This window comes from Euleptes europaea, chromosome 1 (assembly GCF_029931775.1).
Source record: "Euleptes europaea isolate rEulEur1 chromosome 1, rEulEur1.hap1, whole genome shotgun sequence".
Lineage (NCBI taxonomy): Eukaryota > Metazoa > Chordata > Lepidosauria > Squamata > Sphaerodactylidae > Euleptes > Euleptes europaea.
The window spans coordinates 160176350-160320528 of NC_079312.1; the positions used below are offsets into that span (position 1 = coordinate 160176350).

Here is a 144179-nt window from a genome sequence, read left to right on the forward strand (position 1 = left end):
ACCACAAATTGCAAATCCACGTATCAAACGTTTGAAATATGCAAGAACGGCACAAAGTGCCCAGCGAAGCTCAGAGCGGAGCTTTGTGCCACGTTCTTGCATATTTGAAACGGCGGGGCGTCATCGTAGCTGATCGATGTGGCACCGCAGGACGCGCCCTTCCGGGGTGGCGACCCGATAGGATACCGGGCCGGTGGCGTCCTGGACCGTGGCTAGGATCCAGGTGGGGCCCGCTCTGTAGTTTCGGGCGAACACAGGGTCATCCTGCTCCACGACCCATGGGGAGGCGGGCAAGTTTTTGCGGCCCGGGTACTCCGATGCCAGGTTGGGGTGCAGCTGGTCGAGCATGGTTTTCAGCCGGCGACCCATGAGGAGTTCCGTGGGGCTCTTCCTGGTCGCGGAGTTGGCCGTGGTGTGCTGAGCCAGGAGGAAATCCACCAACCCCCTGTCTCAGTCACACCGGTCGATGCGCCGCAATACTTCCTTGGTAGTCCGGACCATCCGTTCCGCCTGTCCGTTGGCGGTGGGGTGGAACGGGGCCGATGTTGTGTGGCATATCAAGTTCTTGGCCAGGAAGTCCTTGAACTCAGAGGACGTAAATTGGGCCCCGTTGTCGGAGACCACAGTGTCTGGCAAGCCGTGGGTTGCGAAAACTTTGCACAGCTCACGGATGACCGTGTGTGAGGTCATAGAGCCGACATCGATCACCTCCAGCCATTTAGAGTGAGTCCACGATAATCAAAAAAGTATTACCCTGGAAGGGACCCGCAAAGTCTATGTGGATGCGGGACCAGGTTGTGTGGGTAGACTCCCAGCGCTGGGTTGGGGCCCGCGGCATTTCTGGGCGTGACTCCTGGCAGGGTTGGCAACGGCTCACCCACTCCTCGCCAGCAGCGTTGATGCCCGGCCACCACACGTAGCTTCTTGCCAGTGCCTTTATGCGCACGACCCCTGGGCAGCTAGCGTGTAGAGCCTCCAGTACACTCGTGCATAGTTTGGCTGGAATCACGACGTGGCTCCCCCACAGCAGGCACCCCATGTGCAGGGAAAGTTCGGTCTGGCGAGAGGCGAATGGTGTGAATTCCCGGTCCAGCCGGGTCGCCAGCCACCCCTTCCCCACTCAGTTAAGGACCCGGGCGAGGGTGCGATCCTTCGCAGTGTGTGTGGCGATGTCCGATGCATGGAGGGGAGGCTTGGGCAGCGACTCCTGGAGCATCCCCTCGCAGGTGGGATGAGGTCGGGATCAGAGGTCTCCAGCGGCAGGCGGCTGAGGGCGTCGGCGTTGCAGATGGACTTCCTGGGCTGATAGACGAGCCGGAACTCGTAGGCGTTCATGAAAATTGACCAGCGGAGTATACGGGGCAACAGGATCTGCGGCGTTTGGTGGTCCGGGACGAACAACCCCAAGAGCGGCTTGTGGTCTGTCACAATGGTGAACTGCCGCCCATAGATGAAGTCGTGGAACTTCTTAACACTGGTCACGATGACAAGGGCCTCCAGGTCGATTTGGGCATAGTTCCGCTTGGCCAGGGTGAGGGTCCTGGAATAGAAGGCAATTGGGGCCTTCCGGCTGTCCGGCAACAGTTGCTGCAGGACCGCTCCGACGCCATAGGGTGAGGCGTCACAGGTCAGCACCACTGGCAGTTTCTCGTCGAAGTGGACGAGCAGGCTGGAAGAGGAGAGGAGGCCCTTCGAGGCCTCGAAGGCCCGCAGCTGTGGCCTGCGTCACACCCACTGAGATGATTTGTCCAGGAGGCGGTGGAGGGGTTCGGCAACTGACGCCTTGTTGGGCAGGAAGATGTGGTAGAAATTTAAAAGTCCCAAGAACGCCTGAAGCTCCTGTTTGCACTTGAGCGGGAGAGCGCTATGGATCACCTTCACCTTCGATGGGGTCGGGTGGATGCCGGCAGCATCGATGAGGTAGCCCAGGAACTCCACTTGCGGCAAGCCCAGCTGGCACTTGTCGCGTTTGACAGTGAGCCCCGCGGTCCTGAAAAGGCCGAGAACCAAGCGGACGCGGTGTAGGAGTTCCCCCTTGGAGGCAGCGGCAATCAGGACATCATCGAAATATGGGACGACGCTGGGCAGGCCTTTCAGGAGGTCCTCCATGATATTTTGGAATATCGCCGGGGTGGTGCTGACCCCAAACTGCAGGCAGGTCTCCCGGAAAGCGCCCCGGTGTGTGACGATGGTCTGCGCCTCCACCGAAGACTCGTCAACCGGCAGCTGCTGGTACACTTGGGCCAGGTCAAGTTTGGCAAAGACCCGGCCCCCAGCGAGGGATGCCAGAAGGTGGCTGACGACAGGCATGGGGTATGCGTGACTCTGAACAGCCTGATTCAGAGTGCACTTGTAGTCCGCGAAGATGCGGACGTCCCCGTTCGGTTTCAACAGAGTCACAACAGGCGTCTCCCACCTTTCACTGGGCAGTTCCCCTGGTGGTGTAAAGAAGGCGAGTTAGTCAGTCTGAATTGCCACTTCCCTGCTCCTATAAAGAAGGCGAATTAGTCTGAGCGGACACTGGGCCATCTCCTCAGATGGTGTAGAGAAGGAGAGTTAGTCAGTCTTACCTTTCACTGGGCAGTTTCCCCGGTGGAGTAAAGAAGGCGAAGTAGTCAGTCTGAATTGCCAATTCCCTGCTCGTATAAAGAAGGAGAGCTAGTCAGTGTTACTTTTCACTGGGCAGTTCCCCTGGTGGAGTAAAGAAGGCGGGTTAGTCAGTCTTACCTTTCACTGGGCAGTTCCCCTGGTGGAGTAAAGAAGGCGAGTTAGTCAGTCTTACCTGTCACTGGGCAGTTCCCCTGGTGGTGTAAAGAAGGCGAAGTAGTCAGTCTGAATTGCCACTTCCCTGCTTGTATAAAGAAGGCGAGTTAGTCAGTCTTACCTGTCACGGGGCCGTTCCCCTGGTGGTGTAAAGAAGGCGAGTTAGTTAGTCTTACCTGTCACTGGGTGTAAAGAAGGCGCAGTAGTCAGTCTGAATTGCCACTTCCCTGCTGGTATAAAGAAGGCGAGTTAGTAAGTCTGAGCGGCCACTGGGCCATCTCCTCAGATGGTGTAAAGAAGGCGAGTTAGTCAGTTTTACCTTTCACTGAGCAGTTCCCCTGTTGGTGTAAAGAAGGCGAATTAGTCAGTCTTACTTTTCAATGGGCAGTTCCGCTGGTGGTATAAAGAAGGCAAAGTAGTCAGTCTAAATTGCCACTTTCCTGCTTGTATAAAAAAGGCGAGTTAGTCAGTCTTACCTTTCACTGGGCAGTTCCCCTAGTGGAGTAAAGAAGGCGAAGTAGTCAGTCTAAATTGCCACTTCCCTGCTCGTATAAAGAAGGAGAGCTAGTCAGTGTTACTTTTCACTGGGCAGTTCCCCTGGTGGAGTAAAGAAGGCGAAGTAGTCAGTCTGAATTTCCACTTTCCGGCTTGTATAAAGAAGGAGAGTTAGTCAGTCTTACCTTTCACTGGGCAGTTGCACTGGTGGAGTAAATAAGGCGGGTTAGTCAGTCTTACCTGGCACTAGGCCATCTCAGATGGTGTAAAGAAGGCGAGTTAGTCATTCTTTCCTTTCACAGGGCAGTTCCCCTGGTGGTGTAAAGAAGGTGAGTTAGTCAGTCTTACCTGTCACTGGGCAGTTCCCCTGGTGGAGTAAAGAAGGCGAGTTAGTCGGTCTTACCTGTCACTGGGCCATCTCCTCAGATGGTGTAAAGAAGGCGAAGTAGTCAATCTGAATTGCCACTTTCCGGCTCGTATAAAGAAGGAGAGTTAGTCAGTCTGAGCGGCCACTGGGCCATCTCCTCAGATGGTGTAAAGAAGGACAGTTAGTCAGTCTTACCTTTCACTGGGCAGTTGAACTGGTGGAGTAAAGAAGGCGGGTTAGTCAGTCTTACCTGTCACTAGGCCATCTCAGATGGTGTAAAGAAGGCGAGTTAGTCATTCTTACCTTTCACAGGGCAGTTCCCCTGGTGGTGTAAAGAAGGCGAAGTAGTCAGTCTGAATTGCCACTTCCCTGCTCGTATAAAAAAGGCGAGTTAGTCAGTCTTACCTTTCACTGGGCAGTTCCCCTGGTGGTGTAAAGAAGGGGAGTTAGTCAGTCTTACCTGTCACGGGGCCGTTCCCCTGGTGGTGTAAAGAAGGCGGATTAGTCAGTCTTACCTTTCACAGGGCAGTTTCCCCGGTGGTGTAAAGAAGGCGAAGTAGTCAGTCTGAATTGCCACTTCCCTGCTCGTATAAAAAAGGCGAGTTAGTCAGTCTTACCTTTCACTGGGCAGTTTCCCTAGTGGAGTAAAGAAGGCGAAGGAGAGCTAGTCAGTGTTACCTTTCACTGGGCAGTTCCCCTGGTGGAGTAAAGAAGGCGGGTTAGTCAGTCTTACCTGTCACTGGGCCATCTCCTCAGATGGTGTAAAGAAGGAGAGTTAGTCAGTCTTTCCTGTCACTGAGCAGTTCCCCTGGTGGAATAAAGAAGGCGAAGTAGTCAGTCTGAATTGCCACTTCCCTGCTCGTATAAAGAAGGTGAGTTAGTCCGAGACTCAGTCAGTCTGATCTGCCACTGGGCGAGCTTTCCTGGTGGAATAAAGAAGGCGAGTTAGTCTGCCTTACCTTTCACTGGGCCAACTCCTCGTATGGTATAAAGAAGCGAGTTAGTCAGTCTGAGCTGCTACTGGGCCAACTCCTCCAATGGTATAAAAAGGTGAATTAGTCAGTCTTACCTTTCACTGGGCAGTTCCCCTGGTGGTGTAAAGAAGGCGAAGTAGTCAGTCTGAATTGCCACTTCCCTGCTCATATAAAGATGGCGAGTTAGTCAGTCTGAGCTGCCACTGGGCCATCTCCTCTGATTGTATAAAAAGGTGAGTTAGTCTTACCTTTCAGTGGGCAGTTCCCCTGGTGGAGTCAAGAAGGTGAGTTAGTCAGTCTTACCTTTCACTGGGCAGTTCCCCTGGTGGAGTAAAGAAGGAGAGTTACTCAGTCTAACCTTTCACTGTGCAGTTCCCCTAGTGGTGTAAAGAAGGCGAAGTAGTCAGTCTGAATTGCCACTTCCCTGCTCGTATAAAGTAGGAGAGTTAGTCAGTCTTATCTTTCACTGGGCAGTTCCCCTGGTGGAGTAAAGTAGGAGAGTTACTCAGTCTTACCTTTCACTGTGCAGTTCCCCTAGTGGTGTAAAGAAGGCGAAGTAGTCAGTCTGAATTGCCACTTCCCTGCTCGTATAAAGTAGGAGAGTTAGTCAGTCTTATCTTTCACTGGGCAGTTCCCCTGGTGGAGTAAAGTAGGAGAGTTACTCAGTCTTACCTTTCACTGTGCAGTTCCCCTAGTGGTGTAAAGAAGGCGAAGTAGTCAGTCTGAATTGCCACTTCCCTGCTCGTATAAAGTAGGAGAGTTAGTCAGTCTTATCTTTCACTGGGCAGTTCCCCTGGTGGAGTAAAGAAGGAGAGTTACTCAGTCTTACCTTTCACTGTGCAGTTCCCCTAGTGGTGTAAAGAAGGCGAAGTAGTCAGTCTGAATTGCCACTTCCCTGCTCGTATAAAGAAGGCGAGTTAGTCATTCTTACCTTTCACTGGGCAGTTCCCCTGGTGGTGTAAAGAAGGCGAGTTAGTCATTCTTACCTTTCACTGGGCCGTTCCCCTGGTGGTGTAAAGAAGGCGAGTTAGTCATTCTTACCTTTCACTGGGCAGTTTCCCCGGTGGTGTAAAGAAGGCGAAGTAGTCAGTCTTACCTGTTGCTGGGCAGTTCCCCTGGTGGAGTAAAGAAGGCGAAGTAGTCAGTCTGAATTGCCACTTTCCGGCTCGTATAAAGAAGGAGAGTTAGTCAGTCTGAGCGGCCACTGGGCCATCTCCTCAGATGGTGTAAAGAAGGAGAGTTAGTCAGTCTTACGTTTCACTGGGCAGTTGCACTGGTGGAGTAAAGAAGGCGGGTTAGTCAGTCTTACCTGTCACTGGGCAGTTCCCCTAGTGGAGTAAAGAAGCCGGGTTAGTCAGTCTTACCTGTCACTAGGCCATCTCAGATGGTGTAAAGAAGGAGAGTTAGTCATTCTTACCTTTCACTGGGCCGTTCCCCTGGTGGTGTAAAGAAGGCGAGTTAGTCAGTCTTACCTTTCACTGGGCAGTTCCCCCGGTGGAGTAAAGAAGGCGAAGTAGTCAGTCTGAATTGCCACTTCCCTGCTCGTATAAAAAAGGCGAGTTAGTCAGTCTTACCTTTCACAGGGCAGTTTCCCCGGTGGTGTAAAGAAGGCGAAGTAGACGGTCTGAATTGCCACTTCCCTGCTCGTATAAAGAAGGAGAGTTAGTCAGTCTGAGCTGCCACTGGGCGAAATCCTCAGATGGTATAAAGAAGGAGAGTTAGTCAGTCTTACCTTTCACTGGGCAGTTCCCCTGGTGGAGTAAAGAAGGCAAGTTAGTCAGTCTTACCTTTCACTGGGCAGTTTCCCTGGTGGTGTAAAGAAGGCGAGTCAGTCAGTCTTACCTTTCACTGGGCAGTTCCCCTGTTGGTGTAAAGAAGGCGAATTAGTCAGTCTGAATTGCCAATTCCCTGCTCGTATAAAGGAGAGAGTTAGTCAGTCTTACTTTTCAATGGGCAGTTCCCCTGGTGGTATAAAGAAGGCAAAGTAGTCAGTCTAAATTGCCACTTCCCTGCTCGTATAAAAAAGGCGAGTTAGTCAGTCTTACCTTTCACTGGGCAGTTCCCCTAGTGGAGTAAAGATGGCGAAGTAGTCAGTCTGAATTGCCACTTCCCTGCTTGTATAAAGAAGGAGAGCTAGTCAGTGTTACTTTTCACTGGGCAGTTCCCCTGGTGGAGTAAAGAAGGCGAGTTAGTCAGTCTTACCTTTCACAGGGCAGTTTCCCCGGTGGTGTAAAGAAGGCGAAGTAGTCAGTCTGAATTGCCACTTCCCTGCTCGTATAAAGAAGGAGAGCTAGTCAGTGTTACTTTTCACTGGGCAGTTCCCCTGGTGGAGTAAAGAAGGCGAGTTAGTCAGTCTTACTTTTCACTGGGCAGTTCCCCTGGTGGTATAAAGAAGACAAAGTAGTCAGTCTAAATTTCCACTTCCCTGCTCGTATAAAGAAGGAGAGCTAGTCAGTGTTACTTTTCACTGGGCAGTTCCCCTGGTGGAGTAAAGAAGGAGAGCTAGTCAGTGTTACTTTTCACTGGGCAGTTCCCCTGGTGGAGTAAAGAAGGCGAAGTAGTCAGTCTGAATTGCCACTTTCCGGCTCGTATAAAGAAGGACAGTTAGTCAGTCTGAGCGGCCACTGGGCCATCTCCTCAGATGGTGTAAAGAAGGAGAGTTAGTCAGTCTTACCTTTCACTGGACAGTTGCACTGGTGGAGTAAAGAAGGCGGGTTAGTCAGTCTTACCTGTCACTAGGCCATCTGAGATGGTGTAAAGAAGGCGAGTTAGTCATTCTTACCTTTCACAGGGCAGTTCCCCCGGTGGTGTAAAGAAGGCGAAGTAGTCAGTCTGAATTACCACTTCCCTGCTCGTATAAAGGAGACTTAGTCAGTCTTACTTTTCACTGGGAAGTTCCCCTGATGGTATAAAGAAGGCAAAGTAGTCAGTCTAAATTGCCACTTCCCTGCTCGTATAAAAAAGGCGAGTTAGTCAGTCTTACCTTTCACTGGGCAGTTGCACTGGTGGAGTAAAGAAGGCGAATTAGTCAGTCTTACCTGTCACTGGGCCATCTCCTCAGATGGTGTAAAGAAGGCGAGTTAGTCATTCTTACCTTTCACAGGGCAGTTCCCCTGGTGGAGTAAAGAAGGTGAGTTAGTCAGTCTTACCTTTCACTGGGCAGTTCCCCTGGTGGAGTAAAGAAGGTGAGTTAGTCAGTCTTACCTGTCACTGGGCAGTTCCCCTGGTGGTATAAAGAAGGCGAGTTAGTCAGTCTTACTTTTCATTGGTCAGTTCCCCTGGTGGAGTAAAGAAGGAGTTAGTCAGTCTTACCTTTCACTGGGCAGTTTCCCTAGTGGAGTAAAGAAGACAAAGTAGTCAGTCTAAATTGCCACTTCCCTGCTCGTATAAAGAAGGAGAGCTAGTCAGTGTTACTTTTCACTGGGCAGTTCCCCTGGTGGAGTAAAGAAGGAGAGCTAGTCAGTGTTACTTTTCACTGGGCAGTTCACCTGGTGGAGTAAAAAAGGCGAGTTAATCAGTCTTACCTGTCGCTGGGCAGTTCCCCTGGTGGAGTAAAGAAGGCGAGTTACTCAGTCTTACCTTTCACAGGGCAGTTTCCCCGGTGGTGTAAAGAAGGCGAAGTAGTCAGTCTGAATTTCCACTTCCCTGCTCGTATAAAGGAGACTTAGTCAGTCTTACCTTTCACTGGGCAGTTGCACTGGTGGAGTAAAGAAGGCGGGTTAGTCAGTCTTACCTGTCACTAGGCCATCTCAGATGGTGTAAAGAAGGCGAGTTAGTCATTCTTACCTTTCACAGGGCAGTTCGCCCGGTGGTGTAAAGAAGGCGAAGTAGTCAGTCTGAATTACCACTTCCCTGCTCGTATAAAGGAGACTTAGTCAGTCTTACTTTTCACTGGGAAGTTCCCCTGGTGGTATAAAGAAGGCAAAGTAGTCAGTCTAAATTGCCACTTCCCTGCTCGTATAAAAAAGGCGAGTTAGTCAGTCTTACCTTTCACTGGGCAGTTCCCCTGGTGGTGTAAAGAAGGCGAGTTAGTCAATCTTACCTGTCACGGGGCCGTTCCCCTAGTGGTGTAAAGAAGGCGAATTAGTCACTCTTACCTTTCACAGGGCAGTTTCCCCGGTGGTGTAAAGAAGGCGAAGTAGTCAGTCTGAATTTCCACTTTCCGGCTCGTATAAAGAAGGAGAGTTAGTCAGTCTTACCTTTCACTGGGCAGTTGCACTGGTGGAGTAAAGAAGGCGGGTTAGTCAGTCTTACCTGTCACTGGGCAGTTCCCCTAGTGGAGTAAAGAACGCGGGTCAGTCTTACCTGTCACTAGGCCATCTCAGATGGTGTAAAGAAGGCGAGTTAGTCATTCTTACCTTTCATTGGTCAGTTCCCCTAGTGGAATAAAGAAGGAGAGTTAGTCAGTCTTACCTTTCACTGGGCAGTTCCCCTGGTGGTATAAAGAAGGCGAGTTAGTCAGTCTTACTTTTCATTGGTCAGTTCCCCTGGTGGAGTAAAGAAGGAGTTAGTCAGTCTTACCTTTCACTGGGCAGTTTCCCTAGTGGAGTAAAGAAGGCGGGTTAGTCTTACCTGTCACTGGGCCATCTCAGATGGTGTAAAGAAGGCGAGTTAGTCAGTCTTACCTGGGCAGTTCCCCTGGTGGAGTAAAGAAGGCGAAGTAGTCAGTCTGAATTGCCACTTCCCTGCTCGTATAAAGAAGGAGAGTTAGTCAGTCTTACCTTTCACTGGGCAGTTCCCCTGGTGGAGTAAAGAAGGCGAAGTAGTCAGTCTGAATTGCCACTTCCCTGCTCATATAAAGGAGAGTTAGTCTGAGACTCAGTCAGTCTGATCTGCCACTGGGCGAGCTTTCCTGGTGGTATAAAGAAGGCAAGTTAGTCTGTCTTACCTTTCACTGGGCCAACTCTTCTTATGGTATAAAGAAGGCATGTTAGTCAGTCTGAGCTGCCAGCTTCCTCGGGGGTGAAAAGCAGGCAAGCAGGCAAGTTAGTCAGTCTTACCTTTCACTGGGCCAACTCCCCTTGTGGTGTAAAGAAGGCTAGTTAATCATTCTGAGCTGCCACTGGGCCAGCTTCCCTTATGGTGTAAAGAAGGTGAATTTGTCTGAGCTGCCAGTGGGCAGTCTTCCCTGGTGGTAAAAAGCAGGCGAGTCAGTCAGAGGTGCTACTAATCCAGCTTCCCTGGTGTTGTACAGAAGGTGAGTCAGACTTACCTTTTTCTGGTCCAGCTCCCATGCTGCTGTAAGGCTGGCCAGTTAGTCATTCTGAGATTCCACTGATTAAACTCCCTTTGCTTTGCGAACCGGGTGAGTTAGCCAGTCTTATCTGCCACTGGGCCAGCTTCCCTGGTGGTGGAAAGCAGGTGAGTTAGACAGCCTTACCTTTCACTGGGCCAATTCCCCTGGCGATGGAAAGCTGGATAGCTAACCAATCTGAGCTGCCAGTGGGCCATGGAGGTAGAAAGAAGGCAAGTCAATCAGTCTGAGAGGCCACTGGACCAGCTCCTCAGTTGGTGTAAAGCAGGCAAGTTAGTCTGGACTTCCCATCGGCCATGGTGGTGGAAAGCAGGCCAGTTAATCCGTCTGAGATTCCACTGTGTGAGTCCTCCTGGTGGTGTCACAAAGTCATGTTAGTCATTCTGAGCGGCCACTGGGCCAGCTCCCCTAGTGGTGCAGAGCAGGCGAACCAGTCAGTCTCAGCTGCCACTGCGCTAGTTCCCCTGGTGGTGTAAAGTAGGCAAATTATTCAGTCTGAAACGCTACTGGGCCAATTCCCTTTTTGGTGAAAAGCAGACGAGTTGGTAAGTCTCTGCTGCCATGGGGCCAGCTATCCTGGTGTTCTAAAGAAGGCGAGTTAGTCTTACCTGTCTTTGGGCCAGCTCCCATGGTGGTGTAAAGCAGGCCCGTTGCCACTGATGAAGTGCCCAATGTTTTATAAACCCGGTGAGTTACTAGTCTGAGCTGCCACTGGCCATCTTCCCTTTTTGTGGAAAGCAGGTGAGTCCGTCTTACCTTTCACTGGGCCATGTCCATTGGCGGTGAAAAGCCAGAGAGCTAGTCAGTCTGAGCTGCCAGTGGGCCAGCTTCCCTGGTGTTGTCAAGAAGGCGAGTTACTCTGTCTGAAGTGCTACTGGGCCAGTTCCCCTGTGGTGAATAGCAGGCGATTTAGTGAGTCTGAGCTGCCACTAGGCCAGTTCCCCTGGTAGCGTAAAGAAGGCGAATTAGTCTGAGCTGCTAGTGGGCCAGCTTCCTTGGTGGTATAAAAAAGGTGAGTTAGTCAGTCGGAGTGGCCACTGGGCCATCCCCCTGGTGGTGAAGAGCAGGCTAGTTAGTCAGTCTGAGCTGCCACTGGGCCAGCTACCCTGGTGTTACAAAGAAGGCAAGTTAGTCAGTCTTACCTTTCTCTGAGCCAGCTCCTGGTGGTGAAAAGCTAGTGAGATAGTCTGCGATACCACTGGCCCACCTTCTCTGGTGGTGGAAAGCAGGTGAGTTAGTCAGTCTTACCTTTCACTGGGCCAGCTCCCCGGCCGACAAAAAGCTGCAAAGTTAGTCAGTCTGCGCTGCCAGTGGGCCATGGTGGTGTAAAGCAGGCCAGTTAGTCATTCTGAGATGCCACTGATGAAGCGCCCAATGATTTGTAAACCAGGTGACTTAGCCGCTGTGAGCTGCCAGTGGGCCAGCTTCCCTGGTGGGGGAAAGTAGGTGAGTTGTTCAGTCTGAAGTGCTACTGGGCCAGTTCCCCTGGTAGTGTAAAGAAGGCAAATTAGTCTGAGCTGCCAGTGGGCCAGCTTCCCTGGTGGTATTAAGAAGGCGAGTTTGTTAGTCTGAGTGGCCACTGGGCCCTCTCCCCTGGTGGTGAAAAGCAGACGAGCTGCCACTGGGCCAGCTTCCCTGGTGTTATAAAGAAGGCGAGTCAGTCAGTCTTACCTTTCCCTGGGCCAGCTCAGCGGAAAAGCTAGAGAGCTAGTCAGTCTGAGCTGCCAGTTGGCCATGGTGGTGGAAAGAAGGCAAGTTTTTCAGCCTGAGATGCCTCTCGACCAGCTCCCCTATGGAGTAAAGAAGGCAAGTTATTCATCCTGAGTGGCCACTGGGCCATTTCTCTTGTTGGTGAAAAGCAGGCAAGTCCGTCAGCTCCCATGGTGGTGTAAATCAGGCCAGTTATTCATTCTGAGATGCCACTGATGACGCTCCCTTTGGCCATTTTTGCATGGTCAATTCTGATGCTTGCTCAAAGCTCTTTTTAAAAATGCAGCTTTAAAAATGCCTTTTCACTCTCCTGATGCAAAAGGAGAAGTTCCGCTCCCCCCACTCGCCTGCTCCTTTGTTCCTGTTTGCATAGTCATTATCGTATGCATAGCTAACGCGCCTCTGTTGTTTGCATTGTCCTTGAGGGGGATTCTTCATAACAAACACCAAAGGTCACGTTAAATGGGCTCTTTTGTAATGCGAAGCCGATATGTGCCGGCTTCATAGTCACTTCCAGAATGACTGTTCAGCATGCAAAATTCAAAAAAATATGCAGGGCCATTCAGCCTGAAACGCGCTGCTAATTACCATGCAAAAATGGCCATTGTTTTGTTAGCCAGTCTGAACTGCCACTGGGCCAGCTCCCCTGGTGGTGATAAGCAAGCGAGATAGTCAGTCTGACATACCACTGGGCCACCTGCTTTGGTGGTGGAAAGCAGGTGAGTTAGTCAGTCTAACCTTTCACTGCGCCAGCTTCCCTGGTGGTGAAAAACTGCAGAGTTAGTCAGCCTGAGCTGCCAGTGGGCCATGGTGGTGTAAAGCAGGCCAGTTAGTCATTCTGAGATGCCACCGATGAAGCTCCCAGTCTGAGCTGCCAGTGGGCCAGCTTCCCTGGAGGTGGAAAGCAGGTGAGTTTTACCTTTCACTGGGCCAGCTGTCCTGGTGCTGAAGAGCTAGTCAGTTTGAGCTGCCGGTGGGTGGTGGAAAGCAGGCCAGTTAGTCTGTTTGAGCTGCCAGTGGGCCAGCTCCCATGAAGATGTAACAAAGGCGAGTGATTCAGTCTGCAATGCTACTGGGCCAGTCCCCTTGGTGGTGAAAACCAGGCAAGTCAGTGAATCTGAGTTGACAGTGGGCCCGCTTCCCTGGTGTTATAAAGAAGCCAGGTTAGTCAGTCTTACCCTACTCTGGGCCACCTCCCTGGTGGTGAAAAGCAGGGGAGTTATTCAGTCTGAACTGCCTCTGGGCCAACTCCCCAGGTGGTGAAAAGCAGGCAAGTTAGTGAGTCTCACTGGGCCAGCTTCCCTAGTTGTGAAAAGCAGGCGAGTCGATCTGTCCGAGAGGCCAGTGGGCCAGCTCCTCTGGTGATGTGAAGAAGGCGAGTTAGTCAGTCTGAGATGCCAGTGGGCCAGCTTCCCTGGTGCTATAAAGAAGGCAAGTTAGTCAGTCTTACTTTTCTCTGGGTGGAGGCTGGAAAGTTAGTCTGAGCCAACTCCCACAATGGTGTAAAGCACACAGGTTTGTCAGTCTTACCTTTCACTGTACCAACTCCCCTGGTGGTGTAAAGAAGGCAAATTAATCAGTCTGAGATACCACAGGGACAGTTGCCTTATTTGTACCACCAGGACAAGTTAGACTGACCTTTCACCGGGCCAACTCCCCTGGTGGTGTGAAGAAGGCGAGTTAGTCTGAACTCTCACTGGCCATGTCCCTTTGTGGTGAAAAGCAGGTGTTAGTTTGCTTCAGTTGCCTGTGTATTTTTGATTTAAATCAGATTTTTTTATTTAAATTGGATTTTTTTAAAAAATAAAATGCTTTTGGAGGAAAAATCTTTTTAAAGATTGTTTTCTGCTTAAGATACATTATAGTCCAAAGGCTGTTCATCAAGAAATATGGATTAGGTTTTAATTATGTAGCATGAGGCTGTATATTTATGCAAAGTTTAAAAAATTTTGGTAAATGAATTCCATTAATCCATTCACAATGTCATGCTTTTCCAGAGGTTTCTGTAAGATTATTTTGGGCAGTTTTTCTAACGAGAAGATATTATCACAGATGCTTGTTTTTGCAGTTCTCAAAAGTGTGAATTTGTGTCTGCAGAGATAACATGCCTTTTCTTCGCAGGAAAAATGTTAATAAACATATGGAGTTGAGGAAAAACCTTAATCCCATTATTCCTTTGCAAATCTAAATACAGAATCAACCTCTTAAATGCGAAGTTCCAAGAGGTTCAATGACTAGATTGTTTGGAGTGGAATAGATCTGCACAAGTAGCTAAGTGTGAAGAGGGAGGAGCAAGCAGTAAAAATGAAAGTGCAACCTCGTGAGCAGAATACTCCACAAATCTTGGGATCTTTGTGTAATAACTGTGCAAGTCAGTTGTGTGTCTGTGTAACTCAGACTTGAGGCAAGTGCTGAAGGCACTTCAGGGCTGGCAACCTGTTCTCAACCCCACTGGGTTCCTACAACTGCACCAACACAACTGCACAGAACAGGCACTTTAATGTAGAAGCAAATCCAAAGGGGTGGTGGTGGAAATAGTAACTGGGATCTGTAAGATCTTGGCAAGGGCTTGAAGTGCGTGCCAGTCAAGAAGAGTTCACTGGTTCCGGACCTACTTCCCATGGCTTGCCTGACACTGCCCAAACAACAAAGTCGCTACCTGGAACTTCAGTCCTGCAGCAGGAATCCCTAAAGTTCTCTGCTCTAGTCCTTGGCTCCCCTTTTCCAGCTTTCCACCAGCCTGTTTCTCCTCCTTGGCCTGTTCTTCCTGCCATCTCGCTCTAGCCTAGGCCCACCAACTGTATCTCTCCTCCTTTCTCCTCCCCTCTGGAAAAAGGAAGGCCAGCCTTTCCAGAGCCAGGGCTACCGGGAGATACAGCCCCTTGGAAATTACATTACATTTGTGTGTATAGCCTGAGGTTTATCACAATATTCTCTCCCTGGAGGAGAAAGCCTATAATAGTAGCAGGCCATAAAAGAGACCCAGTTTGAGAATATTTTAATGAAGTTTCTCTTCCTATGGGTAAGGGAGGCATGCGTGCAAAATGCAAACTCTGCAACAAAGAAATACAAGGCCTGGTGACCTGAATGAAACATCATGAGAAGTGACAGAAGGGACAGATTTAAACAGGCAGGACCTTCAGGTTGGTAAACATGTTGATTTCATCATATTTCTTAAAGATTGCCTTGAGGAATCGTCACATTTGAGCAAAAATATATTTGTTATTATTACTGCATGTTACCCTCATTTTTATTCAGTTGTAATGAAGGAATAAAGAGCTGAAACAAGCAAATATTCCTTTTTGGGGCAGTCCCGAGTGTCAGTGAATACAATGAGTAGTACTAAATAAGCAGAAATGCTATAAATCATAAAATAACAGCATTGACTTTTTTGTTTAGGGGAATCCGTCATTAACCTAAAGGATTCTGGAAACTATCCACCTTTGAGATCACCACCCACCTGTTCTACAGTTTCAGAGTTATCTGAACAGGATAGTGTTTCAGTCACATCATATAACTTAACATATCCACAGTATATCACCGAAAAGAAAGAGAAAATCCAACCATCCAGGAACCACCATAGATAAAAAAGAGCAGATTAGAAAAAGAGTTAATTGATGAAAAAATTGCCTGTTTTGTTTATGTAACAAACTTCTTTCCGTCTGATTGAAAACCCACACTTCATTAATATGGTTCAGTCACTGAGACCAGGATACAGTCCACCCAGCAGAGCAGATGTTGCAGAGAAACTTCTGAATAAAGTGTATGACAGAAATGGAGCCATGTGCAACAGGTCTACAGGGCAAACTTGTTAACATAAGTCTTGATGGGTGGAGCAATGTGCACAATGATCCTGTTGTATGTGCACAATGATCCTGTTGTATGTGCTTGTATAACAGAAGGGAATGTCTTCCTTGCAGAAACAATTGATACGTCAGGAAATGCACACACAGCAGAATACTTACAAGAAGTAGCAGCAAAAAATATAATAAAATGTGAACAAAAATTCAAATGTCTAGGATGCAGTTTGGTCACAGACTATACTGCCAATGCATCCAAGATGAGAAGAAATTTAGAAGAGCATGAAGAGAATACAAAGCTAATAACATATGGGTGCAGTGCTCATTTACAGCACCTCCTAGCCAAAGACTTCAGTGTTCCAGAAAAAGACTAACGTAATTGAAGTTGCTAAATATTTCCGTAACAATCATTTTGCAGCAGTAGCTCTGGAAAGAATGGGTGGAACGCTCCCACAAGATGTTATATGGAACTCTGTAGTGGACTGTTTTGAGCAATATATCAAGAACTGGCCTATTCTGATGACAGTTTGTGAACAAAACCGAGAGAAAATAGATGGCACTGTCACGGCCAAAATACTCAACATTGGGCTTAAGAGAAATGTTGAACACATGCTGAGCATCCTGAAACTGGTTTCTTTAAATAAAATACAGAAAAAAGCTGTTTCACTGCTGACGCTGTTGAAATCCGGAAGGAACTGAGTGAGCACTTCAAAACAGAACAATGATAGAATTAAATTACAAGCATTAAAAAACCCAAATGGGACAAGCACTGTCTCCAGCTCATTTTCTCACAAATATTGTCAATATTCTTTACCAGGGACAAACCTTAAGCGTTGGAGGAGAGGAGTTAGCTATGATATGGGTATCCAGCAATCATACACCTGTAGTGCCACTGCCACATCTCCTCTGGTGGTATAATAAGGCTAGAATGTTAATCTGAGCAGTAAGAGGGCCGACTTCCACAATGGTGTAAAGCACACAAGTTTGTCAGTCTTACCTTTCACTGTACCAGCTCCCCTGGTGGTGCAAATAAGGCGAGTTAATCATTTTGAGATGCCACAGGGACAGCTCTCCTGGTGGTGTAAAGAAGGCGAGCTAGTCAGTCATACCTTTCACTGGGCCAGCTCCCCAGGTAGTGTAAAGGAATTGAGTTAGTCTGAGCTGCCACTTGTCCAGCACCCCTAGTAGTGTATAACACTACACCTTGACCCTGCCCACCTGGCTGTCTTCCTCCATGCTGTAGGCTTTCCTCCCACTTACCTGAGCCAGCCTCAGAATGGGCCATGCTGTTGAAGCCCTGCTCCTCCAGAACCCCTTCTGCCGTGACTGTGTCTCTCTGGCATAGGCTTCCCATCCAAACTCCCTATCAACTGGCTTCTCCCTTCTTTTATTTCCCTTTTCCATCTGTGACTCCACCCCCTTCACCTTCCTTCTTTCTCCCATGCCCCACCCCTTTTCACCTTCAGTGTTGATCCTCCTCCTGAGTAGCAACCCCAATCCTTCCCTTGGCTGAGGTCTGCCCCTACCTGTGTTACTCTGTCTGCTCGTGAGGCAGGGTGCAGGTTGGGTAGCCATACCCAGCTCTCTCCGCAGGTGTAGTTTCTCTGCCTCTGATGTGGTGTTTTTAAGTCTATAACTTTGGGCTTTCAAAACCAGGTAGATCCAGAACTCTGGGCTGATACCCTTAATCTGCTGGATCTAGAATACTGGCACCCATGATCTGTTGGATTTTGAGGACTTCGTTATGCCATACCCAGCTGTCTCTGCAGGTGAAGTTTCTCTGCCTCTGATGTGGTGTTCCATTGCAAGCTGGTTTCCCCTCCAGTCAGCCTGCCTCTTACCTGGGCTGCTGGATGGTGGGAGTCTGAGTCAGCCTGCACCGTCTCTCTGACCTCTCTGACGGGGACTTCTGACCGCAACTTCATTGCCCCAGGTAAGTTGCCAGCCTGTGCGGGGCCGCTGGGGCTAGGAAAGTCTGGGGCCAAGCTGCACCAGGTGGCTTCTGCTACAGACATGGTGGAAAGCAGGCGAGGTGGTCAGTCTGAGAAGCCACTGGGGAAGTTCCCGTTACAGTGTAAAAGGAGGCGAGTTATATTATGTGAACTGCCACTCAGTCAGCTCCTCTAGTGGTGTAATGGAGGCTGGAAAGTTACTCTGAGCAGCAAGTGGTCCAAATCCCATAATGGTGTAAAGCATGCAAGTTTATCAGTCTTACCTTTCACTGGACCAGCTCCCCTGGTGTAAAAAGGAGGTGAGTTAGTCACTCTGAGATGCCAAAGGGCTAGCTGCACTGGTGTTGAAAAGCAGGTGAGTTAGTCAGTCTGAGCTGCCGCTGGGCCAACTCCTATGGTGGTGTAAAGAAGGCACTTTAGTCAGACTGAGCTGCCACTGGGCCAACTCCACTGGTGGAGTAAAGAAGGCGAGCTAGGGAGTCTGAGTTGCCACTGGATAAGCTCCCATTGTGGTGTAAAGTGGGAGAGTTAGTCTGAGCTTCCGGTGGGACAGCTCACCTGATGGTGTAAGGGAAGCTGGATCGTCAGTCTGAGCTACCAGTAGGCATCGTGGCAATGTGGTGTAATGAAGGCAAATTAGACAGTCTGAGCTGCCACTGGATAAGCTCCTGCTCTGGTATAAAGGAAGCGAGTTAGACTGTGTGAGCTCCCCTGGTTGTGTAATGGAGGCTGGGTAGTTAGTCTGAGCTGTGAGTGGGCCAACTCCCACTGTGGTGAGAAGCCCACAAGTTAGTCAGTCTTCCCTTTCACTGGGTCATCTCTCTTCGAGGTGAAAGCAGGCGAGTTAGTCTTTCTGAGGTGCCCGCTGGGCCAGCTACCCTGGTGGCATAATGTAGCATGGGTAGCCAGTTTGAGGTGCTAGTAGGTCAGCTCCCATGGTGGTGTAAAGCAGGTGAGTTTGTCAGTCTGCGCAGCCACGGAGCAAGCTCCTGTTATGGTGTAATCCAGGTGTGTTGGCCAGTCTGAGTTCCAGTGGGCCAGCCCCAACGTTGGTGTAAAGTAAGCAAGTTAGTCAGTCTAAGCTGCCACTCGGCAAGCTCTCCTTGTGGTCTGAACTAGGTGACTAGTTCAGTCTGAACTGCCTCTGGGCCAGCCCCCCTGGTGGGGATATGGAGAATCGATGGTCAGTCTGAAGTGCCACTGGGCAAGCTCCCGTTGTGTTGAAAGCCAGGCAAGTAATCCAGTCTGGATAGCCCATGTGAAATGCCAGGGCAAGGAGCACCCCTGCAAAGTGGGAGAGTTAGTTGGTCTGAGAGTCCACTGGGCCAGCTCCTATGAGGGTGTAACAGCAGGAGATTTGGTCTGTCTATGCTGCCGCTGAGCCAACTCCCATGGTGGTGCCAAGCAGAAGAGTTAGTCAGTCCGGACTGCCACTGTGCGAGCTCCCCAGATGGCATAATGAAAGATGGGGGTAGTCAGTCTGAGCTGCCAGTGGTCCAGCTCTATTACAGCTGCAAAGCAGGTGATTTAGTCCGTCTGTGCTGTCGCTGGGCAAGGCTCCCATGGTGGTGTCCATTTGGGCTTTTTAGTCATGCTGTGCTGCCGCTGCAGGCTAGTTAATGAATCTCTGGTAAAAGATAAAGGTATATTTGAAATAGGTTCTAGTATTCAAACTTCCTTTCTCCACATTTGTCATTCATTACTGCTGTTGTAATGTGTCTCTTGGTTTGCTTATTCTGTGCCTGGTTTTATATTCCTAAAATGAAAGCTGCAGCACAATTTAAATTGGCAGTGTTAAAATTATGCTGTATGGCCATTTTCAGAGCATTCATGGTCCTGTCTCTGGAGTCTGCAAGATACTGTCATCAATTAACTCTTTTACTTTGGTAAGGCATGTTTGGACCAAAATGGTTTTTTTTTTAAATCCAAATGGGCTGACTAATTCACTGGATTTACATATCCTTTTCTTTTTCACCTCTGAAGCTATTCCTTAAAATAAGACATAAGAATTACCAAAAAAAAGCCCTCAAACAGAAAATTCTAATTAAACCCATATTAATAGCAACAAGCAGAACTAATTGGAAGGGGTAACTCTCAAAAGCAACTGGAAAAACAAACAAACCCTGTTCACACCCTCACCCAGACACAAACAAGAGAGGGTCTTCCTTGGTATGACTTTTGAGGTCTTCTTCCCCAAAGCCAGGCTTTTGACCCCTGCTGGTTTCAGTCCAAACTACATGTTCAATTGGTGTTCCAACGGTGATAGAAACTAACATGCAATTTGCCTCCCAAATGCTTCTATGGAAACTGTGCATGGGGAAGGGGGGGCTCTTCGAATCCTAATTAGGAAAAAAGACACAATTTAAATACCTATCTCCCTCATTTGGTTCCAATAGCAGCCTATGGCGGGATATCTGTTGAGGAAATGGCGCAGGACAGAAGAGATAATTTTCCCTCCCTCCTCAGCACCATGGCTCAGGTTCAAATCCAACGCACACATCCTGTCTTAGAATACCAATGTCAGATATAGTGTGGCTGCTAACACCTCTGAAGATATTGAACTGTGGGGGTAGTATCAAAGTGCAGCACTCCCTGTGTAGTGGTTAAGAGCGGTGGTATGGAGCGGTGGACTCTGATCTAGAGAACTGGGTTTGATTCCCCACTCTTCCACATGAGTGGCAGGGGCTAATCTGGAGAACTGGGTTTGATTCCCCACTCCTACACAGAAAGCCAGCTGGGTGACCTTGGGCTAGTCACAGTTCTATTAAGAGCTCTCAGCCCCACCTACCTCACAGGGTGTCTGTTGTGGGGAGGGGAAGAGAAGGTAATTGTAAGCTGGTTTGATTCTGCCTTAAGGGGTAGAGAAAGTTGGCATATAACCCCCCCCCCTAAAAAAAACCAACCTTCACAATTTGCCTTCTAAGCTCCCATATTTCTCTTTCTACCCCATTTTTTAAAAATAAAATTTTATTTTGAAATTCAACGTAACACTAACAATACACAAAACATATATGCATACCATCTCTGACAAAGACATAACACTAAATCAAGCACACCTGAATAGGCACTGGAACTACCATTCATTAGCAAATCTTTTTTATGGTAACTTATCAAATGTCTACTTTTGATTACTCTTATTAGTACCTTAGGTCCTAGCACAATAATGTCTACTTTGAATATATAAGTATGCTTCTACCCCATTGAAATGTTCATTCTCCTCTTCCTTGTCAGCTCCCCACTGTCCTCTTGGCCAGTGTGACGCAGTGGATAAGACCGGTGGAGTCTGATCGGGAGAACCGGGTTTGATTCCCCACTCCTACCCATGAGCGGCGGAGGCTAATCTGGTGAACTGGATTTGTTTCCCCACCCCTACACACGAAGCCAGCTGGGTGACCTTGGGCTAGTCACAGTCTCTCAGCCCCACCTACCTCACAGGGTGTCTGTTGTGGGGAGGGAAAGGTGATTGTAAGCTGGTTTGAGTCTTCCTTAAGTGGTAGATAATTCACAGTGGGTAGCCGTGTTAGTCTGTCTGCAGTAGTAGAAAAGGGCAAGAGTCCAGTAGCACCTTAAAGACTAACAAAAATATTTTCTGGGAGGGTATCTGAAGAAGTGAGCTGTGGCTCACAAAAGCTCATACCCTACCAGAAAATATTTTTGTTAGTCTTTAAGGTGCTACTGGACTCTTGCCATTTTCTACTACTTAAGTGGTAGAGAAAGTTGGCATATAAAAACCAATTCTTCTTTCCCCTCTTCAACCTTCTTTCTTCTCATTCACCAACAGTCACCCCACCATCACCACCACCACACACACAACATTCTTTTGTCTCCATGGGAAACAACAGCTCTTAGCAACTGGTCACTCATTGTGATTTCTCTGTCCCCCCTGCAAGGCAGCCTCTCCCACTGCAGATGTTTCTAAAGGAGAAACTGGAACCTTCCTAGACATTTCTGGCTCTAGACAATTTCCCTCTAATCATTGATATTATGATTTTGGGGAGCTGCGACCTTTGGACCATTATTAGAGAACAAATGTTGCACCGCTCTCTAAGAATGTCTCGCCTTTTGAGAAATAAGCCTGGTCTGGGCAATACAGTCCTTCCTTCCTGGGGAGGGACAAGATCACACATTTCTGCCCTGCCCACCAGTTGTTAAGGAGAGTGGTTACTCAGCCTGACTTACCTGTGGGGGCAGCTTCCCTCCCATTCAGGGCTGCCAAGAGCCACCCTGAGCCCCTGGACAGAGATTCCACCTGCCCCCCCATAGGACCTGATCCAAATCGTGTGTCTAGTTTTGTGATTTTATATATAGGATGCACCATACATCTGATGAAGTGGATTGTAGTTCAAAAACTTCCTGTCACAATAAATCTTCAGTATGTAAATCAGTAAGAAATCTATTTAAGTTTACCCGTGTACATCTACCTGACACTAAAGCAGGGGCAAATTGATTGTGTAGTGGTGCTGGATGGGAAGTACTGGGATCTTTGGGTTTGATTGCGCTGATGTATTTTCTAAAAAGATGGAGTCATTTGTCATATAACGTGGGTGTGAGCTAAGGGTTAATGAAAATAATGAGAGCAGCTTTCTGAAGTGGATGAAGGGAGCTGTGGATTCACAGACTTCTGATGCGGTTGTAGGAGACAAGAGATAAGAAGTGTACCCAAGTCTCCCCCGTGCCCTGCTCTAAGCACCGATTGTTCTGTTAGCCTGCGGTTGAGGTAGTTGTGTGTGTTAAGTGCCGTCAAGTCGCTTCCGACTCATGGCGACCCTATGAATGAAAGTCCTCCAAAATGTCCTATCTTTGACAGCCCTGCTCAGATCCTGCAAATTGAAGATATATCAGTACATAACAGAATTTAACGTCCATTCCGGGTAAATTAGTGGAAAGCATTATTAAAGATAGAATTGTCAAGCATATAGAAGGGCAAGGTCTGCTGGGCAAAACCCAACATGGCTTCTGTAAGGGTAGGTCCTGTCTCACTAATCCATTAGAGTTTTTTGAAAGCGTCAATAAGCATGTGGACAGGAATGATCCTATGGATATTGTTTATTTGGATTTCCAAAAAGCTTTTGACAAAGTCCCCCACCAAAGACTGCTAAGCAAACTTCATAGTCACGGGATAAGAGGACAAGTCCTCTTATGGATTGAGAGCTGGCTGAAAAATAGGAAGCAGAGAGTAGGAATCAATGGTCAGTTCTCACAAGGGCGGGATGTGAGCAGTGGGGTGCCTCAGGGATCTGTGTTGGGACTGGTGCTTTTCAACCTGTTCATCAATGACCTGGAGTTAGAGTTAAACAGTGAAGTAGCCAAGTTTGCAGATGACGCCAAATTATTTAGGGTGGTTAAAACAAAATCAGACCGTGAAGAGCTCCAGAAAGATCTCTGCGTACTGGAAGAATGGGCATTAAAATGGCAAATGAGATTCAATGTGAGTAAGTGTAAAGTGATGCATATTGGGACAAAAAAACCCAACTTCACATATACACTGATGGGATCTGTGCTGGCAGCGACAGACCAAGAAAGGGATCTTGGGGTGGTAGTGGATAACTCAATGAAGATGTCAACCCAGTGTGCGGCTGCTGTAAAAAAGGCAAATTCCATGCTGGCCATAATTAGATGAGGAATTGAGAATAAAACTGCTGATATCATACTGCCCTTGTACAAATCTATGGTGAGACAACACTTGGAATACTGTGTACAGTTCTGGTCACCACACCTAAAAAAGGATATTACAGAGCTTGAGAAGGTGCAGAAAAGAGCAACCAAAATGATTAGGGGACTAGAGCAACTGTCCTACGGAGAGCGGTTAAGACGCTTAGGGCTGTTTAGCTTGGAAAGAAGGAGGCTGAGGGGAGACATGATAGAGGTCTATAAAATTATGCATGGTTTGGAGAGAGTGGACAGGGAGAAGTTTTTCTCCCTCTCCCATATTACTGGAACGCAGGGCCATCTGCTGAAGCTGGAGGGTGAGAGATTCAAAACAGATAAAAGGAAGTATTTTTTCACACAACACATAGTTAAATTGTGGAACTCCCTGCCCCAGGATGTGGTGATGGCTGCCAGCTTGGAGGGCTTTAAGAGGGGAGTGGACATATTCATGGAGGAGAGGGGTATTCATGGCTGTTAGAATGGACACTAGTCATGCTGCATACCTATTCTCTCTAGTATCAGAGGAGCATGCCTATTATTTTGGGTGCGGTGGAACACAGGCAGGATGGTGCTGCTGCAGTTGTCTTGTTAGTGGCTTCCTAGAGGCACCTGGTTGGCCACTGTGTGAACAGACTGCTGGACTTGATGGGCCTTGGTCTTATCCAGCAGGGCCTTTCTTATGTTCTTATGAAGGTCATGGCTTTCTTTATTGAGTCAATCCATCTCTTGTTGGGTCTTCCTCTTTTCCTGCTGCCCTCAACTTTTCCTAGCATGACTGTCTTTTCCAGTGACTCTTGTAGTCTCATGACGTGACCAAAATACGACAGCTCAGTTTAGTCATTTTAGCTTCTAGGGTCAGTTCAGGCTTGATTTGATCTATAACCCACTGATTTGTTTTTTTGGCAGTCCACGGAATCCGTAACTCCTACAACACCACATTTCAAAGGAGTCTATTTTCTTCCTATCAGCTTTCTTCACTGTCCTGCTTTCATACCCATACATAGTAATAGGGAATACGATGGCATGAATTAATCTAGTCTTGGTGGCCAGTGACACATCCTTACACTTCAAAATATTTTCTAGCTCCTTCATGGCTGCCCTTCCCAGTCTCAATCTCCTTCTGATTTCTTGGCTGCAGCCTCCCTTTTGGTTGATGGTGGAGCCAAGGAATAGAAAGTCTTCAACAATTTCAATTTCCTGATTATAAATTATTTGTAGCAATTTTAGCTACTAGATTAAAAAGGGTACTGAATCAAATAATACATGAGGATCAGGCCGGCTTTTTACCAGGAAGACTGATTAGTCAGAATGTAAGAGTGGTAATAGATCTTTTGGAGTATGCAGAACAAGATACTACACCAATAGCCTTGATATTTTTAGGTGCTGAAAAAGCTTTTGATAATGTTAATTGGCAGTTTTTGATTAAGGTATTGAATTATATGGATTTTGGCGAAAAGTTTAAAACTGCTATAAATGGAATTTACACACAACAAACTGCTAATTTGATTATAAATGGATCATTATCACCAAAGATTGAAATTCAAAGGGGAACGAGACAGGGGTGTCCTCTTTCCGCTTTATTGTTTATTTTAGTATTAGAATTATTATTGAATAATCTTAGAAAAGTTGAGGATGTAGTTGGAATACGAATAGATAGTAATCATTATAAACTTAAGGCATATGCAGATGATTTAGTATGTTTTTTGACTGATCCAACTGAACAAATTGACAGATGGAAGGAAATTTTGGAGGTTTATGGAAAGCTTTCAGGTTTTAAAATTAATAAAACTAAAAGATTTTAACCAAAAATATGACTCTCTCACAACAACGATTATTAATCAAAAAGATGGGGTTTAATATTGAAAACAAAATTAAATATAGGTATATGGATATCGAATAACAATCTCAATTTATTTCAAGACAATTATGTAAATCAATGGCAAAAGATAAAGAAAGACTTGATAAGTTGGGAAAAATTGCCATTATCATTGTGGGGAAGAATTTCGGTAATCAAAATGATGTTACTACCCAAAATGCTTTTTCTGTTTCAAAACCTACCAATATTGAAAGGTGTACAGATATTTGAAGATTGGAAAAAAGATATTATTAGATTTTTGTGGGGTAAAGAGAGACATAGGATTGCATACAATAATTTAATAGAATTAAAGGAAACAGGAGGATTGGGATTACCAGACTTGAGAATGTATTACCAAGCGGCGTGTTTCACCTGGATCAAAAACTGGATCTTCTTAGAGAATCCGAAGTTATTAGAATTAGAAGGATTCAATTTGCGATTCGGGTGGCACGCCTACTTATGGTATGAGAAGGAGAAAGTAAATAAAGATTTTAATTTTCATATTATTAGAAAAAAATTATTAAAAATATGGAATAAATATAAAGTAGCTTTTGAAAGTAAAACTCCTGGTTGGATTAATCCTATAGAAGCATTTTTGAGAAGAGGTGCACACTTAAATTTGGATGGTAAGGTTTATAGGGAAATGATAGAATTTAAAGATGGGAAGTGGTTACTGAAATCGAGAGAACTTCAAATTAAAGACTGGTTTATGTATTATAAATTAAAGGATGTTTTTAATAAGGACAACAGGTTGGGTTATAATCAAAATAAATCTAACTTTGAGATTATATTAGCTAAGGGCAACAAGGGATTGATAGGTAGGGTTTATAAATTACTTATAGAAATAAACTTAGAACAGGAAAGGATTAAACCAGTGATGTTGAAATAGATGCGAGATTTGGGGCATAATATAGATCTGGAAATATGGGAAAAGTTATGGAAAAAAGAGTTTAAGTTTACCATCTCAAATGAAATAAGAGAAAATTTATATAAAATGTTTTATAGATGGTATATAACTCCAGTATTATTAAGCAAAATGAAAAAAGATGGTAAGGCCTCTTGTTGGAAATGTGGTACGGATATAGGTACATTTATGCATGTTTGGTGGTTTTGCAAAAAAATTAGGAGGTTTTGGAGATTAGTTTTGAATGAAACAAATAATTTGATTAAGTCCAAAATTAAGAGAGATACCGCTTTTTGTTTATTGGGTATTTCAAAACAAGATTTAGATCTAGGTGACAGAGTCATATGTCAATATAGTTTTGCTGCGGCAAGAATCACAATTGCTAAAAAATGGAAGCAAATAAATAAACCTTCAATTAAAGAGTGGAGAGAAAAACTATGGTTGTATATGCGGATGGCCAAACTTACAGCTTTTCTACATGATAAAGATATGGAGGATTTTAAATCTATATGGTCAAAGGCCGCCGCATATTGGGATAAATCGGCAAAAACGGATTTTGAAACTGTACTTAACGAATTGTAGTATTATGTGATTCTTAATTAACTATAAGATGAGATTTTTTTTAATGTAGTGTCATAACACCCCAACGGAAGTCCAATGGTGATGGGCACTGAGGTGGGGGTTGGGACTCAGGGCACTATGGAGATATATATTAAGAGAATGTATCTTTTAATTATTAGATAATTAGTGCTCTTTGTATTTTTGTTTGGTTGTTTTGTTTGTATTTTATGTTTTTTTCTTTTTTGTATGTTTCATTAAAAATTTAATAAAAAATTTATTAAAAAAAAAAACAATTTCAATTTCCTCATTGTCAACCTTAACGTTGTGTAATTCTCCTGTAGTCATTACTTTTCTTTTCTTGATGTTCAGCTGTAGTCCTGCTTTGGCACTTTCTCTTTTAACTTTCAGCAGTAGTCGTTTCAAATCTTCACTATTTTCTGCCAATAATGTAGTGTCATCAGCATATCTCAAATTATTAATGTTCCTCCAATTTTCACTCTACCTTCATCTAAATCTAATCCAGCTTTCCTAATTATATGTTCTGCATATAGATTGAAGAGATAGGGAGATAAAATACATCCTTGTCTGACACCTTTGCCAATTGGAAACCATTCCGTTTCTCCATATTCTGTTTTAACTGTGGCCTCTTGTCCAGAGTACAGGTTGCGCATTAAAACGATCAGATGTAGTGGCACACCCATTTCCTTTAAAACCATTTGAGGTAGTGAGAACATAAGAAAAACCCTGCTAGATCAGACCAAGGCCCATCAAGTCCAGCAGTCTGTTCACACAGTGGCCAACCAGGTGCCTCTAGGAAGCCCCCAAACAAGTTGCTTCGGCCAAGGCCAGAATACAGAGGCGTTTCTTCATTAGCATAGTAAATTGCTCACCCTAAAGACAAAATCACCTCTATTTTCTGATCATGAGTCACATAGAAAGATGTGATGTGGGCTTAACATGACTTTGTATGTCGAAGGTGGGGGAAAGACTGATGTAAAGAGGAGGAGAACATGACGTTTGTAATGGTTGACATCTTGGCAAGTATATAAACATGCTGGACTAAAAGTGGTTGCTTCTGCTTTGGACTGGAGCTTGTTATTCAGCTGAATAATAAATCTTTAAACCTTCTCCTCCTTGGTGTACTTAATTGGGCCAAGATGCTGAGGAACGGGTCTGTTGGTTGAAAAACTGTCATTGGCCAACAACACGAAACAGAACGGCGCACTATAGAGAACTTTTTAACTACATGATAACAGCAGCCAGAGTTGTTTTGGCATCAGTGTGAAAGCAAGAAGAAATCCCTAAGTTAGAAAGATGGAGAGAGAAAATGGCTGAATATGTAGCAATGGCAAAGCTGACCCACTTGTTGAACAAAAGACCTGTTGGGGAGCTACAGAAGAAATGGAAACTTTATTACGATTATGCACAACTGTAATTTTCTTACTTTGTATAAGAATAACTAGACTAAGTAATAATCATGGTTAGAATAGCTAAGGACAAAAAAGTGTAGATTTGGCGTTTTATTGGAAGCAGGAAGCAGTAACGCATAATTTGATTAGCTTTATGTTTGTGTCAAATGGTTATATAGTACAAATATAAGATTAGGTATGTAGTCATGTTAAACACATAGTTTAGAGCAATAGTAGGTTACCTAAAGAACATTGTAGATCAAATGTTAAGGAGGAACAAATTAAAAAAACAACAACATTAGGTTGTATACAATATTTCAACTAAGGGATACCAGAGGGGTTTTTTTTTATAATAGGGTCTTCCAATTTGGATATTTTTAATAACCTAGCTGTTATAGAAACTAGTTAACATATGGCACTTCTTAGAAGGTTTGATATACTGTATGTATGGTTCTATGTATGATTATGTGTGTATTGTAGTTTGTTTTTGTAATTTTTTGTTAATTAATATAATATTTTAAAAAATAGCAAAGGCAGATTTACAAAGGGTTATTAGATGCCCTACCGTTACAATAACAACCCACAGCCTGAACAGTGTTTAAAATGTAGTTGAATCTAATTAAGGGGGAGAGGAGTTCTAACATCTGTTCCACATGTATAACCACTAAGACAGATTCACATCCCATTACCGTGCATTTAAAAAGGGAGGGAGTGCATCCTTTTTCAACTTTCATAGATCATGGGGAAATGTTAACTCCCCCCTTCTATTCATAATATTAACACGTTTGCGGATATACTACTATTAAGTGTAATCTAAGTTGCTAACCAGGGATGAGAAGGAGTTGAAACCAAGATTGACAAATAAAGGGAGGGAGGGAGGAACCAAGGCAGAGCATGAAAGGAAGGAGGAAAATGAAGGAGGAGGAAAATGTGGAAAAGAGGAAAAGAAATTAAGAAAAGAGGAAATATTTTATTTTTATATAACCCTAACTAACAGGGCTATCCCTATGCAAGATCGGGATGAGCAGGCAAAACTGTGGAAAGAAAGGAAGAGGAAAAAAGACTGCTGGAAACAGCAGCTTGTTAGGAGGCTGCAGCTTGGCAATTCCTGGAGCAGCCAAGAGCTTTGCTGGCTGGTCTTACCTTGGTCCCAGGCTGGCTTGGTTGTTGGGCTCGGCAGGATATGCAAGTGTTTGCCTCCTTGTAGTAAACTTTGCAGAAAGGCACGGCCATTAGATAGTCCGAACTACTGCTCTTTGCGGTGCTCTGCCTTCCCTGCACCCCTAGTGGCGGCAATGGAGAACGGCATTAGGAGCAAAATACATTTAGATGTATTTGTGGAAGGAAGGAGATGAATCACCAGATCAGAAACTCTCCATTGTTTCTCCTCCTCTTCAGTTTCCTTTCCTCTGTCCTCTTGGCTTTTCCCTTTACAACCTTCTTCCGTTTTAAGCACCAGCTGTTATTCTCCAACCCCTCCCTCCAAACATTCTTTTATCTCCATGGTAACCAACAGCTGTTAGCAGCTGTTCACTCATTCGGGTTCCTCCCCTCTTCCTTCCCCAACAAGGCAGACCCTTTTGGCACATTTTCTAAAAAAATAAAAGAGAAACTGGGACCTTCCCCGACATTTATTTCTCCTTAATTATTGATATCATGGGTTTGAAAATGTGGAAGGACGTATGAAGCTGCCTTACACTGACTCACACCAATGGACCATCAAGGTCAGTATGGTCTACTCGGACTGGCAGCAGCTTTCCAGGGTCTTTCACGCCATCTTCCACCTCATCCTTTAAACTGGAGATGCCAGGGATTGAATTTGGGACCTTCTGCTTGCCAAGCAAATGCTCTGCCACTAAGTCATGGCCCTCGTGGCTCCAGCGGTCCCTGGAGCCTTATTAGAGAATTAATCACACCTCTCCTTAAGGGCCTCAGTCTCAGTGTAGCTGCCTCAGGGAAGCAAGGAAAGGGTTAACTAATCCCAATTCTGTTTTCTTCCTTTTCTTCACTGATTTAGAGCCAATGGACTGCTGTCCAGGGTCCTGAACGAGCACAGAGGCGTCATCCTGAACATCTTTTTAAGCCCCTGCACCCCCTAGCTGGTGTAAGTGGCGCTTCCTCCTTTTCTTCATCTCTCTATGGCTTTTGGGGATTCCCATCATCTTTCCCTGCTTCTGACCAAGGGGCAGGCCTTCCTTTAGGTCACCACAGCTCACAGGAATCCCAGGCTTTCTTAGAAAACAGTTTTGAAGCCCAGTGCAAAGTTAGTCACTCACACATGTTTCACACATACAAAAAGATATTCCTTCCCCACCCCCCACCCCCGAGCAGCAGAAGTTGCCTGCAGTGTTGCATTAAGTGGGAGGAGGAATTGCATATTTTCTTAATTATAATCGCCATATATATTGCCTGTATTTTTATTTTAATTAACAATTGCACTTAAAAGTGGCTGAAGGCTATTTTGTTTGGAAGCACAGGTCAAGGGCCAGTTAATCAAAGCATAACTCCCCCCCCCCATCTGTCCTCACCAGGTGGCTATTTTTGTAGCTGTGATAAGGACATAAGAAAAGCCCTGCTGGATCAGACCGAGGCCCATCAGGTCCAGCAGTCTGTTCACACAGTGGCCAACCAGGTGCCTCTGGGAATCCCACAAACAAGACGACTGTAGCAGCACCATCCTGCCTATGTTCCACAGCACCTATTATCTGGCACCTAGTCACACGATGTCCTAGAACAGACCATGTAGAGAATTAGATAAGCCAGTGTGGTGTAATCTAGGATCTGGAAGACCCAGGTTTGAATCCTTGCTCTGCCATGGAAACTTCTAGGTGACCCTGGGCCAGTCACACACTAACCTACCTCACAGGGTTGTTGTGAGGACAAAATGGAAGAAAGGTTAATGATAAGACACTTTGGGTCCCCATCGGGGGGAAAGGCAGGGTATAAATGAAATTAAACAAATAAGTAAATAACATTGATGAACAGAATAGATCTGAGGGTATTATGTACCCAAAGGTCAAGAAAAAAATCAACATCCAAGGCCAAAGGTTATACAATGTAAAGTTTGTATCGATACAAAATATGTCCGAGTGTGTTTCCCTCTTAACTGCCCCAGACTTTGAGACAGGATATGTTGATAAACAGATGAGGAAGTCTTGCAGAACACAACGTACCTACAGTCATAAAGATTTTTAGAAAGTCATGTACATTTTCAGTCTGGATCTGTGATTGTTTTGACCGCTGAAAAAGGCCATTTGGCCGAAACGTGTTTGGTCAAAGTCTAATTCTGTGATTTTATGTCTATTTGTGTTGTATGTTTACATGAACATGTTGGTTTGGCAGGCTATTGCAGAGCCATATATATGTTATTGATTTTAGCTTGTAATAAATATATACATATTTTGTATTGACAAACCTTTACATTGTATAACCTTTGGCCTTGGATGTTGATTTTTCTTGACTTTGGGGTACTTAATTCTGTTGTTTTTAGTGTTAAGCTTTCCCCCCTTTGTTGTTGATGTAGATCTGAGGGTATTTCTCCCACAGCACTGATGTTGAAAATTCCCTGATTGCAATCAGCAACTGCTAAACAATATAGCGCTAAAACCAAACTATCTTAGCAAGCAACAAAGAAGTTCCAGAAGCAAAAGAACAGTAGTTTAAAAAGTTCTTTTTTACTGCTGAGCCGACTGCAGGCTGGATTTTTGCTGCCAACTACCAGGCATCCACAAGAATATTACATTGCCATGTTTATATGTTGGCTAGTCTGAATGTTTCATTTTAAACTTATGCATTTGTTTTATGACCTTGTGGTTATGAATGCAACATGCTAGGCAGCTCACAATAAGACAAAAAAAAAAAAAACCTCGAGCAAAACAATAAAATCATGTGAATACAACAAAGGCGCCAGCAAATGATACCAGATACAATAAGTTTAAAACAATATATAAAACAGCAGCAGATCAGATCAATAAAACAGCAAGCAATAAAACCATTAAAGAAGTTCTACCCCTTTCCTCCATTTTCACCCCCAAATGGAGCCAATGGATTAGCTTTCAAGGACATAGTCTGATTTGTCATTCTCGTGAAGTGAAAATATATATATTTTAAAAACTCTACTATACACATGCAATTAAACTTTCCTTCACTGCTGCCTCTTCTCAGGCTGCTGGAACATGCCTATCAAATTGTGCTGCATTTTGCCATAGACATAGACATTTCCCAAGCATCATTGAAAGAAGAGATGCTACCAGGTTTGCAGTCATGAAAATCCATATATGCTTCCCCCCCTCCACTTTTCCTTAGAATGCATCAAACCAGCCGTTTTTAAAAAAAATTACATGCCACTTTCTGCTTATTTATTTAAAACATTTATTAGCCGCCTTTCTTCCTTAAAGAGCTCAAGGTGGCTCTTGTCAGACTTTGGAAACTACGCAGGGATGGCCACAGTTAGCACCTGGGTAGAAGACCACCAAGGGAGACAGGGGTACTATGAGGAAGGCAATGGCCAACTACTTCTGCTCATCTCTTGCCTTGAAAACCCATCAGGGTTCGTCATTCCTGTGAGTCAGTTGCACACAATTATTTATTATTATTAGTCGGAACATGACCATAATGCTGGCTTGTTTGAAGTGTGTCTTGATTTAATCTATTTTAGTGAAAAATTAACGAACTGTATCACCTGAAAAGGTTTTGGGAGTCAGACTTCATACTGCTTCTATCAGAGATCTGTGACTCACTCAAGCCTTATTTCCTTTATTACCAAGATTGCTATCACTGAAACTTTAATAAAACTCAAGCAAACCTGGTATTTTGTGGCATCCTGATGTCCAGGCTATCTTAGTCACTCAGTTTCCAGAAGCAAGATTCTTTTATTAGGTTTGCAGAAAATGGGTAGCCCAGTGTTAGGAAAACTCCCTAGTTTTCTTTCTTTCAAAAACACAATTTTATTTTAACAAACACAAACAAACACATTAAAACATAAACTCAATATAACAATATATATGAAGCTTGCCATTCAAAATTGCAATTATATCGTGAACCTCATTACAGTGCTCTTTGTTTATAACATATCGTTCTATATCAGTTAGGACATTAATTACTTATAACCTAAAGCTCTTTTATTTTATCTAAATTTTTATTCAGTTCTGTTCCAAATTTCTAGCTATATAATTAAAAAAAAACATTCTATTTTGAGCTTTACAATGCACATCAGCAGACTCATAAAGGCAATGATTCCTCTCGCCCCCGTACAACCCAGCCCATCTTTTGGAGCAGATAAAAGGGCTGAGGTTCAAGACTCAGATCCAGAGGTTTTCTTTCCGGACACTTGCCTTTCTCCTGGACTATCTGGTACCTTCTCTCCATCGATGACCTGCTAAGATGTTTCTCCAAGTTGGCAGTAAACCTCCAGGAGGTAGGAGGAGACAAGAATTCAGTTCGAGGACTGTGGCTAGCTTTGGAACCAGTGGAATTAGTAATAGAGGATGCTTCAGTTCCTTGTTAAGGGGTTACAGAAGCCTCAGTGAAGGCAGGCTAAATTTTGGGAGTGGGAGTCTCTGTTGTCAGTGTGGAGGTTGTAGAGGCAGCCGGGATATGAGTGGGGGCTTGTGCAAAGGATTTTGTGGCTTTGGCAGAGGACCTTATAACTATGGTGGAGAATTTGGCGGCTGTTTTGGTGGTGGAGGATACAGAGGTACATTTGGTGATGGACGTTTTACCAGCCCTGGAATCCAGCCTCTCCAAATAGATGCAAACTTCCTCCAGCCAGCCCATATTGATCTCGATCCATATTTGCAACAACTGAAACATCATGAAAAGGAGCAGCTCAAGCAGCTCAATAACCACTTTGTATCCTTCATAGACAAGGTGAGATGTCAGGACAGTAAGTCATGCCATCTGTGTATTTATTTCAGTTCAGTGCATGCTTAAGAGGATGCATGTCCATAGGACTTAAGAGCAATTTAGTTATGTAAAATGTGCGGATGGCCTTTTTATTAAACCGTGCCCGAAGAGGTTTCTCGCACAGGTCGCAGATTCATGAAACTGAAGTGCAACATTAGAATGAAATAATGATAAATATGTGATAGTAAAAAGCAGGAGTACAAAATTTAGCAACCAACTGCTAAAGTCCTGTATTGGAATGTGGACATAAAATGACTCATAACCTTCTATTCATAAAAGGCTTTTGGAAGAGGAATGGGTTTAGGGTTACCAGATCCCTCTTTGCCTGAGGAGGGAGGGGTTTGGGGAGGGGAGGGACTTCAATGCCATAAAGACCAATTGCCAAAGCGGCCATTTTCTCCAAAGGAACTGATCTCTATCAGCTGGAGATCAGTTGTAATAGTAGGAGATCTCCAGCTAGTACCTGGAGTTTGGCAACCCTAAATGGGTTGGATCCAGCTGTTTTTTTTCACTCTATCACATCCAGTTCCCTTTCATGCTACAGCCCCCAGCACACATGGCTTTTGTTGATGGAGGTCCCATGATTCTCAGCATAGCCTTTTTTGATCAAAGAGGATGCCTGCTTCCTTTTTTGCCAGCAGAAAAAAACTGGTTGAATCGAACTCAAGGTCTTCCCAAGCTGTCTACAGATATAAAACGATGGTGCCCAAGGGGCTTCTAGAGCAGTGGTTCTCAACCTTTTTTTTGCTCCATTCCCCCCTTTCACCATTGTTCAGAATATAATTCCCCCCTTCCCAAGATAAATGTTGAATTTATTGAATGTCACAGATTAAATTAAAAACAAACTACAATTTTACAGATTGTATATAATCTACAGGATATCACACTTTGCTGTATAGTGGTCTCAATCCCCCCCAACCATAAAATTCCCCCCTTGTTGAGAACCCAGGCTCTAGAGTGAATTCTATAGCTGTTATACAAACATAGAGAAGTCTGCACATATTTACTCCAGTCCAGCCAGCCAGATCTCCATGTGTAAGAAGTCTTCTGCATGCATTGCTGATGCACAGCAGGATATGCACCACAATCCACATCACACAATGCATATTTGGGGCTACCCTTGAAGAGTGTTCAGAGGCTGCAGCTAGAGAAGAATACTAAGGTTGAACTGCTGGTTGGGGCCTCCTATTGGGAGCATGTGACCCCTACAATACAGCAAATACATGGGCTGCCAGTGCACTCCTGAGCCCAATTCAAGATATTGTTTTTTACCTTTGAAGTCCTACATGGCATAGGACCGTGGTTTCTGAAGGACTGTCATCTCCCATATGTTCCTGCCCAAGAAATAAGATCACAGGGAGAGGCCCTCCTGACCATTTCATGTTGGGTCTTCCTCTTTTCCTACTGCCTTCACCTTTTCTTAGCATAATTGTCTTTTTCAGTGACTTTTGTCTTTTCATAATGTGACCCAAGTACAACAGCTTCTGTTTAGTCATATTAGCTTCTAGGGACACTAGTTGCCCACGATGACAGCTACTTCTAAGCCATAGGGCACGATATGGCAAAAACTAGTCACCAGTCCTAGTTTGACACTCTAACCCACTACAACCACCTTTGATAACTTTTCAGGAGCTTCAGAATGTGGTGCTACTTTGTAGTGGATGGATGATAGCATATCTCCAGCACTTACACTGGCTTCTCATTCCCTTCTGAATACAATTCATGGTACAGTTGGTCATTGCTTAGCTGTGAATTTACTTATATGATGTTCCCAATGAGCATCAAAACATTATGTAACATTGAGAACTGGTCCTAAGAAACAGTTTGCCTCCAACAAATGCCTCAGACACTGATTCAAAATGCTAATTTTTTAGGTTCATTTCCTGGTCAGCTACAGCAGTTTGCACCTGGTTCATGCCAATGAAGGCTCAGTTCAGCTTACAACAAGAACTGGTTCAGATCTGGTTCATGTGGAGGGTGCAAATGAAATGGCAGTGCAATCCTAAACAGAGTTGTATCCTTCTAAACCCACAGACTTCAATCAATTTCAAACAGTGCAACTCAGCTTACAATGGCACTAGGGTTCTAACTTGTTACAGCTGAGGCTGAAATCCTGCATACAGTTACTTGAAAATCACTGAACAAAGTGAGGTTTCTACATAAACACGTACTGGATCGGGTCCCATATGTCAGGCATAATCGACATACATTATGAAGTGTGTATGAAACAAAAATAAACAGATCATAATAGCAAATGTGTAGCATGTTCTTTAACATGTACCATTTAAATAAAGTGGGTTTCACCCTTTACCCTTGTGTGTGTGTGTGTGTATAAAGAGCCATAAAGTCTCAGCTGACTTATGGTGACCTCACAGGGTTTTCAAGGCAAGTGATTAAACAGAGGTGGTTTGCCATTGCTTGCCTTTGCAAAGTCTTCCTTGGTGGTCTTCCACCCAAGTACCAGCCCTACTTATCTTCCGAGAACTGAAGAGATCGGGCTGTACTATACCATTCCACATCCCCCCTTTGCCCTTACAGGAGCTGATTTTTGCCCCATCTGCTGGCCTCCAGTGCTTTGGGAGAACAGAGTACAGAATGTTATGACATATGAAAAATGTGAAATAATCCACCAATACTCTAGTTTGCACCCAGAGAAACCCTTTGGCTCTTGGAAGAAGTTTTCCACTTATACAAAGACACACTTGTTCTCAGAAGGACACATATTCTCATTAAAGGATTCTTCCACTCATGGAAGAACTTCTGAGAATGACAGACTCCTACTATGAGTGAAAGAACACCTGAATTCAACCTGTTAATTTAATGTGCTCGTGATTCACTGTGGTTGGGACCAGTGTGTATAGCCACATAGCTATTTTTAAAAAATTAGCTGAACCTTTGCTTTAAACAAGTAACCCGAATGTATGTTAGAATTCTGGCCCATTTTAGGTCCAATACATACACAATTGTAGATAAAGCTCAGATTCTGATCCAATTCAGGAAAAAGTTCAGTTTAGCATCATTTTCATTTAGCAGGCATGATTGCTTTTAACTTGTTAATCTCACTGCACTCGGTTGAATCTCTTTGATGGCTTTTTCATCTTCCCATTGGGGTTTCAGGTCGAATGTTTGGAGAAAAAAAACACTGCTCTGTCCGCCAACTGGCAAATTTTACAAGAGATTGGAACCAGAATTAAAAAGACAAACCTGGAACCTGTTTTTGAGAGTTATATCCAGACTCTGCGGGTGCAAATCGAGCGTATGAAAAGCCAGAAAGGACATCTGCAGTCAGAGCTTCAGTACTTGGAGCATGATGTTGAAGATAGCAGAGTAAAGTAAGACAAAAAAACAAATCTCTGTTTTGGATTCTTTTTTTAAAATTAGTATTTTATGTCCTATAAGTATAAGCATACAAACAAACAAATATAACAAGATAAACACAAACAATACATACCCAATGCATCATATGAACAGACAACACAATACATACACAAGATCTAAAATATACGAAAATAATTTTTAACTGAGTGGACATGTACAATTTTTATTTACCGGGAAAACAGAAAGAAGAGAACAATGTCATAACTTTATAACATTGAATCTGGTTTGGATTCTTTTCCATTAATACTTAAGTATTAATGGAAAATGATTTATGATGTATAAAATGAGAAAACAATAAAAACTTTATTAAAAAGAATCTGGTTTGGATTCTTGGTGACATGGGTTGCTCCCAGCCATACACATTTCTTGGACAAGGCATGAGGGACTTGAAACAACTGAAAAGCTTTTCAAAGCTATCTCCTTTCTACTCCTGAGGCTCACATGGGCCTCTACTAGGGTTGCCAGGTCCCCCCTCCCAATTGGCAGGAGGTTTTATGGGGTGGGGCTACGGTAGCTGCGCGAAAGCGACAACGGCACTTCCGGTTTTACTTCCAGAAGTGCTGCATTGCCGCAGCTGATTAAACGCTCAAACCCCCAAATTTTGAGTGTTAAAACAGCAGCAGTGATGCGGTGCTTCCAGAAGTAAAACCAGAAGGGCCATCATTGCATGCGCACACAGCCCCAGCTCTGGAGCAGCTGGGTGGATTGGCGGGAAATTGCCCGCCAATCTCACCCACCTGGCAAACCTAGCCTCTACTAATGTTTTCCATAGGGTCTTGAGCATGAACAGTATGAGCTGGTAGGATCACGAACAATCTAGAAGCAGGTAATAGTGTTGCCAGGTTCCCCCTGGCCACTGGCGTGGGGGTGTAAGGTGTCCAGCTCCAGGTTGATAAACTCCTGGAGATTTGGAGATGGAGCCTGGGGAGGACAGGGACCTCAGTGGGGTGTAATGCCATAGAGTCTACCCTCCAAAGCATCCATTTTCTCCAGGGGAACTGATCTCTGTAGTCTGGAGAGGAGCTGTAATGCTGGGGTATCCAGGTCCCACCTGGAGGTTGGCATCCCCAGCAGGTAAACAGAGCTGACTGGGAAGGAATCTAGGGCAGATCGCAGAGCTGACAAGACTTACAAGTTGGGCAGAACCGGTTAAAGAGAGGATGGATATCGGGTACAGTGGTGCCCAGCTTGGCCCTCTGCTGACCTCATCCTGGTGTAGTCAGCAAGGAGGAGCATGCCGGTATTGTGTCTCCTGAGCCCTGGGCAGCTGGTGAGAAAAGGATGGGCATAGTGGCACCTGGCTTCACTCCATGCCAGTCTGGGCCCAGTGCAGCAAAGAAGAGTGCAGCGGTGCCTCCTTTCTCTCCAGCTGTCTCTTTGGATTCCATCAGTGAGAGGGTATGCGGTAGTGGGAGGGGGCAGGGCCCTTTTCTAGATCTATTTCAACATCCCAATCGCTCCCTGGGAAACCACACATGTGTGCCTGAGGATAACTGTCCTGAACAGGCAGCAGGTATAAAAATATCACTAAAGCTGCCAATTTTTTTTAAGTACATACAGTACACAAAAAGCACATGCACTACAGTATCTTTTTATCTTGATAATGTGTATGAGCCGCTTCAAGAACCCTCTGGGCTAAATAATGGGATAAAAGTTTTAGAAATTAGCAATATTAATTAACTAGCCCAAGAACTGTAAGTTGGATCTTGTATCTATTTGAATTTTAACTCAATTCAATGAATTACAATTAGTATTCTGAATATTTTAAAAGCATGCTTCCAGCATGCTGGAGACCAGCTGTCTTTCGACTTTTATGCATGGCTGTTTCACTCGCCATCACCCCTCCGATCACTTTTGGTCTTTGTTTGGATTATGCATGGTGTTTTTGACCATCAGAGGTTGCCTCTCTCCCCCTGTGTTTCCCTGCATTTTGCCTGCGTTTTGAGGGACCTGTTTTATCTTGAATTTGAAAATGTGGGGAAAATGCGGGGGGGAGAAAGAGGTGACCTCTGACTTTCAGAAACAGCATGCATAATCAACACAAATATCCGAAATCGTCGGAAGGGTGACGGCGAGTGAAACAGCCATGCATAAAAGACCTTTGTGTCACTTGCTTAAGGGTTGCTTAAAAACAAACAAATGTGCATCTCAAGTTCTTTTGGCTCAGCTGCAACAATAAGTCAGGCAACCACAAAACTAAGAAAACTCCTCATTTCTCTCTCTTTTTATTTTCATAAGGTATGAAGAGGAAATCAACAGGCGCATATGGGGCGAGAACCAGTTTGTGGTGCTCAAGAAGGTCCAGGATGAAACTTCTTTAATACTTTGCTGTTGGGGTTTTCAAACTGGGAAGAATATGATTCTCTTCTGTTGCCTTCCTGTAAAGAACATTGACAGAAGAAAGTGGACAAAAGATAGATTTGGATTTAAAACTTTCATTTAATGGCTTGGGAAAGATCAGGGTTGGCCCAGTTCTTACTAGGGGTTGGGCGAATTTCAGTCTTTTGTAATTTGCCTGTTTAAAAGCTGGAATCCCCAGAGTCCAGGCTGATATTCTCTTTTTCTTAAGAATATACAAAGTATTTTGCTAGATCAGATCCAAATCTAACTATTCCAGCATTTTGCAGGGTTCCTGGCATTCACCATGGTCTAGGTCATCTCCAAGCATGTATTAGGTGGTCTACCTTCAGCCCACCTGATTTATACAATCAGCAATATCAAATGCTAAAGCTTTTCTTGGCACAACAATAGTGCAATATCCAATCATCTGTGGGCAACCATGGAGTTCCCAAAGGGAGTGAAGTCCTTGATTTAAAGACATTCTCTCATATGGGTAACAATTGGCTCAAATTAATAGATAACATTGAGGCCTGTTAGGTTAGGAAAAGTCCCAAATACTGTACTAGGCTAAGTGACACATCATAAGGGTTGCCAGCTGCCCCCTCACCATTGGCAGGAGCTTCGTTGTGGTGGGGCTGGGGGAAAGTGATCTGCCGCATGAGTGGGTGGGGGGTGCGCCACGATAACATCACTTCTGGGTTTATCCTAGAAGTGACAGGGACATTCTAGCACATTTAAAAAAACGCCCTCGATGGGAACCATAGAGTTTTTGGAGGAATGTGCTAAAGCGCCCCTGTTGTTTCCAGGGTAAACCTGCATGTGGATTGCCCCCTTCAGTTGACCTGCTTCTGCCTGCTGGCCAGCTATAAAGCAGTGTACATGCCTGTTAATTGCCCACCATTATTGGGCATCTAGGAACCCTATGCATCATAGGAAGTTGGGTTGCCGACAAACTGGAGAAAAATGTGTGGGAAAAGGCAGTTGAAGATTTTTGTGGCACAGAGATCGGTGACCTCCCATTAAACCTCTGTTAAAGGGACAGGATTTTTTTTGCACGGGGGGGAGGTGGTTTGCAAACCTAATAGCAACAGCTCCACATGTGTAAAGCTGGATCTGCCTTATTCATGTCTAAATTGCCTGTGTGTGGGACTGCAGATGCAACTGAAAGGGCCAAAGGCATGCATAGATAAGGGGGAGGGGTCTGAACCTTCTCCCATACTACATTTTATCCTACCTGATCCTTCTCATTTGTTATACCTGCACATGCCTGAGAGAAAAGCACCTGCCTTTGTCAGTCAATTATGAAACTGCTTCAAGAAAAATATCCAAATTTAGCACATAGTAGCATAATTTATCATTAATATGAAATATAACATCTTACAACCTCAACTGAAACATCCATATAATGATCCTTTAAGTACAGGATCTGTGCCATTCTTCTTAAAGGGTACTCTGAACAGAGTTAAATCCTCGCAAGTAGTACATGGCAGTCAAGCTCTGCCCCCAGCCTCATTTGCTTGCGCTCGTTCAAATGAGCAGTGGGAGAAAAAGTGTGTGTGTGCGGGAGATGATGTCACAGTACCCAATGATGCTCTAGGAACTGCCCCAATCTCTATGGCATATCTCAAATTGTTAATGTTCCTCCCCTGATTTTCACTCCACCTTCATCTAAATCTAATCCAGCTTTCCTAATGATAAGTTCTGCATACAGATTGAAGAGATAGGGAGATAAAATATATCCTTGTCTAACACCTTTGCCAATTGGAAACCATTCTGTTTCTCCATATTCAGTCCTAACCATGGCCTCTTGTCCAGAGTACCGGTTGTGCATCAAAACAATCAGGTGTTGTGGCACACCCATTTCCTTTAAAACCAGCCATAGCTTTTTATGATCCACACAGTCAAAACCTTTGCTGTAATCTATGAAACCCAAGCTGATAGTTCCCATGTAGCAATGAGTAAAGGATTAACCCTGAACTGCAACTGCGAAATGTGCTCTACCAACAGGGCCACAACACCCAGCCCCTTTAATCTTGCTGGTGACCCTTTTGAAGAGATTAATCCCTTCTCAGTGTCTTTCTCTTCCATATTTTAAAAAGGACGTGGACTTTGCTTACCTAAGTAAAACACAGTTGGAAGCTAAAGTGGACAGCCTGCGGAGCCAAGTTGCCTTCTTCACGAAAGTATTTGAGCAGGTGAGCAGGCGCTGTACTCGGAGCTCAGGTGGGCAGGATCTCTGATAGGTATCATTGCTACGCTCTTGACCATAAATGGTGCTCTACAGAATAAGCTCAGCAGGTCCTTGCCCCAAATGTTCTCAGTTTAGACAGTAGGGACAGAAGGGGAGGAGGGAGGAAAGGATGGAAAGAAAGACATGGGAATCATGCACAGGGTCTTGATCAAAGGCTAACTCTATGTCAAATGAAGAAGCAGAGCTGGCTAGAGGTGTCTTGTTGCCTTAAGCAGCTGCAGACAGAATCAGAGCTGGCTGGAGGTATCTTGTCACCTTAAGCAGCTCCGGGCAGTGCAGGTTTTAGACTAGCGAAACCTTCCAGGCCTGAAGGAAGGAGAGCCAACTTTTTTTACATTTAAACTAACATTTAAAAAGGGGGGGGGGAAGTGGGTTTTACTTATTGATTATTCAAATACTAGATTCCAGGACAGTATTGGACTCTTTGTTTTCTTTGATGTATTATGGCGAATGCTATATATTACCAAAACCAACTTTAATATATATATTTTTTGTGTGTGTAAAGTGCCGTCAAGTCACAGCAGACTTATGATGATCTCAGCAAGGGGCTGTCAAGGCAAGTGATTAAGCAGAGGTAGCTTGCCCTTGCCTTCCTCTGCAGAGTCTTCCTTGGAGGTCTCTCTTCCAAGTTTTGACCCTGCTTAGCTTCCAAGATCTGATGGGATAGAGCTATACCATGCTGCCTTGCTGACACTTTTAACATTTCAGAAATTACAAAAAAATATTTTTTGAAGAATAATGGGCTGTCAACTTGTTGACTTTTATTTATATTCATCACTGTAATGTTTGTTCTTGTGTTTGTTATTTTTTTAAAAAAACCTTTCCGGTAAATTGGGAAAAGGTCCACACAGTGGGTTGACTTACTGGAAAGTAGCATAGTGTGCATGTATAGCAGGAGACTGGGCTATTTCCCCATTTCAGCTTTTATTTTATGGCACATTGAGCTAAATGCAATTGCTTTTGCAGGAGCTGTGCCAGATGCAGTCAATTGCGCAGCACATTTCTGTCATCATCTCGATGGAGAACGGCAGAGAACTGAATGCTGGCCACATGATAGCAGAATATGAATACCAATATCAGCAGCTTGCCCAGGAAGCCAAAGCTCACGTGCAGGCTGAGCTTTGGCAAAAGGTGAGCTCTCAAGCAAGTATGAAAATCTTAGGAAATAACAGCAGTGTCATGTGTGATATCTGGTCTAAACTAATTACAACTAATAATGAAACTCAAGACTATGCATTCTCCTAGATGACCCTGGTGGTCCCTTCCAACTCTATGATTCTATGAGCTCTGGGATTCCTGTCTCATTACCAATGCTAATTTCTCCACACCTACTACCCTTCTGCATATCCCATATAATCCAATCATCCAATCATTTACTTGCTTTTGACATTTACATTGCCATTGTATATCTAATTCACTCTACTTAAGGATAGATGGACTCACATTCTAGCTGTATCTGAAGAAGTGAGCTGTGGCTCACAAAAGCTCATACACTGCCAGAAATTTTGTTAAGGTGCTACTGGACTCATGCTTTTTTTCTACTGGTCTACGCATTACACTTGCCTCATTTCCAGTTGATGACATGATGTTGTGGTGTGGGTCCTTGCCATGTGTGTTGATTGTTGCAGAGAATAATATGCATGGCATGGCGTAAAGAATTTTCAAAAATTCCATTGCAGTGTGCTCCTCCCCTCTTCTCTCTAGGACAGTGATGGCGAACCTTTTACAGACCGAGTGCCCAAACTGCAACCCAAAACCCACTTATTTATTGCAAAGTGCCAACACGTTCTGCAGGGAAGGGGGCTTTGAACAGCTCAGCACAGCAGCGCGGCGCGGTTCAAAGCCCCTGCCACCCAGCTGGGTGGCGGGGACTGCAGGGAAGGGGGCGGGAGTTTTGAAACACTCCGCGCGGTAGTGCGGCGCAGTTCAAAGCCCCAGCCGCCCAGCTGGGCGGCGGGGAGTGCAGCAAAGGGGGGTGCTTTGAACCGCTCCACACGGCAGCGCAGCGTGGTTCAAAGCCCCAGCCGCCCAGCTGGGCGGCGGGGAGTGCAGGGAAGGGGGCGGGAGCCGTGCATGCCAGCAGAGAGGGCTAGGCATGCCGGAGTCGGCACGCGTGCCATAGGTTCACCAACACGGCTCTAGGAGCTCTGGACATTTCATATCCCATAAGTGTTTTTGCTAATTTTCTAACAGAATTCATAAAAAATGTATCCCAAGCCAATACTTTGAAGGTGAAGCATAGACACACAGAAGACTAGACAGTCTCCAGTGTTTCAGATGGTCTGAAGTCAGAACACAGTGGTTGGGCAGATGTATGACCTCAGTGAAAGCCTTATCCCCTCTGTGCATAATCCAAATGTTCATAATGCCAAAGCCCTGCCCCCAAATCACATCAAATCATCACAGAGTTCTTGAGGTGAATGCTTGTGCTGTCAAGCTTCTAACAACATGCCAAAATGCATGTCACAATTATTACAAGCAAACATGTCACTTGAAAAAAGCAAGTTCTGTGTGATAAGTGTAATATTTAGATCAGGTCTGTCAGAGTACCTTTTAGGAATTATAGTCTCTGTGTTGTAACATTTTTGTTCTAGCTTAGGAAGGAGACCAATTACCACCTGGTGGCAATTGAGACAGCTGAATTGTTTGCCCTGAGATTAATCATTTTGAAAGAATATAGTTAGACATTATTCTTACTGTGTGACAAGCAGCCAGGTTCTCACTATTAAGAATTCCATAGGTGACCTTCAGACAGTTAAAACACATGGAAGGCTTCTCTTGATGAAAGGGTTCTGGTCTTGCGTAGCAGGTAAAAGGTGAAGGCAGTCCTCTGAGCAAGCAGGGGGTCAATACTGACCCATGGGGTGGTGTCATATCATGATATTTGATAGGCCGACTGTGTTTTATGGGGTGATTTGCCATTGCCTTCCCCAGCTGGGTACTCATTTTACCGGCCTCGGAAGACTGAGTCAACTTTGAGCTGGCTACCTGAAACTGACTTCTGTCAGGATCGAAGTCAGGTTGTGAGCAGAGCTTTGGCTGCAGTACTGCAGCTTACCACTCTGCGCCACAGGGCAATTAGCAGACCAGCCACTCAAAGGTGCACTGCAAAATGCTGAATCATCTCTTTGGTAGATGGCATGGGGGTGCCCAAGGCTCTGTGTTTATCTCCCATGTTGTTTAATATCTATGTAAGGCCTCCTTAATGAGATCTCCCAAAGTTATGGAGTAGATGGTCATCAATAGGCTAATGACACTTACCTGTATATACCTCGGAATAAACCACCAACTGTGGCTATCCCTGTTCTGGCCCAGTGAATGAATGCAAAGGTTAAATGGCTGAGAAAGAACAAACAAGCTGAATCTAGATAAGATGGAAGTGATGCTGGCTGGAAGGATCACTGCTTTAAATGGGATGGTTCTTTCTACCATCTGTGGCATGCAGCTTTGGTTGTAAGACACCTTTAAGAGTTTGGGAATCTTGCTGGGTCCTAGTCTCCTGCTTGAAGAAACAAGTGTCCATGAAAACAAAAAGCGGTGGTTTTTCCCCAGCTTCATTTAGTTTGGGAGCTGACTTCTTATTTGCGAGGGTCTAATCTGGCCATAGTAATCCATGCTTCATTAACCTTGAGGCTATATTGCTGTATTATGTCCCACATGGGGCAGCCCTTGAAGACTAGGCAGAAACTTCAGCTGGTGAAAAATGCAGTTACCCACTTCTTATCAGGGGCTAGCTGGCAGGACCTTGTTACTCTTATTCTGTGGTCCCTTCACTAGCTGCCTGTTTGTTTCTTGGTCCAATTCAAGGTGCTGATGCTTACCTTTAAAGCCTTTCATGGGCTGAGGCTCATATACATGAAGGACTGACTCTCCCTGCAGGTTCCCATGTGGTAGCTTTGTTCTTCCCAACAAGGTCTATTTTTAGTGCCCTTTCTGTCTCAGGATGGTTCCGTAGCTGCTTGGCTTCAAGAGTTTTCAGTGGCAGCCCCATGTTTATGGAATAGCCTCCCAGAACATACCAGAGGGGCTGCAACCCTCCTGTTAAAGCAGAATGATTTGGGTGAGTTTTTGGGGTAGTCTGACCATGGGCAACAGAGAATACCTTGCTGGTAGGGGGATATGGTGCTTTTGGATGGGTGTGTTGATGTGGTTTTGATGTATTTTATGCTTGTAGTTTTTCATGTTTAATGGTTTTTATATTGTTCTATATTGTTGCGACCCGCCTCGAGTCCTGACTTGCTCAGGAGAAAGGCGGGCATGCAAATGTTTCAAATAAACAAACAAATAAATAAATCAGTATGAAGACCTGAAAGATAATGCGGGATGTCAGGGAGATGCTCTGCAGAAGGTGAAGCAGGAGAGGAATCGGCTGCGCCGTCAGATCCAGAGGGTTTGGCCTGAGATCGATTATGTGAAGATAAAGGTATGGAACAAGGGATGAACCTATGAGGCTGCCTTTTACTGAATCAGACCTTTTGCTCCCCTAAGATCAATGCTGTCTACTCAGACTGGCAGCAGCTCTCCAGGGTCCTAGAGTCAAACTACATGTTGCAGACGGGCATGGGACAACTTATGGTCACTAATGCCATCTTAGGCGGGAATTTAACAGTTTAAAAATTGCCGTGAGGGCCCATAGCATGGAGGCACTATTAGATTTGTCCCTCGTACAGCTATTTTGGCACTTGAAAAGGTGGGGGGGGGCGATGATGACAAGACCACATGGTGCTGCCATGTCTTGGGATTGGGCCCTTGCGGCAATTTTAAACTGCTAAATGTTTTGTCTAGAAGAAGAAGAGTTGGTTTTAATACCCCACTTTTCTCTACCTCAAGGAGTTTTAAAGCAGCTTACAATCACAATCCCTTACTCTCCCCACAACTGGCACCTTGTGAAGTAGGTGGGGCTGCTAGAGTTTGGAGCGAACTGTGACTAGACCAAGATCACCCAGCAGGCTTCATGTGGAGAAGGGGGGGATCAAACTCACTTCTCCAGATCAGAGTCTGCCGCTCTTAACCACTACATCATGCTGATGCTCGACTGCTGAGCCACAGCTCCTCTTCAGTATCTGCACATGTAGAGGGATAACTCTCCAGAAAGAGTCATCAGTTTTGTTGGAAGCCTCCTGTGGGATAGGTTGATGAGAAATAATCTGGAACACCTGACTTCACCTTGGAAGAATTTTCTAAGTTCCTTGCTATATGCTATGGATATTGTGTGAAAAGCAGCCATGCATAAACCTAGCTCTGACTGTTAAGGATGCTGAACTTTTCACATGATATGTAGCCAGGATCTTACTGAATCCATGGTGGTGTGCAGGGCAGGCTACAAGAAGATCCTTGTGAATTTAGGCAGATCATGAAAGGGAGGGCAGGAAGGGTTTTTTTGCCATCTTCTAGGCATGGAGTAGGGATCGTTGGGGGAAGGCAGTTGTGAATTTCCTGCATTGTGCAGGGGGTTGGACTAGATGACCCTGGTGGTCCCTTTCAATTGTATGATTCTATAAGAACATGGCATAACTTTCATTCCTAGAGATCAGAAAGGACAGCTGGGGAGAGGGGAACATAGGAAATATCCACACAATCATTAGACTTTCTGCTGACAGGTCTCTGGAGCCATTCCATCATGAAAAGCCCCTAATAATTATGTAGGGTTGTGATACTGAAAAACTGGAAGGGAACTTGAACTGCTTCCCCCCCCCCCCCCTGCAGGTTGCAAGGCTCCAGTTGGCCATTTGTGAAGCTGAGCAGAAAGGTGAATTTGACCTTACGGATGCTCAGAAGAAAATGGGCAACCTTAAGGTGGCCCTGCAAACAGAGAAGAAAGAGCTGGCTCAAACACTGAAAGAATATCAGGAGTTGTGGAATGTTAAACTGGCCCTGGATGTGGAGATTGCAGTGTACCAGAAACTTCTGGAAGGAGAGGAAAGCAGGTGCTTGATTTTTTTTTAAACCCTATTTTATCTGTACATGTGGCTAATAAGATCAGGAGACTGTTAGGCCCTTTATGCATGGCTGTTTCCTCGCAGTCACCCCGGTACTTCGGGGCTTTGCTTTGATTATGCTTGCACTTTCCGACTGTCAGAGGTCACCTTGCTCTCCCCACGTGTTTCAGTGCATTTTGTCAATGTTTTTTGGGATTTGTGTTAACCAGCATCCCAAAAACATGGGGAAAACATGAGGAAATGCGTAGGGAGAGATAGGTGACCTCTGACGGTCGGAAAGTGCAAGCATAAACAAAGCAAAGCTCCAAAGTTGTCGGCGAGGGGACTGTGAGGAAACAGCCATGCATAAAGGGCCTTAGAAACTGGAACAGGTTAATGGACTATGCATACTTTGCACTAGATTAAGTACGTAAATTTCTGCACTCAGACTGTTCTAATTCTACACCAAAAACACTGAACTGTGCGATTTAGTATCTTGTAATTTTAAAATTTTGGTTAGTTGGTTGGACCTTGAATAATGGGGGATAAAGCCTCTTAAATCATAAATAAATACAGTTTGGTGACCCATATAAATGATACCAACAGAAAATACGTATAATCTCAGGAACTGAGCCAAAATAATGTACATCATTTAATGTACAATATTTGGGTCAAAAAGCACCTCCTCTATTAAATCGTTTTGGGCACTTTTTGCAAACCTACCTGGGTTGTTTTAATGATTTTCTTTTTCATACCATTCTCTTCTGGGTGGGCCCTCATGGTCCCTGGTCTCATTTCCCTACATTGCAGTTGATTCCTATTGGCCATTGATACCCTATGTGATTTTGGTGCTGGGTTTTCATGACCAGGAATGCCAAGGCATGCTGTTGGCAGAGAAGGATTCTTACAGGCCAAACTATGGCTGCTGTCTTGCACAAACTGCATTAGGAGAGAAGGAAAAACCAATATGTCAGGGCATCCAATTTCTGAGGGGAAAAATCTTTCTGGGGAAAGCCTGTCTCTCCTCATCTGCATGGCCTACTAAGATGCCTTTCTTTTTCCAGAAGGTTGTGTGATGGGACTCCAGGGCTTGTAAGTAAGTAACCATTATATCGTCCTGTATTGATGGGAAGAGGGCATTATTAACAGGGCAAAATGGGAGTTCCTGCCTAGAGGAAACTTGACTTTATTTCATAGCCTAGATTCTGTAATAGATTGTAATAACGAAGCAGGGACCCACAAGAAACTTGCAGGTGTGGACATCTCATTCCTCTTTGCTCCCTTCCCTCTCCCTGACCTCTAAGGGTGAAAACGCATGGTCGCTTTATCCTCCTTTAATCCCTGTTTTAGCCAGGATCGAACGCACATTAGGCGAAACGCATGCGTTCGATCCAGGCTGAATCCTGGCTGAAACAGGGATTAAAGGAGGATAAAGCGACCGTGCGTTTTTGCCCCAAGTGTCTCTCTCACTCTTTCTTCCCCCATGCTTGTTCACATTCTTTCTTTCTCTTTTCTCCCTTCCCTTTCTCTCTCCATCCACGCACCCATCCCATTACACTCTCTCTCTCTCTCTCTCTTTTTTTCTTTCTTCACCCATTACTTGGGATCCAACTGCCTGCAGTTCCTTCACTCTCCCCTCATGTTGCTGTGGCGGGAGGTATATGGCAGGTACCATGGCAGGAGTTGGGGGCAGGTACAGTGGGGGGCATTTCCTCTTCTGGTAGCATAGTGGGCAAGGTTCTTCCCCATTCCTTCTATTTGCTGCTAACTCCTCCTCCCTAGCACGCAGCATCGCTACCTCAGAAACTACTGAGGAGAGGCAGCAATGGCAGGGATGGTGTCATTGCCAGCAGTAGTCCCTCCTTTCCCCCTGCCCACAGTGTGCCCTCCACCGGCTTCTCTACACACAGTGACACTACCTCATTGCCTCAGAGGCTGCTGAGGAATGGCAGTGATGGCAGGGCTTGCAGTGGTGGCAGTCCTGTGCAACCCAGAGAGAGTTTTATTTTGGGGGAGGGATTAACCCCCCATTTTGGGTAAGTTTTTAGAATTTTCTGCAAATCTTCCTTCTCTTCACATGGCCTCAATCCTTAGATTTAAGTATCTGCAGGTGGGGCCAGGTTCACTATTAGATATACTGATGTAATTGTAGGTCACTGTAGGGGTACAGTAGTGCACACATTTGATTCATGTTCTGTTTTATAATCTGTGTGCACTTTTTGTGGGTCCTGATCTCAGGTTCCTTTAGAACCAATGATCACCAGCCTGTCTGAGGCATCCTGGCAGCCCTAATGACCATGTCTGGAATGTGGCTGTCATCACATTTAGGGTCACAGCTCCCCTCTCCTCTCCTTTTTGTAGCTCTGATGAATGAGAGCATCGTAAGTTCTGGAGGCAGTTTTCATGGAGGAGCAGCAAGTTGCGGAGGAAGCATTCCTGCAAGAAGAAGAATGGTAGAGAGTGGTGGAACCAGAAGCAAAAGAAGTGAATCCAATTCTAGTTCCAGTTCAAGCTCTAGTTCCAGCAGTGGCAAAAGCTCTTACATCTCAGAAAGAGGGGGAGGTTCCACTTGCAAAAGCAAATATCATGGCATAAAGAAATGTATCAAAACATGCATCAAGATGGTATTCAGCAGCCTGTAGTCTCAGGACGTGGCCTGCCCAGTGCCCTAAAGATCAGTGCCGCTTTAATTTCCCTATCTCATCCACAGCAACCAAGCGAGGCTTGCCAGGTGGCAATCTGGAGTTGTTGCGCTTGAGCTTTCAACTACCTGTTAAACAGGAAATGCAGCAGCCTTCACATCTTCTCTCACCCATTCCTATGAACACATAAGATTGCCTTATACTCAGTCAGACCATTGGTCTATTAAGATCAGTACTTTACAGTCTGACTGGCAGCAGCTCTCCAGGGTCTCAGTGGTCTTTCACGTCACCTCCCACTTGATCCCTTTAACTGGAGATGCATGCAAAGCTCTACAATCCCCTCTCCCCATCCTGAAGCCCCCCCCCAAAAAAAACCCTTCACCTGCTACCCAAGTAAGTCTCCACACTGTACTGCAGTGTGGAAAGGGGGCTAAGGAAAGAACAAGTGGAAGGAGCTCCATTTGCTGCTTCTGTTGCTAGACTGGTAGTGTTAAAGCTAAAATGTGAATCTCCTAATTGTAATCTAAAGTTGAGCTTTCAAGGAAATTATTACTTAAAAAAACACACACCTTTATTTTCATGTAAAACTGATTTAGACCTGAAATCCAGCACCTTCATGCCCAGAAACAGCTCCCAACACGTCAGCTTCCAGTGCCAACTTTGGTCCACTCTGCCAACAAGCCCCATGCCTATCCATCACTAGGCATAGGGACAGCATCAATAGTGCATGCCAGTGCCCTTGCATCGCCAAGCTTACCGTGTAAAGTTCTGATCATGGCCAGCCCAACCCACCATATAGAGCAAGGCTTGACAAAACCCAGGCGCCAAGGCACCAGGGCACCTAGAAATTTCATTATGGAGCCTAGTATGTTCATCAGTAATTTATTGTAAGTGCCACTTGGTGAGAAGTACAAAACTTATTTAGATGAGGGACAGAGATTAGCTTTTTGTTGCAATGACAAGTATGGTTACCCTATATTTATTTATATTCTACAATGCTTTTGTTACAGCTTTTAAAAAAGGACAAGAAATTGTGAAGAGTTTAGGATTAGGTTTAATGGTAACAATAACGAGAAAGTATGGTCAAAAGTTATGGTCATTAGAATATAAAATCCTGAAGGCTGAAAAATAAGGCTGTTACCGCACTAGGTATTCCCAGCGATGTATTAAGAGTTTGAAAATGTTATAAAAAATACTGTTTGCACTTTCTGTGTATTCCCACCGATGTATTAAGAGTTTGAAACTGTTATAAAAAATACTGTTCGCGCTTTGTTTGGCCCCTTTAGCTGTGAAGACGTCTTCCAACCATTTTTTAGCCGTGGCATCCAAAAACCCTTTTAAAGCGATGTTTTCTATAACATTTTCAAACTCTTAATACATCGCTGGGAATACCTAGTGCAGTAACAGCCTAAGTCTGGCCTCTAAAGTTTTGAGGTGGTTCCTAAAGCCAAGAAAAAAATTGACCAAGGCCTGATAACAGAGTCTTTCCCTCCCTACCACCCCCAGAGGGTAGCCATGTTGGTCTGCAATAGAACAGCCAGATGATGCTAGTCCAGTAGCGCCTTACAGACCAACAAGAGTTTGGGGGTAAAAGCTTTTGAGAGTCAAAACTCCTTTCATCAGATACTATACCTACCATATCTGATGAAGGGAGTTTGACTCTTGGAAGCTTGTACCAAAAAATCTTGTTGGTCTCTAAGGTGCTACTGGAATATTGCTCTTCCCCTCCCCTGTTGCTGGAACTACCCAGCAAGCAGTTCAAGTGGAGACCAATGCCTTTTCCAAATGAAAATTGAAATGAAGAGACACGTATTACCTTGGTATTTCCATCTCTGTTCTCATTCCCATGCTCTGCATCCAGATCCCACCCTGAATCTCCAAGCCATCTCTGACTGGTGGTAGCCAAGTCAGTAGGTGTCAACACCAGCTCCTCTTCCTATGCATCCCATTTTGTTGAGTTGTTGAGCCACAACACCACAGAAACCTTTCTGGTGCACTACCAACTGAAGAGCAGTTGCCCTATGCTCATAACTGTAGACCCTGCCTGAAGTTTTGTCTTCATCCCCACTTTCTCCTCAGCTCTACCTTTTCCCAACCGCCTGCTCCCCCCCCCCCACTTCTTTTTGCCCTACCCCTCTCAGTCTCTGTGCCTGCAGTCTTCTCTCAGTTTGCAGATGTGGAAAGGATCGTTTCATAGAAACCCCTATGAGATTGCAGACATTCTCAATAAACTACCAAGAAATAAAATAGCATGGCTTTGTTATATGTCTTGGACAGAAAGCTTAGGAACAAAACTGTAATGTACTCATTGGAAAAAGGTCATTATTCTCTTGTTCTGGTTTAGGGTTGCTGTCAGGAATGTATCAGTGCTTTCACCAATGTCACTTTGAGAATGTTAAAACAGCCATTGTCGTCTTGATCTGCTATTGAATGTTGGCTATTATGAAAAGGTTAGCTTATGCAAGAGAAATGTGCTCTTACGCATATTTTTATTAAGTTAGGTTGATTGTCTATGGTAATAAATATCATCTTCACCTGTGCTATGCTCAGTTCTCTGACTGCGCAAGAATAAGGAATCCTCTGAGAATGTGCGTGTGTGTGAATTACTCTGAAATAAATCCCTGTAGTGCATCAACTGGAGCCAGTCTGGTGTGAGAGGAGATCTCCTAGTGCCAGCTGTGCATGGGGGAAGCCAGGAGGAGTGGGGAAGGCGAGTAGAGTCTGTTGATTCCCTGACCGTGAAGATCTTTCTGCCTCCAGGCCCAAACAGGCTCTCCAACTGCTCAAAAGCAGAACAGAGCACAGCAGCACAGAGATCCATCAGGAATACATTGTCTTCCTGTTGCACCCATAAAGCACAAGTGCCAAATGAAACCTGCTCTCAAAACTGGTGGGCAGCAGAACCAACAGGAGGTAGATGAGGGAGCTTTCAGAAACATGCTTCCCAAGATACCTTGCCTGCCCTCTTACCAGAGCCATCAGTCCACCAGTGAGTGGAACATGGCTAGGTTTGTTGAGGATTATGAATCCTTCATGACGGAAGGACTGGAGAAGTTGGTTTTTATATGTCGACTTTCTCTACCACTTAAGGGAGAATCAAACCGGCTTACAATCACCTTCCCTTCCCCTCCCCACAAACGACACACTGTGAGGTAGGTGGGGCTGAGAGAATGTGACTAGCCAAAGGTCACCCAGCTGGCTTCACGTGTAGGAGTGGGGAAACAAATCCATTTCACCAGATTAGCCTCCGATGCTCATGTGGAGGAGTGGGGAATCAAACCCGGTTCTCCAGATTAGAGTCCACCGCTCCAAACCACTGCTTTTAACCCCTACACCACGCTGGCTCAGAAAGAGGTGGAAATCATAAACTATACAGGTTCTGAACATCAGCATCCGGAAAACCATGCCTTAGATGCCTTCTCACGTTTCTCTCTATTGAATGGGGGGTGGAGCACTAAAGCCATAGTTCACTTGGGGGTGCGAAAAACCCTCGGGCTTTCCCTGCATAGCTAAATGAAAGGAGCTGTCAGCTCTGTTGAGTGATTTATGGACACTCTAGGGTGGTTAGCCAGCAAACAAATAAAAGAACCCACCAAAGAGCTATATATATTAGAGAAGAATGTGGTCCTGTCATTCTGGTTCAAGGGATAGTTCAGCACCAGTGACTGAAGGGAGGGGCTGATCCATAAAGGTTTTTGTAATAGACAGGGCAACCCTCCATGCGTCAATGATCTTGCTTTTCGTGATGCTTGTCAAGGTTTTGATAAAGCAAAATGGGAGTTACCCCATCAATACTTTTAAAGCCAAGAGCAAAATAAATAACTGAACAAGACGCCAGTGCAGTCCTAAACAGAGTACACCCTTCTAAGTCCATTGACTTCAAAGGGTTTCAAAGGGTGAAACTCTGCATAGGATGTCACTGTTAGGCAGTGGAAGGCTTTTTTTTTGTTTCAAAATGGTTTTAGAAAACTTGAAAAAATGAGCAAAATACAATCCATTGCAATTTCATTAATTAATTAGAAGAAGAAGAGTTGGTTTTTATACTCCGCTTTTCTCCATCTTTAAAGAGTCTCAAAGCTGCTTACAATCACCTTCCCTTCCCCACAACAGGCACCTTGTGAGGTAGGTGGGGCTGAGAGAGTTCAGAGAAAACTGACTAGCCCAAGGTCACCCAGCAGGCTTCATGTAGAGGAGTAGGGAATCGAACCTGGTTCACCAGATTAGAGTCTGCTGCTCATGTGGAGGAGTGGGGAATCAAACCTGGTTCTCCAGATTAGAATCCACCGCTCTTAACCACTACACCATGCTGGCTCTGCAGCAGATTATGGGAATCAATATTAGACCAAACATTCATCCAAAATATCAAATGGTTGCCAAGGTTGCTGAAATAGCCATGCAGGCTTTTTTTTAATTATTTCTTAATTGATCTAGTTTAGTAGGCTTGACTATTTCAACAAACACCAATCAAAATAAGTCTTGTATGGACTGGGATTCCATTTGTTGGGCCTTATCCAGCCCTTTACAAAATCCAGACATTGGTTTAGAGCAGAGGCTTTCTTTGTTCCCTTCCCATCCCAACAGGTGACAGGCAGCAGCAATTTGCACCAGCTTCCAAAGAGTTTTCAAGGACATCCCCATGTACAGAATATTGTAACAGTCTATCTATGTAGTAAAACAGAAGCCCAGTGGCACCCTAAAGACTGACAACATTTATTCCAGCAGGAGCTTCTGTGAGTCAGAGCTTATGTCTTCAAGAAGTGGGTTCTGACTCAAACAATCCCATGCTAGAATAAATGTTAAGTCTTTAAGGTGCCACTGGAACTATGTTTTATTTTGCTACAAATAGATTAATTATCTAGAATTATCTGTGAAGTAACCAGGACAATAATGTCTGCAATCTTCCTTCCAAGAGAGGATATAGCTGGCATCAGATGTAGGTGATAAAAATTAATTCTTGGCACAACCACTATCTAGCCTATAGGAGATTAGTTTGGTGGAAATGGTGGGTTGTATTCTGCCACTCCTTGCAGCATATTCTCACCATGTATCCTGATTATGCAGGTACAAAGAAGGGCCTAATTTTGATCCCTGCTAAAAAAAGTAGGCCTCTATCATTAGGGTTGCCAAGTGCCCGGTGGTGGTGGGTAAAATCTGGGCTGCCCGCCGACCAGCTGAGGGCCGGCGTGCGCTGCGTGCACATGCGCACACATCACTTTCGGGTTTACCCAGAAGTGACACGGACACTCTAGCAACCTTGGCTAAAACTCTATGGAAACCATAGAGGTTCGGCTGAGATTGCTAGAGCGTCCACGTCACATGGTGTGGAGGTGGATTGGGTGTTAATGGTGTGTTTTGTTTTGGTCATTTTGCTGGTGGTGGAGCATCAAAGGCAATTTTGACAATGGAAGAAATTAGGGTTGCCAGGTCCCCCCAGTCAGCAGTGGGGGATGGAGGGTAGGGTTACCAGATCCAGGTTGGAAAACTCCTGGAGATTTGAGGATGGAGCCTGGGGAGAACAGGGGCCTCAGTGGGGTACAATGTCATAGAGACCACTCTCCCAAGCATCCATTTTCTCCAGAGGAACTGATCTCTGCAGTCTAGAGATGAGCTGTAATTCTGTGGGATTCTCAGGCTGGCATCCCTAGAAGAAATGGTCATGGCCTCTTCATTAACGGTCGGATGGGGTGCAGTTTTTGGAGATGGGCCTACTTTAAGAAGCCTGTTTTGGGTAGCCTGTGCAACCTGTTTTGAGCACGCAATAAACTGTAAACTCCTTTGCCTGGAAATTGACGTTCTAAGAGGCGGCAACCTGCACAGATTGTCAACCGCTCCCATAAATTACCAGCAAGACTTAGATAGGTTGACACGACTGCACAAAATAATAAAAATAAACCAAGAAAAGAAAACGAATCAAAGCTTTCCAAAAGTTTTACAGTTGACATTTGAATTCCTGTGTCAGCTATGATTGACAGATGTGATAGATGATGGGCTTCCAGAGGCAGAGACGCGTCTTAATTATACAGAGGTAGATTCTTGGAGTCAAAATCTTTGCCAGGTGCTAACTATCAACATTTGGTAATCCCAATGAAAGTCATTTTTTCCATTTCATCTGCATGAGCAAGGTGTGAACGCATTACTTAGTGGGTTTCAATGACTGACAGGCTGATGCCTGGCCTACCAAGCCTGTGAATAGTTCAAATTTCTGTCGTTTCACTCGTCCAACTGAGCTCAACTTCTGACGAATCATATAAAGGACAAGTATATAAAGGAAGACTCCTCAGGAAGGACCTTATGCTGTTCATCTCTCCTTTGGCTTCAGACTTCACGCTACCATGAGCCGGCAGGTGAACGCCAGGTCTTTGGGAGGAGGAAAGAGATTTAGTGCTGGCTCTGCTATTGTTTTTGGAAGGGTCAGGAGTAGTGCATTCCCTCCAAGCCGAAGGTGCATGGGAGGTGCAAGTGGAAACACTGGCTTTGGCAGCAGAAGCCTTTACAATCTTGGGGGGACGAAAAGTATCTCCCAGAGTGTGGTTCCAGGAAGCGCCCGATGCGGAGGTGGATTTGGTGGCAGCAATGGGTTTTGCTATGGAGGATTTGCCGGTGGTGGGTATATCAATGGCAACTTGGGCAATGGAAGAAACAGTCCGAGCTTTCTTTGTTGTCCACCGGGTGGAATCCAAGAAGTGACCATTAACCAGAGCCTCCTGGCACCTCTCAACGTGGAAATTGATCCCGAGATCCAGAAAGTGCGAAAAGAAGAAAGGGAGCAAATCAAGAACCTCAATGACAAATTTGCTTCATTTATTGACAAGGTGAGATGCTTAACTGCTGTTACTGCTGTTTATTATTACCGTGTTGCAGAGATCAAGTCCTCCCCTTGTCCCAGTAGATCTGGGAGACAATATTTTGTCACCAGGAATGGCCCTTCATCATTCAGTGCCCCAGGGTACTTCTTAAGTTGTCCTACCTACCCTATTCCTGACATCCCTAGTTACAGCCAAAGAACTGGCCTATTTATCCCACCTTCCAAGAGCAACATGAAGCAAGCAAGCAAAATAAAACAAGCAAAGTACACGTACAATGCCAAACACAGGTGATCCAAAAATTCCAATTTGGCCTCATGACTACCATTTCTGGATAGGTTGGATGCCTTCCAACCCTGCTGTCATCTGTTACCTGACTAAGAGATCCTTCAAGTGGAGATGACAGGGACTGAAGTGTGCAAGACATACTCCAATCCTAAACCACAGCCTTTCCATCTAAGGAAGGCTAAGACACAACTACAGTGCAAATGTTAAATTATAAATATTAAGATGTGGTTTGTGGAATGTTTGATGTTTTCCTCAATTATTAGGTACAGGTACATTTTACTTTTGCTTAGCAAGGTAACAATAGGTGTAATCACCAATTACTGCCATTGTGAAATAGTCACGGTGCTTATATTGTATACATTTGCATTTAACACGAACATACTTATACTCCAAGAAGGACCCAAAGTGAGTTACAGTATTATTGTTCCCCCTTCATTTTATCCTCACAACAACAATCCTGTGTGGTTGGTTAGGCTGAGAAGCCATGAGTGGCTGGCCCAAGGTTATTGGAATTCCATGGCACAGTGAGGATTCAAATCTGGGTCTCTCAGATCTCAATCTGGCACTGTAACCAATATGCCACACTGCCTCTGCATAGAAATATCACTGGTTGTACCTTTTTCAATTCAGAGCCATTTAGCTCTACTGCTTATACTTTCCCCTTTAAATCTGCCAGCCAAGGAAAATGCTTTTGTTTCTGACAAAGTGGACCCTAGTCCATGAAAATTAACACCACAATAAACCTATGTTCTTTAAGGTGCCACAAAATCTGTTGTTTTTGCTGTAGCAGACTAAAATGGCTATCCCTATGGAATTTGTCTTTTATTTTTTTGAAGTTCTTAGATCACAATTCAACATTTTGAAATGGCAAACTGCATATCTATTCAGTTTTAATTCCATTGCTAGTATAATCATCAACACATAAAATTAGCTAAATTCCAAGGTTGTCTGATGATGAAGATAAAAACATTTCCCCTGACTATTGATGGTTTAAAAAGATGATAACCTGTGCACATTTACTCGGGGATCACTGGACTCAATTGTGGACTTACAATTCGATGCATGTGCATTTGAAATACTTTCCATGTTCAGCACAACTTTGGAGAAGTCTTACTCTTTTGAGTCAATTGCACATTCTCCAGTTTGGCTGACTCAGGAGGTATTTTCATAAGTTCATAAGTGACAGACTTCTATGTAAATTTCTTGCCTTACTTTTTCTTCACAAAATCAACATTTTCTTTGTCCATTTGCTCTTGATGTAGACCAGCGGTTCCCAAACTTTTTGGGCCACTGCCCCCTTGGTCCCACAAACTCAACCCCAGCGCCCCCTACCCTATCCATCAACACAGTTGAAAAGGCCCACCTAGGGTTGCCAGGTCGCTCTTCGCCACCTGCGGGAGGTTTTTGGGGCGGAGCCTGAAGAGGGCGGGGTTCGGGGAGGGGAGGGACTTCAATACCATAGAGTCCAATGGCCAAAGCAGCCATTTTCTCCAAGGGAACTGATCTCTATCAGCTGAAGATCAGTGGTCATTGCGGGAGATCGCCAGCTACTACCTGGAGGTTGGCAACCCTAGGCCCATTTCTAGTGCCCTCCTGCTGCCCCCTTGCCTCTTAGTTTCACCTAGGTAATCCCACCGCCCCCCATGGGGTGGTACTGCCCACTTTGGGAACCACTGATGTAGACAAATGTCATGATCCAGCCAAAGCACTTCCATTGCCGAAGCACTTTTATGTTTCATTGAAATCAGAAGCACCTACGCAGTGCAGTCCTATGCCCATACTCAATTTCAATGGGCTTACACTGGAGTAATTCTGTAGGAGATTGCTCTGAAAAGTACTTAAACTTTGGCTAGATCATCATGCTCAGATATATTAGGCTTGATTCATATATTGCTTGCAGTGTCACAGATATGCATGTAAGCTACCACCAGCTTTTCCATTTTTAAATCCACCATCATGGCACTTTATAATATAATAATATAGTTAAAATACACCAATTCGCTCCTGTCCATGTGTGTATGTGCCATCAAGTCGCAGCTGACTTATGGCGACCCCGTAGGGTTTTCAAGGCAAGAGACGTTCAGAGGTGGTTTGCCATTGCCTGCCTCTGTGAGGGCTGAGAGAGTTCGGAGAGAGCTGTGACTGGCCCAAGGTCACCCCACAGGCTTCATGTGGAGGAATGGGGAATCGAACCTGGTTCTCCAGATTAGAGTCCACCGGTCTTAACCACTGCACCACGCTGGCTCAGAATCAGCTCCTACCCTGCAGTATATACATTTCAAATACCCATTTCTAACCACAACCATAAAATCATAACATTTCTCAAAATTAAGGAAAACAAGAAATGGGGAAGGAGAGAAAAGGGGGAGAGGGACAGATATATAATACTAATAGAAGTGGGCCCAGGGTAGATGAACCAGCAACCTAGCAGCTCAGATTAGAACAACAAGGTCGATGTGCAAACCAGGAATGTGGCTGGATACACCCACAAAAAAAATCAAAATAAAAAACCTTTAATGGCATAAAAAAGAGCATGTTAAGATAGTACAATACTTATCAAGTTCAATATAATAGTAGAGTTCCACTATAAGCACCAAAGAACACAAGCAATTGGCATAACTATTACTTGTCAATACTAAAATCAATGGCTAAAATTTTTGCCAAATATTCAGTAACTGCTTCTGTAGAGTTGGGGGACTTATCCGCTAGTAAAAGTTGGGTAGTCCTATTCGCTGGGCCAGGGAGATTCATGATGATTGGATCTATAAAACGATTTCTTAAACTGGAGAAAAAAGGGCAAAGCAGTAAGATGTGAGTTATGGAATCGGGTTCGAGATGGCAGAATTTACATAGTCTATCTCTAAACGGGATATTGTGGAATCTCCCGGAGAGAACTGCTGAGGGAAAGATGTTAAATCTGGCGAGCATAAAAGCCCGCCGATGGAGGGGGTTAGTGAAGTTTTGTATGTAGGGGGCACCTCCGGGCATATAGGTCGTCAGTCCGTGAAAACAGGGGGAACATGTCATAGTGGGACCTGCATTTATGGTCTGTTTTTCAATGTCCCTAATTCTTTGCCGGATGGTGAAGAAAATTTGAGACTCACCACAATTATTTAGTGAGTCTAAACTAATTCCTAAGGAATTAATTTTCTGCCGAATGAATTGGTACCATGAGGAGACGTAGGAATCCCTTAGCATGTCATGCAGTAATGTGGAAGGATCAAAATGAAAGTGAATATGAAGCCACAGCTTAACGATGGTGATCCAGACTCTTGTAGACAGAAGATGGAGGCCAAGCTCTTTACAAAGAGTGTAGAGATTAATCATATTGGGCAAACCCAAGGTTCGTCGTAGGAAAGAAGCCAAACTATGATCAACATCCAAGGTAAGAGCATGGATCCAAACAGGGATACCATATAATAATTGATTAGAAACTTTTGATGAGTAGATCTGAATAGCTGCAGGGATAAACTGATGTCCTTCTTGGTAGTGGAATCATGTCACCACTTGGGATTGGCTTCTTGCTGCAGTAATAGCTGCTTTCTGGAGGTGCAACCAATTGAGATTGTGTTGAAAAAGAAGGCCCAGGTATCTAAAGGACTTAACTTGTTCGACTGGGTTGCCATCGATTTTCCATGTTTGGCCCTTCCAGGTTTTAGAAAAGATCATAATCTTAGATTTCTCGGAGTTAATGATTAAGTCATTCTGTGAGCAGAAGACGGAAAAGGCAGATAAAAGCCGTTGAAGGTCAATTCTAGTTATGGATAGGAGAACAGCACCGTCCGCATATAGCAGGAGGGGGACTGGTAAGGAATTCATCCTGGGTGCAAGATTTTCAGATGTGGATAAATGGGTTGGTAAATCCGACATAAACAGATTAAATAAGGCCGGAGCAAGTAAACAGCCCTGCTTCACTCCTTTAGAGACGGGGAATTTCCCGGACAATTGGATACACAAATGTATGCTTGTGCCCATGGACCTCCCTTGCTGGATCAGGGTATCTCTGTCTTTGAAACAACCGCAACTGGGAAGGCAAAATAAAATCAAAATTATTTTATAGATTCACATTTTTGAAAAAATATATATTTGACTTTACTTCATCCTTATTGAAGTTCAGCAGACCTGGGTCTTTTCATTGCCAGCAAGGAGGAGCTCCTAGAACTGTTTGTGACTGTGTGGTTGCAGACATCTTTGATGTAGGTTGGAGAAGGCATCCATTAAGCACAGGTCGAATAGGATTAGGGTTTGAGTATTTAGAAAACATGGTGTTGTATTTGGAAAGTTAAAATGTAATACATTTTTAATTTCATTTTTTTATTACATAAACATACAAAACAGCATACACTTCTCCATATGTATGTCATTAAGTCACAAACAAGTTATGGTACTGTAAGACCAGCAAGGGGTTTTCAAGGCAAGTGAAAGGCAGAGGTGGTTTGCCATTGCCTTCCTTTGCAGTAGAGTTGCCAGGTCCCTCTTCGCCACTGGTGGGAGATTTTTGGGGTGGAGCCTGGGGAGGGCGGGGTTTGGGGAGAAGAGGGGCTTCAACGCCAGAGAGTCCAATTGGCAATTGGCAATCCTACTCTGCAAAGCCTTCCTTGGTTGTGTCCCCTCCGAGTACTGACCCAGCTTAGCTTCTGGGATCTGACATGACCGGGCTATACCACACCATTCTGTATCCCACATTTCCTCATACGTATTACATAATTTACTTAATTTACATAAACCAAGAAAAATTGAAACTGCCATTAATCAATATGAAATATACCCACATTTCAGATTAATCAAAATTAAAAGTAGAAACACTGATTAAAAAAACAATTACATGCATTTCCAAACTTAATTTTACCCATCAAATTATTTTGTTTCCAATACTATACAAAAGGGACTAACCTTTCTTGTGACTAGTTTTTATCAGTGGCATTACACTTCTGCTAGATTAGAAAAAGAAGAATTGGTTTTTATACCCTGATTTTCTCTACCAAAAAGAATATCAAAGTGGCTTACAATCTCCTTCCCTTCCTCTCCCCACAACAGACACACTGTGAGGTAGGTAGGGCTGAGAGAGTTCTGAGAGAACTGTGACTAGCCCAAGGTCAGCCAGCAGGCTGCATGTGGAGGCGCGGGGAATCTAATCTGGTTCTCCAGATTAGAGTCTGCTACTCATGTGGAGGAGCAAGGAATCAAACCCAGTTCTCCAGATTAGAGTCCGCCACTCTTAACCAGTACATCACGTTAGCCTTGATATCTGCGTTGTCTAGGGTTGTCTAGTCTTTGTTGAAAGTGTACATGTGGGAACCCTGATACACATATAGTGGAACTGTGCAATAGTGCCGTACTTTTGGGTTTGAGCACATTAAAAGGATGGTTGGCTAGACCTCTGAATTTTCTCCTATGATCAATTTATTAGGAGATGCAGCAAAAGTAGTAAAGGGACCACATTTTTTGGTTAGGAATTTAATTATTTCAGCAAGACTGTTGCCAGCCTAAAGTACTTCGAAGGGTCGTTGTGAGGATAAAATGGAGGAGAGGAGAATGATGTAAGCTCCTCAGGCTCTACCCCAAAAACCTCCCGCCGGTGGCGAAGAGGGACCTGCCATCCCTACCTTCGGTGCTCTAACAGATGCTTCAACGAACACTAAAATAAAAAACAACAACAGTTTTTTCTTTTTTTAAAATGGTTTCTCAGGTTCGCTTCCTGGAGCAGCAGAATAAAGTCCTGGAGACCAAATGGAACCTCTTGCAACAGCACCCTATCTCCCAAGTGAAGAACAGCGTCGAGCCTCTCTTTGAAGTCTACTCCAACAGCGTTCGGAAGCACCTGGACTCGCTACGCAGTGAAAAGGGAAGGCTGGGTTCAGAGCTGAAGAACATGCAGGACTTAGTGGAAGATTTTAAGCACAGGTATGGGGGAGATAGTGTCGATGTCTGGGGAAGGCAATGGCGAACCACCCCATAAACAAAGTCTGCCTAGTAAACATTGTGATGTGATGTCACCCCATGGGTCAGTAATGATCCGGTGCCTTGCATAAGGGACTACCTTTACCTTTATGGGGAGGGGGGGATAGATGAACCATGCCCTGCTCTCTCTTAGTGGTGCCGTTTCTGGTTTCAGCAAGGTACTGGAGCATGACTATCAACAAAGTTTAAAGGCCCACCCTTGTACATTCAGACCCTCCAGCATTTCACAAATGAAAATATGCTTTTGTGCATATGTGACACCCTCTCTTCTCACATTAACTGCTGCAGCACTTTCCCTTCCCGTCATACACTGCTGAAGGCTATTTCATCTTCTGCCCACTGGGTTTGTTTATTCAGCAACAGCCTGTTCTGTGCTGGTTCTCAGTGTATTTCCTTAAACAACACACACCCATAACACTTATTAACAGAATGGTTACTCTCACAGCAGGTTTAGCTATACTTACGTAGCCTTTCAAGCACATTCAGAAACAATTGCTATCTCAGTAGGTGGGAATGAAGAACATGGAAAGGAAGCAGTGCACTTGCATTTGTGGTTCATGCAAGCAAATTTAGGTGCATGTGGGCTCAAATTAGAGTTGCCAGGTCCCTCTTCGCTACCGGCAGGAGGTTTTTAGGGTGAAGCCTGAAGAGGGTGGGGTTTGGGGAGAGGAGGGACTTCAATGCCATAGGCTCCAATTGCCAAAGCAGCCATTTTCTCCAGGTGAACCGATCTGTATCAGTTGGAGATCAGTTGTAATAGCAGGAGAACTCCAGCTAGTGCCTGGAGGTTGGCAATCCTATGCAGAAGTCTCCATGGTGTTTCCAAGGGCAGCCCTGTGTACAGCACATTGCAACAGTCAAGACGTTGCCAGAGTTTGCAAGACAGTGACCATGCTGTTAAGCCTCCAGGAAGAGGCATAAGTTGCACAGCAGCCAATGCAGGAAGAATGCATTACTGCTCATGGGAAAGACTGCTGAATCCAAGAATACTCCTTGAGTTTCCTCCTTATGGAGTAGTGTGATCCTGTCCTAGAACTGATCTATCCCCTTATCTAGTTATATATGTTCATCTACCCATAAGCATCGTGACAGTTCTTAACTGGACTGAGCTCAGTTTCTTTCTCTTCATCCAATCAGTTCCTGACCTCAGGCTGTCCATCAGAGAATCCTGCTTCGCATGAAGTGATTCGATTTATTATTATGGCATTAGCCAGAAAAGATACAAACCTTGTCAATAAAACCAATTACATTCAAATAATCTCTTTGTACAAAATACAGATAAAATTATACCAATTAAAATTCACCTTATTAACACTAATACCCTTTTCCGAGCGGATTTTAATTGCTGCAGAGCAATACTTGCCTACCTGCAAATAACACTGAGTCTCCCTCCCATAAGAGGAATTTAATTTTCTCTTCCTCTGAACTGGCTTCCATTGTGTTAATAAGAGGAAGAATTAGCTTCTGACGAATTTCCTAATAATAGATACACCTAAATAGAGCATGACTTGTACTTTCCATTTCACCTGACCCGCAAGGGCCTGCCCACTCAGATTTTGATAACTTCCTATACTTTCCCTCCAGGGTTGCTGAAGGCAAGGCCGACCCTCTAGCCAGGGTTAGGGCTCTCCTTTGCTTATTTAGCTCTAAAACAGACAGATATTCAGCTGGAGCTAAACAATAGTGTAATCTAATAGGAGCCAAGTAAGCTGGGGAACTCATGAGCTCTATTTGTTTTTCTGTGTCGAAGATCTTTTGTCTAACTAGAAGCTTTGCTCGCTCTTTTTTTTAGCTCTAAGAGGGATTGAGGTGCAAAACCAAGACTCTCCATTCTTTTTACAGACTGCGTCCACCATCTGGATTTATAATTGTCCAAACAAAGCAGTGGTAAAAATCCCTCTGATGCCTCATGAGCCTTTAACCAAAGGGAATTCGAGGCTAGGGTAATTCTTGCCTCCATTTTTAGCATGCCCAATTTCCAGGCAAACCCAGGAATTTGAAAACAAGGCGGGGGACTTGTAAAATTGCCCAAAGAAATTTGGACTGTACCTTCTCCAGTGGCATATAACTGGATTTAGCTGAGCCTAGGATTGTGCCATATAGCATTTGGCTAATTGATTTAGCCTACTTCACATGAAGCACAAAACAAGGGGAAACAGAACTGTGTGGTATCTTACATATTTCGCCTGCCATTTCTGGAAAATGTCAAAGGTCAGGTTTAATAGGATTCCAATGTTGTGGAGCAACATTTGTGGCATTTGTTTTACGAGAGGCACTTTCAAGAAAAATCCCTAGCAGTTACGATGGAATGTATTTTAGCTCTCCATCTCTCTCTCTCTCTCTCTCTCTCTCTCTCCTCTCTCTCTCTCTTCATTGACCCAACAGGTATGAAGAAGAAATCAACAAGCGCACAACTGCTGAGAATGAATTTGTATTGCTGAAAAAGGCAAGTAGTGATACAGACTCCAACTAACTGTGTGTGTGTTAAGTGCCATCAAGTCGCTTCCGACTCATGGCAACCCTATGAATCAATGTCCTCCAAAATGTCCTATCTTTGACAGCCTTGCTCAGATCTTGCAAATTGAGGGCTGTGGCTTCCTTTATTGAGTCAATCCATCTCTTGGTGGGTCTTCCTCTATCGGCTGGAGATCAGCTGAAATACCAGGAGATCTCCAGCTAGTACCTGGAGGTTGGCAACCCTAGTATTTGATAGATTTCTAAACTGTCGGCCTTTTAAATCTCTTTTCAGGATGTGGATACTGCCTATATGAACAAGGTGGAGCTAGAGGCAAGAGTAGCTTCTCTGACCGATGAACACAACTTCCTGAGATGCCTCTATGATGCGGTGAGGAAACTTCTCTTGAAGGCTGTCTTTGCAAGAACCATCTTGACTTTTCAAAATTCCCACTCTCCCTTCTAAAAAGGAGTAATTCTAGGCATGAGATTTCACTTGTAAAGGTTTATCAGCTTGATAAAGTTGCATACCATCCACCAGTATGTATTTGTTCATCCTTCAAGTATCATGCCTTTTAGCGCTGCAATGCCTTGTGCCTTATTTGTTTACGTATTTATGCCCTGCTTTTCTGCCCAAGGGGTCCCAAAGAGGCTTACAACAACAAACAAATAAATTACAGATAACCACCTCCCCCCCCCAAAAAAAAAACCAAATATATTTTGGGTGGTCTGGGAATCAACTTCTGGTTCATTCAGAGGTATTGCCTGTTAGCCTTGGACTAAGATCTGAAGGGCTAAGAGCCCTTTTGCTCTTGCCCTTTGGGTCATGTCCAAGGGCTCATGTTTTTGGCTCAGCTCAAACGTTAGGGTACCTGCAGCAAGAGGAAGGCAAACTTAGGTCAGGTGGAACTTAACTGCTACTTCACGATCTTCCTCACTTCCTGTTCACTCCCACCCTTCCTCCCTTCCTCTCTATTCCTTTATCTGAACTTGAACTTGAACTTATACACAGCCCAAATAGGCAGGATATACAAATGTCTGAGGTGGAGATGCATGGAAACAAGAACAACACATCAATGTAATAGAGTCCTTGGTGCCCCCAATCATTTCTTTGGCTACTACAATGAACTTGTTCACATTTTTTTTCCAAATTTATAAATGTAGATATAAACAAAAATACCCATTTTTCATTAAACTGTGATGGCCACCCTCAGTTGTTCTCCCAATCAGGCTGAGGCCTGATTGGGTGGTGAACCTAACCATGCTGGTAAGGTTTCAAGTTACCAAAACAAAAAGTGTAAGACTGAACCTTAAATGTACCTCTAGTTGAATTACCTAAAGCTGGTAAGATTTATTAGAATCATAGAGTTGGAAGGGACCACCAGGGTCTTCTAGTCCAACCCCCTGCCCAATGCAGGAAATTAACAACTACCTCTCCCCCCCACATCCCCAGTGACCCCAACCCTCCCCCCACCATGCAGGATCCCTCAATAATATTAATATTAAACAATATTGTTTAAGGGGTGGAACAATCACACAATGGTACTAGAGGAGCTCAGTGGTACAACATCTCTTTTGCTTGCAGAAGTTCCCAGGTTCAGTTACCAGCATCCCCATTTAAAAGACCCTGACCAGCATGGCCCAGGCTAAGCCGATTTTGTCAGATCTCGGAAGCTAAGCAGAGCTGGCCCTGGTTAGTACTTGGATGAGAAACCACCAAGGATGACCAGGGTTGCTATGCAGAGGAAGGCAATGGCAAACTACCTCTGTTTGTCTCTTGCCTTGAAAACCCTATGGGGTCACCTAAGTCAGCTGCCACTCAATAGGACTTTCCACCACCACCCAGTTAGAAGGATCAGGTAGTCGGATCAGGTAGCAGAAGATATGAAAGACCTTGGGACCTTGGAGAGTTGCTACTAGTCGCAATAGACAAATACTTACCTTGGTAGACCAAGAGTCTGACTCAGCATAAGGCAACTTCATGTGTTCATGTGCATTACTGTGACTTCCAGGAGCTGTCCCAGATGCGAGGACAGATAAGTGACACCAGCATCATCCTTTCCATGGACAACAATCGTGACTTGGATCTGGATAGCATCATTGCAGAAGTGAAAGCTCAGTATGAAGACATGGCAAGCAGGAGCCGAGCTGAGGTTGATTCTATGTATCAGAACAAGGTGTGTGCTGCTGGCTTCAACCCGTATTTTCTCTTTTAGGAGGGGCCATGACTCAGTGATAGAGCGTCAGCTTTGTATGCAGAATGTCCCAGGTGCAATTCCTGGCATCTCCAGTTAAAAGGATTAGGTAGAAAGTGACGTGAAAGACCTCTGTCTGAGACCCTGGAGAGCTGCTGACAGTGAAAGCAGACAAGACTAACTTTGATAGACCGATGGTCTGGTTCATTATAAGGCTTCTTACATTCATTTGAGTAGTGCTCTGAAACAGAACATCACCGCCTGGCACATTTTAAAGCAGAGGCTTTTGAGGGAGAACGTCCGTCCTCGAAATAGATTCAGCCACTAAAATGCTGGTTCAGTAAAACATACAAGAACATATTTGCCCCTACAGACCAGGATAAAGGCAGGAGGCACAGCTAGGACTTCTGTTGAGCTAGGGAAACATCTTATTTAAATAGTCCATAGCAGGGTGTGTTGCCCTATCTATAGGTAGCCTTTGGGTGAGCTCTCAGACCCAGGCACTGTATTGTTGCTTTGCCTTTTCTCACAGCCTGCACAAAATCTCAAACAAGTCTCTTGAGAGGCAGCTTGTAAATTTCCTAAATAAATATGCATGGAGAAGGACTCGGCCACATCACCATCCCTGGCCCCTTTTGTTGGCTGGTATTGGGTTTCCGACAGTGATGTAGCTCAGCTCCTAGGGAATCACTTCATCCATTCATTTCCTCAAGATGGGCATCTGTATTGTGTAGAGGCTTCCTGGCTTTTGAAGGATACGTTTGCCTCCAATCTGTTCTGGCAGCATGGTGTAGTGGTTAAGAGTGGCAGGCTCTAATCTGGAGAGCCAGGTTTGGTTCCCTACTCCTCCACATGAGCAACAGGCTCTACTCTGGTGAACCGGGTTGGTTTCTCCACTCCTACACATGAAGCCTTCTGGGTGACCATGGGCTAGTCACAGTTCTCTCAGAACTCTCTCAGCCCCACCTACCTCACTAGGTACCTGTTGTGGGGAGAGGAATGGAAGGGGGGAGAGAGGAAGGGAAGGAGATTGTAAACTGGTTTGATTCTCCTTAAAAGGTAGAGAAAGTCAGCATATAAAAACCAACTCTTCGGCTGCTGCTTTTGCCACTGACCAGTGGGGGTTGACCAGCCAGTTATTTGACCAGACCTAGATTTATTTACACCCCCACAGGCCCTGTGGAGCAGGCAAAGAAGGCCTTTCTTCTTGGCAAGTCTCAGACAAGAGCCCCCTCTGCTCAAATTCCTGTTTGGCCTTGAAATGTCCATTCAATCCCACACTGCTTTGATTGCTAAACGGGAAGGGGAAATAGTGCTCATGCTGAAGCCTGTCTGGATGAGGTGGGGGCAGCTTAAATATGATGTCTGACTCCCCCCTCCAATTGGCCACTGTGCACAAGGCACCTAGCTTGGTTCCTGCCTGAAGGAGCATCGTTCTCCATTTCTAAAATGAGGGGCAGCAAAAATGTTCTGCAGGCCAGGCTGACATGGTAAACTTCTCAAGGATGGTAACAGAAAGACCAGTGATATAGAAGAAGAAGAAGAGTTGGTTATATCCCACTTTTCTCTACTGAGTCTCAAGGCACCTTACAATCACCTTCCCACCTCCACAACAGGCACCTTGTGAGGTAGGTTAGGCTGAGTTAAGAGAGAACTGTGACTAGCCCAATGTCACCCAGCAGGCTTCATGTGAAGGAGTGGGGAATCAAACCTGGTTCTCCAGATTACAGTCCGCCACTCACATGGAGGAGTGGGGAATCAAACCTGGTTTTTCTGATTAAAATTCACCATTCTTAACCACTACACCTTACTGGGTGTGCTTGATGCAAATGTCTTTCATACGGAGACTTTCAGGAGCAGCTTTCTTGCTTACCATAAGCTAAAAAGGTCAGTGAAATAAAAGCTAGGGGAAATGATACCAGAGAAAATAATAACAAGTCTTGGCATATAAATTTGCCAGATTTGGTAGATAAGCTCAGGGATTGCACATGCCCCTCCTCAAGCTAGGCTCTGGAACTTCCCTGGACTTTCCAGCAGTTCCCTGGAGCTTTAAATAACACCCTATAATGGTGTTTGCTTAACTCTCTATTAGGTACAATCTGTTCAGTCTGTGACTAAGATAAAAATTGACTTAAGTGAAGAACACATTGTAGACATCTTAATTCTCATGGTGTTTGCAGCTGTCCCACAACCTCCCTCTATGCCTTTCATTCAACTCTGGACATTGGGTGGTCAGGATAGGAGATAGGGATGCCAATCTCCATGTTCTGATTGGAATCCATTCTATGGAATCAAATCACTGTTGTGCTTCCTCCCCTCCCCAACCTTCCCCCTCCACAAGCTCCACCCCTAAATCCCCGGGAATCTTCCAAGCTGGAGTTGGCACCCTCCCAGAGACTCCCTTCAGATGGCTGCATTTGGCCACTGATTTAACTTAAGTTTAAGTCGTCATTGACTGCTATTGTAATATCTTGACACATACCAGTTTCAGGAACTTCAGCTCACAGCTGGGAAGCATGATGATGCCTTGAAAAACTCCAAAGTGGAGATTTCTGAGCTAAACAGACTCATCCACAGACTGAGAGGAGAAACAGAAAATGTAAAGAGACAGGTAAGCTTTTCACTGCGTGAGTAGAGATACTTTTCTCCCTCTCTCATAATACCAGAACGTGGGGTCATCTGCTGAAGCTGGAAGGTGAGAGTTTTCAAACAGATAAAAGGAAATATTTCTTCACTCAACACAGTTAAATTGTGGAACTCCCTGCCCCAGGATGTGGTGATGACTGCCAACTTGGAAGGCTTTAAGAGGGGAGTGGACATGTTCATGGAGAACAGGGCTATCCATGGCTACTAGTCAAAATGAATACTAGTCTTGATGCATACCTATTCTCTACAGTATCAGAGGAGCATGCCTATTATATTAGGTGCTGTGGAACACAGGCAGGATAATGCTGTTGCAGTGGTCTTGTTTGTGGGCTTCCTAGAGGCACCTGGTTGGCCACTGTGTGAACAAACTGCTGGACTTGATGGACCTTGGTCTGATCCAGCATGGCTCTTCTTATGTTCTTATGTCCTTATAATGTGTTAGTTCTACCTCTGGGAATCCATACACTGGAAGAAGAAGAACGTAAGCAGCTTAAGTTGCACGACTGGGAAATATTTTCGTTTTTTAAAAAAAATCTTTCAAAATAATTGTTTATGAAATCTATAAAAATATTAATTTGACAAGTTCATTGCACTGTAACAACAACAACTACACAATACACAATGACAGTGCAATGCTGAGAACACTTTTCTGGGATTAAGCCCCATTGAATAGACCTGAGTAGGATTCAGAGCAGACTTGCTTAAGATGGCACAGTAACAGCACAATCATATGCAGAAGTAACCCCCCTGTAGGACTTATTCTGAGGTACGTTTGCACAGGTTTGCACTGTTAAACTTGTTCCCTTCCTGCCAAACCTTTAAATCCAATAGAATTCATCAATAGGATTGTTAACAAAAAAACAAATCAAGTAGGAAATAAATTTCAAATTTTAGAAGTAAATTAAACTAAATAGAATTGAAGAACAGAATTTATTTGTAATTAGTTTACCCTTTCACAATCTGTTTTGGTCTGCTGTGCCTTCATTTATCAGTGGATAGCGTTCATCCATGACTTTAATCCTGTAAATTACATGGATTCCTCACACACATATATATTCTTGGTATAGGCTTGCCAGGCCCCGTAGCTCCACCAGCAGGAGCTTCCTGGGGCCATGGCTGCAGCGCACAATGCGTGCGTACACCCCGTGCAACACGCCTACGTCATTTCCGGGTTTACCCGAAAGTGATTCATGCGTGATTGTGTGCTCGCATGCACGCAGTGCCCATTGGCCATCAGCTGGCCAGCGGGCAGCCCTGTGGATCAGTGGGATTTTAGCTGCCACCACCGGGCACTTGGCAACCCTGCCTTGGTATCTTTATTCCACAACTCAATCAGACTGCTAAATTAATAAAAAATGACTCCTTCCCACCCCCCTCAATGAAGCAGAATGAAGCATTTAAGACAAATCTGGAACCTTCATTGCCTTATGTAAAATCCATACAATTTGGTTTCTCTTCTTTGCACTCCCCACAGTGTGTTCACCTTCAGTCAGCCATTGCTGAGGCCGAAGACCGTGGAGAGACTGCCCTCAGGGATGCGAGGGAAAAACTGATAGATCTGGAGAATGCCACCCAAAAATCTAAGGAAGAACTGGCTCGACTCCTGCGTGATTACCAGGAACTCCTGAATCTTAAGTTAGCCCTGGACATTGAGATTGCCACCTATAGAACGCTCCTGGAAGGAGAGGAATTCAGGTGGGTATGATGGTGGATTGGAAATTATTATGAAATCCAATCAGACTGTATTTTGCAATCAGGGCCATCCCCCACTTGCTCGGACTGCTGATTGGTAGGTTTGCCAACCTCCAGGTGGTGGCTGGAGATCTCCCAGACTTGCAACTGATTTTTAAGATACAGAAATCAGTTCCCCTGGAGAAAATGACTGCTTTGGAAGGTGGACTATATGACATTATACCCTGCTGAGGTCCTTCCCCTCCCCAAACCACACCCTCCTCAGGCTGCACTCCAAAATCTCCCACAATTTCCCAACCTGGAGCTGGCAACCCTACTGATTGGACAGAATCCCATTCCAGCCAATGGCCTTTTGATAGGGTTGCCAACTTCATTGCCATAGAGTCCAATTGCCAAAGCGGCCATTTTCTCTAGGGGAACTGATCTCTATCGGTTGGAGATCAGTTGTAACAGTAAGAGATCTCCAGCTAGTACCTGGAGGTTGTGCAAAGAAATAATACCAAGCTCTGAAACTTACTAAATCAAAATTCTATTAGTGACAAAGTGAAAATCATACAAAGTGACCAAAATGAAACTTATAACTATGAAATGCTATAACATACAAAACTACAAAACTACAAACCGTAGCTGTAATGACGCTACAAGATTCTACAAAGCAGCAAGGTTGCAAGATAAATATTAACTCTATGGTAGGAAAGTCTTTTTTGTTTGCAGAATGAGCGAAAGTACAGAAGGTCGCTATGATAAGAAAGTCTTTTTTGTGTATAAATCTTTCTTTGCAGAATGAGAGTCAACAGCCATATGGGCGCAATGTAAGATGAACATAGAGAAAGAATCCTTCCTCTTCTTCTCTTAGGAGCTTTGACTCTAGCGAGAACAAACGGCTGATGAAGCTGCCCTGGTGGGCGGTGAAAATGCTTTGGACATCCAGACCGCGTTCCGACCTTCTGTACGTTTGCTCATTCTGCAAAGAAAGATTTATACACACACACAAAAAAGACTTTCTTATCATAGCGACCTTCTGTACGTTCGCTCATTCTGCAAACAAAAAAGACTTTCCTACCATAGAGTTAATATTTATCTTGCAACCTTGCTGCTTTGTAGAATCTTGTAGCATCATTACAGCTACGGTTTGTAGTTTTGTATGTTATAGCATTTCATAGTTATAAGTTTCATTTTGGTCACTTTGTATGATTTTCACTTTGTCACTAATAGAATTTTGATATAGTAAGTTTCAGAGCTTGGTATTATTTCTTTGCACAGCTTGTCTAGTTAATACCAGTGCATCTTTTGCTTAGTACCTGGAGGTTGGCAACTCTAGACCAGACCAAATATGAGTCTGAGACTCAATCCTGGCACTTAGAGATGCATGGTTCTGGCTCTGAGACATTATCTGGGCACTTAGAAAAATGTTGCTGCAATGGGCAATCACATTTGGGGAAAATGGGTAAAAAGGAGGGAGGGGGAGGTAAGCGACAGCCATTCCCTCTCTACTCCTGGTGGTGTGCTCAACTGAAGTTTTCAAATATTGACGGAAGATCTTTACATCGAATTACCAAAAATGGACACTAGAGGAATAATCCCCACAAATATCCTACCATCTGTGCAATGAACTCAAGACTAGAATCCATAATCTAGTGTTTTGTTTTTTCGATGCATAAATATCTCCACAAATTAAAAAATAGCTGTTGCATTAGCACATATCAAAGGATATGTTACTCAGCACTCCACACAGTAACTTCCCCCCAATGCAAAGTCTGAGAGAACAGGACCATGCATAAGGCTGCTCAGGTGAGTTAGAGATCCTTCCCAGAGCAAAGCTCACACTCACAACTCCGACATGACGCCTTCTGTTTCTTATTTCTCTTCACCTTCTGAGTGTCAGTGAATTTTTGCTGCAATAGGGCTGCCAACTCTGGGTTGGGAAATACCTGGTGATTTTGGGGGTGGAACCTGAGGAAGGCAGGGTTTGGGGAAGGGAGGGACTTCAATGCCATAGAGTCCAATTGCCAAAGTGGCCATTTTCTCCAGGTGAACTGATCTCTGTCAGCTGGAGATGAATTGTAATAGCAGGAGATCTCCAGCTAGTACCTAGAGGTTGGCAACCCTATGCTGTAATGACATCTCAAGCTATAGCAAATATGTTCAGTGGCCATAATGAGCATGTACAGACAATAGTACAGTACAATTAACAATTGGCAGTGCAAACTAACAGTCCAATCCTGAGCAGAGTTGCATCATTCTAAATGTCCATTAAAGTCTGCTTAGGATAGTGCACATAATGTAAGGCAGCCAAACGTGGAAAGAAGGAGACATTTTGTTTTGCTCATTTTGCTCTTTTTCCTAACAGGATGTCTGGAGAATGCACCAGTGCTGTAAATATATGTAAGTCAAGGAAAGGTTTTGTGCTGGTATTTTGGGTAAACAATAATAAAGTAAAGTAATAAAGTATAGGATATCAGCCCACATGATAAAAAGAAGCTTGATTCTGGGCTTCTAGGTTATAATGATGCGAGGCCAAGCGCATGCCGCTACATCTGAATTGGCATGTTACACTTGGCATGCTGAGGCTAAAGGTGCTTTAAACACACACAGACACGTTCTTGTTTCTCTGTTTTGGCAGGGATGCACCATTGTGTGGGCTGCCGGGGAGGTTGGGACACAGGTGCCCTTTGGTTATCACCACCCAGGTGGCTGTTGAAGTCTGCCTCCCTCCCACCTCCTCTCCCCAAAGTCCTTGAGATTAATTCACTGTGCCAGGGCTTTGCATCTAGTCTCGCTGATGAATGCCAAAGCATATGGTTATGACTTGCACGTGTGAGGATATGCTGGGTATCTCTCTCCATTTTCTGGTGCCATTACTGAAATAGGCTGAGAACCACTATTTTACAATGGCTGTCTAACTCTGCATGGCCCTCATCCAACTGCTGTTGTTTAATGCTATCACTGTTGATCTGATGGGGGCATAGTTCCTCACATGTACACCGATGCCTGCTTTTTCACACTTCTCGTCCTTGTGGGTGTGAAGTGCCATCAAGTCGCAGCCAAATGATGGCGACCCCATAGAGTTTTCAAGGCAAGAGACGAACAGAGTTGGTTTGCCATTACCTGTCTCTGTGGAGTGACCCTGGACTTCCTTGGTCTCCTGTCCATGTACTGATGAGGGCCAACCTTGCTTAGCTCCTGAGATCCAATGAGATCGGGCTAGCCTGGGCCATCTGGTCCTTGTGTGTGCAAAGCGCCATCAAGTCACAGCCAGACAACTAGGCAAGTAGGTGGTGTGAAAGACCCCTGCCTGAGACCCTGGAGAGCCACTGCCGGTCTGAATAGACAATACTAACTTTGTTGGACCAAGGGTCTGATTCAGTATAAGGCAGTTTCATGTGTTCAAGTTTTCTGCCAGACTGAACCCAGGACATTCTGCATGCCAAGCAGATGCTCTAGCTCTGAGCCATGGCCCCTCCCTCCCTTGTGTGTGTGTGTGTGTGTGTGTGTGTAAAGTGCCATCAAGCCAGCTGACTTATGGCGACCCCACCAAGGGGCTTTCAAGGCAAGTGAGAAGCAGAGGTGGTTTGCCATTGCCTTCCTCTGCAGAGCCTTCCTTGGTGGTCTCCCTACCAAGTACTAACCCTGCTTCAGCTTCCGAGATCTGGCGAGATAGGTCTATACCATGCCGCCTTTCCTCCTCATCTGGTCCTTAGCTTGTAATGATCTGCAGGCTTCAGTTTCAAACCATGGCCATATACCATTTTCAGAACTTCAACTCTCAATGTTTTTTTAAAAATATTTCTTAAGTTACTCGTATGAACACACGGAGTTGCCTTATACACAGTCAAACCTTGGGTCCATGTAGATTACTACAGTCTACTTTTACTTGCATAACTACATGTTAAAGAAGGCCTTGGGTGATGTCCGTGTCCACAAGGACTTGTAATCAGACATGCTAAGAAGAGCCATGCTTGGAACTTAATTCCCATGTAAGTGGGGGGCCTGACTGGGATGTAAGTGGGGGTTGGGGGGCTCCTTCCCCCACTCCCATGGTTGCCGTTGGGGCCGGGGCTGGGTGTCCCGTGAAGGGGGGCAGGGGGTTAAAACTTTAACAGTTTAAAGACCCCCCCCCCCCGCCCGGTTTCCTGGGAGTCCCAGGAAACAGGATTTCCATCAACGAAATGGAGATTCCTTGCCTCCCTCTTTCTGCAGCCCAAAATATTGTTCCTAAGAGAGAGGGGACTCCAAGGAACAAGACAAGGGAAAAGGTGAAGGCTTGCAACTGGAGTGGATTGGGACCCTAAGGGACAGTGTGGGGAGAAGTTGGAGGTCATCAGTTGAAGCAGAGAATGGGTAAAAATTGCCTCTCCTTCCACTAATGGAAATTTACCATGGGATCCAATCCACTGTGTGGAGTGGACATGTTCATGGAGGATAGGGCTATCCATGGCTACTAGTCTAAATGAATATTAGTCATGATGCATACCTATTCTCTCCAGTATCAGAGGAGTATGCCTATTATATTAGGTGCTGTGGAACAAAGGTAGGATGCTGCTGCAGTTGTCTTGTTTGTGGGCTTCCTAGAGGCACCTGGTTGGCCACTGTGTGAACAGACTGCTGGACTTAATGGGCCTTGGTCTGATCCAGCAGGGCTTTTCTTATGTTCTTATGTGTTGCAAAGCTTAATCCACCCTGTTTGGCTTTCTGTCTCAAATTAATGTGTTTTAATTAGAATAATCTTTCTGGTGGCTTTCTTTGCTTGTTCTTTGTAGCTGTGGTCAGCAACAACAGCCTGGCAGGTGGAAGTGGCCCAGGTCACAGAGGTGTACTTAGTGTCGGAGAAGGTGGTTCAAGTTCTGGAAGCTGCAGGGGCATTATGGGATATGGCTCTGGAGCAGGAGGAGGAGGAGGAGGAGGAGGCGGCTCTTCTGGCCTGAGAATCATATCAACTTCTACAAGCAAAAGGACAACCATAAGATGAGCCTTCCTGAAGGACCAGATTGACCATTTACAAAGCTCTAGGTCTTGTCAATGCAAAATGTCTGCTGTGGAGAAGCTTGTCTGTTGTGTGCAAAAATTCTTTTAAAAAAATGGCTTAGGAGAGACCCTGCTTTGTAGCAAGCAATCTGAATAAAATAAAATGCATTTTCATGGAAGTGAAAATAGCTCCTGTGCATAAGAAATTATCAGTTTTAGGTCATGTCTTACTACAAACATGAATTAGTATTATCCCTGAGAATTCTGGTTTGTAAAGTGCTGAAAAATCTCTGGTAGGCATTTCTAGCCAACCCTCCAGAGAACTACAATTCCCAGGATCCTTTGGGGAAAGGGGGATGCCACTTACCTATAGATCGGTGGTAGAGCTATGCTGTCAATTTTGTTTTCTTACACCCTGCAGTATTGTGGGGCGGGCCTGCCTGCTGACTCAATAAGGCTGCAGAGAGGACTTTAATGGCACGAGTTCCCGGGGAGTGGGGGGATTGCCTCTTCTTGAAACAGCTTGCGCCTGTTTGGGGTGTGATGCTGTAGATGATAAAGGAGCATGTGTGTGCATGTGGGTGCCTTGCCACTAATGCAAAGTCTTTGCCCGTGGGCAATTCTTGCCTCAGCAAATATTTTGTGTCAACAAGTATTTGGACTCGTAGCCAATTATAAGTCACTGTGAAATCTCGCCACTTATATTCTCTTGTCTTATTCACCATCTCACGAGTTCCCCCCTAAACTGGAAAGGGGGCATATTCCATGTTCAGGCTCTGCCATGGTTTCAATGAGCTATGTGTAGTGACCAAAGGGAGAAACCTTTGGTTCACACCGGCACACCCACCCTCCCATTGAGCACAGTGCATGGCGTGAGACCCCTCTATCCCCTTTTCCAAGGCAGATTGAATGGGAGGAATCTGAACACACATGATCATATGAGTGTGGTTGTCAGAACATGCTACTTATAACATGCCGACGCTGTGCTTGAGCCTCCCCTTGCAATCCATTTATCCATTTACTCTTTTCCTTAGAAAGTTCTTACACTCTTCTCAGAAGATCCAAATTTCTTGTAGCCCGCTGCTGTTTTGAAGAAAAAATATAGACAGACTCACCCTCTCATTAAAGAAAGGTCAAAGAAGGACCAATTCTCTCGACTTATGACGAACCCATGTGGTGTCCACTTCCAAAAGAGGATTTACAGTGATGAGGTAAAATGTCCTTCTTCCCTCTCACTCTCAGAAAGAAACCTTGTTCCTGTTCCATCCCTTAATTATGCTGACAAACACCGTATTTTTAAAAAAGCCAGGAAACTGATTTCCTGATTTCCACTCACCCACCTCGCTTCTCTGCAAGGGCTGCCAATCACTAGGTGGTTCCTGGAGATCTCCCAGAATTACAACGGATCTCCAGGTTATTGAGATCAGTTCCCCTGGAGAAAATGGCTGCTTTGGAGGGTAGCATAACATCCCTACTGAGGTATGTCCCCTTCCCAAACCCTGTCCTCCCCAGGCTCCACCCCCCAAATCTCCAGGAATTTCCCCACCTGGAGTTAGCAAACCTAGGGTACACTTACTGATAGGGTTGCCAGGTCCCCCCTGGTTACCAGCGGGAGCTTTCTGGGGCTGGGATGATGCGCCCTGGGACACAGACGCTCTAGCAATCACCTCCAAAAACTCTATGGTAAACCCAAACGTGATGGGGATGCTCTAGTAATCTCCCCTGAAAACTCTATGGAAGCCATAGAGTTTTTGGAGGCAATTGCTAGAGCGTCAGTGTCACTTCTGGGTTTATCCAGAAGTGATGATTGCTCCCTCCCTTCTTCTGCCCTGACCAACTGAGGGTTGGCGGGCAGCCCTGTCAATTGGCGGGCATTGGCCGCCAATACTGGGCAATTGGCAAGCCTACCTACCGAAGAGCAAGATTTGAATCTAGTAGCATAAAGACCAATAAGATTTCCAGGGTAAAAGCTTTCAAGTCTCAAAGCTCTCTTCACCACTGACGAAAGGAGCTTTGACTCTTGAAAGCTTTTATACTGGAAATCATGTCAGTCTTTAAGGTGCTACTGGACACAAATCTTGCTCTTCTACTGCAGTCCAACATGACAACCCATCTTAAACTACACATACTGAGTCAAAGATCTGGCAGCAAGCTAATGGAGCCTCAGGACGTTTTATTTATTGATTTACAGCATGTCTCATCCCCCTTCCTTGATGAGACCTAATGTAGATTACAGAGTTATAAAACACAATGCCAAAGATCCGGAGCTAGCAATACACACAATGAACAATGCAAGAAAACTGGATCACACAAACTAAAGAACAATGAAATTTTTAAAAAGTATACAACCTCACATAAACTGGATTTCACATTGAGAGAATACAGCACAGTCAGTATAATGCATTCAGTAAACAATGGAGTGCTCTGACCTGGATATCCCAGGCTAGCCCGATCTCATCAGATCTCAGAAGATAAGTAGGGTCAGCCCTAGAGTTGCCAACCTCCAGGTGGTGTCTGGAGATCTCCCACTATTACAACTGATCTCCAGGCAGCAGAGATCAATTCACCTGGAGAAAATGGCCGCTTTGGCAATTGGACTGTATGGCATTGAAGTCCCTCCCCTCCCCAAACCCCACCCTCCTCAGGCCCACCCCCAAAATCTCCAGGTATTTCCCAACCCGGAACTGGCAACCTAGTCAGCCCTGGTTACTGCTTGGAGGGGAGACTGCCAAGGACGTCCAGGGTTGCTATACAGAGGCAGGCAATGGCAAACCACCTCTGTACGTCTCTTGCCTTGCAAAACCCGTGAGAGCTAGTCATAAGTCTGTTGCGACTTGATGGCATTTCCCACCGCCAATAAAAATGCAGTATAAAGGAGTAGGAGGGAGAGCAGCCTAAAAATGTCACAGGGAATTAAATTGAAACCATATTACCCAAATAGAAAATGCCCTTTCCTACAAAACTCCGTTTTCCTACAAAACTGCATCCCTGTTCCCTTTCTGAAAATGCCCATTTTAAACATTTTATGAAATGGCGGACAAGTGGGAGCCTTTCTTACTTCATCAGGTAGGCCGTTCCACCGGGTGGGGGCCACAACAGGTGCGGAACCTTCCCCCCAACTCCAGTTTGATTTTTTAATAAGTTTCTATTTACCTCAGGCAAATGACAGTTTGAAGTAACGCCAGTTTGGAGCCGTGAAAAAAATGTGCTCCCCGAGGTGCTTTTTGGTAGACCCACCTGCCTGTGATGCCTTCGCCCACTTTCGGCAGCTTCTGACTGATTGCCTGCCGGATTACTGCCTTGCTGAACACTCAGCTAAAGCATCGCTGCAGGCCAGGGTGGATTCGTCCCAAACGAGGAGATTAATTTCCTGAAATCTCTCTATCAAGGAGTGGGTCTCGTGCCAGTTCTTTAAACCAACTGGCACTGTTGCTTAAGAAGGAAAGTATAGGAGCACTCAGCATATAGCATCAGAAGACGTTCATAAGAGGAGGTTGGGGGTATATCTCCAGGATCCTGAGGATCTTAGGGAGGAAATTGTGTATTATCCACAAACACATGTAAGGAAGCCCCAGTGGGTTCGTTAAACGAAAAGCCCCCTTAGGAGAATGTGGTTTTGGGTGGAGGAGCAACGGAGGGGAAAGGGTTGGTAGCATGCTCAACTATTTTCCCAGCTGGCTGTTGCCCATTCAAAATTACCTTCCTGAGTGGCTATTTCCTCCGCCACCTCAGAGTCCCAAACGCATGTCTGCCTTCTTAACCACACACACACACACACATATGGGTAATTCACAGTGGGCAGCCGTATTAGTCTGTCTGCAGTAGTAGAAAAGGGCAAGAGTCCAGTAGCACCTTAAAGACTAACAAAAATATTTTCTGGTAGGGTATGAGCTTTCGTGAGCCACAGCTCACTTCTTCAGATACAGCTAGAATGTGAATCCATCTGTCTTTAAGTAGAGGAGAGTGAATTCAGACAAGCATTAGTATGTAAATGTTAACAGTATGTAAATGTGAATAGCAGGTGTGATGGGATTAGGTGTGGTATGCAGGAGAGTCTGTGATGTCCAGGGGAGAGATGGGTGTGGAGAAATCCATAATGCTTGTCTGCTATTCACATTTACATACTGTTAACATTTACATACTAATGCTTGTCTGAATTCACTATCCTCTACTTAAAGACAGATGGATTCACATTCTAGCTGTATCTGAAGAAGTGAGATGTGGCTCACGAAAGCTCATACCCTACCAGAAAATATTTTTGTTAGTCTTTAAGGTGCTACTGGACTCACACACATATGGGAAAGGGAATGATTTGAAAAGGAGCATTTTGAACAGAAAAATAATGGGGAATAGGCTACATATCCTTCTGTCCCCCGCTCTTTCACTCAAAATCGTAGCCTCTCAAGACTGTACTGTATTGTATTGTTTAAAAATGGCTTCCTTCCATCCATTTGGACGTAATGTGTCATTTGCCCCTTATCTTTTGTTTTTAAAAGACACATTTCTTGCTCTTGTGGCTGCATTAAAAAAGCTCAAAAACATAGCAGTAATTCCCGGCGATGTCTTAGAAACCAGAGGGTCCTTCCTAACTCTCGTCCCTGTTGTATGACTCTGCTTCAAAAGCCAAGAAGCAGCTAGTTACTCCTTGCTACTTTAAAAAAAAACGAAAACCTGGATCTTAGATACACATGATGGAGAATTTGCATCGCTGAACTTACCTTGGTGCAAAATTTGGATTTTGTTTTTGTGCTACACTGTTCAGCTGTTCCTGTATTTATATTGTTATTCTGTCTTGCCATAAAGCTTGAGTGGTCCAACTGAATTTGATGCATGCTTTGTGCTGATTCATACTTGGTTTTGATTTTATATCCAAGGGAAAATAAGCAAAATTGTTCACTGATGGTCACATTTGGCCTTCTCCAACAAAGGAAAAAGCAAGACTGGCCATGCCAATGTTCTTACTAGTAGCATTTACTATTTATATAACATCATTAACATACACAGTGCTGGACAGAGTACAAAAAGACAACCCCTGCCCTGAAAAGCTCACAATGTGGATGATTGACAAGTTATAGCCATACAAAATACAATACAGAGACTTATGCCTCGTATGCCCCCCCCTAATCTTCCCATTGCAGTTAACACCTTTTATTCCATCTTGTGCCTTCCATCTGCTCGCCTGGGTTGTTGTATTGTGACTCGTATGTTAGAGGCGCCTAGGTAAATTAGTATAATGATTATGATTTTTTAGGGCTATTTTAAAATGTTTTAATGCTTTTATTGATTAATATGACTTTTATATTCTGTAAGCCGCTCTGAGCCTGGCTTTGGCTGGGAAGAGAGGGGTAACAAATGGAAATAATAAATAAATATTATGATGTGTTACACTGTTTCCAGCCCTGACCTGGATGGCCTAGGCTAGCCTGATCTCATCAGATCTCAGAAGCTAAACAGGGTCAGCCCCGGTTAGTATTTGGATGGGAGACCACCAAGGAAGTCCAGGGTTGCTGTGCAGAGGAAGGCACTGGCAAACCACCTCGGTTAGTCTCTTGCCTTGAAAACCCCCCAAAAGGGTCTCCATAAGTTGGCTGCGACTTGACGACACTTCTCTCTCTCTCTCTCTCTCTCTCTCTCTCTCTCTCTCTCTCTCTCTCTCTCTCACACACACACACACACACACACACACACACACACACACACTACACTGTTTCCATGTTATTGTAGCACTTAATACATTTTTGCACTTTGTTGTCTTCAGTCGCTCCAGTGCTGATTTCCAAACCATTAGGTATAAGTACAGAGGTGTCTTCTTTGTTAGTAACCTCCAGCTACTAGCTGGAGATCTCCTGCTATTATAATTGATCTCCAGCCGATATAAATCAGTTCACCTGGAGAAAATGGCTGTTTTGGCAATTGGACTCTATGGCATTGAAGTCCCTCCCCTCTCCAAACCCCACCCTAATCAGGCTCTGCCCCAAAAAAAACCTACTGCCAGTGGCGAAGAGGGAGCTGGCAACCTTATTCATTGGCTATGAGAGCCAGTGTGGTGTAGTGGTTAAGAGCAGTGGTTTGGAGAAGTGGAGCTGAGAAGCATCCTGTTCGAGCAAACTCAGTGCATATGGACAAAGGGAAAATTTCTTCAGATTGCCCACATAGGCATTACTTAGATATGAAAGGGAATGGGAAAAAACAGATGCCCAAAGGCACATGCCAGGCAAGTCGGAAGAGAGAAACAGTGTGGAGGTGTTTCTATGCTAATGCTAGAAGCCTCCAAGCAAAAATGGGGGAATTAGAGTGCATGATTTTAAGATAAAACATAGATATAGTGAGCATTACAGAAACCTGGTGGAGGGGAGAGAACCAGTGGGATACAGTCATTCCCGGTTACAAACTGTATAGAAATGACAGGGAAGGGAGTATTGGAGGGGGTGTTGCTATGTATATCAAGGAAGGCATAGTGTCTAATAAGCTAGAGACCATAAAAAGGGCAGACTCATCCACAGAATCCTTATGGGTGACGATTCCGGGCCCCAAAGGAGATTTAGTACTGGGGACGTTCTATCGGCCCCCTGACCAAATGGCTCAGGGTGATCTTGAGATGGAGAATGAAATTAGGGAAGCATGTAAAGGTAACGAAGTAGTAATAATGGGAGACTTCAACTTCCCTCATATTGATTGGATAAATGTATGCTCCAGTCAAGCCAAAGAGATAAAATTTTTAGACATCCTAAATGACTCTGCCCTCGAGCAGTTGGTCATAGACCCAACCAGAGGGGAGGCGATCCTGGATTTAATACTCTGTGGTGCTGCCGGTGACTTAGTGCGGGATGTGGATGTGGTTGAGCCAGTTGGCAATAGTGATCACAATGGCATCAAATTTAATTTATATGTAAGTGGGAAAGTGACTGGGAAATCTCACACAATTACCTTTGACTTTAAAAGAGGGAACTTCTCTAAAATGAGAAAACTGGTAAAGAGGAAGTTGAAAGGAATGGTTAAGAGGGTTAAATCTCTTGAAAAGGCTTGGGGGTTACTCAAGTCCACATTACTAGAGGCTCAGCTAGCTTGTATACCGCAGGTCAGGAAAGGTAGTAATAAGTCCAAGAGGTCACCACCATGGCTAATGGGTAAGGTGAAGGAAGCAATTAGAGAAAAAAAGTCTTCCTTCAGAGTCTGGAAGGTTTGCCCAAACGAGGCGAACAGAAACAAACACAAACTTGCACAAAGGAAATGCAAGCAGATAATTAGAGATGCAAAAAAAAGATTTTGAGGAACTTATTGCTAAACACATCAAAACAAACAATAAGAAATTATTTAAGTATATCAGGAGTAGGAAACCAGCTAGGGAAGCGGTTGGACCATTGGATGACAGTGGGAGTAAAGGAACTATAAGGGAGGATAAAGCGATTGCTGAAAAACTAAATGAATTCTTCTCATCTGTCTTCACTGTTGAAGATACAGGGCAGATTCCTTCTCCTGAACAGAGATTTTGGAGAGGGGAAAATGAGGAACTGAGGCAAATAGTGATAACAAGGCAGGAAGTCTTAGAACGTCTAGGCAAACTGCAAACTAACAAGTCACAGGGACCAGATGGTATTCATCCTAGAGTTCTTCAAGAACTCAAATGGGAAATTGCTGAACTTCTAACAAAGATATGTAATATGTCCCTTCGATCAGCCTCTGTACCAGAGGACTGGAGAATGGCCAATGTAACACCCATTTATAAAAAAGGTTCCAGGGGGACCCAGGAAATTACAGGCCAGTTAGCTTATGTCTGTTCCGGTAAATTAGTGGAAAGCATTATTAAAGATAGAATTGTCAAGCATATAGAAGGGCGAGGTCTGCTGGGCAAAACCCAACATGGCTTCTGTAAGGGTAGGTCCTGTCTCACTAACCTATTAGAGTTTTTTGAAAGCGTCAATAAGCATGTGGACAGGAATGAGCCTGTGGATATTGTGTATTTGGATTTCCAAAAAGCTTTTGACAAAGTCCCCCACCAAAGACTGCTAAGCAAACCTCATAGTCATGGGATAAGAGGACAAGTCCTCTTATGGACTGAGAGCTGGCTGAAAAATAGGAAGAAGAGAGTAGGAATCAATGGTCAGTTCTCACAATGGCAGGATGTGAGCAGTGGGGTGCCTCAGGGATCTGTGTTGGGACCGGTGCTTTTCAACCTGTTCATCAATGACCTGGAGTTGGGGTTAAACAGTGAAGTAGCCAAGTTTGCAGATGACACCAAATTATTTAGGGTGGTTAAAACAAAATCGAACTGTGAAGAGCTCCAGAAGGATCTCTGCATACTGGAAGAATGGGCATTAAAATGGCAAATGAGATACAATGTGAGTAAGTGTAAAGGGATGCATATTGGGGCAAAAAAGCTCAACTTCACATATACACTGATGGGATCTGTGCTGGCAGCGACAGACCAAGAAAGGGATCTTGGGGTGGTAGTGGATAGCTCAATGAAGATGTCAACCCAGTGTGCGGCGGCTGTAAAAAAAGGCAAATTCTATGCTAGCCATAATTAGACGAGGAATAGAAAATAAAACTGCTGATATCATACTGCCTTTGTACAAATCTGTGGTGAGACCACACTTGGAATACTGTGTACAGTTCTGGTCACCACACCTAAAAAAGGATATTACAGAGCTTGAGAAGGTGCAGAAAAGAGCAACCAAAATGATTAGGGGACTAGAGCAACTGTCCTATGGGGAGCGGTTAGGACGCGTAGGGCTGTTTAGCTTGGAAAGAAGGCGGCTGAGGGGAGACATGATAGAGGTCTATAAAATTATGCATGGTTTGGAGAGAGTGGACAGGGAGAGGTTTTTCTTCCTCTCCCATAATACTAGAACACGGGGTCATCTGCTAAAGCTGGAGGGCAAGAGATTCAAAACAGATAAAAGGAAGTATTTTTTCACACAACGCATAGTTAAATTGTGGAACTCCCTGCCCTAGGATGTGGTGATGGCTGCCAGCTTGGAGGGCTTTAAGAGGGGAGTGGACATATTCATGGAGGAGAGGGGTATTCATGGCTATTAGTTAGAATGGATACTAGTCATGCTGCATACCTATTCTCTCTAGTATCAGAGGAGCATGCCGCCTATTATTTTGGGTGCGGTGGAACACAGGCAGGATGGTGCTGCTGCAGTCATCTTGTTTGTGGCTTCGTAGAGGCACCTGGTTGGCCACTGTGTGAACAGACTGCTGGACTTGATGGGCCTTGGTCTGATCCAGCAGGGCCTTTCGTATGTTCTTGTGTTCTTATGACTCTAATCTGGAGAACCTCCACATGAGCTGCAGATGCTAATGTGGTAAACTGGGTTGGTTTCCCCACTCCTCCACATAAAGCCAGCTGAGTGACCTTGGGCTAGTCACAGCTCTCTTAGAGCTCTCTCAGCCCCACACAAGGTGTCTGTTGTGGGGAGAGGGAGGGATTGAGATTGTAAACCGGTTTGGTTCTTCCTTAAGTGGTACAGTAAGTCGGCATATAAAAACCAACTCTTCATCATCATCATCATCATCATCATCTTCTTCTTCTTCTTTTATCTGTGAGAGCTCAGCCTCACAGGGGCACAGACTAGAGTGCATGCAGTACTGGGTAACCTGATGATTGAGGAATGTAGAATGGCAAACCACCTCAGCTTCTCACTTCCTTGAAGGCCCCTTGCTGGAGTCAACATAAGTCAGTTGCAACTTGATGGCACATGTACATAATTAAGTGTAAATTTGCATTTATGAATTTAAATCAACATTAGGGTTGCAAATGTCCTCTGTTTTGAGGTGTTCTTGATTTTGGCTATCCTTAGCTGGCCACCCTACCAAGAACACCGTTGACATCCGTTGTTCTTCAGCAGAAAAAACTCAGGTTGTGTTGAGAGAAAAAAACATTCATTCCAACGACAGCAACTGAATTAGATTTTCCCCCTCAGGCAGCTACTGAAAATAGCCTGGAGCTAAGAAATGTACTTCTTCTTGTTCCAAAAAGAGAGTTGGTGGTTGAAGAGACATACTAAGAACCAAAATTATCTCAAGGCCCCTTCATGATTCATTATTATCATTGAGGAGTGATAGATTTCAAGCCAAGGATAGAGCTTTAAAAAAACAAAAAAAGGATGGGGGAGGGAAATGAACCTTTGAAGTCAGATTCTGAAGGACAATCATGCTCAATTAAAGTGCATTTTTTTTAAAAAAAACCTCTTTGTTGAGATGCAATAATCGTATTAAGTTTAGGTGTGGTGTTGGTGGTGGGAAAATTAATTTGTTAACGTGTACATTTTTTTTGCCATAAAAGCCTGCAAGCCAAGCAATTTTTGTGTCTTGCTTCACTTCAAAGAAACACTTCAGATCGTTGAAAAGTATTTTGTTGCTGCCAGATCTAACCCAACCCAATAACGATCTAAGTCTTAATTAATTGCCTAATTCCAACCAAGCCCTGCTCTTCACATATACGTATAAATAGAGGGGAGGCCAAGGTGCCACCTCAGAGAGGGGTCTGGTGTCCTTCTCTCTCTAGCTCTCTTGCTACTTCTTTGCTAACTTCTTCTGTATCTTCTGAATCAAACACAATGAGCAGGCAGTTCAGTTCTAAATCTGGGAGTGGGGTCAGGATTTCCAGCGGCTACACCTCTTCCAGCATGGGCATTCCTGGTGGGACTAAAGGAAGCTTCAGTTCAGTTTCTTTGTCTCGAGTTGGGAGAGGAAATGTAGGGGTAGGAGGTGGCTTTGGTAGTAGAAGTCTTTACAGCCTAGGGGGTACCAAGAGCACCTCCATCGGTACTGGCAGTGGAGGCTTCTATGGTGGTAGTGGTGGGTTTGGTGGAAGTGGTTTTGGTGGTGGGGGATTTGGTGGCGGGGGAGCTGGAGGTTATGGAGTAGGAGGTTATGGAGCTGGAGGATACGGAGCTGGAGGTGGAGGATATGGAGCTGGAGGATATGGAGCTGGAGGATATGGTGGTGGCTTAGGAATTGGGAGTTTTGTTGGAGGTGGAAGAATGGGCCCCATGGTTCCTCCTGGGGGCATCCAACAAGTGACGGTCAACTCCAACCTCATGTTGCCACTCAATCTTGAGATTGACCCAGAGATCCAAAAAGTGCGGGTGCAGGAAAGGGAGCAGATCAAGACCCTCAACAACAAGTTTGCATCATTCATTGACAAGGTGAGTCAATTATATTGATGGGTTTTGTGCCAAGGAGACTTGTGGTACAGGGTAGGAGAGAAATAACCCATAGGATAAGGATGCAAGCCCATTTTCACTGGTAAAATCAGCTTTCAAAGCCTGTCACAGAGAATTTATCCAAGGGAATTTATGCCCATAGATATTATGGATTTAGGTCATGTGTGGTTACCTGATAGCATGACTGTGGCAAGAAGGCCTGGCTATGATTTGTGGCAAGAAGGCCTGGCTATGATATGGAGCCAGGCCTACATTTCTCCTGGTCTCTTACAAGAGGCTCACTACCTGGCTCAGAAGGTTAAAAGGAAAGCCACTCACACCATGGGGAAGATAATGCATATATACACTAGAGTATTTGGAAGAGTGGCATTATATAAAACCTTCTAGGTTTGCCAACTTTTCAACCAGCCACTGCAGCTGTGCCTTTAGGAACACCTCCATGTGCAATATGAGCAGCAGAAGATTGTTATCATGAGACCTGAGAAAAATTTTAACTGGTGCTCTCTGTACCTCAAGCTGCTCTTAAGGGCAGAGAAACATACCCCGCTGTTTTTGATGGTCAGTTGGCAGTCTGACCTGCACAGAGCTCCCAGCAGTGCAAATAAGAGAGCTGATCGTCATGGAATAGCACAGATTAGCTGCAGAATGTAAGTTTTCTGAGGGCCTGAAGGTAAAAGCTTTTAAGGAAAATGTTACCTTATTCAAACGTGGGCATTTTCTGATTCCCGTTGCCCTGGTTTTATTCATTAGGCACAAGAGCAAGCAGGATTTTCTTTCTGGAGTGTTGGCAGCCAGCCTTGTGGCAATTGTGAGCCGTTTCTTGCACAGCAAAGGCCAATTGACGCTCCTTGATTTGTAGCTCTGTCAATGGCTCTCTAAAGCCTGTTATTGTAGTGAAAGGCTTACCCATCATCTGTACAATGCAAGCGATGGAGAGCTTGCTGCACATTTCTTAAGGTATGTTTCAAAACGACCTTACAAAGCAAGAGGGAGAAGCCAGGACAGAATGGATTCACACAGTCACCGTACCCAGCGTGTTTCAGTGAAGGCCAAGGATTGCAGTCTCTTCTGTACCTTGAAGGTGCTTCCAAAGAGTTTTAGGTGACCACATGAGAAGCCCAGACTATTGAAACCAAAACACTTTGGAAGTATCTCCTTTGATACAGAAGGACAGACATTTGTCCCCTCAATAAAGGCACTGACTGCTCTGCACGGGGCGAAGCACAGTGTAATCCTAGACAGAGTTACTTAGACTGGAGTGACTCCACGTGGGACCGCACTGCCCAATTGTATCGAACAGTGTGTGCTTTGCTTAGAATTCACATTCTCTCTTTGCTCTTTTTTGAGGGTGGGGCTTTCTGGTGCCGCCGCCCCCCCCCCAGCACATTTTTTCTTTTTATGTTTCGAAATGCAACCTGCTGGGACAGCAAGCCCCTGTTTCAAATTGCCTCTCTGAACTCGTTCAGCAGATTTAGGCAAGCGACTGTACTTTCAGCCCCTGCTGCCACTGCACTACGGAGCCCCATGGCGCAGAGTGGTAAGCTGCAGTACTGCAGTCCGAGCTCTGCTCATGACCTGAGTTCGATCCCGACAGAAGTTGGTTTCAGGTAGTCAGCTCAAGGTTGACTCAGCCTTCCATCCTTCTGAGGTCGGTAAAATGAGTACCCAGCTTGCTGGGGGTAAAGGGAAGATGACTGGGGAAGGCACTGGCAAACCACCCCGTAAACAAAAGTCTGCCTAGAAAACGTCGGGATGTGACGTCACCCCATGGGTCAGGAATGACCCGGTGCTTGCACAGGGAACCTTTACCTGCCACTGCAAAGTGGGGATAATAGTACCATGCTACCTTGCAAGACTGTGGTCAGGATTGCAAAGATAATGCCAGTGGCTTTTGGGAAAACTTGAAACACCCGTGCCATTTTCACCATCCCTGAGCTTATTTCAACTAACTCAATAGATCTACTTATCACTTTTAAAAAATATTGCACTTGAGGTCCCTGGTTCTTCCCTCTTCTATTTTATCCTCGCCATGGCTCTGGGAAGTAGGATATGCTGAAAGAAAGCGACTGGCCCAGGATCACCCTGCAGGCTTCACAGCTGAGCAGGAATTTGCCCTTGGGTCTCCCTGCTGCTAGTCTGACCCTCCAACCCAGTGATAATCACTCAGTGGCTCAGGACAGAGTTAAATTGGGAAACTCCCTGCCCCAGGATGTGATGATGGCTGCCAACTTGGAAGGCTTTAAGAGGGGACAAGTTCATGGAGGAGAGGGCTATCCATGGCTTCTAGTCAAAATGGATGCTAGTCATGATGCATACCTATTCTCTCCAGGATTAGAGGAGCATTCCTATTATATTAGGTGCTGTGAAACACAGGCAGGATAATGCTGCTGCAGTTGTCATGTTGTGGGCTTCCTGGAGGCACCTGGTTGGCCACTGCGTGAACAGACTGCTGGACTTGATGGGCCTTGGTCTGATCCAGCAGGGCTTTTCTTATGTTCTTGTTTTCTTATGACATGCCACTTCAAAGCCTTTCTCTGGTGGGGCTTGTGGTTGGCAGGTGGCTTCCACCTTGAAACAGCCATTGCCAAAGAACGGGGAAGCTGCGAGCCTCCCTGAAGGGCTGGCCTCAGGCCAGGGATGAAAGTAAACGTGGCTCTTCTGGTTGATGGTAATCGTGAATGCGGCCCTTTGCGAGCCACAGAGTGTCGACCACTGCTCTAACCACTATACCACACCTTGTGGTGGTTACTGTGGTTAAGGTAAGGTTCTGCAATTTTTGCAGTATCTGCACTGAAATCGGAGCCATGGTTCCTGAGCCTTTGTGTCATTCCTGGCTCATTCTAACATGTGTCGATCTTGGCTGCCGTTGAAGTACAGAGGATTTCGACGGCAGATAGTGTGCTTGCTTGCCTCAAAACTACCATGAACCAGTCCTAGATGCGTCCCTTTGAGGTTGTCTGTGTTGACCTTTGCGTGGTTTGGCTCCAGCTGTGCTTTTGAGGCGACTTAAGTGTCTCTCGATGGATTTCAGGTGCGGTTTCTGGAGCAGCAGAACCAAGTTCTTGAAACCAAATGGAATCTCCTGCAGCAACATGGCAGCACGGCCACCAAAGTCAACATTGAACCCATGTTTGAGGCTTACATCAACAACCTCAGGAGGCAGCTGGATTCCCTGGTGAATGACCGGGGAAAACTGGACGGAGAGCTGAGAAATGTACAGGATCTTGTGGAAGATTATAGAAAGAAGTAAGTGGGGAGGGTGCCGAGGTGCATAGAGACATGTCATGCAACACTGGTAGAGTCCCAGTGCAGGAGCATGGAATGTACCACCTCAGACTGTTGGCAGTAGAGTTGCCATTTGTCATGCTCCCTTGAGGGGGGGGGGATGCTCCTTACAAGTAGAAAATGAGCATTTCCTGAAAAAGAAGGAGTTGGTTTTTATATACCTACTTTCTCTACCACTTAAGGGAGAATCAAATTGGCTTAGAATCACCATCCCTTCTCCTCCCCACAACAGACACCCTGTGAGGTAGGTGGGGCTGAGAGACTGTGACTAGCCCAAGGTCATCCAGCTGGCTTCATGTGTAGGAGTGGGGAAACAAATCCAGTTCACCAGATTAGCCTCCGCCTCTTATGTGGAGGAGTGGGGAATCAAACCTGGTTCTCCAGATCAGACTCTACCGCTCCAAACCACCGGTCTTAACCAAGACACCATGCTGGCCCTCTAGAAAGAACCGAGCTCAGGGGTTCTCAACAAGGGGGGAATTCCCCCCAGGGGGGATTTTAGGGTTCAAGGGGAGGAGAATTGGGACCACTAATCAGCAAATATGCACATTATTTGGAATGCACCTTTTGAGTTAGACTGTCTTGGGAAGAGGGGAATTATATTCTGACCAATGGTGAAAGGGGGGAATGGAGCAAAAAAGGTTGAGAACCACTGTTCCAGCCCATCTATTTTTCTGATGTTCTTGTTTTCACCATGCTGGGCACACACGCACCCCCAATCTGAAATGGAGCAGCCCACCTCATTGCTGTACCGGTCGATCCAGCAATGAGAATGAGGCCGAGCCTGAGGGCCTTTGTATCAGACAAGGATCTCTTGATTATTCTGGCATGGACTCCGGAGACCGGAGATGCTTCCGTTCCCCATTAAAGAAGGGAGGGCCTTTGTAACAAGTCTTTAGAGGGCTGTAAAAAAAATTGCGAAACAGAGCAATAAAATCCGGGGAGTTGTAATTAGCATCATATATAACACGACAGCTCATCCCATTAAAAAAAAAAAAAGTTTGAGATGTGCCAGAAAAAGATGTGCCATTTCCTACAATGTTCTTAACAATGAAGGCAGTCCTGCTCAGAATGAGGAAGGGGGCTTTCTCCCAAATAAGAGTACACAGCTACCAAAAGATGTCTATGGAGTATTCTTCACGGAGATTTGCTGCTGTTTCGACGCTGATTTGCGTCGGAGTCAAATTTTGGTTATTCACTGCAGATCCGTGTCCCCCCCACCCCCTGAGCAAAATAAGCCGGGTTAAAAGAGAGGCAATCCAAACCACTTTTGAGACGATCTTTCCTGTGGATGCATGTTTTGTTGCGCGGATGCCCATGAAAAAATGTTTGCTTCGCTCCCCGGGACGTCTCCTTTCTCCTCCCCCAAGAACGGTGATTGGCCGGGGGAGTTTTGTGCTCGGGCAAGAATACCGCCCCTTTGGCTGCCTGCCTGCCTGCCTAGAATCCTGGCACTTCTCTCCCTTCCGTCCCCGCACGCCTTCCCTGCCCCTCGCCCGGGATGGGCCTTGGAGCTGGGCCCACACCTCCAAGCCCAGGGGGACGTCGGACGGACGGCTCCAGGGGGAGACCGGCGGGGCCACGCCATGTGCTCCTCGCGCGCTGGTGGTGGTGGTGGCAGCTCAGTCTAGGGCAGCTGGACCCGTGTGGGGGATGTTCAAGGGAAGGGGCTGTTGGCCCCTCTGCCCCAGAGGGGAGGGGGGATTTTTGAGAAATCGGATGGGAAAAATGTGCATCCTGAGAGCGGAAAACCCAAGGCAAAACTCCCTCCCATCATTCTTCTGAAGAGGGGCGGCCAGCCTGCTCTTATCTCCCTCCTCTCTCTCGATGCACTGTGGCTGGATCATGGCCGGCGCGCAATCCAGGGGCCTTCTTTCCTCTCCCCCCCCCCGCTATGCACACTGGCTGGATCGGGGCTGATGTGCAAGCTAGGAGCCCTCCTGTCTCTCACAATGCAATGTGGCCGGATCATGGCCAGCGCGCAATCCAGGGGCCTTCTTTCCTCTCCCCCCCCCGCCCCCCGCTATGCACACTGGCTGGATTGGGGCTGGTGCGCAAGCTAGGAGCCCTCCTGTCTCTCACGATGCAATGTGGCCGGATCATGGCCAGCGCACCATCCAGGGGCCTTCTTTCCTCTCCCCCCCCATTCCCACTTTCAGCTAAACACTTCTCTGGGCACATGGATTCCCTGCCCCCCCCCCCCAATCCTGTCTATCATTAAAGGGCAGGGCAGAGACTGGCCAAAGGCTCAATATAAAGAGATTTGGTCATCAGTAAATAGAATATAGTGAGCCCCGTGATGTAGAGTGGTAAACTGCAGTTCTACAGTCCGAGCTCTGCTCACGACCTGAGTTCGATCCCAACAGAAGTCGGTTTCAGGAAGCCAGCTCAAGGTTGACTCAGCCTTCCATCCTTCCAAGGTCGGTAAAATGAGTACCCAGCTTGCTGGGGATAAAGGGTAGATGACTGGGGAAGGCAATGGCAAACCACCCCGTAAGCAAAGTCTACCTAGGAAACATCGGGATGTGATGTCACCCCATGGGTCAGGAATGACCCGGTGCTTGCACAGGGGACCTTTACCTTTACCTTTTAAAATAGAATATAGATGAGATTATAACATCACAAGCAGAAATGTGGAAACGGCATTTCTTACCATTCTTTTGATGCCTAAACTTGGTTGTTCTCCCCCCCCCCAAAAAAAGTTACAATCCACTTGCCTTTCTATCCCTAACAGATACGAGGATGAAATCAACAAGCGCACGGCAGCGGAAAATGATTTTGTCGGCATCAAAAAGGTAATAGTCTGTATTCCTGGTGGGTAGCTGGGTTGCTCTGTTGTCGCAAAATTAAACAACGTCTAAGTGGTACCTTTAAAAACATTTATTTCAGCCTAAACTGAGTCAGAGATTGCTTCATCATCAAATGCATGCAGAGTTCAACCATTAGGTAGATGTATTTATACTCGAAGCTGCAGACAACAAAAAGGTGTGTGTGTGTGTGGGGGGGGGGGGAGATATTACAAAGGGAGGCCAGTTCCAAACTATATCCAATCAAAAGGATTAACAGCTCATTCAGAGTAGGTTAGGATCTCTCCCAACTATTGTCAGGCAAAGAAGAAAGAATACAAAATAGATCTAGCGCTGGGTAGCTGTACTAATTAACATCTGTAAAGGGTTGGATATTCTAAAATATTAGCACCTAAGTGTGAAATTACGATCCTTGCTGAGGCCTGGTGAGGAGATAGCATCGGACTTTTTGATGAATGCTACTTCAGCAATTTCCCATTGGATTCGCCCTCTGAAGTTCTTTCATAGATAAATAGTGACTTTTAGATCGCTATTTATTGAAAGATGCTTAAGTACAAAAAAAAACCACCACAGATTTTTATTCTCCCAGCTCTATTTCCAGGGAGAAATAACTTTTTGATTAAGCTCTTAGGGAGTGTATTAGAGGAGGAAATGGGATTCAAAATGGAGGTCATTCTGCCATTCTCCAGATGACTGAATTATCAGTCCTCTCCTATGGCCAAGGCTGAACTCTCCTTTTAGTCGTTACTTGTCTCCACTGGTAGCAGCCAGAGAAGATGCTTTCACATTTTACATCCGTTTAAAGGAAGAGATTCCCAGGGTCTTTAGCATATGGCTAACTGAGTGATCTGTGGAGCTTTTGTTCAGACTTTGTGTCTGTCACAAGCTCACCAGGTATCCTTCAGCCAATTGGCTTTGAAAGGTTCTATATTTCAGCGCTCCCTCTCTATCTGCAATATGAGTACAATAATACCATTCTGCATTACGGGATTGATGGAAAGATTATGGAAGTAATACATATGAAGCACTCAGTAGCTGCATGAGAGCTAATAAGAACTCCCATGTATGGAGGAAGTATACTCTGCATATAAAATCCTGGGGACAGACAGTAGGAGATGACTTTGCTTGGAAATGCTAAGAAGCATTATGGCTACCCTCACTGAAAACAGTATATTGGGTTAGATGACTGATTCAGCCCTGATTCTTCTTCTGTTCTCAGCTGCTGCTGCTGCTGCAATGTTTTAACAGAATACAAATTCATTACATTATTTCAGGATGTAGATGGTTCCTTCATGAACAAAGTAGAGTTGCAAGCAAAGTCCGATGGCCTTAATGATGAATTAAACTTCCTAAGAGCCCTCTATGATGCGGTAAGTGTTTAATTTCAACGTTCTGTTTTATTTTTTAATTGCTATCTTGCAAAAAATTCTCAGCCAAATTATTTTTGCTTTCACACACTGAATAATGCACTTCCAATCCACTTTCAGTCCACTTTAATGATTGTTTGCAAGTGGAGTTTGCCATTTCATACAGTAAAATCTAGCTGCCAAGCGCATTGAAAACGGATTGAAAGTGCATTATTCGTCATGTGTGAAAGTGCCCTAGGTCCCATCACACAGATCAACCATGTAGCATTCTGTGAAGGAATCTTGATCCACAGCAATCAGCCTAATGAAGAATCAAGTCCAGGGTATATTGGACTTTGATTGATGTTGTGTGTGTGTGTTAAGTGCCGTCAAGTTGCTTCTGACTCATGGCGACTCTATGAATCAAAGTCCTCCAAAATGTCCTATCTTTGACAGCCTTGCTCAGATCTTGAAAATTGAGGGCTGTGGCTTCCTTTATTGAGTCCATCCATCTCTTGTTGGGTCTTCCTCTTTTCCTGCTGCCCTCAACTTTTCCTAGCATGACTGTCTTTTCCAGTGACTCTTGTCTTCTCATAATGTGACCAAAAACGATGTTGCAAATTTTTTTGGGCAGTCCACGGTATCCATAACACCACATTTCTAAGGAATCTACTTTCTTCCTATCAGCTTTCACAATGTCTAACTTTCACATCCATAAGAGTAATAGGGAATATTATGGCATGACTTAACTTAATCTTGCTGGCCAGCGACACATCCTTACACTTCAGAAACCTTTCTAGCTCCTTCATGGCTGCCCTTCCCAGTCTCAATCTCCTTCTGATTTCTTGGCTGCAGTCTCTCTTTTGGTTGATGATGGAGCCAAGGAATAGAAAGTCCAACAATTTCAACTAATTGATGTTAGTTAGATATTTAGGTATTTATACCACACTTTCCTCCTCAACAAGGACCCCACAGTGGCATACAACATTGTTCTCCCCTCCTCTGTTTTATCCTCCCAACAACCTTGTGAAGTAGGTTAAGCTGAGAGGGAATGTAAATGGCTAGCCATGCATTGCATCTCATAGCCCTTGCCCTACAGTTTGCACAGAGAGGACCGCTGAGAACATCACTTTTATGAATAAGCGAGTGTGACTGGCTCCTTGCCAGACTTGTGAACTGCTATTCAGATTCTCGAATGTGATCTTTCAGAGGCCCATCAGGGGGCTAAGTCTCAGCGCCACTCTTTCATCTCTCTCTACGCGCAGAACTGGGAATGAATTATGCTATGATTGTGGACTGCCAAAAAAACAAATCAGTGGGTTATAGATCAAATCAAGTCTGAATTGACCCTAGAAGCTAAAATGACTAAACTGAGGCTGTCATATTTTGGTCACATCATGAGATGACAAGAGTCACTGGAAAAGACAGTCATGCTAGGAAAAGTTGAGGACAGCAGGAAAAGAGGAAGACCCAACAAGAGATGGATGGACTCAATAAAGGAAGCCACAGCCCTCAATTTACAAGATCTGAGCAAGGCTGTCAAAGATAGGACCTTTTGGAGGACATTGATTCATAGGGTCGCCATGAGTCGGAAGCGACTTGACGGCATTAACACACACACACACACACACACATGATTGTGCCGCCCCCATTCATCTAGATCAGTAATTCCAGACCTTTTTTTTGGCGTACCTCTTAGCAGCTCATTTCCATAAATTGTACCCTTCATATTACCATAATGTTTGTAATTAATATAGTTGCTGTTATTTCACATTTATATGTAAATAAATAGTCCGATAATGGGATTAAAAAGCAATGGACTAATAAGGTGAACAGACATATTTACATTCAAAACTCAAAAGATACAATGAATTCAAGTAAATACATCACAGATTACCTTAAAATTACTTAATTAATAGATTACATTTGTTACTTTAATTAGACAAAATAACAAAGTGAGGGAATGGGGCTTTTCTCAAGGTTAAATAACGAAGAAAATGCGCTCCGCCTCTCATCATAACTTTCAATTACTTTCACAACTTTTGACTTGTATCTTGTCTTACGCTGTTGACGAATGTGTCTTTCCCCACCATTATTCATTTTTTTCGTGTATCCCTAAATGTCCTCATTTGTACCCCTGGGGGTATCCATACCCCAGGTTGGGAAACACTGATCTAGATGATGAGAGATTCTTTTTTAAATTGATGTATTTAGGGTTAGTGGGAGGGAAGGGGGCATGGTATAGCCCGATCTCATTAGATCTCAGAAGCTAAGCAGGGTCGGTAGTTGGATGGGAGACTGCCAAGGAAGACTCTGAAGAGGCAGGCAATGGCAAACCACTTCTGCTTCTCACTTGCCTTGAAATGCTTGGGTTGCCATAAGTTGTCCGCGACTCGATGGCACTTTATACACAAACATTTAGGGTTAGTACTGTACTGGTTCTGATTATTGTTGGCAATCAGAAACCAGATATTTCTGAATGGAGTGGGAGGCAGGAGGGCAGCAGACAGCGGCTACTGTGATCAAGTGCACACAAGGAGTCTGCATGTTCATATCAGTGATGGGTGAAGCACTGCACAGCTCAGGCCAGATATCATGCAAAAACCCTGGTTGAGTTAAGCTAACTGTGGTTAGTGTGATCATCTGAGCACAGTCCACTCAGTAACTATGGTTATATAGGGACCCTCAAACCGGAACCTGTTGTTCAATCAGTCAGTGATCAATTGATCACCTCTCAATCTATTGTTTTACCCTGCAGGAACTGGTTCAGATCCAAGGACAGGTCAGTGACACCAACGTCGTCCTCCAAATGGACAACAACAGAGACCTGAACCTCAGCAGCATCATTGCTGAAGTGAAAGCTCAGTATGAAGACATTGCGAACCGGAGTCGGGCTGAGGCTGAAGCTTGGTACCAAGGCAAGGTAAGGCACCAGTTGGCTTTCCCATTGCCATGTGCAATGGGAGGGTGGCCCACACCTGGGGTGCGGTTTTCTTTTCATCTGATAAGGAAGCCTGAGGAAAGTGAAATGTTCAAGTGATGCTGATCATCTCATTCTAGGAATTTTACACTGTTAGTCATCTATTTATTTATTTACTCTATTTTTATCCTGCACTACCTTCAAGGAGCCCTGATCTGGATGGCCCAGGCTAGCCTGACCTCATCAGATCTCAGAAGCTAAGCAGGGTCAGCCCTGGTTAGTACTTGGTTGGGAGAACAACAAGGAATACCAGGGTTACTATGCAGAGGAAGGCAATGGCAAACCACGTCTGTTAGTCTCTTGCCTTGAAAACTCTACTGGGTTGCCATAAGTTGGCCATAAGTTGGCAGGACTTCACACACTTCCAAGGAACTCAGGGTGGTGTACATCTGTCTCCCCTCCTCCATAACAACCCTGTGAGTTAGGTTAGGTTGAGAGAAAGTGACTAGCCCAAGGTCACCCAGCAAGCTCCAAGGCAGATTGGGGATTCCAGCCTGGGTCTTTCAGATCCTTGTCCAGCATTCTAACCACTACACCACACTGCAGTATGGAAGATTCTCAGAAATAACTCTCCAGGGGGCCCAGACATGTTGTTTCTTTTAGTTACTGAATTTTTTTTATATTTCTTACTTTGGTAATTGGCTTTCGAGGCAGCTCATGGCATGTCTTAGAATCAATCACAAATGTAAAACAATACAGAAGTAAAAATTAGAAAAATAAACCACTAAATTGAATCAGCTTCACATGAAATAAACTAAAGGCTACTCAAAGCTTGAAAAATGATATCCTTACTGGCATCTAGCAGTATAAATGTCTGTCCAATAGACATTGGGAATGAATTCCACAAATGAGGTGACACCACAAAGCTGGCCTTCTTCCCAGGAGCCATAGTCACCCACATTACTTATGAAACCACCTAGGCCATTTATGCATGGCTGCTTCCTCACAATCACCACGACGACTGTGGCTTTGCTTTGATTATATATTTGCATTTTCCAACCATCAGAGGTCACCTTGCTTTCCCCACATGTTTTTGCACATTTCCTCCACGTTTTCTGGATTTGTGTTTGGCCAGCGGTCAGAAAACACAGGGGAAATGCATGGAAACGTGCAGGGAGAATGAAGTGACCTCTGATGGCCGGAAAATGCAAGCATAATCAAAGCAAATCCCCGAAGTAGTCAGCAGGGTGACTGAGGAAACAGCCATGTATGAATAGCCCTAGAGACAGGCCTGTGACAGAGGGCTTAGCAGTGGGGCAAGTTCATATGGGAGTAGGCAATCCTTCAGATACCCTGGTCCCGAACGGCTTATGGTTTTATAGGTCAAGGATTGCATGGCAAGGGAAAAAACCGAGGATTGCTTATAAACATCTGGTGGACTCTAAAGTTAGAGGAGGCTTAGCACTACCTAACTTTCAACTTTATGCTGAAGCGGCCGCTTTAGTATGGCTAAAGGACTGGATGAACTTATCCAATTCGCGTTTGTTAGATCTTGAAGGTTTTAACAATATAAGTGGATGACATGGCTATTTATGGTATGGTAAAATTAAGATGCAAGCATCATTTCATAACCATATAATCAGGTCCTCCTTATTTCATATATGGATGAGATATAAACATATTCTTGAACCAGTAACACCGATGTGGATATCACCTCAAGAAATGTTGACATTACGCCCACTTAGATTGGACAAATTTATTACCTACCAAGAGTTAATTAACTGGGAAGGAAAGAAAAGCTCACTAAAAGACTTTCAGTTACTTAAAGAAGATTTACAATGGCTTCAATATCATCAAATTAAATCAGTATTTACACAAGATATGAAGAATGGATTCTCTAAAGAAAAATCACCTTTTCACAGGATGCTATTAGATAATAATACTCAACTGATTTCTAAAATGTATAATCTTCTTTTAACAATTTATTGTGAGCAGGAAATAATCAAACCAACAATGATTAATTGGGCTCAAACTGTGGGACATGATATTGCCCTAAATAAATGGGAAAGACTATGGGCGAAAGACCTGAAAGGAATAAATGCGCAGTCAATTCGAGAAAATATCTATAAAATGATGTATAGATGGCATTTAACGCCTAAGAAGATTGCAAAGATCTACAAAGTGACAACCCCTAAATGTTGGAAATGTAATAAAGAAGTTGGTTCTTTTTATCATATGTGGTGGACTTGTGACAAAGCTAAGGATTTTTGGGATATGATTTATAACGAATTAAGACTAATAGTACAAAAAAATATACCCAAAACACCAGAAATGATGCTATTAAGTATGATACCTGATGATTTGTTAAAACAAAGGACTTTTTTGATTTACGCGACTACAGCTGCAAGACTGCTTTATGCAGCAAAATGGAAAGGGGCAGACACTCCTGGGAAAAAAGACTGGACTATGAAAATGTTTGAACTGGTGGAAATGGCAAAACTTACAGCTATTTTAAATCAAAAAGACAATGTTCAATTTATGGGGGAATGGGAGGCTTGGATGAAATATTGTGAATATGAACTAGGACTGGGGAAAATGGAAGAATACCTTTTAATCTGATCTAGATGACATTGTTAACATAAAGAAACGTAATCAATTATATTGATATTATAATGTGATTGAAACCTAATTGAGATATAAGAATAATTAAGATCAGACCATATCACGATGGGATAGAATACTTTATTAAGAGGCGGACGGAGGTGATGGGGAAGTCAATAAATTTTCCTTTATTTTTTATTTTTATTTAGCATTTAAACAATTATAACAACATTACTTATGATTTAGTTTTTAATACTACGTATAATGTTGTTTGTTAACATGGAAAATTTATATTATAAAAACCAATAAAATTTTCAAAAAAAAAAAAAAAGGATTACACTCGGTTGTGCCCAGGGTCACAGTCTGAAATGAAATTATTGAACCATGGGGAAAATGCAGAATAGTTCTGGTTCAGCATTACAGCTTCGTCATGGACCAGCTGAACCTTCCAAACAGTCTTGATGGGCAACCCCCTGTACAGCTTATTTCCCAACCTGGATGCGACCATAGCTCGAATAGATTAAATGCAGAAACCACCGCCCAAGTAGAAGTCCTCAAGGGTAGGACAAGGCAAAATCACCTCAGTCATGTGCCCAGAGCACCCCAATAGATTGGAGACAGCGTAAAAGCACTCTGTTCCTAAGAAATGTCTTCACTATAGTTTCAGGAACTTCAGAGCACAGCCAGTTCTCATGGTGACGACTTGAAAAACACCAGGAATGAGATTGCTGAGCTGAATCGGCTCATCCAGAGGCTGAAGGCAGAAATCGATAATGTGAAGAAGCAGGTAAGGAAGACTATGTTCCATAAAGCAGCAACTACATTTCTTGCACATATGTATCCGTATATTTGCATGTTTCATGTGTGCTTAGTGTATGTTTCATGTGTGCTTAGTGTATGTTTCATGTATATTTGTATGTTTCATAGGTCCTTAGTGGAAATTACCCTGGTTCAAGGTCAGAGAGCATATTTTGCATGCACAGGTTCACAGCTTCAGCTCCTGGGATCCTGAGGATCTCAGGTGGCAGGAGTGGGGAAGACTAGGGTTGTGCATATCGATAAACATGAACTGAAAATAAACCAGAAATTAGGCGTTTCGGCAATATTCAGTTTTTGGTTTTACTGAACACCAAAACCTGGGGATCTCCCCGAAGCTGAATAGGTGATTCCTGAAAAAGCCAAATAAATATTCAGCTTATTGGTCCTTGTAGGTTATCCGGGCTGTGTAACCGTGGTCTTGGAATTTTCTTTCCTGACGTTTCGCCAGCAACTGTGGCAGGCGAAACGTCAGGAAAGAAAATTCCAAGACCACGGTTACGCAGCCCGGATAATCTACAAGAACCAATGAACTCTGACCGTGAAAGCCTTCGAAAATATTCAGCTTGTTCGAGTTCGGCTATTTGCCTTTGCTCAGACGCCCGGCTCTGTGCTTTCTCCCATTTTTCTATCTTTTTTTGACTGGTTTTGTTAGTGCCCCATAAAAATGGGGCCCTTTTGAGGTCGGGGTCGTGTAATCGGAGCCAACTTGGTCTGACCCACCATTCAGTGGGTTGATATAGATCAAGCATAAGGGATTTTTAAAAGACAGGGCTCACCAAGTCCTGACTGGAGGGATATACCCTCCAACTAAAAAGAACCGGCTTCAGCAACTGCTGACACCACCAGGCTTCTGAAGGAGTTTCCCTCACGTGCGGATGAGCAATCTCCTTCAGACAGCCCCCATGATAGAGAATTCAGATGGCTCCAATATCACCCCCTCCCTGAAAACCTGCTGTCAAACTGAAGGTCGCCCCAAGTAGAGGCTTCATTTCCCTGTACCGTGACCATCTCTTGAAATTAGATTTTTGATGACCGCAATAAAGGTCTGTTCACAATGTCATTTGCCGCCAAAAGAAATGTTTTCCGTGCCTTATTTTTCTTGCATTTAAGCTGTTTTCCTCAGTTTGGAAGCTAATTTGCATGGACATCGTGCTTTGCTTCCCAGATAGAAAGGGAGCCCCCAGACATTGAGGCGCCAGCCTGCTAATTGGCTGTTTCCGCCAGTCCTTGGCAACGCTGAACTTCTGAAACTGAAACCGATGAACAGCAAATGCCTGGAGGACTGGCCTTTGTGGGCTCATAAAATTGGACCCCCTGCCTCAAAGTTCACCAAACTTCAGTGAGTGCCTGAGGAGAGTCCCTTGCAGCCAAGCTGAATATTTGGTGACTCTACCTCCAAAAATGCCCCCACAGGAGCTTCGGGGGGGAAATCCTCATAGACTATAATGGACCCATTTTTTTTTTTTTTGTAAACCCGGTAATAAGCTGAATGCCGATATTTACTGGTATAGGTATTCGGCCTATTCTGAGTTTAACAAAAAAATCGGGCCCAATAAATCGAGCCCGAAATTTATCAAAAAAATTTTTTTGCACAACTTTAGGGAAGACCACTTTGTGTTTTAAACCTTGACAAATCATGGCCAGTGTTGACAAGATGCTGGGGAATTCATGGCGGGTTCTCACATGCTATTTTGATTAATAAAAGGGGCATTTATTAATTAGATCATTATTCTACCCCAAGAAACTCAGGATGGTGTACCTGGTCCCCTACCCACCTCACAACCACCCTGTGAGGTAGTTAAGGCGGAAAGAAAGTAACTGTCTCAAGGTGACCCAATGATTTTAAAGGCAATAGGGATTTCTCCAGTTATCCACTAATCAAATCACTAACGGTCACGGGCCTTCCAACTGAGGACAGGGAAACAGCACGGCAGAACTGATTAACGGGTATTTCTGCCCATGGTGTGCCTTGATCATAGAAGGGGCCATTTAGGCCATCTAGTCCAAACCCCTGCTCAATGCAGTATCAGCCTAAAACGTCCCTAACAAGTGTTCGTCCAGCTGCTGCTTGAAGACTGCCAGTGAGGGGGAGCTCATTACTTCCTTAGGCAGCTGATTCCACTGATGAACAACTTTTACTGTAAAATTTCCCCCCTAATATCCAGCTAGTACCTTTCTGTCCATAATTTAAGCCCATTATTGCAAGTCCTATCCTCTTCTGCCAACAGGAACAGCTCCGTGCCCTCCTCTAAATGACAGCCCGTCAAATACTTAAAGAGAGCAATCATGTCCCCCTTCAACCTCCTCTTCTGCAGACTAACATTCCCAACTCCCTCAGCCTTTCCTTGTAGGGCTTGGCCTCCAGGCCCCTGATCATTCTTGTCGCTCTCCTCTGTTACCTGCTCCATTCTGTCTACATCCTTTTTGAAATGAGGCCTCTAGAACTGCACACAGTACACCAGGTGCAGCCTGACCACTGCAATGTACAGCGAAACTATGACATCTTGCAATTTGGATGTTATGCCTCTGTTGATACACCCCAAGATCGCATTAGCCTTTTTAGCTGCTGCATCACACTGACTTTTCATGCTTAGCTTACAGTCCACCCGTACCCCAAGATCTCATTCATACACACACTGCTACCCAGAAGTGTATCTCCCATCCAGTATGCATGTTTCACATTTTTGTTACTCAGCTGTAGAACTCTGCATTTATCCTTGTTGAATTGCATCTTGTTCACATCCAGCCACTTTCCCACTTTTCCAACCCATTCTGGGACTCCAAGCAGCTGCTGTTTACCAATATTTACCATTAATGAGATCCATTAATAAATCCCCCAAAGTTTCATCCACAATCCTATGCATGTCTACTCAGAAGTAAATTCTACTATGCTCAATTATGCTTACTTCCAGGTAAGTGTGCATAAGAGGAGACAATTCTAGGCTTGACCGAGAACTTGGTTGACTATGTATGAACAAGTTTTTCCTCCCCTCTAGGACTCAGTTCTCAGCACCCCAGATTTTCCCATACAGGAATTCCTCTAGGTGTAACAGCTCTTTGACCTCTCTTTATTTCATTTTACATAGCAACATTTTTCCGGAATACAAGTGAAAAAGAAATTCATATGCTAGTTGTGTTTGAGAGTTTGTTTTGTTTCTTTCATTTTTATTAATTCCAAGAAGGACTGTTTTGTTAGTGGTTGTTTTGTACACTATTGTTTCATTATTGTTTCTTTCACTGTAGTTTTGCACTATTAGGGACCCTCCCTGTAGGGTTGACAGCTCTGGGTTGGAAGTACCTGGAGATTTTGGGCCTGGGGCCTGGGGAGGGAGGGGTTTGGGGAGGGGAGGAACCTCAGCATGGTATAATTTTGTAGAGTCCACCATTCAAAGCAGCCATTTTCTCCAGAGAAACCGATCCTGGTAGTCTGGAGATCAATTGTAATAGCTGGTGATCTTCAGGTGCCACCTGGAAATTGGCAACCCTCCCAGCATGGTGTAGAGGTTAAGAATGGTGGTTTGGAGCAAACCAAGTTCAATTCCCCACTCCTCCACATGAGCGGCGGACTCTAATCTGGTGAACTGGGTTGGTTTCCCCACTCCCTCACATTAAACCAGTTGGGTGACCTTGGGCTAGTCACAGATTTATTAAGAACTCTCTCAGCCTCACCTACCTCACAGGGTGTCTGTTGTGGGGAGGGGAAGGGAAGGTGATTGTAAGCTGGTTTGATTCTGCCTTAAGTGGTAGAGAAAGTCAGCATATAAAAACCAACTCTTCTTCTTCTTCTTCCTTAATGATACCATTGAGGTGCTGAGTAACAGTGCGAGAAGAGCAGCTGCCCTGAATTATTAAATTAGCCCACACTGCAGACTGACTATAGTTTGAAACAATTTTTCCAAGCATACTTACTACACCTTTCAGTAATGTAGTAAGACCTACCAGGGTTAGGCTGTCAGTGAATTTGACAAATGTTTTATTCTCTTCCTCTTGGGTGTTGCTGCTTCTCTGGAGCAGAAAATGAATAATTCAGTGAATGAACACTTTTTCTGACTGCTCCTGCATCTCTGTCTAAGCAAGATGGTAACTCTTTTCAGCATGGAGTGATCGTGAAAGCCCTTTGTAGGACAATCCAGTCACATGAGCATGACCATTATTTGGAACAGACACGATCATACCATTTGGCATTCTAGGTGAAACAGCTGATTCTTGGATGCTTGAAAAACCTATATGTATGGTGCTATCACATACGATGGCATTGGTAAAATGAACACCCATTAATTTGGCAATCTCCCTTATGGACAGTTTTTCTCAGAACTTTTCTTCTTCTGCCGTAGATTGGCAGTCTCCAGACAGCTATTGCGGATGCTGAACAGCGAGGGGAGTTGGCCCTGAAAGATGCCAGGGTGAAACTCACTGACCTGCAGCATGCCCTGCAAAATGCCAAGGATGAGCTGGCACGTCTCCTGCGAGATTATCAAGAGCTGCTGAATGTCAAACTGGCCCTGGACGTCGAAATCGCTACCTACAGGACTCTGCTGGAAGGAGAAGAATGCAGGTGAGTGCTACCAAGGAGCATCCATATATATATATATATATTATATATTGTTTTTCAGCTCCATATTTCAGCTATTTTACTGCGCTCCCTCGCTTTTAAACTACAGCCGGAGATTTGGCTACTAAGTTCACACAGAAAAATACTCACATTATTGTTTTATACATATTTATTTTATTTGAAACAAATTTATGGCAGCCATTCCACTTACATTAGGCCCCTAAGGCAGTGCTCATCCCCTCCCTTTCCAGAAGTTAAGACTATACATGAACGTTCTGTGTTCTCACGGTGGCTCAGCCTATGGTTGAGTGGATTCCAGCAGCTAGTCCACATGCACCTAAAATATGGTGTAATCTGATCAGTTTTTTCCTGTTCTGAATGGCCTGTGGGCCATAATTAGCCAGCTCTGAGTAGGGAAATACCTGGAGATTTTGGGGGTGGAGCCTGAAGAGGGTTGGGTTTGAGGAAGGGAGGTACTTAAGTGCCATAGAGTCCACCTTCCAAAGCGGCCATTTTCTCCAGGTGAACTGATCTCTGTCACCTGGAGATCAGCTGTAATCCCTGGAGATCTCCAGCTACCACCTGGAGGTTGGCAACTCTAGCCATAATAAAAACTGGTCTGAACTGATCAGTTTGGGATTGTGCAGGAGAATCATTCTGGTGAGGATGGGGGATTTTTATTGCATTAATTCCGGTGCATAGTTATACACAGTGATGCTATTAGGTATATCATGAGGCAGAAGTGTCTCACGTTTAATGGGTACATTTATATTTAGAGTAGCCAATATCTATGTGCATATTTTGGAAAAGTGCATATTATACATAAGAAGGAATACTGTACACACACTCTCACATACTTGGATGTCTGCACATATATTTTATGTACATTCAGATTACCTAAGAAACTTACCATACAGGGAGGAATGTAAATGCAAGTAATAGGGATGCATATTTTGCATGCCTATCACTCTCTCCACGTTTACTAGTTGTTATCCATACCCAACTGCGATTGTTCTGTTTAGCATCTAATACAATGTCCTTCTGAAATTCTGGGTTCAATGAATGGCAATAATAATGCCACTGAATTCAAGGGAGCCAGGAACAAAGTTCTGTTGCTGTAATGCTTATCCCTAGTCACAGATACAAAGGCGATGGTTGGGGTTGTTCAGTGATGAAAGAAAAAGGACTCCTCCACACAAGGCATTTTTTAAAAAACAGGATCACCCTTGGGACTCATCCTGGAACCCAGAGCTAGCTGAAATAAGCTTCTTAATTTCCTGGTTCTTTCTCTCACTTCTTCTGCTGGATCTCTGTTAATGAGTAGCCAGCGTGCTGTTGCGTTTTGTGGAGGTTCTCATATCATAGGTCTCTGTTCGATAGGTCTCTGTTTGATATTAGGATCTCTGTTAATGCCAGGTCTCGTTCATTTAGTGAGCCTTTATTGACCCCATGCCCTGACCCTTAGGGTCGCCAACCTCCAGGTACTAGCTGGAGATCTCCTGCTATTACAGCTGATCTCCAGCCGATAGAAATCAGTTCACCTGGAGACAGGGTTGCCAGGTCCCTCTTCGCCACCTCCCTCTTTGGGGAGGTGAGAGCTTCAATGCCATAGAGTCCAATTGCCAGAGTGGCCGTTTTCTCCAGATGAACTGATCTCTATTGGCTGGTGCCTTCAGTTTCAAAAAGGTTGGGGACCTCTGTGCTACAGCCTCCCTTTGCTTCCTATGATGGTTTTCTACTTACAAGGAAGTTTGGGGTTTTTAAAAAACATGAGTCCATTTCTTACTACTTTGCATTGCTGACTCTGACCAGCTGTAAGGTGATCAACCTGACCGAGGTAGAGCCATATTCGTTCGTATGCCACTCTTTCTTCAAGATACTTACAGGGGCATAAACCAGAGTTCAAGGGTACGATCCCATTTAGGTACTAGCAAACCCAGACTAGTTTACCTTCAAAACTACACCAGAAACCTTCAGGTCATTCTTTTTTTTCAGTCACAAGGGATGAAAAGTGCTCAGAGTTGCATTAGCCCTAAATATTCCATTGAACCCCTTACTTGTAACCCTGTACTTGAAAAATCTGCTAATGGATATTCAAAGGAGAAGGGCAGGTACTCTGTGCATGCCCAAATGTACACCAGGTAGGGTTGCCAGGTCCCTCTTCACCACCAGTGGGAGGTTTTCGGGGCGGAGCCTGAGGAGGGCGGAGTTTGGGGAGAGACTTCAATGCCATAGAGTCCAATTGCCAAAGTGGCCATTTTCTCCAGGTGAACGGATCTCTATTGGCTGGAGATCAGTTGTAATAGCAGGAGATCTCCAGCTAGTACCTGGAGGTTGGCAACCCTAACACCAGGAGTCACTGTGCATGCCCAAATGTACACCAGGAGTCACTGTGGTGTAGTGGTTAGAGGGTTGGACTAGGATCTGAGAGACATGGGTTTGAATCCCCACTCTGCCATGGAAGATTGCTTAGTGACTGTAGGCCCGACACACACTCTCAGCCTAACCTACATCTAGGGTTGCTAGCTCCAAGTTGGGAAATACCTGGAGATTTGGGGGGTAGAGCTTGAAGAGAGCAGGGTTTGGGGAGGGGAGGGACATCAATGGGTATAATGCCATAGAGTCCATCTTCTAAAGCAGCCATTTTCTCCATGTGAACCAATCTCTGTCACCTGGAGATCCATTGTAATCCCAGGAAATCTCCAGCTTCCACCAGGAGGTTGGCAAGCCTACCTACATCACAGGGTTGTTGTGAGAATAAAATGGAGGAGAGGAGAGTGATGTTAACCACTTTGGGTCCCTACTGGGGGGAAAGGTGTGGTATAAGTGAAGTAAATAAATAAACATTTGTCTCTAGTAATATTTTATTCGAGAGGGAAGGCAGCATGGTATAGCCTTATCTCGTCAGATCTCCGAAGATAAGCAGGGTTGATACTTGGAAGGCAGACCTCCAAGGAAGACTCTGCGGAGGAAGGCAATGGCAAACCACCTCTGCTTGGCCCTCAAAGATTCCAGGATGTATTCTGCTTGCATCTTGGATTAAGCTTTGCTGTTCGAAAGGGCTAGGAGGAATGGCTTTGATTTTCTGACCCAATTTGCTGGGAGTCAAAGGAGCTAAACATGTCCAGCATGCATAGGAGCACACTTTCCACCTGAGGGTGCTCTTAGACGATTGCACCACAGCAATGCTATCTTAATATAATGTGCTAACCAGATCCTGGTGATGGGTTTTGCAACTGGGTTAGGGAGAGAGAGAGAAAGAGAGAGAGTTGGGTGGTGGTTATATTACCCTCATTACAAAACAGCCTGTTGGTACAAAATGTTTTCCTTGAGGTTCTGGGCTGAACTGCACAGTGACAACCATCACATAATGCCAGTTCTCCCGGAATGGCTCTTCTGGCGTAATACTAGTGCACCCTCCGCCCCAGGATTATGGGAAACTATTAAGGCTGCAACTGAGGAGCAACCACAGAAACCAGTCCTTCTCGGCCTGTGGCTGTGATTGCAGAATCCCCAAAGGCAGGGATCACAACGAGAAACTCAACCACTGGGGGAAAAAAATAGGGCCAATTGTTCCAGGCTTGGTTCATGGGGCCAAGAGTCCCTCAAATGCCATGGTTCTTCACGGGATTTTCAGCAAGCCAGCCCATGTTCTTCTCTGCGATTCAGTCAATACGTCAAAAGGGAGCTTAGGCAGGGATAAGTCACCCAATTTGTTGGGAATCAAAGGTTTCATGTTTTTCATGATGGTGTAAAACTGTCTCCACCTGGAAATTCTTGCACCCATGAGAAGAGTCCTGATGGATCAGGTAGGGGTGCCAGCCTCCAGGTGGGATCTGGGGATCCCACAGAATGACAGCTCATCTCCAAACTGCAGAGATCAATTCCCCTGGAGAAAAGGGATGCTTTGGAGGGTGGGGCTCTAGAGCACTGCACCCCACTGAGGTCCCTCCAGGAGTTTCCCAGCCTGGATCTGGCAACCCTATCCCCCTCATCACCCACCGCTGTCCAGGGGGAACCTGGCAACCCTAGGATCAGACCAGTGGTCGGTCTAGTCAAGAATCCTGTTTCTCGTTGTGACCACCTATTATTTATTTATCTAGATATTTCTATCCGGCTTTTCTCCCCAAAACAGCTCACAATATCATTCTTCCTTCCTCCTTTTTATCCTCACCATAACCCTATGAGGTAGGTTAGGCTGAGAGATGGCTGTGGCTCAGTTGTAGAGCATCTGCTTGGCAAGCAAAAGGTCCCGGGATCAATCCCTGGCATCTCCAATTAAAAGGACTAGGCAAGTAGGTGATGTGAAAGACCTCTGCCTGAGAGCCTGGAGAGCCGCTGCCAGTCAGAGTAGACAATACTGACTTGGATGGACCAAGGGTCTGATTCAGTATAAGGCAGCTTCATGTGTTCATGTGCGAGAGTGTGTGACTGGCTCACAGTCACCCAGCAATCTTCCATGGCAGAGTGGGGATTTGAACCTGAGTCATCTATAGACCCATCCTGCATGAATTTGTCACTGTACAGTTTAGTCATTTTAGCTTCTAGGGAGAGTTCAGGCTTGATTTTATCTAAAATCCACATATTTGCCTTTTTGGCAGTCTACCATATTTGTAAAACTCTCCTCCAACACCATATTTCAAATGAGTCAAATGAGTCGACTTTCTTCCTGTCAGCTTTCTTCATTGTCCAACTTTCACACCCATACATAGTAATGGAGAATTGTATGAATTATCTTGATCTTGGTCACCAGTGACACATCCTTACACTTAAGAATCTTTTCTAGCTCCTTCAAGGCTGCCCTTCCCAGTCTCAAGCTCCTTCTGATTTCTTGGTTGCCGTCTCCCTTTTGTTTTGAAGATGGAGCCAAGAAATAGAAAATCTTGAACAATTCCAATTTCTTCATCATCAACCACAGAGCTGGGTAATTCCCCAGTAATCGTTACTTTTGTCTTCTTGATGTTCAGCTGTAATCCTGCTTTGGCAATTTCTGCTTTAACCTTCAACAGTCGTTGTTTCAAGTCTTTGCTGTTTTTATCCAGTAATGTGGTGTCATTTGCATATCTCAAATTGTTAATGTTCCTTCCACCAATTTTCACTCCACTTTAATCTAAATCTAATTCAGCTTTCCTTAAGATATGTTCTGCATATAGGTTGAACAGACAGATAAAATGCATCCTTGTCTGACACCTTTGCCAACTGGAAACCATTCTCTTTCTCCATATTCTGTCCCAACAGTGGACTTTTATGCATGGCTGTTTCACTCGCCTTCACCCCTCCAACGACTTTGGGTCTATGTTTGGATTATGCATGCTGTTTCCGACCATCAGAGGTCACCCTGTTCTCCTCCTGCGTTTCCCCGCATTTTGCCCACATTTCAAGGGACCTGTTTTATCTCGAATTTCAGAACAAAGGCCCAAAGTTATTGGAGGGGTGACGGTGAGTGAAACAGCCATGCATAAAAGACCAGTAGCCTCTTGTCCAGATTATAGGTTGCACATCAAAACAATCAGATGTTGTGGCACACCCATTTGTCTAAACCCTTTTAAACCAATCTAAGCTAGTCACCATTGCTATATCCTGTGGCGGTGACTTCCACAATTTAATTATTCTTTGTATGACAGACTGGTTTTAAATTTTCTTGGATCTGAAAGAACAATGAACATTCTTCAGCACCGAGAAAATTCATTGGAAGGAGGGGCAAGAGTAATTTTTTTGTTATTTGGGGGTGGGGGGAGAAGCATAGCTTAGCCAGTTTTGACTGTTTTTCCAGTCCCATGAGTGACTCCATAATATATTCTGAAGTGAAAGCAACTCTCCAATTCTGATCTATTATGCATCGCTGGGCAGGACTGTAAATTCACACATTTGAAATTCATATTTCAAATAGGATTGCCAAGTGGCCAGAAACAAACGAGCCCAGCCTGCTTCTTTTCCCTTTCATAGCAGCTTGGTATGAGGGAGTCAGCCTGTGAAGGAGATTAAACAGTGTCAAGCATTAAGGCTGTGGTGCAAACAGCTGTTAAGAGCAGGGGAGCAGAAACCCCTGCCAAAATTGCACGTTGGATTCTCAGGTGTGAAGGGACGCACCTTTTGAAGCAGGTGAGCCTGTGAACTATTCCCTGGAGGAAGACTGCATTGTTTGCAGACATCATGCACTCTGGCCTGTAGGGTCCCTGGCTGCTCTTGTGCCTTTAAGGGCAGGTTGATCTGCAGGGGAAGCTTTATGTGATCTACAGAGAAGCTCTCATTGCCCGCTAATGTTATTCATCCTGCTGCTGTTAAAGGTGGATGAGCAAGGCCTGTCTCAAAAGCCGCAAGCCTTAATGCTTATGTTGTAGAAAAGTGTCACAGGTCACTTCTTCAGATACGCATCTGAAGAAGTGAGCTGTCTCTCACGAAAGCACATACCCTGCCAGAAATTTTGTTAGCCTTTAAGGTGCTACTGCTCTTTTCTGCTGCTACAGACAAACACAACTACCTATCGTAATCTATCTTAATGCTTTGGAAGTCTATAAAGGTTGTGGATTTAGCACTGAGGGACTGTTTAGCACTCTAGAACATTTTCAAGAGAGTAATTTTTGTAATAGCAATGCCAAAAGTGTCTGGTTGCCCTGGCCTTGATGGCCCAGGCTAGCCTGATGTTGTCAGATCTTGGAAGCTGAGCAGGGTTGACCCTGGTTACTATTTGGATGGCAGACCACCAAGGAATACCAGGGTTGCTGTGCAGAGGAAGGCAATGTCAAGCTACCTCTTTTCATCCCTTGCTTTGAAAACCCTATGGGGTCGCCATACGTCGGCTTGATGGCACTTGATGGTCGCCATACGTGACTTGATGGCACTTTCCACCCCCAAGTGTCTGGTCATGCTGCTTTAATTGCCAGCACCAGGTATCATGGTGTGGGCTCTAATAGCCTTTGCCCTTGCTGTGTGTAAGAGTAAGGAACTATAATAAGTTTATTCTTAACCTTTGTGAATGGGTTCTTGACTTACTGGCAACATTTCCTTTCTCTTTTCCAGGATGTCTGGGGAACTCTGTTCTCCTGTGAGCATGTGTAAGTATTTCCAGTGATACCTCTTGCATATGACTACCAATGATATGGCATCCTTTCCTGTAGAACTTTTCCTCTGAGTGGGAGCCTTCAGTATTTGTGGGGTCCATGTCTTGGGGAACTCTTCTCCCTTCCTCAACCACTGCCCTGAGCTTCTGGTTGGTACAATGTGGTGGAGCTGGCAGGTTTTTACTACCCACAGACCGGACATTATTACATTGTAGAACTGGGAAGGAAGAAGACATAGTTGAATTTTTCAGGCACAATAAATAAACCCATGAAACTGCCTTCTACCAAGGCAGATGATTGGTCCATCTATCTCAGCATATCGCAGTCTGATCAATAGTTGCTTTCCAGGATCTCAGATACAGAAAGGTCTTTCCCAGCAGCAGCTGTCTGATCTCCTTTAACTGGAGATGCCCAGAACTCAAACCTGAGACCTTCTGTGAGCAAACCAGGTGGTCTACTACTAAGTTATGAAATTTCCCTTTATTATGCACCTTAGAATAGTGGAACATAGAATGAGCAAAAAACTTTGATTTAATCCTGCCTGGTGGGAGATGTGTTGTCAGACCACCCAGATACTTTGACGATAGATCTGTCATATTTAATGCATATGTTCAAATGGCCCAGAAAGCCCAACACAGAGACATTTAATTTCAAAAGGAGGTAGTTTTAGTTAAAAGAGGTTGCAAGGGAAGAGCAGAAGGGGGTCAAATTTCTTTAGGAAACTTAGGGTATGATCCTATGCACTCTTACTTGGGAGTAGGCATCATTGAACACAGTGGATTTGAAATCATTCTAACAAAAGCATGTATACACTGGATGAGAAAAGATAAAGGTGTCTCAAGAGGTTCCCAGAAGCAGTTAACTAGCAGAAAGGCAGGAAGGCTTCTTTTCAGAAGTAAAAGGCTAGGATGAGAAACTAGGATAATAGCAAGAAGCACACTGGACATGGTATTGAGCCCCATGGCACAGAGTGGTAAGATGCAGTACTGTAGTTAAAGCTCTGCTCACGACCTAAGTTCGATCCCGACAGAAGTCAGTTGCAGGTAGCCAGTTCAAGGTTGATTCAGCCTTCCGTCCTTCCAAAGTCGGTAAAACGGGTACCCAGCTTGCTGGGGGTAAAGTGTAGATGACTGGGGAAGGCAATGGCAAACTACCCCATAAACATTAGTCAGCCTAGTAACCGTTGTGATGTGACATAACCCCACGGGTCAGTATCGACCCAGTGCTTGCACAGGCGACCACCTTTACAATGGACATTACAAGGGGGATTTGTGTTTGGATCTTCTGATGTTTTTGATTGTAGTTTTAAGCAGCCAATAGTTATGAAATCAGTGGTCATGGGGAAGGGTGTGTGTGTTAAGTGCCGGCAAGTCGCTTCCAACTCATGGAGACCCTAGGAATCAATGTCCTTCCAATGGGGAAGGGTACATTTAACAAAACACATTAAAAAAACTTTTTTAAAAAGGAGAAGCAGAAAACCTCCCAAGGAGGCAATTGGACCATTAGACAAGATGCTGAACTGGATGGGATCTTGGTTTGACCGAGCAAGTCTTTTCTTAGGTTCCCCCAAAATACTCACCTTATTTGTAGCCAGAGTCATAAGGAGTGGCAAAAAGCTGGAAGTTTGTCTGGAGGCTTTTTCAGTATCAACGTTGCTTTTCTTGCAGCTGTGGTCAGCAGCTCTTCCACTATGGGCAGAAGCGGCTACAGCCTTGGAGGCGACGGTGGAGGACGAATGAGCAGCGGAGGCTTTGGCCTGAGTAGCGGCGGAGGTGGCGGCGGTGGCGGCGGTTACGGTTTTGGAATGGGCGGTGGAGGAGCTGGTGGTGGAGGTGCCAGTGGTGGAGGTGGTAGCAGTGGGATCACTGCCGGTGGAGGGAGCGGTTACAGCTCTGGAAGTTCACGAAGCTATGGAGGAGGATTGAGCGTCGGAGGGGGAGGCAGCTCCAGCACAAAGTATGTCTCCACAACCTCATCATCGAGCAGGAAAGCAGTTAGATAAAAAGTCTTTAAAAAAAACCCCAAACAAACCAAGTTCTGCCTTTTCTGGGAAAGCTCTAGCTAAGTTCTACTCGCCAGCAGCAACAGCCAGCCTTCGAGCCAGTTGCCCTTCCTATAGTCACAAAAAATGAAACAATGGGCGAAAATGCACGGTCGCTTTAGCCTCCTTTATTCCTTGTTTCAACCAGGCCCGTGAACGCACTAGAAACTTACCTCGCAATTTACACGCGTCCAGTACAAAAGAATCCCATATGACTTTAAATTTCTGTTCCCACCGCGCTGCCTTTCTCCGCTGCATTTGAAAAGCCCAGACCGGCACGCTCCCACGCATGCCCAGTCGGCGCTCCAAGCAAGGACGGCGATTGGTCCAGCGTTAGTAAGGGAGGCGGGGAGAGTGCAGGGGTTGGCTGGCAGCAGGAAGTGGGCTGGTAGCAGGAAGTGGATCGAACACGCATTGCATGTTCCCACTTTTAGGCACCGGGTGTGGAGGACGTGTTATTTTTTTAATTCGCCGTATAAGCAGATGCACTTAACGCAGCAAAATTGCGCTCTGGAGACGTCCTCGGAATCCTTCGGGTAAGTTGAAGTGGGAACATGCAAGGAAAGCCTGCAGAATTCAGAGCTGCAAACGCGCAGTGCGGACATGGCCCAGGATTCAGTCGGGATCGAAAGCACGTTCGGCGAAAACGCATGCATTTGATCCTGGCTGAATCCTGGCTGAAACAGGGAATAAAGGAAGCTAAAGCGACCATGCGTTTTCTCCCGATGACAAAAAAGGTCCTCTACACAATCACATGACCAGCTGGGCAAACACCTAGACCACCCCTGCCATTTTGCAAACCTCTGGGGGGAAAATCCATCCAACATGAAGCACCTTATACTTCTACGAAATGCAGTTCAGCACCCCTTCCTCACCTACTGCAATTGATGGTTCATTTTGGCTGGATTGGGCCCCTCCTTTGCAAACAACGGTTTACAATCTCTCTTTTGGAAGGTCATTTTTGATCTCATCTTAAATCATCCCAGTTTACAAGGCCTTCTTGTTTCTATGGTTTCAGCCTGCAATCTCATACACAGCTAGACTTGCTTGAATCCCCCAGGCCTCAGTAGGATTCAGCCTGCGTAACAGTGTCCATCGTTGCAGAATTTAAAGTCTAACCTTCTCCGACTTAAATTTCATGACCCCATTTGCACCTTTGTAGATGGCTGACCTTTGGGAGCAATTACATTCGACCAATGCAATGTACCGCTCCTCGACCCGACCCTCATGTGACCAAGGTGACACTGTTAATGAAAGCACCATTTTATTATGGAGATAATTTTATTCTAAAAGGCATCAGGTATCCCAAGGAAGGATGGTTGAGAATCTGATTTATTTGGTTGAGCATAAACCACTTCTGACACCACGTGGTATATGCACGGTCAAAAGATCATCAAGACTACGCACTCCAACCATTCACTGTTTTAATGGTTCTCTTGTGATCCTTTTGGTGTCCAGAAATGTAATAGAGTTAGGCTCAAGTTACATCACAACATTCAGTCCAATATAGAGATCTGTAGGTTGCAGGCCTTAAATGAAGTATATGTTTGTCTTTTTGGTTGACCCTTTCTGTAAAATGGTGGTTTTCACTAGCTGGATGAAGCACACTCACGACTTGATATCCACATATATTTTGCCTGTTTTAAAGTGCCCACTGTTGTGTCTTGTAAATAAGATTGCACTGGCTCCGCCTCTGCTCGGTGTTCACGATTCTATTTACCTTCATGCTCTTTTTTGCTAATAAATTGCATTGTAATATTTGTGTCCTTTAAGTGTTTTTTTTTTCCTGGTAAACTAAATATTCACAGAGCTGAAATGAAATTTCAAGAAAAATCCGAATTCACCAAAATCTCCCAGTATTTTTGGCTTCTCATTCACATCTTGCCTTTGAAATTTGGGAAAGCAATATAGCCTTGATGCATTTTAAGGCAATTATATTAACGTTCAACACACCCGATTATTTTACAGCTTGTTTTTTTGTCTTAAATCCCTAAAGGAAACAGAGTTCATAAGTGCGTATGGGGAAAATTAAATTATATTAAGGGAATCCCCCCATCTGCTACAAGAACATCAAGATTTACTATAAAGAGTCTTGTATTCACCTGAGACAAATTTGGTCTCAGCTATATGCCAGCCTGTGTGAATGGATCAAAGGTCTCCAGATTACAGAGATCCCCTGGAGAAAATGGCTACTCCGGAAGGTGGACTCTATGGCAGTATACCCCACTGAGGCGCTTCTCCTCCCCAAACTCCACCCTCCCCAGGCTTCCCCAGGAATTTCCCAACCAAGAGCTGGCAACCCTAAACAGTAGCATTCATGTTTTCAGTGCCCCTCCATGGAGGGGAAGGTTTACTTTACTGGGGCCCAAAGGTCCAGAGAGGCCCAGCCCTGACTGCAATCCCCATCAACATGAGGAGAAAATGAGGATAAACCATAGATAATGGCTGAAGATATTTATTAAAAAAAAGGAATTTCCTATTGTCCAGATCTTGTGAGATTTGCTAGCACCAATCTGAAGCAGTGTTAGAGCAGCAATCTCAAGCAACATTCTGAACTGCTTGGCCTCTTGGGTCTATAGTATCCAGAAGTACCAATCCCAGAGGTCCTTTTGCATAGGCAGAAGGGAGGGATGCCGGGTGGGAAGGGCAAAGGAAAATACCATAAGACAGTGGAAACAAGTGCAGCTCCTTCTTCGGGTAGGATTTGCAGGTCCAACATGTATATGCGTAAGTGTCTAATTCACTCGGAGTCACAAACACACCTGTGCTGCCACGCCTGGTGGTAGATACAAATCAGGCAGCCAGGAATGTAAGGAGGCAACAGAAAGGGAAATTGATACTACTGAAGAAATATAACTGATTAATGGCCCCAAATTCTACAGGAAGCACATCTTGTAGCAGAAGGCATAGGGATTTTGGCACATTTGCCAAAGAAAAGAAGGAGGAAACGGAAACATCTTCATGACGCGAAATCTGAGCCTGAGGAATCATGTCCTACAATCTCTGGTGAACCAAAGTCTTTATTCAGAAGGAATGTTTTCAATGTAACTGGACAATGTCAGCTGCGCACTGGAGCATAGATTCAAAGCAACAATAACATTTGTTTTACATTCCGTTCAGTCATAAAATATGTTACATTAAAGCCCGGGGAACCGGAAGAAGTTTCTAAATGGCTTCTTCACAAGTATCCCACGGATCTTTCTGAGAATGTGCCTTGTGCAATGTTGCATCCTGAAAAAAATCTTCTAGTCGACTTTTGGGGGAAATTATGAACTACCCCGGTTATATTATTAAATGAGATTTACAAGAAACAACTGCAACTAATTTTCAGTGAATTGTGGAGATTTTGCCAGTGACTGGGGGCAGAAAGAAGTTTCAGCAAGCTGTGTGCCTGTGGGCTGTCAGGTCACAACTGACTTATGGCGACCCCACAGAATTTTCAAAGCAAGAGATGTTCGGAGGTGGTTTGCCGTTGCCTGCCTCTGCGTAGGCTGAGAGAGTTCTGAGAGAACTGTGACTGGCCCAAGGTCACCCAGCAGGCTTCATGGGGAGGAGTGGGGAATCTAAGAGTCTGCTGTACAGAAACTTTCACTGGTAACAGCTGGTCTGAGGTAGCTTTTTCACATAATCCAGCTGCCAGAAGAAAGTTCCAGTTGTGATAGATCAGATTGTCTGTTCATCTTCGGGATGCACAAATATGCCCTCATTATTCCTTTTCCCCCCAATATGTATTGTCATTGCTGTGAATCTTTTCTTCTTTGCCCATTGATGTTTCTGGTATTGAGAGCCACAGCTGACTTATGGCGACCCCATGGAGTTTTCAAGGCAAGAGATGTCTGGAGGGGGTTTGCCATCGCCTGCCTCCACGTGGGCTGAGAGAGTTCTGAGAGAACTGTGACTGGCCCCAAGGTCCTATAGCAGGCTTCATGTGGAGGTGTGGGGAATCGAACCTGGTTCTCCAGATTAGAGTCCGCCGCTCTTAGCCACTACACCACGCTGGCTCTGATTCAGCAAGCTAGCATTCATCAAAAACTGCAAGCATTGTAAAATGGGGCAAGAATGGTTGAGCCACCTAGCCATCTTGTCTACTGAGTGTGCACTTGCAAGAGAAATTGACTTTTGGGGAGCTAATTCAGGATTTTGCAATGAAAAAGGCCAGAAAAATAAAGCTTAATGGGTCTAATGTTTGCATCCATGTTGGTCCATTAGAATAGTTTAAAAAAAAAAAAAAGAACAAACCCTGAATGATCCACATACACTAGGAGAGGGATGGACTTGGCTCTTCCCTTGATGCCTAACGTGGCGTGTCCTGGATGTTTGAATCTGGTCACGACAAATTTCTATAAAGTGTGTGTGGGAGAGCATGGTTTAAAGCACATAATAAGGAAATGGCAGGAAGGTATGGAAGCCTTTTGGCGCATATGCTTTTCTGCTGAAATAACCTCTTCCCAGTTGTTTTTCTAGAGCTTTCTAGAGTTCTGGCTCACAGCTGTCTTAACGCATGGGCTTGCTGGGCAGTTGCCCAGGGGCCCCACGAGCATAGGGGCCCCATGCTAATCCATGTATGTTGTGACTTGCTGTCAATGAATAAATAAATACTATACTAAACTATAAATATTTGTTATTGGAAAAAGCATATTTAGCATGTGTTTTACTAAAGATGATGTACCATGTTAATTTTAATTTGGGTTTGGATTAAGAATAAATACTGAAGCATAATGTAAGAAAGGACGTGTTCATTCTGGAAGCAGAATGTTTAAATATTTAGGCCTTGTTGCAAGCAGACTGATATAGTTTTTTCCAGGTGAATAACCCTTTGAGCTGTACAGCGTGTTTTTCTAATGTTTAAACACTGATTTTGTTGGAAGTACCAATAAATATATCTTTAATTTTATTGACCATTTACATATTTATTCCTGTGAGTGGTTGGGTAGGTAGGGGCCCCAGTGCAGTATTTTGCCTGGGGAGGGGGCTATAATGCTGTTAAAACGGCCCTGTCCTGGCTAGTACTTGGATGGGAGACCACCAAGGAATATGAGGGTTGCTATGCAGAGGAAAGCAATGCTAAACCACCTCTGTTTAGTCTCTTGTTTAGAAAACTCTACTGGGTTGCTGTAAGTCAGTTGTGACTTGATGGAACCTTACACATACATATAGGTAGGGTTGCCAACCTCCAGGTACTAGCTGAAGATCTTCTGCTGTTACAACTGATCTCCAGCCGACAGAGAGCAGTTCCTGTGGAGAAAATGGCCGCTTTGGCAATTGGACTCTATGGCATTGAAGTCCCTCCCCTCTCCAAACTCCACCCTCCTCAGGCTCCGCCCCCCAATCTCCAGGTAGTTCCCAACCCAGAGCTGGCAACTCTAAAAGTCACTTAGCCAGCTTCTATGACAGAATGGGGATTTGATCCTGGGCCTCCCATATCCTGGTGGTCCAGCACTCAAACCACTACACCACTGCGGCTCTGCATCTGGAACTGATCATAAAAAGCAATAACTTATTCAAATTTTAGGCTGCTCTATCCCAACAAGCTGGGCTCAGAGCAGCTTGCAACATGTTACACATTTAAACCCCAATATAATATATAATTTAGACAAAAGCATCAGTTGATAATGATAGCACCCTTCACTCATGGCGGTAACATTAGTCTGCACACATGGTAACTTGCCTCGAGCCACAAATGAGAGGTGGGGTAGAAGCATTTTAATTCATTCATTCATTAATACGTTTATTGCCAACTAAGAATATGAGTTCTACCTCACAGTCTGACTCTCACCCTGTAGGATCCCACACGAGTCCCATTGATTTAATGGAACTTTCTCCTGAGTAAGTGAACATCAAATCACAGCTCTAGTCCTAAGACTACACTATAGAATCATAGAGTTGGAAGGGACCATCAGGATCATCTAGTCCAACCCCCTGCACAATGCAGGAAATTCACAACTACCTCCCCCCCACTCACCCCCAGTGACCTCTACTCCATGCCCAGAAGATGGCAAAAACCAACAACAAATGCTCCGGGATCACTGGCCACTCTGGCCTGGAGGAAAATTGCTTCCTGACCTAGGGTTGCCAGGTCCCTCTTAACAATCAGCGGGAGGTTTTTGGGTGGAACCTGAAGAGGGCTGGGTTTGAAAAGGGGAGGGATTTCAATGCCATAGAGTCCAATGACCAAAGTGGCCATTTTCTCCAGGTGATCTGATCTTTATCGGCTGGAGATCAGTTGTAAGAGCAGATCTCCTGCTAGTACTTGGAGGTTAATTAACAAATATAGACACTTCTGTGTACACAATAGTTGCAATCAAATAACCACAATTCCAATATCTCAAATGCAAAATTTCAATGGCAAAAATTCATAATAACGTCCTATTCTAAAATAAACAACAAAGAAAAACAAAACAATGTGGACCATAATCATATACACCAACCAGTGAAACCAATTCTCTTATCGAAGCAGGTATACAATATAAATGTAGCAGGTAAGTATCACAATTTTTATTCCTTATAGTTCTTATTATTAATATTGTGTCCTGATGGGACTAATCTTTTATATGTTCTTTTCACAGATGTCAGGCAGAAGAGGGCGGGGTTTGAAAAGGGGAGGGATTTCAATGCCATAGAGTCCAATTTCCAAAGTGGCCATTTTCTCCAGGAGAACTGATCTCCATCAGCTGGAGATCAGTTGTAAGAGCAGGAGATCTCCTGCTAGTACCTGGCGGTGAAGGAGAAAAAAGATACCTCTGTACTATTATGAGGAGGATGAGAAAACCAGTACAGGAGCAATGCTGCTAACAATGCCAATATATTATAGCTACATATACACTTTACAGTATGTGGTAATGAAACCAACAACAACACATACATTCAGTACAACAGTGGATGTACAAAATTTCCACAGCTCATTTGAATTCCATCTGGTAAGTATCAAATAAGTCCTTTAAAGTAATTATCTTAGTCTTTTCACAAAACAGATGCTGCAAGATGAACAGTCAAGGAGAATACGATCGTTTCGGAGCACAAGGGCTCAGTTCTTCATCAGTTCTTCAAAAGATGCAATGCATGCAATCCTATATCAACATCCATGATATCAGGTTTCAAAGAATAACCTTTTCCAGAATAAAGTGCATAATACTTCCCCAGAGGGGTAAGATGCTGAGTTCCTTCCACTCCAGGTGAACTGATCTCCATCAGCTGGAGATCAGTTGTAAGAGCAGGAGATCTCCTGCTAGTACCTGGAGGTTGGCAACCCCATTCTAACCCCAAAGTGGCCTTTGGCTATTTGGTAGGTGACTTCCGTCTTATACTAGTTGCAATCCTATTTGAAACTGCTGGCATGCCAACTCTTCGGAAGCTTGCAAGGCTTTCCCAGGTTGTCAGGCCTGCTTTACTCTGCTCTCAGCAGCCTGTCAGACTGAGAATGTTTTGGTTTCGAGGCTTCTCAAGGCTGAGCCTGCTAACTGTTGAATTCCTGTTCCAGCGCTATCTCCCTCGGAAAGGCTCCTCGATGGGAGGGGGGTTACTGTGACCCGTTGTGACTCATGCTTTCCAATATAGCCCTTGTACTGTGCTACCCGTTCCCAGTTGTGCCAATTTACCTGTTAGCTCTGTAAGCCTGTAGGTTTTCCAATAAATCAACTCTCTTTTGGACTTCTCATCTGGGGATGTTGTTTGTGGGACAGCCACGGGGACAAGTGCTCACACAGGTGCATTAATATGGGGTCCCGCTCTCTAGTGTGCTCAGAATTGTTATCGAAACAAGTGGTGCCCTGGATTGCTTGCAGACCAGTAGCTGAGAACTGGAGCTCGCTAGAGACTGAAGCGAGCACAACAATGCAGGATTATCCGCAATGTACACAATACAGAACATAATTCTTGTTCCTGCCCTGACCTATATACATGCCAAATTTACTGTGTGAACTTTTTGGGAGAAACAGGATTGTGGCATGAAGGTTTTTTTCCCCCCTTCCTGAAAACATACACACCTACGAGAGGATTTGGACATACTGCCTTTGAAGTAGCAGCCTGATATATTAATTATAAGGTTTGGTGATGCCCAGAGCCATACGCATGGTACTCATCGTTGTTAAGTGCCCCCAAGACATAAGTTCTACCTCGCCGTGCCAAACCTGTGGTGCAAGAACCTCCCTGGCACAGCTGTCGAAATGTTCCCGCAGTCTGCTCCGCCTCACCCTGTTGCAGATCTCCGTGATGCCAGGAGCCAGGACCTTAAGTGGGCGTCGGATCAGAGAGGCCCACTCGGTGGGAGGTCATCATGGCATCCAAACAAAATCTCAGTCTCGCTGCAGCTTCCAAAATGAACTGGCGTAGCTCCAAAAGTTGCATCAAGAGACGGAGACAACTTGCTTGCATTAGTGGATGCTGATAGTGGCTGGGCTGAATGTGCTCTTCAGTTTTAGAGAGTTTAAAGATCAAAATGATACTTCTTCCCTCTACTTCTTTTTTTAAAAGACTGATGGCAGGATAATAGTACCCTTCCGGGAACCTGCCATCTGAAGTGAGGGAGGAGCCGTGGCTCAGTCATCAAGCATCTGCTTGGCATTCAGAAGGTCCCAGATAGGTTAGGCAACTTCCAGGTACTAGCTGCAGATCTCCTGCTATTACAACTGATCCCCAGCCAATAGAGATCAGTTCACCTGGAGAAAGTGGCTGCTTCGGCAATTGGACTCTATGGCATTGAAGTCCCTCCCTTCCCCAAACCCCACCCTCTTCTGGCTCCACCCCAAAAACCTCCCACCTGTGGTGAAGAGGAACCTGGCAACCCTAGTCCCATAAGGTTCAATCTCCAGCACCTGCAGTTGAAAGGACCAGGCAGGAGGTAGGGTTGCCAACCTTCAGGTAGTAGCTGGAGATCTCCTGCTATTACAACTAATCTCCAGCCAATAGAGATTAGTTCACCTGGAGAAAATCGCTGCTTTGGCAATTGGACTCTATGGCATTGAAGTCCCTCCCCTCCCCAAACCCCACCCTCCTCAGGCTCCACCCCAAAAACCTCTCGCTGGTGGTAAAGAGGGACCTGGCAATGTGGACCTAGGGTATCCAGCTCCGGGTTGGGAAATACCTGGAGATTTTCAGGGTGTAGCCTGAGGAAGGCGGGGTTTGGAGAGGGGATGGACTTCAATGCCAAAGTAGCCATTTTCTCCAGGGGAACTGATTTCTATCGTCTGGAGCTCAGTTGTAATAGTGGGAGATCTCCAGCCACCACCTGGAGGTTGGCAACCCAAAAATACAGTCACAACTTAATATAGATGCAAATTCTTTGTTACAAAAATTGTCAACACACCCGTATAAACTATACAATCCACCAACTAGTGTATACATACAAAGTATCAAAAAGGTACAAGGCCCTTCTTATATCAGACTTCCGGTGGTGCCGCTGGAGAGAGCACTCCATTTCCCCAGGCTGTCCTGGGAGAAATCCAAGTTTGCGTTATTTCTGGGGTACATAGATACCCCAATCCGACCCTTGCAAGTGGGTTGGAAAGCAGGAACTCCCTGCAGCCCGCAAACGCGGTTTGACCTCCTAGGTACTCTGAGGGGGCTTTTTTAAGCCCCTCGGAGTCCTGGACGCCGGTCCTGCGAGGGCACTAGGGAAGGACATCGCCAAAACGCAACTCTGGCCTCAAGCTCTACCCTCCACCACCTTATTACCAGCATAAGGACTACATAAAGAAAAGAACCTCACCTCTTGACACCCAAGTGAGTACAAAGAACTCTGCGTCTACTTACTGGAATATTTGAACAGACGGGGGGCTGATAAGAACATTTCTGAGACCCCCATTCCTCCTTAATTCGAACTGAAAAAGTTTGATCTGAGTTAGTCATCGGGATTAGCGACAGGACCTTTATCAAATTGATCAGCCTAAACCATAACAAAGAGTCGGAAGGATACCTTTTAGATTGACAAGAACTATCACCAATGAGAAGGTCCGAGGGAAGGGGAGGGTGATCTTTCTTCCTGATTTTCCGGCGAAAAGAATTTCCTGCCACGTTTGTAGTAAGGGAGCGCCTGGAACGGAAGACTTTCTATAACACCCTCTCTATCATCGGAACTAAAACAACAGGAAGTAGCTGTGGGACTGAATATGCGTCGCACTCGAGTTACTTTGAAATCATTCCTGAAGGAATAACCATCGAGAAGAGGCGGTAGAAGGTCCGCAGCACTTGCAACTTCCGGTATACTTCCTGATTAACCCGATCTAGAGCGACCGAAAAAACTCACTGGTATTTTAAAACTTTAAAATGCAATTTTAAAGCCAATTTCGACTCTTTTCAACCCGAAAAAATTATTAGGCTGATGTTTGAATTATCACCTTTTAATCAGCACCTTAAAGGCCCTGTCTGTGGACATGTATTTTACCAGCTTTTTTTGAATGTAAATGTCTCGACCCCGCTCTGGCTCACTACACAGCCCTGCCTATACTAAACTAAGGGACTCTTTACAAACCTCGACCATGGAAAAAAAGTTACAGGATATGCTAACTAAACAAACTGAGGCAACAAATAAACAGTTTGAACAGATGTCTACACAGATGGCACAGTTGACTTCTATGATGACAAATCTTGGTCAAGCATCCCAAGCTATTAATCAGAAGTTGGATGTGGTCACTGGAGACTTGAAAGAAGTAAAAACTCAAATGACTGTTATGAAGACAGATATGCAAGCGATGGATGTATCAATTAAGAAAGTGATGGATGAGCACAAGGACACAAAGAAAAAATTAACAAGCCAAGAAAAACAGATTGAAACAATACAAACTGATCAGATGGCGGCAAAAAATCAAATGGCAATGATGGAGATGAGAGTGAGAGAGACCAATCTTCGTATACGCAACTTTCCAGATATGATGGGAGACAATAAAGAAACTGCAATACCAAACTTGGCCTACTTATTTCAGATAGATGAACAAGAATTAAAACAAGCCATTAATAGAATATATAGGATACCATTACATGCCAGAATGAGAAGATCTAAGCCAAGAGATTTGATGATAGTGTTTTATGACACCAGAGTTAAAGATAAGATTATGAAGATTCATTATGAAAATCCAGTGTCAGCAGGAGATTCCTCTCTTATACTACTGAAGGATATTCCAAGGCATCTACTCTCACAGAGGAATAACTACAAAGACTTTGTGTCTACACTGAAAGCTAATGGTATCAAATACCGTTGGATTATGCCACAAGGTTTGGCTTTCACCTACAAGGAAGTGAAAACGACAATTCTATCTCAAGCAGATGTGGGGAAATTTCTGAGAAAATATAAGATGGACCTTAAAGAATTACCGGGAGAGAAGGAGGAAGAAGAAGAGGAAGAAGAAGAGGTACAGGGTGCAGAAGGAGGTACCAAATTATAGACTTTTTATTCTGCTAAAAAATACTACATTATGGCAAAAGCAATTTCTTGGAATGTAAATGGACTGAATGAGAAAACTAAAAGGGCTAGAATCTTCAAATATCTACAGAAATATAAATACTCCCTAATTTGTCTACAAGAGACCCATATAGCTTCAAAGCATAAAAAATACTTGGAGAAACAGGTGCTTGGACAAGCATTTATTGCTTCAGCCAAAACTAAAACAAAGGGAGTGGTAATCTATGCCCACCCCAATCTTTGTCCAGAATTAGTATATAAAGACAATGAAGGAAGAATTGTAATTATCAGAACTAAAATACTGGGACAAAGGACAATAGTGGTTGGAATTTATGCACCCAATGAAGGGAAAAAACCCTTCTACGAAAAATTACACGATTTGATAGCCCAGCACGCAAAAGACCAAATTTTATTGATGGGCGACTTCAATGGAATTATTCTCCCATCTCTGGACAAAAAATCAAAAGCAAAAGACATCAATGATGGATGCTTGCCTAAAACTTTCTTTACCATGGCTTCAGAATTAGAATTACAAGACATTTGGAGAACAATGAATACAACAGCTAAAGAATACACCTTTTATTCAGCAAGACATGATTCACACTCCAGAATCGATATGATATGGGCCAGTAAATCAATCTTCACGCAACTACGTAAAATTCATATCTTACCTAGAACTTTTTCTGATCATAATCCTGTTACTTTTGATTGGAACAATAAACAAGCATTTAGATGGTGAATGAATGATAAACTTTTAAAAGACAATAAGATACAAAAGGAATTACAGGTTTTAATGAAAGACTTTTTTGAAATTAACCTTAATGGGGAAACTTCTTTGAATACAGTTTGGGATGCATTCAAAGCTGTTCTGAGAGGTTTTATGATACAGAAACATTCGGCCTGGAAGAAGACTCAATTGCAATTTACAAACAATATACTTTGGAATTTACAAAATTTGGAGCAGAAATTGGTAACGGTAACACAGGAAGAGGAGAAAAGAGAAATTCAAACAAAGATTTCTGCATCTAAACACCAATTAAATTTGGTAATAATGGAGGAAATGAATAAAAATCTGAAACTTGCTAAACAAAAGTATTTTGAATATGCAAATAAACCAGGAAAATTTTTAGCAACACAACTGAAGGACTCATTTCAAAAGAAGATTATAACAAAAATCCAAACTGTTAAAGGACCAGTTTATTCAACTTCAGAAATTCAGAAAGAATTTGTTTCATTCTACTCTAAGTTATATCAGAAAGAAAATACTCCAAAACAGAAAATAGATAAATTTCTAAACTCAATACAGATGAAAGCTTTGTCAATGACCCAGAGAGAATGTATTGAAGCTCCAGTAACAAGGGAAGAAATACAAGAAGCAATACTGAGACAGAAGACGGATAAAACACCTGGACCAGATGGAATTACTGCACTATTTTATAGAACATTTAGTGACAATTTAGTTGGATTTTTTGGCTCACTTTACAATGCAATTTTGGACGAGGGAACATCCCCGGAGACTTGGTCACATGCATTTATATCATTGATACCTAAAGAAGGAAGAGATCCAGAAAAAACATCCAATTATAGACCTATATCGCTGCTAAATGTGGACTACAAAATTTTTGCTTCGGTTTTGGCATGTAGGATAAAACAATTTATTAAGGATCTTATACACGAGGACCAAGCAGGTTTTATACCAGGAAGGCAAATAAAAGACAATGTAAGAATTTTACTAGACTCACTGGAATACTATGACCAGAACATTCAACAAACTGCGGCTTTTGTATTTTTGGATGCAGAAAAAGCCTTTGATATGGTCTCTTGGAACTTTTTGAAACGGATTTTGGATAAATTGAATTTTGGAGATCGTTTTCAGAAAGGTATATCGGCTATTTATACCTCCCAACAAGCTAAAATTTTGGTTAATGAATCAATGTCAGATAATTGCCAAATCACGAAAGGGACTAGACAGGGATGTCCCTTGTCTCCACTTTTATTTTTGTTGGTGTTGGAACCGCTATGTGTGAAACTAAGAAGTATGGAGGACATCCGCGGGTTAAGAATTAAAAAACATGAATTTAAGTTGAGAGCATTCGCGGATGACCTACTGCTAATTTTGGAAAATCCAACACAGTCAATGAATATACTTCAGGAGACTTTGGACGATTTTGGAAAAGTATCAGGCTTTAAAGTGAATCAAGAAAAAACAAAGATAATATTTAAAAATTTATCGGAAACACAGCAACAGGAATTTATATCTTATACTGGCTGGGAGAAAGCTAACAAAGTTAAATACCTGGGAATTTGGATTACTGCAAAGAATAAAGATCTGATAACCAACAATTACCTCAAGTTATGGGGTAAGATTAAAACTGATATGATTATATGGTCAAACAAAAATTGTCACTAATGGGACGTATTTCAACGATCCAAATGAATGTCTTACCGAGGATGATCTTCTTATTCCAAAATTTACCAATTATATCACAAACTAAATATTTTGAAACTTGGAGGAAAGACATTTCAAACTTCATCTGGCAAGGGAAAAAACCAAGGACTGCCTATAAATACTTGGTGGATCTAAAAACTAGAGGAGGTTTAGCACTGCCTAATTTTCAACTCTATGCTGAAGCGGCAGCTTTAGTATGGCTAAAAGACTGGATGAACTTGTCAAATATACGTTTGTTAGACTTGGAAGGTTATAATAACTTAAGTGGATGGCATGGTTATTTGTGGTATGATAAAATTAAATTACAAGCAACATTTCGTAATCATATAATCAGGTCCTCTTTACTTCGTATCTGGATGAGATATAAACATATTTTGGAACCAGAAACACCGATGTGGATATCGCCTCAAGAAATGCTAACTTTGCGCCCACTTAGACCAGACAAATTTATCACTTATCAAGATCTAATTAACTGGGAAGGAAAGAAATGCTCACTAAAAGACTTTCAACTTCTTAAGGATGATTTACAATGGCTCCAATACTACCAAATCAAATCAGTTTTTATACAAGATGCAAAAAAAGGTTTCTCTAAAGAAAAATCTCCTTTTCAAAGGATTTTACTAGATAATAATACAAAACTGATTTCTAAAATGTATAATCTCCTTTTAACAATATATTGTGAGCAGGATACGATTAAACCAACTATGATCGATTGGGCTCAAAATCTGGGACATGATATTGTTTTAAATAAATGGGAAAGATTATGGTCCAAAGATCTAAAAGGAATAAAAGCACAGTCAGTGCGAGAAAACATTTATAAAATGATGTATAGATGGTATTTAACACCCAAGAAAATTGCAAAGATTTATAAAACGATGTCCCCTACTTGTTGGAAATGTAACAAAGAAATTGGTTCCTTTTATCACATGTGGTGGACCTGTGACAAAGCCAAAGACTTCTGGGACATGATCTATAATGAATTGAGATTAATACTACAAAAGAATATACCCAAAACACCAGAAATGATGCTACTGAGTATGATTCCAGACGACTTAGCAATACAAAGAACTTTTTTGATTTATGCCACAACAGCTGCGAGACTGCTTTATGCAGCGAAATGGAAAGGGCTAGAAACTCCTGAGAAAAAAGACTGGATTGTTAAAATGTTTGAAGTTGCAGAAATGGCAAAACTCACAGCTATTCTAAATGAAGAAAATGACGTTCGGTTTTTGGGGGAATGGGGGGCGTGGATGCATTATTGTGAATATGAGTTAAAAATGGGAAGAATGGAAGAATATTTTCTAATCTGATCCAGAGGATTATTTCTGATCTTTTTTATAATGACTAAGTATAAGTATATTTACTAACAGACTATGATTTTTTTTTCTATATATGGTATTGATAGTTTATTAAGATTAGATTACCTACGACGGGATGAACTTTTTATTAAGAGGCAGATAGAGGTGAAGGGGAAGTCAAAAATTTTTTTCCATTTTTCTTTTTTCTTTTTTTTATTATAAGATATGGAACTATAACAACTCTAAGTTAGAATTGAAATCTGATATTGTTATAGATGTTGTTCAATGTAATGGAAAACTTCTAGTATAAAACCTAATAAAATTTATATTAAAAAAAAAGGCCCTTCTTATATCAGATAAGTATAATAAATATTCAGATAAGTATAATAAATATATCGGATATTGGACCTTGCGACATGGTCCGATATCCCAAGGAGGAGTATGGAATCTGACTAGCCAGAAAGAGCAGAGAATTTGTTTTTTGAACTACCCATGGGGAGCTTTTGAATAAACGAAAGAACTAATGTAAAATTGAAGGAATATAACAACTGGTAAACTTAAGGGTCTGAAGAGGAACTGAAGAAGAAAGAAACGGCCGTCTTCCTCTTCGACCTGGCATCTGAAACAAGAATTCATATATGATTAGTCTTTTATAGACAATATTGTTAACTAGAGTAAAAACAAAATATTTATTATACTTATCTGATATAAGAAGGATCTTGTACCTTTTTGATACTTTGTACGTATACACTAGTTGGTGGATTGTATAGTTTATACGGGTGTGTTGACAATTTTTGTAACAAAGAATTTGCATCTATATTAAATTGTGACTGTATTTTTGGGTTGTAACCAACATTTGTACAGCAGTGTCTATTTTTTGCTAAATAACCACCTGGAGGTTGGCAACCCTATGTGGACCTCTCCCTATGACCCTGGAGAGCCTCTGCCTGTCTCAGTGCCTTTGATGGACCAATGGTCTGATTCAATATAAAGCAGCTTCATGTGTGTGCTTATGTTTGGCAAGAATAGCTTTGCATGCATGTGGCAACTTGTGCATCAGCCGTGAAGGTGTGATGCAATGAGGCCAATCATGAGGTGCACATGGCTGATGGAGGTTTCTGCAGGCCTCTATGGCTACTGTGTACACCAGAGGGACCCCTGAGATGCTGCACAAGGGAGACTGAAGCCATGCAGTTCCCACCCCTGCCAGAGAACTATCTTCACGTGGTGCAGCATCAGGGCAGGAGGCTGCTGCTTGCACCAGTAGCAGTAGGTTTGGGGTCAGATCTTAGGTCTGGTTCATACATGCATGTACATCATTTGATTTCTCTGCCCTACACCTTAAGACTGGCAGAGGAACATGTGAGTTGACTCAGTGAAAAAGCATTGTGTTTGGGTGATGGAGCAGTTCCGTCTGTGGTGCTATGCCTGTGAAGACCCATGCATGCACGGAAATCATTTCTTCTCATTGGGGATGTCTATAGGACGTGGGATGCATGAGTGAGGCATCACACAGTAGAAGAAAAAAAATGGCCACTTTGGCAATTGGACTCTATGGCATTGAAGTCCCTCCCCTCTCCAAACCCTGTCCTCCTCAGGCCACACCCCAAAAACCTTCCGCCAGTTGCAAAGAGGGACCTGGCAACCCTAGCCTGCCCCTTGTTTGAGCCTGGGGTGACCCAGGCTCAAGAGGGTGGCCCCAGTGGGGAGAGGGCAGTGATTCTTGGGCCCATTCCTGGACTTTCCGCCAAGGCCCCAGATTCACTAAGATAGCCCGATTCTCTCTCTCTCTCTCTCTCTCTCTCTCTCTCTCTCTCTCTCTCTCTCTCTCTCTCTCTCAGGCAGTCCGGTTTGACAAAGAGAAACAGATCATTGAGTATTGAACCATCATCTACTATCGTGCTTTGAACAGTTCCTTGAACTGCAAGAATTAGCATGTAATGATGTTCATCTGTACACTATGATTATCTTCAGTGGGTAATTTCCGTTGTTAATGCTGTAACAGCTACAGCTGTTCAGCCCATTTGAAACAGTTGGTAGCCTTAACATAATATTAAAATGTGCATTCTACTTCATGGCCACATCCAGGTATTATAGGGATTAACCTCTCTCTATTTGTACATATTTATCCCATCCTTCTTTCCAAGAGCTTGGGGGGGGGTATCCATGAACCCCCTCCATTTTACACTTAGAATACCCTGAGAGGTAGGTTAAGCTGAGTCTGGCTCAAGGATACACACGGGAGGCTTCAAGGCTGCATGGGGATCTGGATCCAAGTCTCTCAGATCTAGTCTAACCACTAAAATGCAGCCATCCTTACCTTAGAAGAGTAACTAATACAAAAGAAGCATCTTCAGCTCTGGATGGACTTTGCCAGCAGCCTGATCGGACTATTTTTGGGTAGAGTTCCTATGTCTGAGACTGCACTCTGCTTTTACTTTCCATTTCTCGGTGCCATCGTTTCCATTTTCCAGGGCAGAGAGGGCAAGGGGAGGGGCAGTGAGGGGACAGAGTGATTTCATAGATATGATGAACCTATGTTCACACTGCACACCACCATTCCAATGCACAGCATTTACCCAAATCACATAACTAGATCACTAGGGCTGTCAATTCGGTTCGGCCCGAACTGAAAATCAGCCGAATTTCCCCTGATTCGGTGGTTTTTAGTTCGGGAGGAACTGAACTCAAAACTGGCCGGCAACCGGCGGGCCCGAATTCAGCGAGTTCGGGAGTTCGCGAATAAATCCGGCAAATTCGGCTGTCAGTAAGCAGCATAACCGTCAGTAAGCAGCATTCTCCTCCCCCGGCCAATCGGCGGCCAAGCTGGGTCTTCTTCTGGCCAATCAGTCAGGATTGAGTACTGGAGGAATCAGCTGATGTGCGGCCCCGCCGGGGAAAGAGAGAGAGAGGGAAATCCTTGTGTGTGTGTGCGGGGGTGCTTGTGCACATTCGCTCCTTTCTGTGGCTGCAGGGGGCATTTTTTGGGGTACAGACACAAAACTTTGAGGGGATATTCAGACAAGCCTTCTTGAGAGACCACCCAAGTTTTGTAAACATTGGGTCAGGGGGTCCCAAGATATGGGCTCCCCCCTTTTTCTTTCCATGGCTGCAGGGGGCGCATTTTTTGGGGTACAGACACAAAACTTTGAGGGGATATTCAGACAAGCCTTCTTAAGATACCCCCCAAGTTTTGTAAACATTGGGTCAGGGGGTCTCGAGATATGGGCTCTCCCCCTTTTCCCTCCCCCCTTTTCCCATTTATGTGGCTGCAGGGGGCGCTTTTTTGGGGATATAGCCCCCCAAACTTTCAGAATAGCTTTACACAATTATTCTTAAGATACCCCCCAAGTTTTGTAAAGATGGGTTCAGTGGGGGCAGAAATATCGCCTCCCCCCTTTTCTCTTTCCGTGGCTGCAGGGGGCGCATTTTGGGGGTTCAGATCCCAAACTTTGAGCAGAGTTTCAGACCAGTGTTCTTAAGATACCCCCCAAGTTTTGTGAACATTGGGTCAGGGGGTCCCGAGATATGGGCTTTCCCCTTTCCCCTTTCCCCTATTGGGATGAATGGATCAGCCGATCCTGTGTGTGCATCTTCTCCAGAGCAAAACGTCCCGTGCCTAATTGGAATCATCCTGGATTATTTACAAGTCCTCCCCAGCCCGTCCTGATGGAAGAGAAGACAACCACAGTAAGACCCCTTTGGGGGCTTTAATCTATATTTTTTCTCCTGTGTATGTGTGTGTGTGTGTGTGGGGGGGAAAGCAGAGTTTGTGTGTGTGTGGGGAGGGAGCAGTTTCTGTGGGGGGGGGGAAGCCAAAGGGGGCTTTCGTCGGTTCTGCCTGGGGTGTGTGTTCCCCCTCGAGTCTCTCGCTCCCTGGTTTGAGGGGGGAGGTTTCAGTTGTGTCTTCTGGTTTTCCCCGTTGCAAAGGTGTTGTTTTACAAGGTTGTGTTGTTTTGCAAACTGTTGTCGGGGCTGGGAGCTTTGTGCGTGGGCGGCAAGCTCTGCTGAGAGATGCACATTAAGGGTGGGGGGGACCCCTTTCAGGGCCCATATCTCAGCCCCCCCTGACCCAATCTGTACAAAACTTGGGGAGTCTTTCAATAAACGTCCTTTGAAGCTCTGCTGGAAGTTTGGGACCTCTAACCCCAAAAATGCCCCCCCCAGAGCCGCGGAAAGGCGCGGTTGTGTTTTTAATGGCTTTATTCGGCCGAATTTTTTTCCCGAACTTTGAATTCCCACCGAATTGAACGGATCCGAAGTGGGGGAGTTCGGACTTCGGCACGTACCGATCCCACAAGAGCCAAATTCGGCCGAATCCGAACTGTACCGAATTTTTTTTTTCGACATCCCTATAGATCATTGGCATGGGAATGAGTGTATCTCATGGCCTTGAGTGCAATGCTATTCAGAGCACCTTCCTTCCTTCCTTCCTTCCTTCCTTCCTTCCTTCCTTCCTTCCTTCCTTCCTTCCTTCTCCTCCTCCTCCTCCTCCTCCTCCTCCTCCTTCTTCTTCTTCCCAACTTAGTCTGCAATTCCTTCAAGAACAAGAAGGCTTTCTTTAATCTGTACGAAATTTGGGAGGGAGAAACAATGCCTGAAATGTCATCCCAACTGGTTGAAGGGGAAAGGGCTACATTGAAACCTATGTGAACATCACATGAATACAGTAATAACCCTGAACATGCCATAGAACTATGCTGAAGAATCCTAACAACCTATCTTTACGCACAAAATGAGCTGAACCTGTATAAAGTTTCTGTGCACTCCCTTAATTACAGCGAAAGATCAAGACTTATTAGCAAAGAGAAAGACATTGCTAATAAGATGGCTTTCAGGATACTTCTCTGGGAGTAATTCCTATTGAATAGACCTCAGTAGGATTCTGATTAGACCCACTTAGGATTGCTCTCTGCTAAACTCTGCCAGAGATTCTTGGATACAAATGTAGTTGGTTATGGGGCTGTTATTCATTTATTTTTTCCTGTTCTGCCTTTGCACTGGCATAGTTGAAATGGCCTCAGGTTTGACAATAAATTATGCCATCTAAACTTTAAAATATTAGAAAGGTGCTTAGGCCACGATCCTGCTCCCTGAGGGCCATAGCAATGCAGGGTGCTCAACAAGCTGTTCACCGTATGAGGAGCCCTGCAGGTTCAGACCAAAGTTCCATCATGTTTTCCATAGTAACCAACCAGATAAAATCTATTCGTAGGCCTTGAGGGCAACAGCCCTCCTCTAGCAACTGGTTTTCAAAGATACACTGCCTCTGAACAGGGAGGTCCCATTTAGCCTGCCATTGGCCTTATACTGAAGTCTTCCTACATTCCATGCTGGAGTATCCAGCAGATAATTTATCCCCAGGCCCTACATATACACCATGCTCTCATAAGAAGCACGGGCACAGCCATGGTGTGGGGACTGGGCAAAACTGAGTGTTTGGAAGCCTAAGCATAAGATGTAGGAGGCTCTTCATTTTAAAGTGGACAACCTATGGAATCACTGCAGGGTGCCCTGCATGCCTGCAGTGTGTTTAGCCTAGCAAGGAGACATAAGAACATAAGAAAAGCCATGCTGGAGCAGACCAAGGCCCATCAAGTCCAGCAGTGTGTTTACACAGTGGTCAACCAGGTGACAAAATCTTATGAATAGTCACTTCCATAGGGTGCAGGAATATTTATTGATTTATTTAGAAGATTTATATGCCACCTCTTCAGAGGCTTGTTCAAAGTGGCTCACAAAAAAATGAGATAGAAATCATAAAAACATGAAGTCATTCAAATTTAAGGTTGCCAGGTGTCTGGTGCTGACACAGTTAGTCCAGTACTTTCATTGACTGTCTGGGGAAAAAAACTGGAGTTGTTTTCTGTTGCCCCTGAAGGTTGGACCAGAAGCAACGGGTCGAAATTAAATCAAAAGAGTTTTGGCTAAACATTAGGAAGAACTTCCAGATGGTTAGAGCATTTTCTCAGTGGAACAGGCTTCCTCGGGAGGTAGCAGGGTACTTTTTTGGAGGTTTTTAAGCAGAGGTTTTTAAGCTTAAAAACCAAGGCTAGTTGGCCATCTGGCAGCAATGCAGATCATGAGAGGGAGCGGGAACGGTTGTGTCAGTGCTTGGCTCTTGTGGCCCTTTCTTACATGCCCAGGGAAATGCTGATCACTAGGAAGCAATTTTTTTCCCAGGACAGATTGGCCAGGGATCCTAGAGGGGTTTTTTTGTTTTTGTTTTTTGCCTTCCTCTGGTCACAGCACAGGGGTCACTGGGGGAATTGGAGTGAGGGAGGTAGTTGTTAATTTCCTGTGTAGTGCAGGAGGTTGGACTCAATGACCCTTGAGGTCCCTTCCAGCTCTATATTCCAATATTTCTCACCCAATTAAAATTGACAAGGTATTAAAACCCAGCAAATAAAAACCCCAGAGTATAATGCATAAAAACTCAGAACATAAAACATCGCTAAAACCTAGAGTGTAAAACATTTATTAACCTAAATGATCCTCATTACAGCCCTCCAGCTAGAAAAAGTCTGTAAAAACCATTTCAATGATCAAACCCCCAAGTTAAAATTTGGACCCTTCTGAAACTGCCCGAAATGACTATCCCTCTTACCAAAATGCCCCAGTATCTTCTCTGACCTTGGTACCAAAGAGAAACGCAGTATTATTATTTTTTTGTCTTGGAGGTAAGCATGTTTAGGCATGTTTAAGAAGGAGCTTCTTGGTTTGCAGGCTTGATGTTATCTGGATAGCACTTGATACTCCCTGTCATGTTCAGTCCTGCATTATTAAACAGTGGGCTAGCCATTACCCTGGCCTGGGATGAAGGGAAATGCTCACATTCACAAGGGAAAGAGATGGAGCAAGTGGCATCTCAACCTTCATCCGGCTCAGCTTCAGCTACCGTAGGTGTGCCTTACTGAGAGTTACCTTCCATGACGTCAAAAACTAGCTTTTGGCCAACATCGTTGCAGTACAGGGTGATGGCTTCAGAATACAGAGTAAGGGGAGATGGCCTCTTTGCAGTGTAGAGTTCCATACAGGTAGATTGCGGTAGGATTATATATATGGTAGCTGTAGTGCCGTGGGTGTGATCTACTTGTGTTAAGGCACCAGCATTACCTCCTTAAAGACATGGGAAGATGCCAGACCTCCACATACTCCTCTTGTCTTTGTTATTCTGTAAAGCTGCAGAAACAGGCCTTAGGGTTGTGCAAAAATAAATAAATAAATAAATCGGTAAATTTTGGGTTCAGGTTTATTGGGCCTGATTTTTTTTTTTTTGTAAACCCGAAATAAGCCAAATACCCACACCAGTAAATATGGGTATTCAGCTTATTTTTGGGTTTAGCGAAAAATTCAGAGCCATTATAGTCAATGAGGATTTTTTCAAAGCTCCTGGGGGGCATTTTGGGAGGTAGAGTCCCGAAATTTGCAGCATGGCTGCAAGGGACTCTCCTTCGACAGTCACCAAAGTTTGGTGAACTTTGGGACAGGGGGTCCAATTTTATGGGCCCACAAAGGGGTTGCCCCCCATCCTGCAGGCATTTGCGAGCTGAGCTGACAATCGGTTTTGAGGTTCAAAAGTTCAGCATTGCTGAGGATTGGCAGAAAGAGCCAATTCCAGACTGGTGTCTCAAAGTCTGGGGGCTGCCTTCGTTTCTGGGTTCCTTTGCATGATGCCCATGCAAATTAGCTTCAAAACGGAGGGAAACGGCTTAAATGCAAGAGAAATGAGGCATGGAAAACATTCATTTTGATGGCAAATGACATCCTGTGAGCAGTCTTTATTGTGCTCATGAAAAATCTGATTGGTCATGGTGCAGGGAAACGAAGCCTCTACTCAGGGCAACCTTCTTTTGGAAAGCAGGTTTTCATGCGGGGGCGGGGGGTTATATCGGAGCCTGGAGTGCTAGTGAAGGGCTTGTCATTGTGGGGAACATTCAAACATAAGATTTTTTTTCCCCATCCAAAATGGCATAGGCCTGCAAGGACCATATGTGATTTTCTTTGTCTTTCTTGTATTGGTTCTAGTACCCTTGACCATTTTAGAGTAAACAGAGGGTGTTACTGTATAATGCACTCAAGTCCTGGTGGGTTACATGCAGGGGTGTGTGCAGAACTAGATGTGATCAAGAACACATAGCTACCACTGAGAGCTGGCATAGCCTAGTGAATAGAGGGCTTCTACCGTGGAAGCTCGCTTGGTGACCTTGGGCTAGTGTTGACCTCCTGCAGGTACTAGCTGGTGATCTCCTGCTATTACAACTGATCTCCTGCCAACAGAGATCAGTTCACCTGGAGAAAATGGCTGCTGAATTCCCTTCCCTTCCCCTCCCCAAACCCCACCCTCCTTAGGCTCCATTCCAACAATCTCCAGGTATTTCCCAACCCAGAGCTGGCAACCCTACCTTGGGCCCTGTCACACACTCTCAGCCTAACCTACCTCACAGGGTTGTTGCTAGGGTTGCCAACCTCCAGGTACTAGCTGGAGATCTCCCGCTATTACAACTGATCTCCAGCTGATAGAGATCAGTTCATCTGGAGCAATCGATTCGATTGTATGATGCAGCGATTGCCTTTGAACCCTCTGTGGTCTTTACTTAATTGATGGAGTGTACAGGCTGACGAAGCTTTAGAGAAACGTGTTTCTGTTATCTGGAGAGCACATACCATTCTATCAGTTTTGAAGCTTATGATGACCTTCAAGACTCAGATGCAAGGCTCAGCATTTTTTGTGTTATTTACAAGCTGAGTTCATCAGACACAGCTGAGTGTTGTTGGACTCTTTTGCGGACTGCTTCTAGTTGCTCCGTTGCACTTTATCTGTTCATCTATCCAGGATGTAAAGTTTCAGTAACTTATTCTGTATGAAAATATTGTCGAAGGCTTTCACAGTCAGAGTTCATTGGTTCTTGTAGGTTATCCGGGCTGTGTAACTGTGGTCTTGGTATTTATTCTGTATGGAAAACAAAATGACAGAATTTTCTACACCAGGAAATTTTTTCCATACTCAGACACAGAATGGCAAGGCTTCCTTTACAGGAGGATTCAGATGAAGCTCCAGAGCTTTTTGATGAGGAGTACAGTCTTGGTTGGTAAATGTTCATTCAACCATGTACTGCAGTGGTTTTCAAACCCTTGGCTGCAGTTAAGGTTGCCAACTCCGGGTTAGGAAATACCTGGAGATTTTTGGGATGGAGCCTGAGGTGGGCGGGGTTTAAGGAGGGGAGGGAATTCAATGCCATAGAGTCCAATTGCCAAAACGGCCATTTTCTCCAGGGGAACTGATCTCTATCGGCTGGAAATCAGTTGTAATACCGGGAGATCTCCAATTACTACCTGGAGGTTGGCAACCCTAAGGGGAGAAAGAACATGCAAAACATCAGAACACAGTTTCATATAAACTCATTCTTTGTAGTCTTTAACTGTACCATTGGTGCATGTGTGCTGTACATGCTAAGAGTGAAGAACAACTTTGGGGCTTGCTCATATATTTGAATTTAAGTTCTTCACAATGCTTAGGGGAGGGGAATCAAATTGAGGCCTATGATTTAAGACCATCTCAAGGGCAAAGAGATCTCAATTAACATAAGCATCCATAATTTGCCCACCCTGGTTGTGCCCACTCTGAAGCAAGGAAATGCTATGGCCTATGGGGTGGAGGTGTGGTGGGCATGCATACACTTGCGATGTTGGCAGCTGTAAAAACAGAAAATCTAGAGCAAGAACACTTCTTGTGGAAAAGTTGTGCAGGAATCTAGTGCTGGACGAGATCTATATGACACTCCATTCTTCCTGTTTTTAATAGTGTAATCCTAAACATACTTGTGCCCTGACCTGGATGGCCCAGGCTAGCCTGATCTCGTCAGATCTCAGAAGCTAAGCAGGGTCAGCCCTGGTTAGTATTTGGATGGGAGACCACCAAGGAATACCAGGGCTGCTGTGCAGAGGCAGGCATTGGCAAACCACCTCTGTTAGTCTCTAGCCATGAAAACCCCAAAAGGGGTCGCCATAAGTCGGCTGCAACTTGACGGCACTTTACACACACACACAAACATACATTCTTATAAATCCACTAAAGTCACTTAATGTTTCTTAGGATTGTACTGTCAACCTCTGGCATTGCACATCCTCAACATTTACTATTAACTGAAACTACAGAGTAATGTGTTTGCAGTACTAGTATGACACCAAGGACTCTGATAGCCTAAGGGCTGTTGACTGGATGGTAAATCTAGTCTTGGGTTTGTGTGGTATGTGTCAATTGTAAATAAAATAAATAAACAAACAACAAGGTCACTTTGAGTGTAATGGACTCTTCCCCTCCAACAGCAGAAACCATCAGTGGCCAACCAGCCTACTACAAGCAAATAGGTAGTAATGGCCAGTGAGGTCCCTCCATTGGCATGTTGGAACCAATTGTATTCTATACTTCTTGCAATAGCCATTTTGGATTTATTTGACAATATGGTAAAGTTTATTGTTTGCAGCCGAAGGCCATTACCATCTGTCATATAAAACCAAGTCATAAATGATAACATTAAAACAGTCTGACAAAAAAAAATGCTAGTCATTAAATACAGCTTTAGCCTGAATTTTCTTGGCTGCTAAGGCCAAATGACACTCTATAGTGACACTCTATAGGAAACAAATGGAGCAACATCTGAGAGGAAAAATAGCAGCTTCTCTAAATCTGAAAAGAGATTTAAGTCATTTTTTTTATTTTGCAAGAGAAATTCAGTATTCTAAGAATGAGAAATAAAATAAAAACTAAACACAGTGTCATCCAATAAGCTTGAAGTGATCCTTACCTTTTAACTTGTGTATATAGTATCAACAGAGCCCATTTAGTCCCTGTTCCTGTTCAGAAATTCGAGCACACATACTCCAAAACACATAGGCAAATAAAAAGTCCCAAATTATTAATTAAAAAAAAATTCAGATGATGCATACAAGCTCTTCATTTTATGAGCAGAAATAATAAATTTAACTACAGATATTATGACTCCCTTGTTGCTACCAGCCATGAAAAATAAAAAGTGAAAATCATGCGAGCAGATGGGAAACTTAGCAACAAGAGGCGTTATAAAACAAGCCCTTTGAGTGGAATATTCTCTACAAATAATAATCTACTGGTGGTTCCCGGCCCAAGGTGTGTGCAGCTGTCCTAGGCAAGGGCCAGGGCTTTTTCAGCTCTAGCCCGGACCTGGTGGAATAGTCTTCCTAGTAACATCAGGGCCCTGCAGGTCCTTAATTTGAATTTACAGGCCATAGGGCCTGAAAACAGAATTATTCTGCCAGGCTTACAACTGAAGGCAGCCACAAGTTTTACATCATTGCTGGCCTCCCCATCCTCCCCCCACTCTCTGACTTGTGGGGGTTATACTGCCCGGCTGGGGTCTACAGTGGCTGTTATCTCCCTATTATAAGAATGCCATCTTGTTACTTTATTTCTGTTTTATATTGTGTTCTGATATTGTGGTTTCATCTCCCTGTTATGAGAATGCCATCTTGTTATTTTATTTCTGTTTTATATTGTGTTCTGATATTGTGGAGAGCCAGCGTGGTATAGTGGTTAAGAGCAGTGGTTTGGAGCGGTGGACTCTGATCTGGAGAATCCGGGTTTGATTCCCCACTCCTCCACATGAGCGGCGGAGGCTAATCTGGTGAACTGGGTTGGTTTCCCCACTCCTACATATGAAGCCAGCTGGGTGAACCTTGGGCTAGTCACACACTCTCAGCCTCACCTACCTCACAGGGTGTCGGTTGTGGGGAGGGTTGTGGGGAGGGGAAGGGAAGGGAAGGTTTGATTCTTCCTTAAGTGGGAGAGAAAGTTGGCATATAAAAACCTCCTCCTCCTCCTCCTCTTCTTCTTCTTCTTCTTCTTCTTCTTCTTGCCAATGTTCTATGGTTTTAAATGCTGTTATCCACTCTGAGCCCAGCTTGGCTGGGAATGAGGGCAGGCTATAAATGTAATAGATAATAATAATCCATAATAATATAAACCACAACTAAAGAAATAAATGAATTAATGATTCAATGTCTGCTCTTCCGCATGGACTGGATCACTGGGCTAGCTGGACTCCAGCACAATGGCCCACTGTTTCTACCAAAGGCAGTGCATTTACCTGGGCTGAAAAGAAAAGCCATTGATATATTGGGGCTGTAAGAAAGTTCAAATAATATTGTTTGGGGGCAGGAAGTAAAGGGGTTGAAAAGCCCCAATAAAGCGCAGAACAAACTCTTTTAGCATCCTGGTTAATTCTATCCTGATTATACTTCCTTAATAATTCAATAGTTTTCTAATGCTAGGGGCCATTTAAGAACATAAGAAAAGCCATGCTGGTTCAGACCATCAAGACCAGCAGTCTGTTCACACAGTGGCCAACCAGCTTCCTCTAGGAAGCCCACAAACAAGATGAACGCAGCAGCATTGTCCCACCTGTGTTCCACAGCACCGACGGTTTCCAGGACCCTCTTTTCCATCAGAAGGTTTTTGGGGCGGAGCCATTTTCTCCAGGTGAACTGATCTCTGTCGGCTGGAGATCAGTTGTAATACCAGGAGATCTCCAGCTACTGCCTGGAGGTTTGATAACAAAGATAACGTATGCTGAATAAACAATGTTTTCAACCAAAACAACAGCACCTAGGCTCAACTTAATCCACACTTTATTATTCCAAAATTGAAAGTAACATATACAATGTTACTAATAATGCCTATATCCATCTATGCCTATCTAATCTATAGCCTAAATCCTAAACAAATACTCACTGCGTCTGTGCAGTACAAAAGATAACATCGATAACACACTGCTAAATGTAAGAAAACAAGAAAGAGTCTCTCCCCAGTATTGCATACACCACCAATTAACAGCAAAAGTGGTGTTGGAGACTGAAAAGTTCACTCGTATTGAAGGTAAGTCAAGTCAATGCTTGTGTGGAGTTCTTCAAGTCTCCCGAAGAAAGAAGTTGATATTGACACGAATGCAAAAAGCAGAGCCCAAACTGGACGCCACCTCTAGATCAGTGTGCGTTTCGCCAGCTTCATCAGCTGGTTGGTCTCCTCCAAAGAGACGTTTTTGTTGGAGTATTGCCTCAATATTATGTAATTGTCTCGGGTGAAATCACCTCACAGAATCACCTCAACATTATGTAATTATCTCGGGTGAAATCACCTCACAGAAATCACCTCACAGAATCAAAAGACCTCTTACATGACTAATTGAAAGGAGCCCTCGATAGTCCAGCATCCTTTGATTCTGTGAGGTGATTTCACCCAAGATAATTACATAATATTGAGGCAATAC

The 144179-nt window shown here is 44.3% G+C and overlaps 3 protein-coding genes across 3 annotated transcripts; all 3 read left to right on the forward strand.

The window, feature by feature from the left end:
* The first annotated feature begins 33288 nt into the window (after positions 1-33288).
* LOC130477152 (keratin, type II cytoskeletal 6A-like) lies at positions 33289-49776 on the forward strand. Its single transcript, XM_056849203.1, has 9 exons — positions 33289-33561; positions 36715-36929; positions 39214-39274; positions 41415-41510; positions 42533-42697; positions 45864-45989; positions 47273-47493; positions 48552-48576; positions 49723-49776. The coding sequence occupies exons 1-9, from the start codon at positions 33289-33291 to the stop codon at positions 49774-49776; spliced, it is 1236 nt and encodes a 411-aa protein (XP_056705181.1).
* Positions 49777-56458: 6682 nt separating this feature from the next.
* LOC130493507 (keratin, type II cytoskeletal 4-like) lies at positions 56459-77211 on the forward strand. The gene is made up of 9 exons (XM_056867262.1): positions 56459-56938; positions 62907-63121; positions 65564-65624; positions 65928-66023; positions 67645-67809; positions 70313-70438; positions 71948-72168; positions 74516-74550; positions 76926-77211. The coding sequence occupies exons 1-9, from the start codon at positions 56459-56461 to the stop codon at positions 77132-77134; spliced, it is 1608 nt and encodes a 535-aa protein (XP_056723240.1). The 3' UTR covers positions 77135-77211.
* A 10404-nt stretch (positions 77212-87615) lies between these two features.
* Positions 87616-115706, forward strand: LOC130493497 (keratin, type II cytoskeletal 6C-like). Its single transcript, XM_056867252.1, has 9 exons — positions 87616-88286; positions 91336-91550; positions 94324-94384; positions 95671-95766; positions 98501-98665; positions 101925-102050; positions 106417-106637; positions 113655-113689; positions 115363-115706. The coding sequence occupies exons 1-9, from the start codon at positions 87696-87698 to the stop codon at positions 115695-115697; spliced, it is 1845 nt and encodes a 614-aa protein (XP_056723230.1). The 5' UTR covers positions 87616-87695; the 3' UTR covers positions 115698-115706.
* The last annotated feature ends 28473 nt before the right edge of the window (positions 115707-144179 follow it).

Coding starts and splice junctions, on each gene's coding strand:
- LOC130477152 (XM_056849203.1), top strand. CDS start 33,289: ATGAGTGGGGGCTTGTGCAAAGGATTTTGTGGCTTTGGCAGAGGACCT. Junction 33,562..36,714: donor TTGTATCCTTCATAGACAAG/GTGAGATGTCAG, acceptor TTGGGGTTTCAG/GTCGAATGTTTGGAGAAAAA. Junction 41,511..42,532: donor TCACGAAAGTATTTGAGCAG/GTGAGCAGGCGC, acceptor TTGCTTTTGCAG/GAGCTGTGCCAGATGCAGTC.
- LOC130493507 (XM_056867262.1), top strand. CDS start 56,459: ATGAGCCGGCAGGTGAACGCCAGGTCTTTGGGAGGAGGAAAGAGATTT. Junction 67,810..70,312: donor ATTCTATGTATCAGAACAAG/GTGTGTGCTGCT, acceptor GACACATACCAG/TTTCAGGAACTTCAGCTCAC. Junction 70,439..71,947: donor CAGAAAATGTAAAGAGACAG/GTAAGCTTTTCA, acceptor CACTCCCCACAG/TGTGTTCACCTTCAGTCAGC.
- LOC130493497 (XM_056867252.1), top strand. CDS start 87,696: ATGAGCAGGCAGTTCAGTTCTAAATCTGGGAGTGGGGTCAGGATTTCC. Junction 102,051..106,416: donor TCGATAATGTGAAGAAGCAG/GTAAGGAAGACT, acceptor CTTCTGCCGTAG/ATTGGCAGTCTCCAGACAGC. Junction 106,638..113,654: donor CTGGAAGGAGAAGAATGCAG/GTGAGTGCTACC, acceptor TCTCTTTTCCAG/GATGTCTGGGGAACTCTGTT.